Source organism: Mya arenaria, chromosome 12, assembly GCF_026914265.1.
Source record: "Mya arenaria isolate MELC-2E11 chromosome 12, ASM2691426v1".
NCBI lineage: Eukaryota > Metazoa > Mollusca > Bivalvia > Myida > Myidae > Mya > Mya arenaria.
In genome coordinates this window covers 13,860,677-14,004,855 of record NC_069133.1, presented here as the reverse complement: position 1 = coordinate 14,004,855, position 144,179 = coordinate 13,860,677, and the positions used below count along the sequence as shown (strand labels likewise).

Below are 144,179 nucleotides of genomic sequence, written 5' to 3'. Positions count from 1 at the left end.
CATTTTACATAAAATTTCATTAAAGCCTTAAGCTCCTTTATTTGGCTATCTCGATAATGGGCAAAACATTCTCGCTATTAAAACCTGTTTATAGAATAGCATATCCACAATTAACGTCATACACTACACAGCTGTGTCACGTGGTAACGAACAAAATCTTATGACCCTGGGGCCAATTTTTCGAAAAGTCTTAAGCCTGTTATTACACGATTAAGCTAAACCCACTATTTTCGTTCTTGTATAATTTGTGAAAGATTTACCATTTTGGAAGATTTTTTTATTGTTAATTAAAGTTAACTGTGTGATAATTATGAAAAACTAAGTTTTATTTATCAAAATCAGGTTAAAGTAAGAAATCTTGCTAAACAAAATAAGCTACTGAAGCCTGTGAGAAATCAGGGCCTGTTTTCTTTCTTATATACTCGTTTCTCGTGGGGATGCTAGATATCTTCTCTGGTCGAATAACAAATAAAGTGCAGTCATTCGTTTGCAATAGATACCGGTATTGTCTAGACGGTAAATAATGGCTACCTTTTTATACTTTGCACTGGGGAGGATAACTAGCCCATGGCTATTATTGAAATCCTCTTGACTGAAGTACAAAGTTATTATTTCAGGTGACAACATTCATGATATCGAAAACTATCCATCGCTCGTTTGTTCCAGATCAAAACTTATCTTTACACTCATCAAAGTGTGTTATATTGATAAAGAAATCAATATTTGGTACTTAAAAAATAATAAATGGAATTTAACAACGGTGTTCTTTTTTTCTGCGCTTGTTACTCGAGATTTCCACATTGCATCAAGCTGGGTTTTTGTTTTATAATAGACCGGATGTATCCAAAGAATCTGGTCCTATACAATTCTTTTCATATTCACCATTTTAGAAAAATCATTTGGAGCTGAAAAGAACTATCGCAATGTGAGCTTTGCACCACACGAAGCTGCTGCATGGCGTTCATCGAAGAAACCTGGAAGGTCACAACCGGTACTGATACAACAAATTGTGTTTGTTTTTTTTGTTCTACTTGTTTAGCTGATATTGATCTCTAGGAAACAAAAGAAATCATTTGCAGACCCTCGTGTTACTTTTTTTAATAAATAAATCCCCTAACTGATGAGTAATGTATTGTTTCTTAAATTCTTGACTTCCTTTATTCCAATTAGTTTCATTTAAGCCAAAGGAAAACGTAAATGATTTAAATTTTTACATATTATTAAATTCGAAATTGGATAGTTATTTTATATAAATGTAATGATGTTGATTCTTATTAAGTTTGCGGAGCAGAAGGTTAAGAGATCTTATTTAATTATGTATTGTAACTTGTTCATGTTTACAGACAGGAACTATAAAAAAGACTTGAAATTAGTTCAGCTAATGTTCTGAGCCACAACCAATTCTATATTTAAAGATGCACTCATTTTCCCACATAAACCACATTTAATACTATTGTTTTTATATTCCAAAAATGATGAATAAATGTCGAAAACAATGGTTCTTATGAAGGATACCGAGTTTAATTTGAAAGAATTGTGCATAAACAATGTATTTCTACGTTATGAGTATATAGTAGATCACAGTTAATCTTTTAGCATTCACCAATCAATATTTACACCTCAACTTCCATTCCTTAAATGAACTGCCTTTCGGCAATTGCGTTCATCAAGTTATTATATTTCAAACGTTTTGTTGCCAAAAGTGTTTCAATTTTACGTTTAAAAGTGTTTCAATTTTACGTTTAAAAGTGATTTCAAGTGGTTGATTGTTTCCCGCATTATTGTGACGTCATTTGAAAAAAAATGTTTCCGGTAACAGTCGGGTCATCCTATTTACAGAATGGGTAAGAAAGGATTACTGAAAGGTAATCCAAAATGAAAGAAGTATTTTTTAACGTTTCTTGAATAAAATAATGAACTATTGGTGTAAATATAAGGAATGAATTGCGGGGTTGATGTCATTATCGGGGATATGAACGCAATTGGGTTGGTCAGAGTACGAATGGAGTTCCTTAATTTAATATTTTGCGTTTTTTAGATATTAAATTCACGGCTACAATCATGTTATCAGTAATTAATATGTTCTATCAATGCATTATTTAGTAAGTAGTTAAAGGTTTATCGCTCAAAATGTATGTTTGTTACACTTGTGTATGTATTGATTCTGAATAAAAGTGTCACTTTAAACGCTTCAAAACTATGTAAAGTAAGTGCATTAATCATATGTATTGTATTCAGTCAATAAGTACAACCAGATAATATATAAATAAAAAAATGCACCAATAAGCATAATCGTTAGCTTTCGGCGAATAAATTTCTCGTCTTCAGCATTCAAATGAGAACTATGTATTCAAAGTCTGAAAATCAGATACATGTATACACTGTATCTGCCTGTCTTCATAAGTATTAATTCTTTTCGATCGATCATACTGTCAAGTGCCGGTGATGGCGGAATAAATATGAGTATGAATATGAGTGCCACATATTTTCATTTTATATTGGGGATTTTATTTCTGATCCAAAAAGGTGAACACATTTTGAATTTGTTCAGTATTTATTATTTCTATTGTATGCATCAATTTATGACTGTTTTTTTTCAGTTCCAATTACAAACAGCATTTGCTTGGCTAGTTTTCAAGAAAATGAACACGAATATATGGAAGTGTTTTTTACGTCATGTTGGTACTAATTTCCTCTTATTCAGAAAAATGTATTGGTCAAGGAAACGTCATGGAACACCTGAGCGTTTTCTTTCACGAATGTAACTTATAGCCGCCCTTTAACTTGAACAGCATACATTTCCTTGGTTCACATTGCATAAGCATGCTTATGATACTAATTGTGAGTTATTGAAGTTGTGATGTCAAAGTGGTCATGAGTCCAATGCCAACAGGCCTCATCAGAAATATAAAATAATTTACAATCGGTTACCACTATACGTACAAAGGACAAATACTCGCTATAGAAATGTATAAATTACATGTATGTGATAAAAAAAGCTTTTGAAATTACATAGCAACGTCATGGACGTCTATGATTTAAAATAACTTGCATTTTAAATACTGTTTCAAAGTTTACTTGATGTTTTGCTGAAAACCTCTCGATTAAGCGATTAAAAATGTACAGCGCAAAGTTTACTCTTCAATCTCAGCACCTACGCAAATTATTGGTTAAAAGTGGCCACGTGCTTAACGTGTAAAATCTGTGGCTACACACCGACCGTACATTGCTAGTCAAACTATATAGCGAAATAGAAGTAAAACCGTTTCTTACCATCGAAGAGATACGTCTTTATTACTCCATAACATATGCAAAAGACATCAGATATGTTGCGAAAATCCGAATGTCCATAACCAAACCTGAACATGTTTGTGTATTCAGAAAGGCAAACAAGCTCTAGATAAACAAATATTCATAAAAGGTTCATCCACAAATCGCCTGAAAAATCCGGTGTTCTTTAACCGGAAGTAACAATTCTAGGTTACGACCATTACTAATTATTTTAATGGTGAACCTTTGGTAATATGCGAGATTTGTTCTGTCATGGTATGAAGCCGAGGAGGGTGTATATCCTATACATCCCAGTTACATACAGTGTAACTTATACTACATGTTATAGTAAGTAAGTGTTCTCGCAATCACAGTTCTATATCAGATGGATTCAATAAGGAGCTTGCGCCATATTTCAGTCTCCTCTCACCACCACGGCCGCCTGTTGCTGTGCTATGTTACTAGCTGGAGTCAGCATCGGCCACCGCCCTACAATTTCCGTCTGGAGGACTCGCCGCCGGAAATGTGCACGCACCTCGTGTACGCGTTCGCCGGCGTCGATGCGGACACTAGCGAGCTCGTTACTGTGGATCACTCCGACATTGACAAGTAACTTATTCCAACAGGCTCTATTTATTGCGTCTAACGCACCAGTCAATTGTAAACACGCCCCCCCCCCCCAGGGTCCGGGGGTATACCGTGGGATAGCCGGGGAAATGGGCCGTGTTTTTACCTTCAAGGTGCCCCCGCAGTGCCGGGTGAATGCGGTGGTTTTGTCTACGCGCCAAAGATAGCAGGGAATTGGGCGTCACCTACGGGGGATTAGGCGGGGATTTTATCAGCAATTCGTCCCGGGCTTGGCTGGAACAAAAGGCAAAGTGTGGGGGGGGGGGGGCGTGGTAACACTGGTGCATAACTTGAATCAAAGTATGACCTAGATATATATATTAATGATATGATTTACTTGTGTCATATCTGGTTGCGATATTTGTTAGTCGCACCTTCATTAAAGAACCATTTTCTAAGTTTAAAAATTCCTTTCATATTATACTCGGAGTTTCTTAAAACAAGAACTAACGAACGAATATATTTTGTTTACATATAACCTACATAGATTGGTACCGTGTTACGGGCCAGCCAAAAGCAAACTCGAACCAAATACTTAAGTACACATGCAATTTATTGGCCTAATTGCCACATATGGTAAGGCAACATTGTTAAGTGTTTTATTATTATGTTCACCGTCAACTCTAAAGCATTTTGCGTATTTATAAAGAACACAATCCCATAAAATCGCATAGCGATTCGATTTCATTGTTATTAAATTGAATAGATATAAATAACTTCAGAAGATGTATTGTTCTATTATAATTAAAAAAAACACGTATTTCAAACACTTACAAAAGCGGTGTTTGTCTATTCTTGGACCCGCCTCGAAACCAGGACACACTCGGCCGATACTCATAAAAATAAAACAATAGTCGGAACAAATGTGTAAAAATGTATGTTTTCTTTAGCTTTCAACAATTAAAGAGCATCAAAGACCAGAACCCTCATTTAAAGACAATTCTAGCCGTTGGGGGTTGGGAACACGGAAGTCGGCCATTTTCGATGATGACATCATCTTTTGAAACGAGGCAGGTTTTCATCAACCAATCAGTGGCCTTCCTTACAAAACACGGACTAGATGGGCTAGAAATATTCTGGGAATACCCTACGAATTATGAACGAGGAGGATTATGGGAGGACAAGCAAAACTTCGCAGACTTGCTTACGGTAAAAAAAAGTTTAAAAACATTTGGGAAATGTCTAGGTTATGTGAAAAAATTAATATGTCTGATGCCGTGTGTAAGTGGTCTGGTTTCCAAAGGCTACGTGAACCAAATTTTCTTTTCATTGGACTCAATGATTTTCTAAACGCAAACGCAAGTATGTAGTCCACAACCAAACCACTCAAAATTTACTCATTAAAATAAAACAGAACATATTAGAAATTTATTTTAGTTCAAACATTCAACATAATTACATACACTAAAATATATCAAAATGATCTTTGATTATTGTTAGTAATAAATACGTGTCCATATGTACATGTACATGTCGATCGACAAATAAATACATGAAACGAAGGTTTAGTATTAAGAACACCCTATGGCATATAGCATTCATTTTTCCATCACAGGAAATGGGTCCGGTGTACCGGAAGGCCGGTCTCATACTATCGGCAGCGGTACCGAGTGCACGATGGATCATCGATGCCGGATACAACCCAGAAGTCATGCAGAGGTAGTCTATAAAGTAAACTCTGTCCACGATTTAAAAACAACGAATTTGTAGAACATAAACCGAACGTATGATTGTCATGTACACGCTAAGACAATGTTCGTGAATTGTACACATGGTACAACGCATTTTAAAGCTAATTTATTAGTATTGTGGAATGAACAAAGTCATTTCACGCCATAATATGGATACTCATTTTGAGTCGGTTCTCTGGAATTCTGATAATTGTTTGGGTATACGATAGATTTATGTTTACATGCCGCTAAGACTGGAGCTGAGGATCTGATCGGGATATTGTTTATGACATAGTATTTCCTGCTGTTGCATCTTTTCAATGCATGCTTTATACCCCTGTACCCAGAGAGCTGGACTTCGTGTCCGTTATGACTTACGACCTACACGGCTCCTGGGAGACCACAGTTGGCCACCACAGTCCCCTCCGATCCTCCGACAAACTCAATATGGTGAGAGTACACACGTTTTAAAATTTGCCATCTCTGTTAAACACATATATGTTTAATGACTATCAGAAATGACTTTTATTGTTCTAACCCTTTGACAACAAAAAGTTCAAAAAGTGGTTTGGCGATAATAAAAAAACTACATGAAATTATAAAAGATTTTTGCACTTTTAAAGCAAATAGCTTTCCACGAACTATAATAGAGAATGTATTTCAATGAGGGTTTTTTATTAGAGATGATACGCACTAATTAGTGCTTCTTTCTTCTTCCTGAGAACTTTAAAAATAAATACGACTAGCTACATACAATCAATTACATATTCTCATATTTTTTCATTTGTTTAATATTTAAGTCAAAACGGATATCTTAATATACACCGAACGCCTTTTTCAGAAATCCGTTGCCGAATACTGGGTTTCAAAAGGTATGAGTAAGGAAAAACTTGTCATTGGTCTCCCTCTGTACGGAAGGACGTTCCAGCTGGCCAGCCCTTATCTCACGGCCCCAGGGTCAGGGGCGGTTGGCCCAGGGAGCCCTGGGAAATACACGGACGAACCGGGATTCCTGGCGTACAATGAGGTTTGATAAAAAAAATATTTATTTTTTATTTTATTTTATTAAACAAATGCTCCGAATATCTTTAGAAAGATGACAGGGTGTCTCCTTGTGTCAAAAATGTTGTAAACTATTCAACTAGCAGTTCTAGATCATGCAGCCCATCATAAAGATTCAAATTCTTAAAGACAAAAATTATAGATGTAAATAGTTTAAGTAGAGTGGTGACAAAAGAAACAAGTAGCAATGACTTGAAAACGTTATCTGTAAGACTGCGTCCATAGGGATACATGTTAAAGATGCACTCTTCCTCCCACATAAGATTTTACCACAATTAATATCATTGTTTTATTATTCCAAAAAGGATGAATAAATGTCGAAAACAACGGTTCTAATGAAGGATACTGAGATTAATTTGAAAGAAATGTGCATAAAACACAGTATTTCTACCATTTGAGATCATAGTAGATCACAGTAAATCTTTTAGCATTCACCAATCATTTAATAGTTTTGCGTTTTCAGCTATTAAATACACGGATACAATCTTGTTAACAGTGCTAAATATTTTCCAAAAATGCATTATTAAGTTAGTAGTTAAAGGGTTATCAGTCAAAGTACGAGTATATGTTTGTTATTCATGTGTATGCATTGATATTGAATAAGTGTGTCACTTTAACAGTTTCAAATGGATGGGTGTACATGGATAACTTATTAGATTGTAAGACAGTGAGTTCTCATCAATAATACATATATTTTTTTTAACTTTCCTTAACCTTTGTTGTAATGAAACCGTTTTGTCTGTGAATATAAAACTCGGATATACTTTTTGTCTTTATAAAGAAATGTTGGCCAGACAAAAACAACTTATTCGCTTCCTTTTAATTGAGACTTGTCGCTGGTCAGACCCAGTGGTTATTTCACTTTTTCAAAAGCGCTGTGCTTGAAAATCTCTACACATTCATACGCATTCCTCGCGTAATATATTACGATAGGAAACACGTACAGCGTACAAGTCCAGGGCTGTCCGTAATGTTCAGATTACTAAAATAAGCAGATATTTATAAACTCAAAGAAGGCGATTCCGCAACTAGATACCCTACGTTTATGGGACATTTTCCACATATCCTTTACATTATCCCACAGACATTATATGCGAAATGACTTATTGGCTGCCATTCCGGATGTCAGGGATACATATTTTACCTAGTAAGCTTTCGCTGTTTCTGACAACAGTTCCCTCATTCGAATTATGATTACAATTATATATTCACATTTGAACCTATTCAGGGTCGTCTTTGATGTATTGCATCAAATTATTCATGATATCTTATTCGCATCACGAGTTACACCGACTTGACATTGAGACGATTTCTCCGGGCAACGTCATTTCCATAATTATTCACGATTATCCTATCACCGGCGTAAGATTTAGTTGAAATTATTTGTCTACGGTCTACATTTTTTTCGGTGACTTTCCAGTTTTATAGGACTCGCTCATGTTTTAGAACGAAAAAATAGTTTTCCCGGTAATTTAATTTATCTAATAACACTTATCATTATTTTACTCTGTGATATCAAAATTGCAGAAAAATACAATAAAGTGGGGTGCGCACCCATGACGGTGAAGCAAAAAAACATTGAAAACAGACACCTTTTGCACTAGGCCACCAGGACTTATACAAAAGTTATGGATATTTAAACATCTTAACAAGACATTGATAACATCACGTCATAATATCAATCAACCAATCACGCAACAACGAATGGCTCGTATCATGTTATAACGCTTATGGAAATTGTGGTCTTCAAAGACAATATATCTACAGCAAAATTAACATTAGCTGAAGAGTTTCAGCTTTTGGTATTTTGATTTTAACACACCTAATGATTTGCCACATAAATCTTACAAAAAAGTGCAATTTACAAAAAAAAACCTTTAATTAAAAAAGTTAAGGAATAGTTGTTTTTATTCTCGTGCACGTAATGGTACTAACGTCTCATACAAAAGGTCCCGGGTTCGATGTGGCGATTGATAATTGATATCAGTAGCCCGGGTTTGGACGTGGCACTGTAGCTTAAAGTGACACTCTTATTCAAAATCGATGAATACACATGTATAACAAGCATTAATTTTGAGTGATAGGCCTTTAACTACTTACTAAATAAAGCATTCAAGGTTACTATTAATAATTGATAAGAATATTGTAATCGTGTATTCAATAGATGAAAACGCAAACATATTAAATGATTGGTGAATGCTAAAAGATGTTCTGTGATCTACTATCGTCTAATAAGGTAGAAACTCCTTGTTTTCTGCACATTTCTTTCAAATTAAACACAGTATCCTTCATAAGAACCATTGTTTTCGACATTTATTAATTCCTTTTTGGTAAATTAAAACAATTGTATAAATTATGGTTAATCTCATTTGGGAGTAATCTTTAAAACAACCTTTTCAATACAGTAAACACTAATTTCAGGCACCACTACATGTAGATAACGTGATGTCAATGATTTTGAGCAAGTGCAAAGCCAACTCCACAATACATTCTTAACTAAACATGGACTCTGACAGTTATACCCTATACGACAATCTATGTCAATGATGAACTCTATTTAACTTGCCGCCTGATCCGTCTCCGCAGGTCTGCGAGCTTCTGTCCTCGGAGCAGGCGGACTTTCGGCGCCACTGGCTGCAACAAGCGGACGTGCCCTACATGGAGGACGGACAGGACTGGGTGGGGTACGACGACCCCGACAGCATCACCGCAAAGGTTGTGTTTTCATTCACGATGCGTTCACTGAGTCAACCATGCCGATTACATTTCAGTAGAAAGTGTCGGTTCAAATTTATTTGTATTTTTCAAAATAGGTCCATAAGCATCTTGATTTTGGCTTGGCAATGTGCTTCAAATCCCGTAACAATGAATATCACTTCAAATGATCTGGTTTGGTGACGAATGAATACAGCAAGGCCATGGTGTGGAAACTTGATATTGATGCATTCCAGGACGATTCCATCTTGATATTTTAATGTAACTTTACCTTGCATTTAAATCACTTCAGGTTGCCTGGCTGATTGGGGAAGGGTACGCTGGTGCCATGGTGTGGACGCTAGATATGGACGACTTCCGGGGTGCCTGCCCCCTCTCTCGGGCACCTTACCCCATGATAAACCGTATACACAGGCTACTCAAAGGTGCGTACATTTAGAAGAGGCAAACTTTAACAATTCGAGGCTCAATGCAGGACATTATTTCTATTTTAATTGGAGGTACGATCGTATTGTGTCGAGCTCGCAAGTTGACATTGTTATACAATACAGTCAAACTCCGTTGGCTCAAACTTCGAGTGACCGGCAAAAATAGTTCGAGCTTCAGACAATTCGAGCCAAGCGGGAATACTTACCTTCAGTATAACGAAATTGGTCCTTTACATCCAATTCGAGACATTCGAGCCAAGTGAGTTCGTACCAACGTGGTTCGACTGCATATGTAAGTATCAGAAGTATATCATATTGACTGACAGTTGTAAATCTACCAATGCCATGGCAGCATATGTATTTTAATTATTAGGAGAGAACGGTACAGTGGGTCAAACGTGCAAAGAAGATGGCGTCATGGGTTACCCTTGTGATGACGTCAGCGCCACGTGCTCCGCTGAGACTAACGTCTGCGTTTGTTCCTCGCCCACTGTTTCAGATGGGCTACAATGTCTAAAACGTATGTATCGCATGTTTAATGCATGTAGTAATACAACATATGTCTTGTGTTCATTGCTACTTGCAACCCTAAAACTTGGGACATTATCGCTTAAGCCTCGTTGAGCACTAGTTAGTGTTGTCCTGCCAAGTTAGCCACTCAAAATTGACACAGGTCAAGAAATACCTTTCATTTAATTTCAAATCGCTTACCTTTCGAACCCATTAAACTCAACTAAACTCACTCGTAACAACGAACTAACGTTATAAGAACTGTTGTTGTTGTTGTTGTTGTTGTTGTTGTTTCAAACTCGAGTGTTTGCTCCGCTGTCGTTTTACTGTGATCTGTAAAATATATGTTTCCAATCATCAGGAAAATATCCAGGCGAACCATGTGACATACAAACGGACGTGTGCGTGAACGATTCCTCTTGTGACTTCATTTCCGCAGAGTGTAAATGCATATATGAGTTTTACTTGGATGGGAATAACTGTATTCCAAGTAAGCTGACGTGCCCCTTATTCCTTAAAGTCCGAGCAAAAACGTTTTATATTACACAGCTTTTAACATTTCCTTGAACTAGAAATATTTTTAAATATTCTTCAAAAACGACTGTTAACATGGTGTATGCAGTATATATATACAAATAAATTAGCGTGCTGAGTTGCCATAATTATTTATTTTAGGTGCAGTGAGTGTTTGTCAATACTTGTTCCAATATTGTACATTTTTAAAACTATATACATGTGATTTTATTTCCAGGTCTCCAGACTTTGCTATGTTTCTATTTGTTATGTATGTTTTTTTTTTATTTATGTCAGAAAATAGCTCATTGAGCTAATGTTTCTTGTTAACATATACCAGACTTAAAATAGAGATTCTTGTATCATGTACCTTTGTTGTTTCAGAGAGCGGTCTAGAGGAAGCCTGTGACACAAAATTCCCAACCCCCTGTCTGGGGGAGCAAACAAGATGTTCCTTGGAGGGAAACTGTGTCTGTGTCACCGGCTTCAAGCCCTTGCAGGGACAGTGTTTTCCGCAGCCGCTATCCACAGACGCACTGCCACCGGATGTTGGATCCTCCACGGACGCACTGCCGCATGATCGTGGGCCCTCCACAGACGCACTGCTTTCTAAAGTTTGGTCCTCCACAGACGCAACGCCAGCGGATGTTGGGCTCTCAACAGACGCACCGCCAACGAATGTTGGGTTCAAAGATTTGCAGATTTCAGTAGACACAGGGGCTACAACAGCATCCGAGGAAAGAGAAGAGTGGGATAGGCCCCCTGGTACAGATGCCAATGGCGATGTCGGCGCAAGTAACGATGCGGATATGAATGCTGAAACGTTGACCGGAACTCCAAATTTAGCCACAGCAAATGAAAATACATTAAATAGTATAAATGTTTTGATGATTGACAAACATATGCTGCAAAAGATTCGGGATGAAAAAAGTAGTGATAGTAAGACAGATCTTTTTCCCATAAATCACCTTACTGAACCAAAGGAATTCCATATTGAACTAGAGGACACTGTTCAAGAAATAAAACCCGGAGTACCAGAAAATATGCATACCGATGTTGTGGATACAGCTTCAGATTATGATGATGATGATGATAAGGATTCCTTAAAAGGTACATGTATGGCATGGTTTAAGCATAATCCTATTACATCTTCAACTTTTAATCGATTGTCATATTTTTGGTTCTTATCGTTTTCTCCTGATGTATACAATAATGCATTTAAACAATGTTAATATTTATACCAAACAATGTAGTAAATTGAAGTTTTTCTTCCAAGGACCAGTCGCCGTGTGCTACTACTCCAGCTGGTCAAGTGACCGTTATGGTAAAGCTCGTTTCCTGCCAGAAGACATTGACCCCACCCTTTGCACCCATCTCGTGTATGCGTTCGCCAACATAGACGAGAACTTCCAGCTAACCATGACGAACAGCTACGCAGACGAGGAGATGTACGCGAGTTTTAACGGCCTGAAAGCCAGAAACCCGGAAGTGAAGACGTTATTGGCGGTCGGCGGCTGGGAGTTTGGGAGCTGGGTGTTCTCGCAGCTGGCTTCCAGCGAGGAGAACCGGAAGAACTTCACGACTTCCTGTGTGAATCTGCTGCCCACGTGGGGGTTCGATGGACTGGACGTGGATTGGGAATATCCGGTTCTTAGAGGCGGCGGCCTGGCAGACAAGGAAAACTTTGTCACACTTCTCCAGGTACGAAGGTGCTAAATATGAAAATGTTTATACAAGATGATCACTTTGATAATAAAACCCTAGAAAAGTATCAACATCTGGTATATTACTGCTGAATATCTTTGCAGCTAATATGATCGGCCATTAATAGCTTAATTATTAAAACATTGAAAATCAATTTGTAGCTAATGGCAATCAAAGGCTTGATTATTAAAATGCTTATTATCAAACTCATTATTTCCAATATTTGTCGTTTGGAAAATGCTCGTTTATTTATATGTTTTGTACCTGAGTTCAGTGATATTTGTGCAAACAAATTGACATGCATTTTGGTTTAATTAGAAAAAACAGAGACTTCATATTGAATTCATAAAGTTTTCCGGATATTATTCAGGAAACATCTGACATTGACCTTTTAATCAAAAGCGTTTAATACATTTTATAAGCAGACTGAAACTGAAACTGTCGGATTTCCATTATATTCGAAATTTTGTTTGTTCAAGATATCTAATTAGCTCAATTATAAAAGCTTATTTGGGAAATAAAAAAGGAAAAAAGACAAGTTTGCCCTACAAATTTAACCAGTTGTTGAATTCAATTGGAGCAAAATGGTCACTTCTGTGGTTTGGTTAAGGTCAGCGAAAATACGTAATGGTCAATGTTTATCCGTTGAGTGCTGTTGGCCAATCAATTTGCTTGTATGGTCAAACTTTCCAAAATACAACCTATATATTGCTTACCTTGTTTCATTTTCACCGCCCCCACCCCTTAAAATTGTCCAAATGTATTTGTTTTTGTCAATATCGGCGAAAAAAGTAATTAATACGCTCTGAATGAACAATTTTGGACGAGAAATTGGTAAAACGTTTTTTGGTGAAGTACACCCAAACATTTTAATCAATTGAAATTCCTGTTCTGAGGGAGGGGCGAATGCCAAAAGGCTGTGCCCCTAAGTTACACCCCTGTAACGTCAATGCCTGGATCCGTCACTGGTACTGCTTTTATTTTCACTTTTTTTATTTAAAATCAAATAACCTAATTTGCATTCTGTGAATGCCAATAAATCTTATATACGATACAATTTTCGGAATATCCTTGCTCATTATTTTACTATGTATAAAACATATCCAAATAATATCAAAATAACATGGGGTAAGCAGGCACCCAATACTATCATTTTATATTTAAAGACGAGGCTGAACGCATGGGGAATCCCCGCCTGCTAGTTGTCACAGTTTCAACGCGCCTGTCTAAGAAAAAATGTTCTGTTAATTTAACCGACATTATCATTGATCAATATAATTGCAATTCCAGGAACTGAGAACGACGTTTAAAGACGAGGCTAAACGCTCGGGAAATCCCCGCATGCTGTTGTCTGTCGCGGTGGCTGCTGGGAAGGAGACGGTCGATACAGCCTATGACGTCAGAGGAATCGCAAAGTATTTTTGCCATTTAATGGTGGTGGTAGAATATTATGTTAGTACATGTTTGTACACGAATTATGGCTTTAAAAAATCTAATTATGTAAACCAATGCCTCCACCTGTTTCTTAACTGTAAATATCTCTATTTCGTGCTGACGCCTTAGGAACGAACGAGTAATATGTATTCCATTACAAATTGCAGACATGTTGACTTCATTAGCATTATGACCTACGACCTGCACGGTAGTTGGGACCCGGTTACCGGTTATAACGCCCCGCTCTTCTCCCGGTCCGAAGACGGGTTTATGGACCGGACACTCACTGTGGTAGGTGTAATTTAAACTTATTTTCCAACGGTGATCAGGGGCTGTATTCAATAACCAACTTTGCTCGATTTTGCATGATGCCCGGCTTAAGACTTTAAGAACGATGCGATGACAATAACTTAAAGCAACTGTAAATCTTTAATATTTCGTCAGCAATGGGCCGCAAACTACTGGGTAGATCAAGGGGCTCCGAAATCCAAACTCGTAGTCGGCCTTGCGGCGTACGGACGAACGTTCACACTGCTAGACCCCAATAATTGGAACATCGGAAGTTCCGTGATCGGAGCCGGGGTACCTGGAGAATACACCAGGGAACCAGGATTCCTGACATACTTCGAGGTATAAATGTAACCGATGAGGACTGGTTATTTTTTCGAAAATATGTTGATTTTTTACATGATACTTATCTGTCCGTCTTTAATATTGTTTTTACAGTCCATCTTATTTTATTCAGACCTCCTCGGCCATTTTTATCGAAAACAACCTCGGATGTATATGGACGATTTACATTGTCAGAAATCGGTACACTTTAACTACGCTGCAAGTAGATCGCGTAAAGATTTCAATTAAGCTTTCAGTTAATCTTAATGACTTGACTCTTGGGAATCTTTATTTTGTTTGCTACAATACACTTCACAATCAAGTTAAATTTAGATCTACACACACAAGCCAAAACACTATATTAAATAATAATAGTAATATAATTCAAACTTTATGAACTACTTCTACTGATGGACCGGCATGCATTCGAGGTTGTTTCAGTAGAAAATGGTCGAGGAGTTCCAAATGATCTTATTTTATATTCTCAGATCGGTGAACTGATAGACTCGAGTAACGGTAGCCGGTGTTGGGACGACGAGGCGAAGGTTCCGTACCTGGTGACCGGGAACCAGTGGGTCAGCTACGATGACGAGGAAAGCATCGCGTACAAGGTTGGTAATTGTAACCGGTTCGGAACCTCAACTTGGATGATGCTCGGTTTTTATCCCGATGATGTCTGAATACCATTTCCGCAAAGCATCACGTGTACATAAGTGTTCGGGATAACGTATATGTTCATCCCAAAATAGAAGCCTATGCATGACGTCGTCTATTTAAGCACGTTTTCAAGGGAAACCCCCGATGTGATGCCATTATTTCTGTGTCGTGCTGTAAGATTATAAGTATCTTCCATGGCCGAGAGTGTAAGATAGGTTCATTTCGACCCGAGCGTAGGGTGTTTTGCGGAAACGAGGTTTACCTATCTTACACGAGCGGCTATGGTAGATGCTTTTTCTCCCACCTCAGTTAATCAGAATTAAGTAAAAATGTATTTTTTTGCTGGAACTCTTTTGTGCTTAGTGAAAATAATTGCGTATTGAAATGCGATAGCACGTGGTTGTCATGGATATGCGCGCAATAATCCAGTAAATGTTAATAGTCAAATCGGTCTTTTTAAATAGTTCTAAGGAGAATGAAGCATTATTTCTTTAATGGTGCTTGAAAACTGTTTTATGGTGACATTTGAAGCGAGAAATAATTAATTAGCGTTCTAAATATTACCATAAGACAAGATTTCCTTCATGCTACTGACGACAGTCTTCAACAAGGGAGGTAATTACAAAGTTGTGACCATTTAAAAAGGAGTTCCATACGGGCATTTTATCTTCGCCCGTGGGCAAGATAAGAATATCTAGCATGGTTAAATTATTGGATCTACTTATCTGAGGTGGGAGAAAATGTTTTGCCATTACTAAGACACTAAACATTAACCAATATCTGTCATACATGCTGACAAAGTCAATTTGCAAATTTGAATCAGGCTCCACGACCAAGATTAAATTAGAAGGAAATTGTTTCGATATGACCATAGTTTAATAAAGAAAAGTAAGGCAAACTTTCGCATCAGCTTGCAATTTTGTCTTATTGAATTATGTCATATCATATATCCAGGTGAACTGGATACGGGAGGAAGGCTTCCTGGGAGCCATGGTGTGGAGTCTGGACCTGGACGACTTCCAGCAGTTCTGGCGTTCTTCAGTCCGTCCATTCTCCCTGACAGCGATGATATTGTCGGGACTGCAAGAGCCGCTAAAACTGCCGGTCATCATCAACAAGCCCTGCATCCCCCCAAATGTCAGTACCGGAGGTGAGGATATCTGCCTTATGCATTTGATTGAGGCGGGGATCGGGGGAGGGGGGGCAGCTGAAATGTTATCATATTATCATTAACATACATGATTTAAAGCACTAATGGCATGATCTTCAGCACAATCATTTTAGCACAATAACAGCAAAATCAGCAATTCACTTGTAATATACGTTTTTCATTAAGAATATGTGCATGCAGAATGTTCAAATTAACAAAACCCATTTCTACATCTAATACACACTTTTCTTTCAATTTAACACGTTTGCAAGCACACAACTGCATGCCTTATAATTCCATTTTGCATTGTGTGTTATAGCATGTCGTTTGGATTTCTCAGGTTTTTCTTTTCCGTATGTTTTGCATGTGCAGGTAACTCGGTGATTGGTCATAGCACAAACCTAACCTCAACAGCCAACGGTTCTCCTGACATGCCATCTGTGACTGCCCCGACAGCCCCTGATATGGACCGGGTCATTAATCCGCATCAGCGGGCCAATATTCAGCATCTGCCCTCTAACAAAACAGTGGTGGTTGCCTCGACGAATGTGGAAGAAACTTCAATAAATGACAGCAATACCGACAAACATGTCGATTGTTTGAAAAACTAAACAAGACTGAGTGTCGTGATTTCAACCAAAATGGCACACTTATTAGTGCAAGCACTAATCTTTGTACAAATACTTCTATTAATTCAGACATGTTGGCTGTAAACAGTGCTGGAAATTGTTATCCTCACTATTTTCTTGAAGTTTTGATTGAATTAGTCATTCTGTCTCAATTAGTATACTAATAATACAGTTCTGTGATTTACATATTATCACAATAAAAACAATACAACACATTTGAATATATTGATTGTATTTTGTTCTATTGATAAACAAATGCAATTGAATTGGCTAATAAATAATTCGCTTAAAATGTCACTTATTAAGTTATTGGTTATGACTTAATAGCATTTTATCTTGAATATCATTTGATATTTATATATGGTAATGCCATGGTATGTCATCAAAACTTTACTTACCACGAAAAAAATGCTTATATACTTTCCTTCTGTTCATAATATTATTAATGGTTAGTCAAACTGTTCATTTGTCAGCAATAGAGGGATTGAAACGAGCAGGTAAACGTTGCGGTTGAGATAAAAAATGTTCCAAATTCCTTTAAACCGCTTATATCAAACACACGCACACACATTCACACACACACACACACACACACACACATATAGATATATACGAGTATATATATATTAAATTATAGTATAACAACCTCCATTTTGTGTTATTAAACTTGTACAAAGAACACATACTTGGATGGAGTAGTACACACAAAGGTAGATTACACGTACACGTAATTGGATGATGAAGTGCACAAATCGATGCCCACAAGTAGTACACGTCCCCGTACAAGCAGTGATTCACATCCACTCTGCTGTTTGCTGCACTTGAAGCAAATGTATTTTGTAAAGTCATGTCTTCAATCGACACTATGCATGTGTATGATATATCACACAAAGCAGTCAATACAAATTCACTCTTTAGCCATATATTATATCTTTTAGCGGCTTAAGGGGAGCGCACCCTGTGTCCTCATGCTAAACTGTCCACTTGGTGACTAGGTAATTGCAATAATAGTAGTATATATATATATATATATATATATATATATATATATATATACAAAGAATATGGAAAAGAACCATGGTATACTAAAAAGACAATAACTGTTTCTTGTTTTATTGGAGAGGTCTCCAAAACGACTATGCCACGTGTACAGTTTACATTGTTAGTTTCTTGGAAGAGATATGAACTTTGCGCTCCCTCCTTCTAAAATGCTGGGTCCATAGTGATATCAATTAAGCAACACACATATGCTTGTTCCAGATACAACGGCTCGTTACACGATGACCTTCTGTGAGGGACGAACGGACGGGCTGTATGCTAACCCTCGTGACTGCCAGAACTACTACCACTGCAGCTTCAGGCGCACGTTCCTCAAATACTGCCCGCCACAACTCCGCTTTCACGTAATAGACCATTTAAATGTCAAATAATTTTCTTTCTTCCTCTCTTTTAAATAAGATTGTTTATCGAAAAGTTCGCATCGCACCTTTGCTACATTATATCTTTGCGACTTTGTCTAAATGTGGACTCGACACTTCAATGCTGTTTCCGAAGCTAAAGAAATCACCCACATACATATTTATGCATTTTGGGCACAACATTGTTCTTACATGATTCCCGCGTTCTTTATAAATTTAATGTGTGTTCTATGTTAAAAAGCAATTAATTTGATTTATACGTTCTTCTTCACTTTGCAAAATTTTTCTCCCGACAATGTAGTTCTCAAACATGTCCGCGATTGTTTCAGCGTACCCTCTTATACTGCGACTGGCCAGAAAACGTGAAGGAGTGTTACGATGATGAAGATAAAATTGAAAATAAAAGCGATGAAGCTGAAGATTCTGAGGCAAGAGTAACTGACAGCGCAATCGTAGTTGGAAACGACACACTCGAGAAAAGAAGCAATGGAGACAACTCAGTCGATCGCATAAAAGATAAAGAATTGTTAATGCAACAAGAACATTTCGAATCGGATACATCGTCTGAAGTTGAAAATATATTTACGTCCTCCAAATCTGATAAGCAATCATTTGATAATTATATGAAATTAGATATGTCGGAAATAAACATAGAGGGCTTGAAAACACTTGACAAATTACTGACAGAACAGGCAAACGACTCCAAAGACAAACCAAGTAGCCCGATACCATTACCAGTAGTAGAACCTGCAGTCAATATACAAGCGGTCATTTCTGATGAAATTGAGACGAAAGTATCATTTAGTTTAGATTCGGATGAAATGTTTGAAGTTGTGAACACTAGTTCGGATAGTAAGTCAAATGAAGACGAATGGGGATCAGATCTGGAATTTTCAAGCGACTTAATTGAAAATAATGGTGTAGATAAAACTGGTCTGCCAACAAATGATGTTGATTCAGTAGTTAACACATCATCAGATAAACGTGAGATAAGTCCTGCCGAAGAGGAGGAAATCGTTACCTCAGCACTAGATGAAGGTGAAATAAGTCCTGTAGAAGAAGAGAAAGACGTGGAAAAAGAAATACTCTTCAAGCCTCCACAAGATCAAGGTCAATCAAGTCCGGACAAAGAAGATGAAGATATGGAAATAAACAACCTTACTGTGTTGCAGATTCTGCGGAAGAAAGGACCTCGAGCGTTTGAATGAAATCCCTTTTGTAGTGCTACTAAGGTATATATAAGTGCATGTTGTGAATATAACATAAAAAGACTCGTTCATATTTTTGGCATCTGTAAACGCTATATTTTTTATAATTTTAGTCTTTGATACCGAAATTGCCGGGGAATAGTAAAGCATAAAATAAAATATTCTGGTTGTACTGGGGCGCCGTTACCCACGCCGGTATTGTCAAGAAAAAATAGAAAACTGACTTCTTCACTAGTCGGCTACAAGGACTTTTACATTAGCTGTTGTATATTTTAACCTTTATTGAATATATTGGAAACATCATATGATATTATCCTTTAACCAAGCATGCCACAATTATTTATTGACTTGCGTTACTAATGGTATTCAAAATATGGTCTTCAGAGACAATATTTGAGAGAATTTCAACATTTGTTCAAGGGTTCTAACTGTCAGTATCTTATTTTTACACTCCCAAATATTGGCCACACTTTATTTCGTAACATTTTATCTTAAAACTTGCATTTTAGAAACCATGGTTGGATGCAATGTCAGGGTATTGTAAAGAGTAGCATATATGAGAAGGTTTTACTCAAAGCACCCTTTAAATTCATTAGCCTTCTCAGAGATGTTATTCTACTCGGTAATGTTATTTGCAAAATTAAATTTAAACAAAATAATTCCAATGACGTGTTTTAGTAATTTTATATTTGAACAAGTATGCTGTTATTCTGCTGAATTGAACAGTTTAGTGGTCAGATGGTCACGATTATAAATAAAAATGTTGTATACTGTTCAAATGATCATATTACTCATTAGAGACTTTCGGTTAAACGGGTATTGGTGCTAGCTGACCTCCTTTGACATTTTAAATCACTCAAAGAAATAAATTCATTATCAAGAAAATAAAATTTACAGTATTGTGCAAAATATATATCTAAAAAGGTCAATTTGATATTTTTCACACGAGTGTTACTGTACCAGCAAATTTTGATTGCAGAATATGGGACACGAGAACTGATTAATTGCAAGAGTCTTTTATATATATCTGCTAACTTTAGCTATATAAGCAACCCTAAATTGATGCGCCATATATATAAGTTTTGCCATAGAGTCGAATATTTTAAAACTCCCTAAATAGGGACATTGCATGTCATCCGTCCATATCTGTATTGATAGTCTATTCACCTGGAAAAGTAACATATCGTGAGTGGTGCAGGTAAACGCGACTTAACCTCACGAACGGTTCGCGTACGACTCAAGAAAGCTCAAGCTCGTTCCAATCAGTCAGAACCATACGATTAGGGTGACCACATTTACATGTCAGACCTTGAAGTTCAAAGTAGCTTTCGAGGTAAAGACTTGTCCAAATCAGCGTCCTAAAGGGTCTAAACAATAAAGTTAAGGCACTCGAAGATGAAAACTCCTCGCTTAAAACAAGAGTCATCGCGCTTTAGAAACTGAAATGCTAATCTTAGTTTGGTTATATATACACATATATATACAAACAAATCACACACAAAAGAACAATTGGGTAGTGGTACAGGTTGTTACAAAATAAGAGAAAAACGTAAATTGGAAAACTGATATAAATTAGAAGATCAAAAGAAAGGCTTCGCTACTTTTACATGTATACACATTTGGCTTTCTGCAAAAAGCATACGGTTTGCATTTTTTCTAGCAGAAAAAAATGTTCTAGGTATTCTGTTATTTGTCCACAATCACATTTAAGATTACCTCGAAGAAAATGAATATGAAGATGTTCCTTAAATTAGGATAACTGCAAAGCATTTCTGCTTCTTGGATTCTGGATTTCAGAAAGTACGCCGCCCACAAAATAAATCGTTCCAAATAAGCCTTTGTACTTATATTTTAAAGTTGACTTGAATGAATTCGTTCAGCGTGTTTAGAACAAAATGGAGTCGTTCCCACAAAGCTATACAAGTCGTGAATACGGAATTGTTTGAATAAATTCTCAAGCGTCTCGGTAGTACTACATAACTATGCCTTTTTCAAAATGGACACTTGGCTGTTTGTTCAGTTGTTAGTGGTATTTGTTGGCGAAGATACTGTGGCTAGCTATCATTGTTTTGGAGATAGAATAAAATTTACTTTAACATTTCGCTGCGATCACTACGGGAGTACATCAACTCATCGGCCTCAACTCTAGCTGCTTCATATTGCATTTTTTCTAAACATTCTTTATCATAGACGGCACAATAGTCCCATAGTACAGATGAGTTTATAAGCAAAGGTTGCATGATATGTACGAGAGATGGTTGGTTGGGCATTTTGATGAGAACAAAAAAAACAAAAACAAAAAATTGAATGTAAAAACTAAACCTTATTAAATATCATAGCAAAAAGTATAAATTGAATTAATAAAGACATATCAGAGATTGGTAAAGAGATAGCTTTATAAACAATAGACATGCATGATTTACAGGCCAATGACTGAACAAAGAGTATTCATTTAATAGAAAGTAAAAATATCATGAGCGCCTTATGGGCATGTAACACTATCCTAAACTGATTTGTGGTGTAAGGTGTGGTTAACCAATCACTGAATGTGTAACAGAGTATGAAACTATAAAGCAAATTGTCACGTATAAAATATTACGGGTTGTTTAAAATGTGCAAATTAGTTCATGAATTTATATGAATGGAATATCAGTAGTTTGATTTTTCATGGTAAAATCAAATATAATAAAACGAAAAAAAAACACAACAACAGTGAATTATGGAGTGTGGAAAAATGATCATACTGTTGAAATAGAGTAAGTAATGTTGATACAAGCTTTTTAGGACATGAACTGAAGGACTTTATACACGTAGATGTAGCATCCCGAACATACAGTCCATAGTTGGCTATTCCCAACGAGTGGTCCTCCATTCTCCAAGTATGGCAGAAAAATTACACGCAGAGCTAGACTCAAAGTACGTTACATCAAAAAAGAAAGGCAGTAGACCATGCGTAGAACATAAGATTTTACATCCAGACGACACTGAACCATTTCTTCTTCGAGCGAGCATCGTAACAGCTTCAGGTGAAATAGTTCTTCTGGATAAAGCTAACAAAAATATCAAACTTCTTAACACTTCGTTTGATGTACTTTCAGTAATGAATTTTGCTACTTACCCGTTCGATATCTGTGCTTCGAGCAAACGGAAGTCAGAATATTACGTAACAGAACCAGAAGAGCAAAGCATCCACTGTATCGGAGTAGGTCAAGGTCGATTGGCGCTTTACAAAACCAAGCGTCTGCATGAAGATTGTCGCGGAATTACATGCTGGAAATCAGGAATTGCTGTATCAGTGATGCGGGAAGGCTTCGTCGGGACACTGGGATTGTTAGACTATAATTGTAAAATAAAGAAGAAAGTCTGGGAATCAGAACTGGGTACTGACCTTTTTCGGGCTCCGTGGTATCTGGAATCAATCAAAGGCAGTACGCATGTCGTGGTGTCAGATCAAGGAAATCACTCTGTTATTTGTCTAGACTGTAAAACATTGAATATCATATTTGTATTCAAAAACGAGAATCTTGTTGGACCTAGGACTCTCGCAGTAGATCCAGAAAATAACATTTACGTGATAGGGAGCAGCGAGACCTGTCATAATGTTGTCAAGATCTCCTCAGATGGGCGAATGAAAGGGATCGTCCTCTCAAGAAGGGACAAGCTGAATTATCCTTCAGGGCTTTGTTACAACCAGAACGACAACAGCCTGGTTCTGCAAAGAGATCGCGAAAAGCCAGCAATTGCAGTTTTCTCAATGTGATATAATATGTTTGTGTATTTGAAGAAAACTCTGTTATTTCTTTGTATGTATAATGGCGATGTGTCTATTTTGTTTCCCTTTAGTTAAAGAGTACATATAAGCTTACATCGGTTTAAAGTATATATTTGTTCAGTTACACGGAAATGCTTTTAGTAAAAATCGTTTTGTCAGTAAAATCGCAATAGTGAAAAACATTCCGAGTGATTGAATAAATTCACTGGTTTAAGATCTGGCAAGGCATTGTGCTTTATGAACTCCCTTTAAGATGCACTCTTATTCTCAAATAAAATTAACCACAATTAATACTTTTGTATAATATTCCAAAAAGGATGAATACATGTCGAAAACAACGGTTCTTATGAAGGATAGCGAGTTTAATTTGGAAGAAATGAGCATAAAGAAGGGTATTTATTCCTTACGAAACTATAGTCGATCACGGTAAATCTTTAAGCATTATCCAATCATTTAATATTTCTTTCCGTTTTCAGCTATTAAATACATGATTATAATCTTGTTATCAGTTATTAATATTTTCCATAAATGCATTATTTAGTAAGTAGTAAAAGGATTATCACTCAAAATTCGTATTTGTTAAACATGTATATGTATTGATTTTGAATAAGAGTGTCACTTTAAGGCTTTAATCAAGTGTAACAAGGTCCTTATTGTGTTTTACCTTTTGATGCTATTTGCTTTTATCTTAAACTATAATTCAAACATATGGGGTTATCTTCAGTCGTTGGTGATCGACAGAGTACAAAACATATATAGGAGACTGACTCTTCGTTAAATGTTCGATTAATTTGTTGTTTATGCCTCGAATGATATACTGTCATATATGTTTAACTCACCTGAGGTATGTAGCCTCAAGAAGTGGCCTTTTACCAAACAATTTCAAATAATGCCCCTTGGGTTCAAAGCTGGCCACTCCTCTGGGTCCCAGGCTTTCTATATACTTATTGCTGGTGCAGTTAATCTGTAAAATCATTGAAAATATTTCTCTCTGAAACCGGAAGGCCCAGACCCTTGATATTTGGACCAGGTATGTAATCTCATGTAGTGGTTAGAAACTACCTTAAACCATACCAACCAATGCTTTCCATAACAACGAATGTAATCCATATCAACCAATAACTTTACTAAGCTACCAATGATTTCCTCTGCAACCACGTTCTTCCTTAGTAACCGATGGCTTTCTAAGTAACCAATAATGACCCCCTTGGCAGCCAATGACCTACTTGGCAACCATTAACTAACTTAAGCATCCACTATCTTATTCAGCGAATGACCATTACTGCCCCCCAGAAGCTTCCTACATCCATAATAGTAAACTACAACTATTTAAGCAAGCAATAACTCCCTTAACTACAAGTGCCACCGTAGCAACTACCTACAGCCAAAGCAGCCAATGACTTCCTTAGTAACCACTTACTTCTCAGCTACTATCTTCGTCCAAAGTAACCAATGACTTCCTTATCCACAAATGACCTCCTTACCAACTGCCTAGATCCACAGCAATCAATTAATTTCGTATGAACTAATTACTTCCTTGGCAGCCAATGATTACATCAGCAACAACCTTCATCATAGCATCCAAACAATGACTTCCTTAGCAATCTTTTACTACCTTAGCAACCAATTTCTTGTTAAGCAACCACTGGCTACCTCAACAACAATGATTTCCTTTTCAACCAATGGCTTCCTTATAAAAGACTTTCTTCTTTTGCAACTACCTAGATCCAAAGCAATCAATGATAATCAATTTCTTTAGCAACCATTGACTTCCATAGCAACAGTCGGCTTTCATTGCGGTGTAACAATAGTTGTTCGGTATAATTATATCAATATCAGATGCCAGGGGGGTGATAGCGTTTAATGTTAACCTAAGAACGTTTATGTCAACTGGGGCGTTATATATATTGAACGTGAGATGTTTGTCAAACATTATGCCCCCCCCCCCCCCGAGCGCAGGATTATTTGGACACTTGAATGAAATATGCATGGACCTCCAATCCAAGTTTGAGTGTCATGGGTGCAGGCATTGTCAAGTTATCACACAGACAACCTTCTGTGTTAAAGGTCACTGTGACCTGGACCTTTGACCTGATAAGCCCTTAAGTTAAAAGGGCTCATCTACAGGTCAGGCCCAACCCCCTAGTCAAGTTTGAGGGCCATGGGTGCAGGCATTGTTGAGTTATCACTCAAGCAACATTTTCACAATCAAGGTCACTGTGACATTGTCCTTTGACCCGATGACTCCTAGGGGTCATCTACTGGTCAGGCCCAGCCTTCATGTCAAGTTTGATGAGCATAGGTCCAAGCTTTGTTGAGTTATAACTGGGAGAAGCTCTGTTAACTTTTTCATGTTAAAGGTCACTGTGACCTTGACCTTTGACTCAATGAAACCCAAAATCAACATGGGTCATCTACTGGTCAGCCCCAACCTTTATGTCAAAATTTATGAACAAACGTTCAGGAATTGTTGAGTTGACTTCAAGGTCACTGTGACCTTGACCTTTAACTTGATGACCCCCAAAATAATTAGGGGTCATCTACTGGTCAGGCCCAACCTCCAAGTCAAGTTTGGGGGCCATGGGTGCAGGCATTGTCGAGTTATCACTCGGAAAACGTTTTAACATTCAAGGTCAATGTGACCTTGACCTTTAACTCAATGACCCCTAAAACCAATAGGGGTCATCTACTGGTCAGGCCAAACCTCCAAGTCAAGTTTGAGAGCCATGGGTGCAGGCATTGTCGAGTTATCAATCACACAACTTTTAATCATTCAAGGTCAATGTGACCTTGATATTTGGTCAGATTACCCCCAAAATAAAAAGGGGGTCATCTTCTGGTCAGACCCAACCTCCAAGTCAAGATTGAGGGACATAGGTGCAGGCATTGTCAAATTACCAATCCGACAACTTTTTATCATTCAAGGTCACTGTGACCTTGAACTTTGACCCGATAAGCCCTAAAATCAATGGGGATAATCTACTGTTCAGACCCAGCCTCCATGTCAAGGTCTAGGCATTGAATCACTCGGACAAGCTTTAAAAACCTTTTACCATTTAAGGTCACTGTGACCTTGACCTTTGACCTGATGGCCCCTAAAATGAATAGGGGTCACCTACTGGTCAGGCCCTACCTTCTCATGAAATTTGATGACCATACATCTAGGAATTGTTGAGTTATTACTCGGACAAGCTTTGGTCTACCGACGGACCGACCTACCAAACGACATGTGCAAAGCAATATACCCTTCTTCTTCGAAGGGGGGCATAATAAACAGGTTAGGAAAACAATAGTTTGCTTCTGCCCAATGTAGCTACAATAATACTTCGCGAAACAGACGAGCTCAAAATAATTTCCAAAATGATGCACATGTATAAAGTTATGAAATTTGGTATGTGAAGGCGTACCTTGGGATTGCATTTGGATTCACCAGGGACAATTTAAGGTATCTGACCACCAAATAATCTAGTTGTCCACTAGTTTCATTAACATTAATGTAAAATATTGATGAGATTTTTTAAGACTGAAATCGGATGTTAATTACATACTTTGCATTATTTTAAGGCCTAAAAATATTTTTGTTATATTTACCCTTTCTGTACTCAAAACATTTTCAAATAATACCAAAATAATATGGTGTCACTAGGCATATTTGTGAGGATGATACCTTAGACATGAAACTTGGTTTTAGCAAGCTCATGTGCCAATTTTTAATGGGACTGCATTCTGTTTCCACTCATTAAGTAGAATTTGCCAGTGGCCTTACTGTTGACTGTTTAATTGTTTTAACAAAGTGGCCTTTATTTGGAATGTTTTTAATTTTTACAAATTGGCCTTTTTAATAAAGGTGGAATGTTTTTTTTACAAATGTTGAAAGTTGTTCTAATTTAGAAACTGCCCTTCATGTTGGATGTTTTTGGTTTTTAGAAAGTGGCCTTCATGTTTAATGGTATTTTTACCAATTGCTGTAAAAGTTGAAAGTGGTTTTTAGCAAAAGTACCTTGATGTCCCTGTAACATTTGTTAATAATTTTTTTTAAATGGGAAAAAGGAAACATTCAAAACCATGAGCAAGAAGTTACAATATGTAATTTATTTCATATAACAAAACTATAATAATGCCAACAATAGCAACAACAATGAAAAATCAACTCTGGCCAGCAGAAACAACATTCCACTATTTGCCATCATAATGTTAACTAGTCACATCTGACAGCAATATATATCTCAAATCATTCCAGAACAAATTCAAGCATTGGTTTGAAAGACCTGAAGAAGTAATTAATAGCAAGAACACATTTATATGTACATAAGGAGGTCTGTTAATGTGATGTTATGTTACTAAAACATAACAATAACAAGTCCTATTGCAACTGATTGGAGAATCATCATCCCCAATCCATTTGTAAGCTCAAATCACAATCTTCAACCCTTATTTCAATGGGCAGCCAGGATCACAATCTTCAACTCTAGTTTCATTTGGAAGTTCCCATCACAATCTTCAATCCTGATTACATTTGTAAGCTCGGATAATGTCTCTGATGGGTGCCCTGCAGACGGGACACTTGGCACCACGGTCCATGAGGTGACGTCCGCAAGGGAAACACACGCACATGTGTCCACACTGGTAGAGCACGGAGTCACTGTGGTTATCCAGACAGATGAGGCAGTGTGTGTCGTTGACGGGCGTGGACGTCACCTGTGGTGTGGTCTGAGAGGGAGCCTGGGCACCTGTGTATAACAAATACAATACATTTAAAAACAACAATATTGCTTCATTTTAATTATACAAGTTAAATTTCATGATTTACTAATGAATAGACGAAATTATGCATATTTAAATCAACTTACATGACCATCTACATGTTTAACATATATAGCACTTCTGGCACACCAATCAGCATAAACAATCTTGCAGATATGAGATTAACCATATAGATGAAAGATCATTTTAAATCAGAAAATTCAAGCTTGAATAGACTTTAAATCTTACATACAGTTACCAACCTTTCGCCCATTATTACAATAAAACCAATACAACATGAGCATCCCTACCTGCAGCAGCAGCGGCAGCCAGCCCGGCGGCTACTTCCTGTCTGATGGAGCGCTGTATGTCCATCTGCAGGTCAAAGCTGACCTTCATCATGTTCTTCATCTCCTCAAGCTGGGCCTTCAATGAGACTATCTGACGACCCAGATGCAGGTTCGACTGGAAGGAGATAGGAAAATACTTTATTTAGAAATTGTCCTAATACATGATTTTCTTTCCATAGTAAAGTTCTGTTTTTAAAAAGAAGGCATAATTTCACAATATTTACACCTCAACTTCCGTTCCTTAAATGAACTGCCTTTCGGCAATTGCATTCGAACGCAACATCTTCGGATCGCAATTCATCGCATAACAATATACATAAAAAATTGATCTTGTTATTGTTTGTATTGTGTCAGCAGGTCCCGTAAAATATAAATCAACATTTTAGAAAGTGCTAAGTTATTAAATTTTAAAAATTTTGTTGCCAAGTGTTTCAATTTTACTTTTAAAAGTGATTTCAAGTGGTTGATCTTTTCCTGCGTTATTGTGACGTCATTTGAAAAAAATGTTTCCGGTAACAGTCGGGTAGACCTTCCTATTTACAGAATGGGTAAGAAAGGTTTACTAACAGGTAATCCGAAATGAAATTAAGTATTTTTTTAAACGTTTCTTGAATAAAAAAATGAACTATTGGTGTAAATATAAGGAATGAATTGCGGGGTTGATGTCATTATCGGGGATAAGAACGCAATTGGGCTGGTCAAAGTACGCGTGGAGTCCTTCGGACTCCACACACTTAGACCACCCCAATTGCGTTCATACCCCGATAATGACATCAAGCCCACAATTCATTCCTTAAATGATGTCATTAATCTAATCACTTTGTTAATGCGAACAATTTTGTGAAAAATTGGCCCAATGATTGCGAAACATAAATGATACAGTATTTGAAACAAGGGCTTTTGTTAAAGGATGCTTAGAAGGATATCAATCCATAGGCCATAAAATCCAAAATTGAATCCTTGGCTGTACAGAAATTTTCATTAAAGCAATGACAGCCAGATATGGACCCTGATTTTTTTGTCAAAAGCTTAATACTAAGCATTTTTGGGTGGGGGGATTTCTGGTGGAAAAAGTGTGTCCTATACACTAAGATTTATGGTATTTCTGACAATTCTTCCAAAGGTGAAGGCTTGGAAGTTCAAAACAACAAAACCTGGGGCCAATGTTACTTTATGGCCACATTTCAATAACTCTTTTATCTCTTTTATCTCAATTATAATGGACTATAAGCATACCATTTTGTAGAATTGGCATGTCTTAGTTTTAGTTTGTAGACATAGCAGCTGTACAAAATTGAAGAGATAATTTGTGTAACATGCCATATATCTGAGAGACTTCCCAGGGGATTTTGGTCTGAATTCCAGGGGATTTTGATATTACACCAGGGGATTTTTAGGCGACAAAAATTTGCGCAATATCTGCATTTATAATATAAGAATAAATACAGAAATACATTCAAATTACAATTATTTTTGGACTTAGTCATCATGGTCCTTCATGGAATTTCGCACTCATAATATTAATATTATTGATGCTTTCCACTGTCAACCTTAAGCAAGTTTTGAAAAAAAAAAAAAAAAAAAGGGTAAAAATTGCGGGGGATTTTTCCCCCCACCGGGGGATATGGCATGTAGACTTAATCTTAAATATTTCAGAGAAAAACTTCCAAAATCAATGACTAGGAAATTCATACATCCAGTTTTAAGCCCAATGTTGAAACTAACACATCAGACTACTTGTTTCTGATCCCTACCTGTGAGTAAGGTACAGTTGTAGCAGTGACACTGTGAATGGACACGTTGTCCCAGTTGTTTTCATTAGGTGGGGGAATGCCCAGTTCTGAGAAGTCGTTCTGGACGTGGAGCTGGGACTGAGGAATGGATCGAATAAACTCCTGTACCCTTTCACCATCTGAACCTGTAGCCTCGAGATGGTTCTGTGAATGTAGAGAATAACATTTTTACAACATGCTTTACTAAATGCTAATGAGAAATTTTAATAAAACACACCGTTTCTTAAACTGTGAAAGATGCATGTGTCGTAAGCGATGTGATGCATCAGTAAGTAAGATTCAATGCTTTGTATACAACGATGTCAATTTTATGTAAGTTTTTGAAAATTTTCTTGTTTTCTTGCAATTGTAACATATGGTGTCTAGTCCCTTTAACCTAACAGGTTATGCCATCATTTGAAGATGTTGTGACTATGTGTCTTATTGTCTTATTATAATTATGTGATTATTTTTGGGGCTGTTGCATGACACAGGAATATAACAATACTGTAAGATTAACTTGAAAAAAAAAATAAAAAAAGGAAAAAACCATACCCTGAGATGGCGCTCGAGGACATTCCTGAGCTCTCCGTCAAGTGCGGTGGTAACCAGTCTCCTGTGCACGAGCTCACTCACTTCCTGTACGAGCTCCTCCTGCTGGAATTCCTCTACCGTGTGCCAGTTGATTTCCTGGGCACTGTCATTTTGGGAAAATACATTCGATTAACATAAGGTTCTGCCTTTGGCATTAACTACATGTCTCAGCCATCAGCTGACATAGCTACATTAATCAGAATTATCATGATTTGAAATGATTGCAGCATTTTAGTTTAATTATGATGATTATGAGTTAAGTTGTACATAATATTTTCTAATTTCACAACTATATTGACACTCTCAATCAAACATTAAAAACTAAAGAAACATTTACTTTCACTTTAAAATATAGATCTATACTTGTTCCTCAAGTAAATTAAAATTGCCTGTCTTACGCAAGAGCCTTTATAGTTACAACACAAACTCACCTTTCAGCAGGGGTCGGGATGATTGGAGGGGCTGGGGGAGTTGCAGGGACATTGTTCAATATAGAACCCAGCAGGCCTGGAATATGTACAACATACTGTTAGAATCATAATCCTTGAAAAATAACACTTAAGGTGACCATATTATCATTGCACGTAGGGTATGATCGCTGTGTACTTATTATATTGATTATATTGGTCGTTTAAGACAGGGTTTAATGGATTTTTTGAGTGAAATTTTCAATTTTATTTTTTGAAAGACATGACCGTGTAATGGCCAATGAACAACTTTTGTTTAAAAATGTGGGACGATTTTATCAGATCTTCATATCATTTAAAGCAGATTGATAAGTCTCTTTCTTTTATAAAGTAAAAACTTAATGCTTCTAAAAGTTTTGAGAGTTACAAATACAACCATTACGAATATTCTTTTATTGTACATGTGGAATATAACTTCGTAGAGTCATCATTTTGCTCTACTAAATTAGCGTGTAACTGGGCTTTAAGGAAAAGAATAATCACAAAATTAATCATTATTTAATACAAAAATGGCAACTTAATGCGTAATATCCAATGTATCAATTTACCTGGTGATAGTGTATATTAGGGCCAAAATACAAGTTAAGTATCTACCGTAATACCCTCAGGCTGGTACTATACCTCCGCTAAACCAAATGCAATCACATAAGTATACTCTTTTTCAATTTTTGGAGAACACAACCATTTGGGTGTACATAATAGCATTAATACCTCTAGGGTCCTGCACTCTGCTATTGTAGTCTACAGGGCCAATGGACGATGCCCGTGAACTTGCCGAGGAAGAACTGGCTGTGGTCACTCTGCTAGACACACTGTCACGTCTCTGCTGCTCAACTGCTGGGGGTCTCGGGGAAACTGTGTCTTGGATGGGGGTCTGTCAATGAAATTGATGTTATAAACTTTCTTCACTATTTTGTTCATTGTGTGAAATCAATTAGCATTTACTGAAAAAATTGTGCTTATAGATAATATTATTTATTTAATCAGGGCTCATTTGATTTTGATTTTTTTATGTCAAAAGCACTCAAATAAGTGGTTATGTTCCAAAAACAATGTCATATAATTGAAGTCCAAATTTTTTGTATCATACAATGAATGCGTACCTGTGCTCTTGGTGTCAGGATGGGCGATGGTGTGGGCCTGTGATTCTGTGACACAGAGCGGATACTGCCCCGGATAATGTTCTCCAAGTTCCGTCGGAAACCTGCAGTCTGGAGCATGCTGGATACACGCTGTTGCTGGGAGACACCTTGGATCTCAATGACAACTGCGTCAGGTCTGTGTTCTTCAACATTGCGAGAATTGAGAGGAACATTATCTTTTCCTGCAGCCTGGACCGTTTCACGAACTTCAGCATTCTTTCTCATGAACTGGTTTATGTTATTTCTGTTATCTTGTCCTGTAACAGGTCTGTTGTTGTTCTGGATTTCTCTCAACTCATTCTGTCGTTCACTGCAATAAAATTCATGTACAAAAAGATTATTAAAAGGGTAGTCATATAATTTTATGAATTCCATAACAGGTGGTCAACTTTGCATTTGTAGTTACATGTAGACATGTACATGTACATACTTTCTGAAAACTGGTATATATATATACACAGTAATTGTTTTGTTGAAAGGTTTCTAACATTAGCAGGTAATGAAAAGCAATATGGTAGTCTAGGAGATGTGCAAGGCAGACTCATGAGACACAGAAATAAAAATGACCAAATAAGTGTACATGTACTTTGAATTCTTTGATGCAAAAGATTGAAACATTCTTCCATGATTATTTATTTATTATTGGTGTTAAATTTACTTATGAAATCACTTAATAAATATCAAAATAAATAAAATTATAGAATGTCATTTCCATTGAATGCCCTGGGACAATCCATTTGTAAGGGATTGGTAATAAATAACATTAAACTGTGCTATGTACAAAATAGTAAATATTACCTTCTTATTCTTTCCAAGAGGACATCCATTCCGTCCATTTTACTTTCACTTTGCGGTTCAGCTGGGCTAACGTTGCCAGAATCTATGTTTTCCAAAACTGGAGTGACACCGCCTTCTGCCATCGTCTCGTTTTTATATTGAACAGGTCGCTTTTCGTTTTTAATCCTTATATACCCGGGTTATTTTAATAAATTACGTCAACCCACACCAATGTTTTGGTCTGTTTATCAACTGACTCATGGCAATTGTTGCTCGGCTGTTGTTATCTACGTTGTATTAGCCGCAGAGGAATCGGGACACAGATCTTGCTTCGTGGAAAACCTTGAACTAAATATAGCTATTACTAAAATAGCTGAAAATAAACCAACGGAGACGTACGGACTCTGTCGGTTGAAAAATCGGGACATCCGGAAGCTGATCGTAAAGGATCGGAAAAGACCGGAGGTCATTTGGCGGTAAGTTTTCCTTTCACTTTTGTTTTGCAGACGAATCTGAACATGGCAACTATTGACGGTTTGTTTGAACAAATAATTCACTCGGAAAAAGTTGCACAGCAAAGAAAGACATTGCTTCAAGAATGTAAGTATTTTGTCCTATTACCTTGTTTTAAACTTAAATCAGGGGCGTATCCAGATAACGTTAGCAGGGGCGTAGCTTAGGGGGTGACCTTGCGCCCCTCGCTAAAAACAGAAATTTAGGTGGAATGTGTGTGTGGGGTGGGGGGTTCTCCACGAGAAATATATCAATAGTCCAAAATGCTGGATTTTGTGCGTATTTTATTACTTATACAATTTATTAGATCTACACTGAAAGATAAAGTGAGCATGAACGATTTTAGGAAGTGGATGCGCAGGCCAATTGCTCGCCCCCCCCCCCCCCGGACCTGCTAGCGTGGTTTATTTACATCTTGTCCAGAATCAGTACTCTTGAGATTTTTAGCATTGCTTTGTTATCATAGCTTCGCATTTATAATTTGATATCGTTTGAGACGTGAGTTATAATATACTTACAAGTTCATTCACGTTAACTCAGCAACTTCGCCTGTGTATCTTAAGTTAAGATGACACATCAAGAAAGTTATTTTTCTTTATTTTATTCGAAAGAACAAGGTTTCAACTTAATATAACTGAATGCAGTGGGTCCAAACAGGCCCTTACTAACAAACAATAAATCAGCTTATTAACACATTAACTATAAAGAGTAAGATACGTTATCGAATTTAAAATACTAATTATAGTATGATGAACATAGTCAAAACACAATACATTTCTGTTTTAAAACAAGCACCAGCCATATTGATTAAGATAGCAATAAATAATCCGTAGTTGGTCAATCAAATATTTTTTTATATTAATTGTTAAGTATTCTGTTTGTCCAATTCTACTGAACATTATTTTCTAGTGCTTTCAAGAATGGTGTAAACAAGAGTAAGCGAGGTAATAAATTATATTTAGTTATGATGAAAAACTTTAACATTTTACTTTTCTAAATAATATAGTTTATACTTAATGCATATTTTATCATGTACAAGAAATAATCTAAATGATCCTTATATACCAAAATAACATATCTTACGTCTTCAAGAATATTTACCAACAGGTATAAAATGTTATAAAAACTTATCAGATCTAGCCAATATCAATGTGGGAAGTTATGATTTGTTTTCAAACAGTTGCATCAGAATAAACACTAGTTATAATAAACATTGACACTGAATATGTATATATATATATTCATAGTCTAGTCGCACTTATAGTCTGTCTTTTTTTTGTATATTTTTAACCACAATTATCATTCTGTTATATCAAATATATAAGGCTGTAAACATGTACATGAAGAGTTAGCTTCCTCTTTGTAACATATTGATCTAATTTAGCCTTTAAATTCATTAAAATGCTTAAAATTATATGCATAACGTATCTGATGAACGTATCTTACTATTTAAAATAAATAAAATTCTATGTATATACATTGTTAATGAGGATATTTTTGCGTGGTTTCACAATAAAATAATTCAAAATACCTTTCTTTAAATCGACTTTTATCATTTGCATATTAATATAACACCATAATGAAATTAATTCGCATGTTAACACGCAATTCTAGGAATCATAATTATAACATTTACAATGCTTACTACTCAGATCAAAACACAGGTTTAGTAAACACACACATACATTGTCTATTGTAGGCCTTACTGGCAGTATGACTTAGTTTGGTATGCATGACTTGATAATCCCTATGTCAGATTCATTCAACTTGAATAGTCCTCGTGACTTTCCTGTTGGCGTTGGACCTTCAATACAGCAAATCACGGCTTTCATGTTAAGTGGCCTAACTCATCAGGAGCATTTGGCCATCTGTACGGTTTGACTTCAATTCAACTTTCTTCCATGAATGTTATGTCAATGGTCTCACTTTCTATGTCTATTTAAGTACCCTTTCCAACATACCATTTCTCTTCATAAATGGCAGCAACAAACTCTCCTGACTTTAGATCTGTAATTGAAATACTATTCGGAGTGTCTGGTCGTGTGTTTCTGGTTTTAAATTTTTCTATCAACTCTTCAGATAGTTGCGCTTGTTTCATTTGTTGATTTTCTTAATTTCTTGTGATCTGATGTTGCCTTTCTTTGCTGCAATGTCCAAATGCTGCATAACTCACCTTCTATCAAGCAACCGTCACAGTGAAACAAGACCACTGAACTGAGGTGTACCATTCTTTGCTTGTTGGAAAGGCAGCATATAGTTTCATGGCTCCGTTAATTCGTTTATGTTTTGTTTCTTAAACATACTCTCATACTCATTTGAGAGTAGAATCTGTAGTTGAGACATTTGGTTCTAAACTCCCCATGCAAAGAAATCACTAGCAGCCTGAATACTAATTTTGCATTGTTTAGACGGCCTCAGATGGTGTCGTTTTGGCTGTTCCACCGATTACATCACATGGCCCCTTACCATGTTTGGATTCAAAGTAATTCCAACACGCACTCATCCCGAAAAGCTCATTGTGCCACTCGGCAATATAATAAATGGTTATGTACAGTATTGTGGGGATGGATTATCAGTCGAATAATGGTTTGATTTTCACGGTTTTATTAAAATATTTTACATATATTCATATCTCATAAGATACGTTGACATGCATAAGATAAGTTATTCATTTGCCATCTGGATACTCTTTCTAAACTACTACATGGTCTGTTTCATTTACCTTAATTATGAATAGACCATTACTAAAATCATATATATCAATAGTTATCCTAAAATAATTGAGATATAACAATTTCAATCGCAAAATTTACTCACTTTGTCTTTGTCATTTATCTTCGACGTTTCAAACGTTTGAGGCATTCAAACTTAATGTGTAATAAACAAAAATGTCTACATCATGGTTTAGGCGGATGTAAAAATATTGATGATTTGCATCTATGCCATTTAGCTAGATTTATTTCAGGGTGTGAATCAATTAAATTATTTCTAGAACGTATCTTATTCGAACGCAACTGAATTGCACATTAAATTCAATGCTCAATTATTTCGCCAATTTGATTTGACATATATATGCTTTTCGGTTATATATTAAAGCACATAACTGCCTGTAACTAAATATAGGTTTAGAACGTATTATGACCATTTTGTTTCAGATATTGAGGCTCGACTGGGAACGTATCTGATGGATTTTTTTTGTGCAAACCCAGTCGTGATTGAAACAAAGCCTAAAACTTACTTTTTATCCATTTTACCTGTATGGTACTTTTCATTAAGTTTATCTATATATATTCTTTGTTTGATTGAACCCTTTTAAAATATTACGCTGCCATTTATAACCAAAAATATTTGGCTGTAAATTTAAGGAACGTATCTTATTCGAAAATTTGGGACAATGAATGTCTGGCATGCATACAAAAAATAGCAAACACAGCAGCATTTTATCCTTGAAAACGATTAGTCAAACCTTCCTTCTTATGATAAAATGAAAAATAAATATTATTTGATTAACTTCAGTATGCATAGTATCGCATGTACAATGTGGTGTATATCATTTGTGACAGCCCAAAATGACCAAAAACAGCTAATATCTGATATAGCCACAGCAATGTGACAATTTGTATACTAAAAAACTGATTGGTTTGAGGAAATATTGATATTGTTCAACACACAGATGCCCCCAAACCCACCTTAACATTATTTATTGTCAAAATATATGCATGGGACAGCCGATTTACAAAAGTTACTGAGTTAACATGGAATGAATACAAGTACCCTGATCCTGGTTAGTCATATGTCATGTTAAAGCTGCACTCTCACAGATTTACCGTTTTAACAAAAAAACATTGTCTTAAAATGAGCTCATTTTTGCATAAATATCTGCCAACCAGTGATAAAAGACTGCTGACAAAAGATCAAACTGCAGATTTTGAATATAAATTTCTGTTCCAAAATTAATGTTTTATGGCTAAAAGTGTTACAAACGGTTTAAGAACAATGCATAAAAAAAATCACATTTTGAACCTAAATATAAAATTCTCGATCTAATTTTTCGTCAACAGTCTTGTATGACTTGTTTACATGCATTTTTGCATAAATTGGCTCGTTCCAAGAAAGAAAAAAAAAGTTGTCAAAATGTTCAATCTGTGAGAGTGCAGCTTTAAATCCTGGGAATTGTTTTTTATTTAGCTTTAGAAAATACTGTACACTAAAATAAATAATTCCAGATATGAAATAACCAAAATCATCTTCATGACTTGGGTATCATAGAGTAGTTGTCATCCTCATCAACATCAACATCATCATCAACATCGTTTATAATATACTTTTTTGTACCTTGAAAATAAATTAATCTTATATATTATAAAGATCTGTACTATAATTTTCATGTTTTTTTTACTTAAAATGTTTTTTTCAGTGCGTCAAGATGTTTTTACAGCACAGGAGAAAGGGAAAGAACTGGAGAAAAGGTTTTCTGAACTAAGGGAAATACTAAAAGCTAAGGTGAGCAAAACTGGGGATTAAAACCATATTGATACATTCAGCAGTTTGCACGGATGTCATTTTAACTAATCATCAATTTCATTAATTGATAAAAAAATCTGGTAGAAAATAAAAAAGAATTTTGCTCCAGTCACTATGTAATAGCAAGGTATTTATTTCAGCTTCTGCTTCATTTTCAAAACCTTTTTTTTGCTGCAAACTGTGTGAAAATACATGTGACTTGTACATGGAAGATGTTGCTGTTAAATATATAAATTAATTCTTATTAATGTTATTGTAATGGATTTGAAACAGTTTGATTTTTCACTTAATCTAGACTATAGAATATGAAACAAACTTGGCAGTGATTTTTTAGGAACTATTTTTACTGCCTGTACCATGAAAATTGGGGGAAAAGTTGACTTAGGGAAAAATACAAAATCAGTCCAAAAGAGCAGGGAAAAATACAAAATCAGTCCAAAAGAGCTAATATAATGGCAAATATTCATTTTTTAACTTTTTTATGCATACATTATGCTGTGAAAGAGTAAGTCTTGTCAAGATTTTGTTTATATTTCAAGAAATTCATTGCTTTTTTAATCATGAATAAAAGCTGGTTAAATTGATCTAATTGGGATTTTTTGGGGGGAAATGGACAGTTTTCGCAAGGGGAAACAGCCTTTAGAAGGCAGTAAATTGCATAAAAAAATCACTGCTTGGCTACGATTATTTAAGCACAAATTTTTAAATAAGCCTGAAAATTATTTCCTTATACAAGCTCTTAAATTTTCTTTACAATTTGAACTTAAGCATTTCTTTTTAACTAAAAAGCACTGTATAGAGTATATTATATTATAATGTTGTAAAAAGTAATACAAAGTACAAAGTAATGTAGACTACATTTTTCCTGCTTTCCTGAACATGAAACATGAATTTATTTTTTAGCATGTCACACTTTCGAAGTTGATAAATCCTTTTGTATGATATTGTTTCAGTTGGATGAATTGAGCAGACACGACCTAACTGTGAAATGGCTGAGCAGCCAGGAGCAGATATACTGGGACCAGAAACAGGAACTGACTGAACAGCTGAAGACACTCAGGGAGGCGGAGGTTAACTATTGTTATGAATAAAAGGATGATCAAGTAAGAAGGATGATCAAGTTAGAAGGATGATCAAGTATTTCTGAAAATTGATCATTTACAAGTAAAAAGTTGGCAATAATCGATTGCACAATCATGTGATCGCTCATCTTTATGCCTGTTTTCTTTAAAAATACATAAATTGTGGTAGAAAACCATCACGGACCTATAAATCATGGTTTATAGGTCATTGATACCGTAATAGTATGAATTATTTGGTATTCCACTAAAATCGTTGCGCTCATCATTGAAGACCAGGGCTTCCATTAAAGAAAGAACGTTCAATAATATTATTACTCCCTAAAATTGGGCTAAAACTTCCAAAATTGAGTCCTTGAAGCACAAAAATTTCAATAATTTTTTAGAAAACTTCCAAAGATGAAGTATTTTCATCATTTATTAATACTAATAGTTTGTTCATAAAGAATACCTTAGCTGTTATCTTTACTTTAGTGTTAAAATTTAGTGTGAATATTTTAATTATTTTAATACTTACTTCACAAAATTGATGCTATCAAACCAAAGGGCACAACAGGGTGTAGCAAAAAGGCAGCAGGGTGCTGGAAAAGGGTAGATGGGTAGATGTTGCTATTTAGGCCTAGCTGGAGCACTGATTGTAGAGAAATTCCTTTTGATCAACTAAACAAAAACAGATTGAAGTTAACATCTGATTTCATTGCTTGGTAAATTTTAAATGTATTCAAGGTCTGCATAACAGAAGTGATTTTTTACAGTATTCAAGAAGTTTATTTCACATTGCAGATTTGTCTAAATTTGGAACTTTCTACTTGTTTAAGATTCAATTTGTTTGTAGAGGGAGCATGTTACAACATATGAGAGAGACAGACTGTCATGGTGTGAGAAGATGTCAGGTCTGGCAGAGCGGTACGGCCTAAGAGGGGCGGGCAGGGAGACCAGACATACAGAACAAAGACAGCAGCTGCACCAGCTCAGGGAGGAGATGGGGGCCCTTCAGGCTGGTAAGTGGAGCTGCTGCAATGTCAGAGGCAGATACACCCACAGTGGGATCGGCAGGGAGATGAGAGGTACAAAACAACGACAGCAGCTGCACCAGCTCAGGGAGGAGATGGGGGCCCTTCAGGCTGGTAAGTGGAGCTGCTGCAATGTCAGAGGCAGATACACCCACAGTGGGATCGGCAGGGAAATGAGAGGTTCAAAACAACGACAGCAGCTGCACCAGCTCAGGGAGGAGATGGGGGCCCTTCAGGCTGGTAAGTTGAGCTATCGTAACGTTAGTGGGAGGTACAGTCTCAGTGTGGTCGGCAGGGAGACCAGACATACAGAACAAAGACAGCAGCTTAACCGGCTTAGGGAGATGGGAGCTCTTCAGGTTAATAAGTGGGGCTGTTAACATTATCAGAGGAAGGTACGGCCTAAGTTGGGTGGGCAGGGTGACTAGAGATGTAGAACACAAGACATCAGTTACAGCTGCTCAGGGAGGAGATGGGGGCCCTCCAGGCTGGTAAGTGGAGTTGCTGCAATGTCAGATGGAGGTACAGCCTCATTTGGGTTAGCAGGGTGACCAGAGATTCAGAACAAAGACAGCAGCTGCACAAGCTGAAGGGGAAATTGGGGCCCTTCAGGCTGGTAAGTGGAGTTGTTATAATGTCAGTGGGAGGTATGGCCTCAATGGGGTCAGGGAGATGAGAGGTACAGAACAAAGACAGCAGCTCACGGAGAAGATTGGAGCCCTTCAGGCTGGTAAGTGGGGCTGTTACATTGTCAGATGGAGATACGGCATCAATTAGATAGGGAGACCAAGGATACAGAATACAGAGACAGCAGCTGCATCAGCTCAGGGAGGCGATTGGAGCCCTTCAGGCTGGGTAGTGGGGCTGCTTAAATGTCAGAGGGAGGGCATGTCATTGCCAAGTAGCAGTTAAATGGCATACTGTTTTAAAATAATCAGTTTATATGTATGATGCTTTATTGAATTAGTTTGTTTAAAAGAAGGCATACTTTGTTATTCCTTACAAAAAACAACATCTGTACTTAATCAATGATTTCATATTTTAGAACTGCAAGCCTATAAAGAAAAGGAGGCAGTCGTTGTCAAGTGTAGAGAAGAGAGGGACAGTATGAGAACCAAGCTGGAAAAACTGCAGGAGGATAACAAAAGTAAGGAATTCTTGTTATTTTAAACTCAGATTTAGTTTTACATATTGTCACCCTAGAGCCCGAACTCAATAACAGCAGCATAGATGTAGAAGCAGTTTTTAGTTCTTGCACTAAGATGACAAGATTGAACTGTCACTGAAAGATGACATTGATGACTATAGAATTATTTATTTATAAATTTATTTTATAGCATATAATGACCATATGAAAAATGTCAATGTATTTATTTTGTAAGTACCTATAATTGAAAATGGAAAATGTCAAGGAATTGATCTCTTGTTATCCAAATTGTTTTGAGTGCTAATTTCAATCTTTATGATTAGAAAATAAAACACATTGAGATGTTGTCCACAAAACCAAGTTATACATAATTACTTTGGATATTTATAAGTGATTAAATGGATATTTATAAGTGATTAAATTCTTTCTGAATATGAAGTATGAAGTTTTCACAAGTGTATCTTCTAATCATAAGATATTGTCTAGATATCACCCATTAATTGAATGTAAACTATTGTCAATTTGGATATATGTAGTAATATACTAAATGATGAAATAGCCATATAAAAATTTTGATTTATAATATTTTCATTATTACAAACAATCTCTTATATAAATCATAAAAAAGAAAGTTAGAACTGCAATTCTAGACAAAAGAAAAACATGTGATTTCTTTTTTTAACAATGCATCATTGACTCTGAAAAGTTACTGAATAATTGAAGAAGACCCTAAAATATCATATGATATCAAATATTATATATATAACCCCAGATATGTTATGTTTACTTTGACATTGTATAAATATCCATCAAAGTTTGTTTTATCTCCACTGGTCCTTACTTTATCTCTTTTCTTCATTTGACAGAGTTGGCGAGTAGTCTGTGTACAGAACTACAGATGACCGAAGACCTGGAGGCTGAGTGTCAGTCCATCTCAGACCAGCTGAACACTGACCAGCAGTTTATCAGGTAAGTCAATCTGGTGGCTTGTAATTGCAACGATGTCTTTTAGTGTTGTCCATTAAAGTATTAAAGTGCCAGTCCATCACTGACGAGCTACACTTGGACCAGCAATTTGTCAGGTTTACAAGTCAATGTTGTGGCATCTGATTGCAGCCATGTCGTTTAGAGTTGTCTTTCTGAAGTTTTTGTTTTTTATATTTTCAGACTTGTTCATTTCTGTTCTGAGGCTTCTTAAATTTTCAAGATTACAAGCCCAGGGCCTACTGTTCAAAATCCTAATTTCAATCACTATTTTACCAGTAAATAAATTTCATTAAATCTGTTATTTGGTGACGATTATGAATAAACATTGAAATCATTTAAACAGCCTACAACAACAGTTAGATGAAGAGAAACATCGCTCCACAGTTCTCGGCTCTGAAGGGACCCAACTACAGTCAGAACTAAACCAGCTACACCAGCAACTCTGGCAGCACCAGCTCAAGCAACGACAGCAACAGATGCTTCAGCAGGTAGTAATTTGGGCCATTTACATTCACATCAATGATAAAATATAATTATGCATGAGAAAAGAGCTGGTTTACACTTTTCTGATTTTGTCAGCCCTGATCCTCCTTATAAAACTAAAAGCACCTACATATAAGTTATGTTAACTAAAGGAAGACTTTATTTCCTTAAACACTCACTGTTGAAATGTTTTAATTAGTAAAAACACTTTGCATTTAATTAAATACTGCTTTTAAAAAAACAGGACTTCACATACTCCTTGGGAAAAAAATCTGGGGGTAAAATGCCCTTTCAACAAAATTCTGAAGCTGTGCAGTTTTGGCTCATAGTGACTTAAGTTATGAATGATGGTATTGATAAAAACTAAGTATTTAGGAAGCTCGTGTTAGGGATTGGTTAGAAAAAGGTCAAGGTTGTTGCTTGTACTTAGATTGCCAAAACTTCAATTTGCCCGAATTATTTTATCGTACAAATTAAATATCTGATTTTGTCACATTGCAGCATTTCTAATTAGTATTTTAATGGCCTTAAACACTCAAGCAAAGTGGACATGCATTGTTTTGTCAAGCCTCTATTGAAGGAATTTCCCTGACAGATAACCTGAGTACCTGAGGATGACTCAATTTTCTAGCAACGGAATTTCTGTGCATCCCTGGTGCCCCCCAAATCATATCAACTGTGGTCGAAGTTAGCATAAACCCGCAAGCCCTTCCTGGTAAAATGTCTTCTGGGCTTGCTCAAATTCTGAATTTTATATAGCAGGGCTTGTTAAAAAAATTTATGCTAAGCAATATTATAAGAATTCAGGCTTGTTCATCAAAAAGTCTAATTTCGATGACTGTATCACTCCAAGTTACTGCAAGAGACCACCAATTTTTCAAGCATGAAAGACACTGTAAGGACCCCCAACTAAAAAATCTTTAGGAAAACCCCATGCCACTAAAGCCCATATCAATATTATTAGTTTTTCATTATGAATCACAGTGTTGGGCAAAGATTATATATAAATCATTTAATTTTATATGACATTTATCAGGGGTTCTTAATCTCAGAGTCAATCCTATAGTCAGGCTGAAGAGCCTTTTATTTGAGACTTATATTGTACAGTTGTATTAAAAGATTTTTTTTCTCTGCCATAAGTATCAAGAACTGTTGGAACTAGGAAGAATTTGTTTTTCCAGAAACCTTTGCATCAAAAACAGCAGAAAGTACCTTGAAATTAATATTAGGGTCTTTGGAAACAATTTCAAAAGGGGTCTTAGCCCCATTAACCCTTCTTTTAGCATGAATCCATCATGTCGGAAAATAGCTCATTGAGCTAACGTTTCTTGTTAACACATTCCCGACTTTAAATGCCGTACATATTCTTGTATCTTGTACTCAAACAGACCCCATTGCTGCTTGAAAGAACCCCTGATTATAAAATTAGTATTTTTCATGTCATTGTTGACTTAGCAGAAACAGCAACAGCAGCAGCAGTGGAAACATGAACATAACAGGAAGGTGCACAGTGGTAAACAACACCCCAACACAACGTCAAATGGATCTGCTCAAGTCTCTCGTGTAACCCAGGTCAGTGGAACAATTGCTTCTACTGAGTCAGGACACAAAGTGATTTTATGCTTGACTTTCCATGTATTTCCTCGTTTTATAATTCTGATTATATACAGTTATGGTTCATAAAACACCAAAAGAACAGGGTAATGGAAAATAAGTTTATTGTTTTAAATGTTCCAATTCAAATAAAATAAATTAAGAAAAGGCAGCTTTTGAAAGTCAATGCTATTTTGTCAAGCAAGATTTAGGCCCCTAGCATTGTCACCAATCGCAGGGCAATTTAAAAAAAAAAATGTATTTTGAAACCATAAATTCTACAAACTTGCATTAATGACACCTGTCTTATTTTACATGATTTTATGACTATAAGTATCTATCATGTGTTTCCGGTACTGATAGAAAAAATCTGACCTGAGGGCACGAGCGTAAGCCAGTAACGAGGCTTGCCGAGTAACTGGCCATGCAGCGTGCCCGAGGGTCGTTTTTTTCGATCCGGACCGGAAAAACATGATTGATATTTTTTCTTACATATCTGAAATTATCAATCTGTGGAGAAATTGCCGTAGAAAACACAATTTGTACAGTTCACCAAAAAGCACGTACGACATTGTTTACCAACTTCAAAAAGTGCAGTAATTTTAAGTCACTATTGACGTCAAATAGCTCCTCTAAAAATCGCGTTTTTATGATGATTTATTTTCAATTTTAATTGAAAGTCTTGCATACTTACATATTTGATTGCGCTTTATTGAAATGGCATGATATACTTTTAATAAAACATACAATAAAAAAAAGAAGTGGCGTGTTGTTGCGCGTGACACATCTTACATGGGGGGTGTAAGACGGGTTTGTCAAGCACTGGTCACATGATCGGAAACACACGTTCGGTTTGCAAGAATTATCTTTACTCTTTCATTCAGTGTATATTTTGATATGAACTAAATATATGGAGGAGTGTAAATACTACCTTGATAAAAGTCTTGCAGGCACCCTCAATATTAGAATATGGTAACTGTGTTTGAATGAAATATGGAAATACATGTACATCAAGGACAGGGGTTCTAAATTTCAGGTTTAATCCTGAAATCCGGATAATAAGAGTTTTTTAACCTTCAGACTAGAATTGTACTGTTGTAAAGATTGTTTTTTCCTTGAATGTTTGAATCAAAAACAGTACTGGTAGTACCTTAAATTGAATATAAATGACTTTGGAAACAATTCAAAAGGGGTCTTACTCTTCTTTAGGCATGAATCCCTTATACTCAAATTACGGCTGATATTTTTCAGGATTGATAATTATCAGTTGTAAGAACCCCTACTATGAGAAAGTACTTATGGTCCTTGAGTCTAGTGTTTGCACATAAAGGGGAGTGGAACATAATTGAAAAGATTATCTTTAACATTATGACATGCAGTACTTAACATTTATTCAGTTCAAGTTCAAATTGTGACAGTGACAAAAACGTTTTTTTCTCTCAAACAATTGCCATCTCAGAAATAACTGAGTCTAACTTTTCCATCAACAGAGTTGCAACCTGGAATCAAAATAAGTCCTCACTGTATGCTTTTATTGCTGACATGAGCACAAGTGGTCAGTGCTCAGCATGAGCTAATTTTTGATCTGGTGATTGTCTGTCATTCGACCGTGGTCTACATTTTCCTTCAAAAACCTACACCTCCTATTAATCACTGGGAAAATTTCAACCAAACTTCACAGGATTGCATAAATGTATGTGCATGTATGAATATGTATCTCACAGTTGCATTCTTTTAATAATTTTGAAACAATGATATTTAAAATACATTTGTGTTGAAGTGTCTTTAAAAGTCATGGTTGAACATAACAGTAATAGATAATAAGGAAACATTATACAATGCAATTGAAGTGCCAGTCGATTGTCATTTAAAAGATATATAAAAGACCCCTGCTTAAATGAACCTTAAGATGCAGAAATTTCCAAACCTGGGTTAAGAGGCTACTTGTCTTAAGCAGCCACTTTGACCTTTTCCCAAAGTTGGCACTTTAAAACAGTTTTGACTGTATGTATAAATCTATATACATGTATTATATATAAAAAGATTTTTTTTTTTATTATTATATTATTGTTTTACTATCATTGCTTGTATAAACTCAAAACTTCATGAACATATTCACAGAAATGTTTTGTGTTTTAGGGACAAGTTATATAACACCAACTTGAATATTGTAGAGTTACCGCTCTTTGTACTTTTTTAAATAAATACATATGTTTTGAATATTATATGCCTATTTGAAGAAGGGAAGTACTGTATGTTCAACTGCGGCGTATGGCCAGGAGGCATAAAGTATGATGTCCAATCAATAACTTTATAAGTTAAAAAGATGGCCCTATATCGCTTGGACAAAGGGTTATAAATTATAACCCTTTGTCCAATGAGGTGAGCGATATGGGGCCATCTTGGCCCTCTTGTCTTTTGTTAGAGGAAAAGCCACACTGCAATAATTGATTCTAAGATTATGCAATCTATTATGAGCGACCTCAGTCGTGAGCAATTTTTTCTTTGACAGTACTTGTTTATTGTTTTATGCATAATTTTACACAGATTACATTGTTTCCCTTTCATACAAAATCCCAAGATTTTAATTGTCTCTTCACAGAATTGACCTCAAAGTTGTTGAATTGTACCAATTTCATTAAATAGCTGTAATTTTATGACATTGGTTTTACTTTCATTTCAGTATGGGTCAAGTTGCGTTGAAATCAATAATGAAGTGTTCTCAGACTCTGACGACCTTCTTGATTCTCAAGGTCACCTTACCGAAGGTCAACTGCAGGTCACAAGAAACAATGGTGACTATATACATAGTTTGAACAGTAATGTTTCTGGAAACTGTGAAGTGGAATCGCTGGATGACCCAATGCTAGCAGAAAGTGGCCATTGTGATGAGGCTGGTAGCAAAGGTCAAGGTCAGACATCTGGGATTGACGGTTTTAAGGATGGACTTGAGAAAGATGAAACTACAGAAACTACAAAAAGAAGAATATTTCGCTCGTTTAGAAAGTTGTGATAGTTTATTACAACAAAAACAGTTCAAAACAGTTATAGCACTGTTACAATGACTCTGCTATACTTATATTTAAAATTGGAAGTTGAAATTTTTTGCCTGTTTTCATTTGTTATGAATGTTCAAGATTATGTTAATCAATTTATTATTAATCCCCCGCCACGGAGTGGGGAGGGGATTATAGGAATGCACTTCATCCGTCTGTCAGTCTGTCTGTCTGTCTGTCTGTCCGTCGGGCTGTAACATTTCGTGTCTGTGCTATAACTTACTTATGCATTGATGGATTACCATATTACTTGGTACAAATGTTGTCCTCATTGAGACAATGTGCAGTGACCTTGACTCGGGTCCATACCTCAAAGGTCAATACCACACGAGACACTTTAAGGTCAGAGTACACATTCTCTTGTCCATGCTATAACTTACTTATGTATTGATGGATTACCATATTACTTTATCGAAAATACTTAAGGCTTGCTATTTCATCGATGTTATAAATCAAGGACTCATTTTCCTTCTTTTTTTAGCCAAAATAACCTTAACATTGATCTGACCTACACTACACACAATATGAATAACTTTAACAAATATCCTTTTATAATATGTTCATATATCCAAGAATATTTAGGTTACCGATCAAACAACTTGTATTTTCTATATTCCCACTCTTGACCAGTGGTTGTGTACAATTTTTGTCAGATTCAACGTACCAGTACCAGTCAGGTTGCAATAAAACCCATAATATACTAAAAAACAATGGCGGGGGATATGGCCCTCCTTTGGACTGCCTTGTTACAATCTAAAATAATAATTGAAATAATAAATAATCTTATTTTTAAAATCTACTTTTCTTGCACTTTTCTATGGCAACAATTGTATCACAGTTATGCATATATTTTTAATGGTCTGATAGACACAGGATAAACACAGGATATTTACATATTGGTAGATACTCTTTTTTTTGGGGGGGGGGGGGGGACTGAATTGTTTACAATTTATACCAAAAGAGAATATAAGAAATACTTATGATTTATCATGTTTGAAAAGTGATCAAAACTGTTGTTATTGATAAAACATCATCAAATGTTCAAAATAAAGCCTCTATTTAAATAATTATTGTTAAAAATATGACACAAACTGCTATATATATATATAAAAAAAATATATTGATGAAAAACTGTTAGTAATGCTTTTAAATATTCAATCATTAAAGGCTTGAATATACAAAATTCTATTCTGAGGCTTTTTGCCTTTATTCATTGAAGTGAGTCAAATAACTCTATTTCAACAAAGTTTGAAAAAATCACTATAGGAAGTACCTTAAAAATGATAAAATGACTTCGAAAAACAATTTCAAAAGGTACCGTAGCCCCTTTACCCTGCCTGCTATGTGCATTATGGAATACTCCCACTTAAACAGAACCTTGGCTATGTTTTAGGATTGACATTTTATTATACTCAGCAGTCAGAACCACTGTTACATATATATAAACTTATATGATGAGATTTATCTCTATATAAGATCATAAAGTGTGAATGTCAGCAAAAGTGAAAAACTTCATAAATTATAGTTTAAGTTCAAAAACCTCATAAATTATGTTCAGTTCAAAGTCTAGTTATAAAGGTCAATAATTTTTACTTTGAATCAAAGAAGGAAGCTCATGGTTCACTTTCTATGAATGGTAGCACACTAAATTGAAATACAATCAGATTTTATATTTAAACATCCGACACTTAGCTATAGCAAGTTTCACATATTTATTACCGTATCATACCCAACAACAGTTTTCCCTCATTTGAATCTGAAAACATTTTCCTTATTAAGATATATTATAATGTATTTTTCTTTCTTTTTTTACAGACGATAAGGTCTCTGTTTTCATTTTTCAATGCAAGTTGTCAGGCGTAAACTCAATTTAAATAGTTTGGGGATTTTAGGGGAATATATAGAAGGACAGTATCATTGTGGTAAACTAGCCTTTCCAATTACCTCAAATTCTTTAGAAGAATTAATATCGCATCCTTGCATTCTTACTACCTGAATTCATTTTTTCTCCTTGATATTTATGAATCATGAAACATATATTGTTTTTTGACAAGTAGAAAAAATCATCAGCTTGTTATTTTGAGATCTCTAGTTGAAGTGGCACAATATAGGTTACACTTGATAAATAACAATATTATTTTGATGCATTATTATGTTTAACTAATTTGGACTTAAACAATCGAAACAAAAAAACCCATCTGATTTGTTTATAGATATAGTAGATATTGGCAACATTTCGGCACTTTTTTTAAAAAATGGGGAAGTTGTGGCCACGTTACAGCTATTATTTAAAAAAATAACATTTATAAAGGCTTATGTATTCATATGCACGTACACAAATCATATGCTTTTATGTTTTGTTCATTAAAGACAAATGAGTTAAACTTAATAATGCACTAAAATTAATACATTTCTTTTGTGGACATATCAATTGTAAACCTTTATTGTGTCCCTAAAGCTGCTCCCTCACAAATTGACCATTTTAACATCTTTTTTTTTATTTTTAGCTCAACTATTCGAAGAATAAGGAGAGCTATCCTAGTCACCCGAGCGTCGTCGTCGACGTAACCGCTTATGTTAAAATGTACGTACCACCTCAAATATTTTCATTGACATATGGCTTTGAAACTTTGCACACTTATTCACCATCATGCCTCCAGCCTGTACACAGGAGGAGGTAGTTCTATCAAGCATTTTGACAAAATTATGCCCCTTTTTTGACTTAGAATTAACGTTAAAGTTTGCGTACCACCTCAAATATTTTCAAAGTCCGTTGACATCTGGCTTTGAAACTTTGCACGCTTGTTCACCATCATGCCCCCAATCTGTACACAGAAGGAGGTAACTCTATCAAGCATTTTGACAAAATTATGCCCCTTTTTTGACTTAGAATTAACGTTAAAGTTTGCGTACCACCTCAAATATTTTCAAAGTCCATTGACATCCGGCTTTCAAACTTTGCACGCTTGTTCATCATTATGCCCCCAGCTTGTACACAGGAGGAGGTCACTGTATCAAGCATTTTGACAGAATTGTGCCCCTTTTTTGACTTAGAATTTACATTTAAGTTTGCATACCACCTCAAATATTTCCATTCAATTTATGTAAATATCTCAGCACATCATGTATTGCATTGAAATCTAATCTAACAGTGATCCATGCATGTTTCGCCAAAACTTTTCAATCCATACACTGAAAAGCGGCGGATTAGTCGCGCGCGCTGTCTCTGTGACAGCTCTTGTTTGTCTTGGAATGAGCTAATATTTGTGTAAATATCTGGAAATCAGTGATATAAGAAAGCTCACATACAATAAGCTGTCCGTTTTCATATTTATGTTCGAAAATTGTTATTTCATGGCTAAAAGTGGTACTTAACACTTCCAAGAAAATTTAAATTTTTGGTTGTTTTTCAAACAATTGAATTCTGTTATTTTATATTGCAAGTATAATCTTATTTGACTGAACTGAAATCATTGATGCCAAAGTCAGTTGCTTCTATGGCAAAAACTGAAAGAAGGTCAAAACAGTCAATCTATGAGAGTGCAGCTATAAGGTTTCCTTTGTACAATTGACTGAATTTTGATTCCTGGTCTTTGTTTGGAAAGGCTTATTAAGTAGAGCAAGAATAAGTGAATATGATACCAATATAAATATATCAAAAATGCTATTTTTTTACCTTGAAAGATGGCAAAATTATTTCACATCTGAATTGAGTTGATGTTAAGAGCAGAAAACAAAATGTGATTTTTAATGTAATCATATCCTTAGAAGGCCAGTAGAATGTTTGTTTGACATTTTTGGCCTTGAAAGATGGTAAGATATGTCATTTCACATCCGATTTCAGTAGCTGTTGAAGTGAAAAACAAATACATGAAATGAGATAAAATTTTCTGTATTGTATATTCTGTCATTTATTATATATTTTAGTATTCAGTATGCATTATTCATTGACAAGGCAATAAAATTTAACATCATGGCTAGTGGTTTTATAAGGTGGCAAGCTTATTTGTATAAAAAAACACACATTTAAATGCGTTGTAATAGATACTTGCGTATGACAGACAATTAAACATTTTGTTTACAGCTAAATCATTTGACTAAAGTCATGTATTAAAATTTATCATCCACCAAAAAGTTTAAAAAAAGTTTTTTTATCAAATATAAATTCTGAACACTGTCGAAACTATGCATTCATAAGCACTTGACTTTTCTCATGAACTGGATGTCAACGACAATAATTTTAAGCATTTTGAACCAGGAAGTATTTGTTTTACATTGTGATGTTGTATGCTAATATCAATATTCTCATCTTTAGTTATACTGAGGACACTTTGATTTAAGATACTTTTAAGTGAATGTCTTAAATTTTGTGAGTTTGTTTTTCAGTTATGGCTATTATTTACATGCTTACATGATCCTAAGAAACATACTGACACCAAAACATTTGCATTATACCTTTACATTTTACATCCACAAAACAAGATGGTCAAATTGGTCCTATATTGTTCAGCTAATTACCTTGAGAAACTAGCTATTGCCAAGGAAGTCATTGCCAACTAAGAGAAGATGGTTGCTAAGGAAGTTAGTGGTGTCTATGAAGGTTCATGGTTGCTAAGGAAGTTAATGGTCTCTATGAAGATCCATGGTTGCTAAGGAATGTGATGGTTAATATTGAAGCAAACCATTGTCGAGGTAGTCATTGGTAACTAAGAACATATGAGGTTGATAAAGAAGTTGATTGCTGCTGTGGTTGACTTTTATGGAAGAGATGGTAGCTAAAGAAGCAAACTGCTAAGCAAGTCATAGGTTGCTTAAAAAAATATTGTTGCAAATGCAATTTGTGGTTTCTAAGGAAGTCAATGGTTGCTTTGGAAAGTGATGGTTGCTAGAGAAGTTTGGTTATATAAAGAAAGTTGCTAGAGGACCACTATACAAAGCTATAAACTAAATATTTCAGTTCTGGGAATTTCAGTTTTAGTTTAAATCATGTCACCCCCAGGGCTTAGCCAATTATGACCCTGGGTGCACAATTTGACCATACATTTTTGAGAACCACAGACCAATGTTAATTGCCAACTAGAGATTGCTTTATTGAAAAGGGGCTTAATGTTTCACCATTGTTGTCATAAAAGATAAATAATGATGGACATGAAATTTGTACTTTTGGACAGGAGACGAACAAACATGAGTCATCAACTGGTTATGACCAAGCTGCATACTAAGTTTGAAGTTCCTGGGCCTAAACACTCATTAATTATTCATTATTTTACCTACTGGCCTGAAAAGCACCTAAGGATCATCTATTAATCATGACTAACTGGCATACCAAGTATGAAGTTCCTGGGAGCAAGCTTTCTTTAGTAATTCAGCAGGAGTTGTTTTTTAACTTCAAGGTGACCTGATGACCTTTGAAATTCTGATCCCAAAATCAATAGTTGTGACATGACCAATTGGCATATCAAGTAGTAAATTCCTGGGTGCAAGTGATCTTTAGTTATTAAGTGAAAACCATATTTTCACCTCAAACTTGACCTTTGACCTCAAAATCAATATGGGTCATCTACTATTCATGACCAACTAGCATACCAAGTTTGAAGTTCCTTGGAGCAAGCATACTTTAGTTATTGAGCAGAAACCATTTTTCAGCTTTAAGTAACAGCCAACATATTGTTTTTCACTTTAAGGTCACAGGGACCTTGACCTTTGACCTACTGATATCAAAAGCAACACACCTGACAACACACACACCACAATTGCTCACCTTTGAGCACTTAATTCTCTGGTGAGCTTATGAAAACACATAATAGCCTAAGAATGCCATTTGTTGTAATAGTCATCTTAAATATGCAGAACCCATCATGGAATGGTGACAGATCAAGGTCACGGTAAATATTCAGAGCCAAGTTTAAGGTCACCATACATAAGTCCATAACTGTGCAGAATACTATTTCAAGACTGAGACTTTCATTTTACCTTGACCATTATGTTTTGTTAGCATAAATCCTACTGAAGTATACAAATGCAAAAATGAATGAAGTTCAGGGGTTATACACCACAGATCACTATTGTCATTGCTGTCAGTGTGAACACACATACGGAGTTTCATGCAGATGTTTACTTCTGAACTTTATATCATCAACAAACAAATAATGAGTGTTTTATAAAAAGCATGAGTAATGCAAGATGCTGACACATTTTTTCTTTATTCTGGCTATATAACAGATTAGAGCGTAAACACAATATACTTAAGTTACAGATATTCTATGAAACCACTTCAAGTTGCCATCTCTACACAACATGATGATGCATTCATTTTGGTGTTTATTCATGTTAGGACACACTCAATATACAATTTATAATATTTTTATATAAATGTAAGATTAATCGCTTAAAGCTGCACTCTCACAGATTTACCGTTTTTACAACATTTTTATTTTTTGTGTTGAAATGAGCAAATTTTTGCCAAAATATCTGCAAACCACTGATAAAAGACTATATAAAAGATCAAATCGCAGATTTTCATATTTCCATTCCAAAACTAATGTTTTATGGCTAAAACCATTACTAGCGGTTTAAAAAAATTGCATAAAACATCAATTTTTGAACTAAAAAAAAATATGTGATCATATTTTTTGTCAGCCGGTTTATGACTGGTTTACATGTATTTTAGCATGAATTGGATCGTTCCAGGACAAAAATAAAAAAGGTTGTAAAAACGTTCATCCTGTGAGAGTGCAGCTTTAGATTAGCAGTACAATTTGTACATTAACTATTGTGTGATTTAAAGCTCAATAAAGCACCTGGTACAGGTATCCCAAAATCAGTGAATTACAAAGCGAACGGTATTATACTAGTAATAATCTGATATTTAAAGTTTCTATAAATAAAATTATGTTTATAATTTTTAGTACATACACATGTACCATCTGAAGCAATTAAAATAAATATATCTCCTTAACTTGGAAGAGCGAGTATAATCAATGTTAGAAATTCAAGTATATCGAACAACTGTGTAACAATTGTAAAATAATAAATTTTTAACAGAAAGTCATACATATATACATAAAAACATCACTGACCACATCTAAGTACTCCTTAGAAAATTTACAAAAATACAAAAAAAGATAATACTTTTCTACATGTACCCCATAATACTAAATCTACAGGGATGTTATTGACCTAGCAGCTGATGGGCTGAAACCATTTTGACAAGGGGTTTTAAGGGGCTGCTTTAAAGCTGCACTCTCACAGATTGAACGTTTTGACAACTTTTTTATTTTTTGTCTTGGAACGAGCAAATTTTTGCGACAATCCATTGAAACCTGTAGTAGACTGCTGACAAAAAATAAGATCGCAGATTTTTATACTTAAGTTCAAATATTGATGTTTTATGCATTTTTTTTAAACCGTTAGTAACAGTTTAAGCCATAAAACGTTAATTTTCAAACTGAAATATGAAAATCTATGATATGATTTTTGTCCTTATATCATTGGTTTGCAGATATTTACGCAAAAATTTGCTCTTCCCAAGACGAAAAATAAAAAAAGTTGTAAAAAGGGTAAATCTGTGAGAGTGCAGATTTATGCCCCTCAAGGGTGCTACGCATCCTGCAACAGGATCAAAATGGGCTTTTAGAAGTCCTTTTGAGGGCTCTCCTGGCTCTTTATTTTTATGGTCTCTCCACACTTTCAAATAAATATAATCTTATGTAGAATATTTTTAATCTATATTTTGGTCCCACTATTTTTTTATCTGTGGAAATCAGCTTATCCACGGACAACTCACATCCCTGAATTATTGTACATAATTTTGCCTTAAAAACAAAAACAATTCACTACATTATGTTGAAATTTCATAACCTTAACTCGTTAATACTCATGTCAAATCTCAACTCATTTTACCACATAAAAGCAAAGTATCATTAAAACCTTGCATGTCTTTATATGTTTTGAAAATGTACTTTTTTAATGGAAAGTGTTGATAAAAGAAATGTCAATTTTTCAAAGAAAAACATTCTGGAGCAAAAAAAATATACCTGTGTAATTGTTAAAAAATAACGAATTGTACTCAAATTCTTTTTTGGATGTTGAATATTTTTCTATTGGAATCTTGATCGGAGGTTTAAATATATGATGGAATGCACTTTTATAAGGCGTAACAACTTTTATGAATTTTAACTTTTGATGTTATATGGTAAAATCAGATTAGATTGAGATTAAGATAATGATTTGACTTCAGTGTTTTTGTGATTTTGGGGCCAGGTGAAAGCTGGTAAATAATTAAAGCAAACTCATTGTGAAATATGCAAATACTTACTGCACCTAGCATTGCATGGCACACTAACATTATATGTGCTATATATATATACAACAGCAAAAAGGCTTACATAAAATATAATGAAACTCTATCATATAAATTATGTTAAATTCATTTACCATAAAACTAGTTTACTAAATCTATTATAGCACTTTAGCAAGGTTTGAAAAAAGGGCAGCGTGCTGCACTTCAAGAGGAAAAGGGTGCTTTGGAAAAAATGGCACAGTGTACTCTTCAGGGCTAAATAGAATTTTTAAATTATGAATTGGACAGAAAAAATAGTAACTGAAGTCATAATTGTTAGGTTTCAACTGCCATATATTTAAAGTTTGCATGCATTTCTTATCTTTAATCAAAACAAAAGAACTATTTGGTTACCATAACTTCTTAAAGTGAAACTTGTTTTTAAAATCCATACAAACTCATGTATAACAAATATAAATTTTGAGAGATAAACCATAACTACTTACTTAATAATGCATTTATGGAAATTATAAATAACTGTTAACATGATTGTAACCGTGTATTTAATAGCTGAAAATGCACAAATATTAAATGACTGGTTCTGCACCTTCCTTTCAAATAAACACAGTATCTTTCATAAGACCCTTGTTTTCGATAGTTAGTCATTCTTTTTGGTATATAAAAACAATTGTTTTAATTATGGTACATCTTATTTGAGAGTAAGAGTGCATCATTAAGGATAATGTTCTATGAAGGCAGAAGGATGGCCAGGCTTGTCTCCATAACATAAGAATGATGCTACCTAAAAAGGACAGGCTACTGTGCCCTTCTTTCACACTTTGGCGGAAGTAGAAAGCTAACAATGGGTCGATTGTTCAGAACTTCATTTAGTTAACAACATAGTTAACAACATCGTTGTTAACTTTCAAATCTTAACTGCTCTGGAAGTTTAATTAATGCACTTGAGAACTGAAGTATTTCTGACAAGATTTTAGACAACTGTTCAGCTGTACTTGCTTTATGCAAATATATCAGCACATCATCAAACATTTCACATTTGAAATTTTAAGTTTCAAAATCAATACATACACATGTATAACAAATATACATTTTGACTGATAAATCTTTAAGTTCTTACAAAATAATGCATTTATGGAAAATATTAATTACTGATAACAAGATTCTAACTGTGTATTTAATAGCAGAAAGCACAAAGATATGAAATGATTGGTGAATGCTAAAATATTTAGTGTGGTCTGTAACTATAGCCTCATAACGTAGAAACACCGTGTTTTATTCTCATTTCGTTCAAATTAAACTCGGTATCCTTCATAGGAACCATTATTTTCGACATTTATTCATCTTTTTTGGAATATTAAAACAATATGAATAATTGTGTTAAATCTTCGTAAGTTATCAAGAGTGCATCTTTAACAATGATTATTGTAAATCACATTGTTAACTTCTGAACAATCGACCCAATAATATTCAAATTATAACTTTTGCTAATTTTATCATATCAATGATTTAAGACATGCTGATACAATCTTGCTGTGTATCTCAAATCAGACTTCTTGTCAATGACAAGATTAGCTATCAAAATACATATATATAATACAAAATTTTCTTCCTGCTTGATTGTGATAGATTCACAACTCAGGTAAACCTGTCAGTTGATAGATAATATAAGATAACACAAATTTTAATTTGACATAAAAAGAAAGACTTGTACAGTTTGCAAACTTCAACTATCAACAAGGAAATATATTGCTTTATCAGATATACAATACTCAAGGTTATAATTCAAGACAAACATACACAAAAAATATTAATACTTATAGTAATCAATCTGCAGTTTTCGATTTTTTCATGAAACCAACTTTGAGGTAAACAGGAAAGAATTATGTTATTAATGTTATGTCTGATATTCAATATCTCCTCATAATGTATTTTACTAACTCAAAAATACAGCCATAGAAATATGATAGTGAAAATAAGACCTAAATAAACAAATAGTTTGTTTGGTATTTTCCAAGTGTCCAAGAAAAATACCTTCAGCCCAATTATTTTTTTAAGATTCTCTGGTGGTTATTATTGTTTTTTTTCATTTTAGAACTGAAAGGTTGGAAAGTAAACAAAAACAACTACCCACCCACCCACACCTTGAAATCCTTAAAATGTGGATGACGGGAAATGCAAAACAGGCTATTTATTATTTGTGGCTTAATATAGCACTTGAATGTATCTGGAGCCCGTTTCGATAAGATATCTTAGTTGAAACCTTACACTGCTAATTTTGAGTTGCCAGTGACACTCAAGCAGTCTCGGACAGAATCTATGCATAGTCATGTTCATAAAATGTTTTCATTGAAATGCAGATTACGCCAAGATGGGCTTATGCCTGTGTATCTTAAGCCTTAAGATCATTATTGAAATAGAAAAAGTATAATTATACATATTACTGAAACTAAAATAATAACACCTAATGAACTTGAGAAAACTATCTCCATTGGAATGACACAGAAAATAATGTTGGTTTGGACCACTTTTCTTGAAAAATTGCATGTTGAAAATAACAAATACATCCAATTATCAACAGTAAACAACAACACTATTAACATTTAAACTACTTTTTTTAATGTTAAGTAATCTGTTTGCTCATGGTAACAGGCAGCAATTTGACTTGTTCATAGTGATGCAGTCTGAAATCACTTGGGGATTTAAAAGCACTGGGTTGATGAAATGAAAATGAAAAGCTTATACATCCAATACCTAATAAAACCATTTTTAGGTAATCCATCCATCATTAATACAAAAAAATTCCACTGTTAATTAAGTTTCATTATGTTAGGTTTGAATTTTTTAAATTTTTTCACCAAGAGCTTTTTTTGTATGGACATTATGTTCTTTAAGAAACAAATTAATAAAGTTGCTTTATAATCATATAAAACATCATTTTGTTACCTCCCTTATATACATCATTTTATAATAAAAGCGTAATTATGGAGTTATTCAAAAATCTTATCCATTCAAAAATGATATAATGGTTAATCAATATAAATCAAACATTGAAATAATATTAATATCTAAAATGTATTAACATATCTTTGCATCCTTATGATGGATGTCTTACCTAAAATAACTTCCCTTTGAATTTAACTTAAGAGTGCATGTTATTGAACTATGTCAACATTTGGCTTAATGTTAGCTTCAAAAATGTAACCTAATATGTGAAATTATACATGTCCATACATTATGGTCATGTATATTCTGTCAGACACAGTCAGAATTTGTATAAAATAAAATGAATATTTTAAGATTATTCTGCACATTGAATGACACCATTGATTAATATCATTACAAGCAGAAGTTCATTTATTTTGCTTTCACAAAATGTATGCAATGATAAATTAATTGGACCACTAACATGACCAATGTGAATTCAAATCAGTTTTTGAAATACTCTGCTTCCTAACACAAAAAAAAATCTTCTAAAAAAGCACTTAAAAACCCCCAAGAAGCTTTTCATTATCATCAATGATTTAAAGCCATATTCTCTGTCAAGATTAAAGATATTCATTACTGTTAAGTAATGGACTTTGTTGTCTTATCACTCAAAACCAAAAGATGAGTGCCAGAATGAACGCCAACACTCGATAATGTATTATTTCATAGAAAAAACAAGGGAACTCTTTATTAAAGACAGAGTTAGGCCTTGATGACCATTGTCTCCAGCTAAAGAAGTTGAATATATTGTTGGGGCCAAGGTTAAAGTCTTTACACAATGATGTCGACACTGACAACAAGGCTATCACGATACTCTGAATTTTAAATAATAGACGAGCTAATGAAGTGATCATACATAAAAAGGAAAATTATAAAATGATCAATATGATCTCTTCATGCTACCGACACTATTTCTTGTCAACTACTTCATATAAAGATTCTTGCGGCTGTGGTATCACTGGATGTGGTTTCTTCATTGACATTGGTTTTGGTGGTATCTTTGACGGCTTCACTGGCTTGGCTTGTGCTAGTTCAGTTTCTTCATATGCACCGTCAATGGGTGCAGACGCTCTAGTGTTTGTGTTCATAAGGCTTTTTGGATCTTCATAACCTGGCGCCTCTTCCGCCACTGCATAATCTCCTTCCTCTTCTTCTTCCTCCTCGGCAGAAGAATAATCAGCAGCTGGATCTGGCATAATTGGACCAGCTGGCTTAGCACTTTTAATGCCATAGATATTCTCAGGTTTCTTATTATCATGTCTTTTTGCTTTTCCTGGTATTAGATTGGCTGTATTGTACATATTTTCCCCATCATCATCATCATCATCTTCGTTATATCTTCGCTCTGGTAAAGATGGTGGATTGCTTATTTCTTCTCTTGCTTCTTTTATGTTGCTGTAGTTTTCCTCATGGATTGTCTCCTCATCAGTACGGCCTTGCTCCTTCCATGCAGCTTTATTAATGTTTCCCACTTCAGCGTACTCCACACCTTGTGCTGGAATTGGAACACCACCCTTTTTTATATATGGCTGCGCATACTCCACAGCATTTTGAGCTGAAGCAGCATTATTGCATGCTGGTTCAGCATCTTCATATAATAAGTCTGGTTTTATCACTGAACGCTTTTTAGCAGGTTGTTGTTTGGTGTCTGGTGTAGGGCTTATAGCTGTATCATAAGTGTCATCAACAACTTGGTTATTGTCGTAATCAATTTCAGGTTCATCATAGATTCTCTCTTTTGAACGTTTTTTTACTGGCATATCAGTACTTTCTATTTTCTTGGACTTCTTTTTCTCATCTTTCTCTCGTTTCTCCTTCTCCCGTTTCTCTTCCTTTTCTTTTCTCTCTCTTTCCTTTTTCTCCTCCTTCTCTCTCCTTTCCTTCTCCTTCTTTTCTTTTTTTAATTCATCTTTGGACTTAATGCTTTTTTGGTCATCTTTTTTAATCATTGAACCAACTTTTTCTGTTAATTCCTGGACAATATCTGGTTTTGATTTACTTTTACCTGATGAGCGACTAGGCGCTTCAACAGGAGACCCTCCACTTCCAGCTGAGCTTCTTAAAGGTGAGCTTGGTGCATCCTCATAAAATGTAGCATCTCCATTACTGGGTTGTTTAATAGGAATAAGAATTGGCATTTTCTGCATGCCTGGGTGGTTACGTCGCACATTTAAAGCATGTGACGGTGCAGTTATTTGTCCAGTACTTGTCCTGAGCTCTTCAGCAGGCTCTTTTGAATGCTTCCCTTCTTTCTTCTTAGGGATAACTATATCACTTCTACTCTTTGAGAGTTGAGTTATGGCTTTATGCATTGCTCTAGCACTTTCCGTCTGACAGGTCACCGTGCCTTCGCCATTTGGGCATTTTCGTCCACATTCAAAGTAGAAGTGGCTGGGGCCTTTTTTCCCAAATCTTCGCATCCAGGCCAGCTGAAAACTGTACATGCTTTTGTGGGTTTTGGAATCTTCAAACCTCATTGTCTGTTGGTCTGAGAGCATAATAGTCATTTCTCCCTCTACCCCACACAGTTTCGCTAATGGCGATGGTTCCACAATCACCGCAAATTTCTGAACATTTGCTGCAATAAACACAAAAGATGGATCAGCATAAAGCTAAATATAGATAAACAAATCTTGAAGGAAGTTTAGACATATTTATTATTCGCAACTATCATTGAATATCCTTCTAGAGTAATTTTATAACATCTTGGAACTATATAGCCCAAGGCCCTAGGTTACCCTCATCAGGAAACATCCTGTCATGATGCGTAAATATTAGGTTGAATGTAGCAACAAATGTTTGCACCTACAAACATGAAGCAGTGACCGTTCTGTCACATTTATCTCAGGCTAACAAGAGTTACAGCCCTTCATTTACATAGTTAAAAAAAAATCTGACAATCATGTGCTGTATTAAATAAGTGCCCATAGTATTTCGCATACACTCATGAAACTTCATAGATACATGTATGTTGGTTAAGCATTGGCTATTGTGCACCTGCCATGAAATATTATAGGCATGTTGGTCAGATTTGGATGTTGTGCACCTGCCATTTCTGTTGAAATTTACAAAAGCTTACTTTGACCTTAGTATTGCACAAACATGAGTCTAAGTGTCTAAACATTTCAAATAAAACATTTTAGCATATCATTCAAAGCCCACGGATATAACATCATTATTAATCTTTTCTTCTTTTTTATCCAACTTACACTTGAGGGGATCGTTTTGCTGATACATGTATAAAATGCAGTAATTTTCAATGATAGCTTTAGATGTTAACAAGCATTATAAACTAATATTATAGACTTACAGCATTGTTTCTCTGTTCTCAATTGTAGAGCACTTGTGAAGATGTCTTTTTTAATTTTTACATCATCCATTTACATGTATATAACTCACTAAATGTTTTTAAAAGCTTTCTGAAAGTTTGGTTTAGTTTTGTTATTGTTCTTACATTTAAGGCCTAAAAAAACAACATTTGGTTCCGGTTACCCAACCCTACAAAATCTAGGCATGACCCTACCGGTTTTTATAGTAAGTTGTTAAAAAAATAAAATTAAAATAAATAGGTAAGTGTGTGTTAGAATATGTAGTTGAAAACCATTAAAGCTTTATACAGAAGATTACTTAAACTGACCATTCTCCAATGATGACAATAATGCTCTTATAATATAAAGCCTAATAAAAAAAAAAAATAAAAAAAAATTCAAATCCTACATGTACCTACCCTACCTGGTTTTGAAAAGGTTGTAACACTAACCAAACCATTTGGTGGGGGGGGGGGGGGGGGTCATCTACAACCCATACAACTTCGAAAATACATTTACAAGGAAGCAAACTTTTGAATGCATTGAAAACTAGAAATGTATGCACCCATAATTCACGTTTGTCAAAAAAGTTTGTTCTCAATAATATGTACCAAAATGATGAGTTCAACATACTAAGTAAGTAACAAACAAAATCCCAGGTCTACAACTTTATTACCTAAATAACATTCAGCAAGTGGTTCTTAACTAAAGTATTATAGTTTCGGAGTTTCGAGCAAAACAAATCCAGATATGCCAATTTCTGCTAATTTAACGACCATAACTCCAGTTTTAAAATGGTAGTAAAACAGTTTTACTAAATGCAGCAGGAAACAAAACCTCAGGTGCAAAACTTAATCACCATATTAACATTCCCCAAAGGTTTCGTGATCCTAGATAATATAGTTTTGGAGTTTTGAGCAACACAAGTCCCGTTTAAGCTAATTCAAGAGCCATAACTCTGGTTTTACTAAGTCTTGAGTGCAAAGGAAACAAAACCCCAGTACAGCAGGAAACAAAACCCCAGGTGCACAACTTCATCACCTTAATAACATTCCACCAAGGTTTCTTGACTGTATGTGAAATAGTTTTGAGAGACAGTCAAACATGTTTGCATAAGACTTATGGACAGAAGTATGCACGGACACATTAATGGACAAGGGCAAATCTATGCCCCCCCCCCCCCAATTTTTGTTTAGGGGCATAAAAATCTATACCAAAAGAAACTTACATTGACCTCCACCATACATCTGGTTGAGAGTGATGACTTCGTCATCACTGTTATTGCTGTCGTCGTCATTCTCCAGCTCATGTTCTATGCTCAACGATGGCCCATCACTGGTTTTATCACCATCTGCTATGTCTGCTGCTAGGCTTAACTTTGTATGCCAGTCATCACTCTGGGTTTTATTTTCGAACATCATAAAAACCTTTTGGCCTCTTGTAAATGCTATTTCTATTTGATAGTCTGTACCACCTTTGCTGTTTTTCTCAACTTTCAAATTCACAGATTTAACATGCTGTAGCTCATATTTTTTCTCACTCGGTTTCCCTTTCCCTTTATTCTCTATAAATGTCTCTTGACTTTCATATATTTCCAAATATGCGTGCTGATCTGGTGTTTTGCCGTACAGTACTCCGTATTTTTTCACCCATGATGACTTCTGTAAAAATAAAAAAAGCCAGATTGTCAAAATGATAGGGCCAAAACAAAGTGGTTTGGTTAGGGTTACACAATAACAGGTTGGGTAGTAAGGTTTTTTTAAAAACAGAAATTATTTTTTATATCCTGGCTTAATATAAGAACCCTATTGTCATCATTGGAGAATGGTGTTTAAGTATTCTTCAGTTTTAAGTTTTATTAACTACATATTCAAAAATAGGTTCATAAAAAAACAAAAAACAATTTTTTATTTCTTTTTGTCATCTGACCATAAAAACAGCGCCCATGTTGTTGGTGGGGTCTGGTAACCTGAACCAAATGTCGTCGTTTTTTAGGCCTAGGGTGTTGTAAATTTGGACAGAATGCAAAGAGAGAAAAGAACACATTGTGTAGGAATGTGATGTACTTGAATGTTATGAAGATGTAAGAAATGTGTTTAATAGTAATAGTAAGATGCAGCTGCCAAATATGTAAAATTGATATGTTTTTATAATCATATAATAAGTTTAAATGAAAGCGAAGAAAAACAAATTACAGTCTGAAGCATATATTTCTATGAATACAGCTAGTCTCCATGTCAAGGGCACAACGGTGCTACCAAAAAGGTCAGGGAGCAGCACCCAACCAAAACTCTTTAGCTTAACCCCTACTGAAGGGCACCCTGGAATTTCACTGGCAGATGGAGTGGTATCTAATCAGCTGTTAGAGATGGTTCATACAGTAACGGATTCGTGGTCCAGTGGTAGCACACTTGACTATCAATCCAGGGGTCACAGGTTCGATTCCCCGTCGCATCACTAAAAAATACTAATCGTCTTCCGGAGGGACGTTAAATGGGGGTCCTGTGTGACAGTGCTATACACTGGTGCATGTTTAAGAACCAGGGTAGCTCTTAGCCAGGGTTACATACTGTCTGTGCACTATGCTCCAACAACCTAATGACTAACAATCTTAATGGAGCAATTGCCAAATGAGCAAGGGCTGAGTGTGAGTATAAATAAGCTAACAGCATGCACATACCTCATACAGTAACAACAGTGACTAACTGCTGGTAAGGGACACCTTTACACCCAGAAATGGAGTTTTTTTCTTGAATAACATGAGAAATAGTTAATACTGAATATCTTTAAATGAAAATTCACCGGAAAATAATCTAAAAATCAGTATATTGATTTATCATGTAAGCTTATTTCAAGAATGAATTCATGTGTCAAATATTATGAATTCATGTGTCAAATATTATCATAATAAATCAAATCCACTTAAATGACAGTCAACCTTACCATTAATTTGCTGTCTTCAGAACATTGTTATTATTTAAAAGTTATCTTACTTAAAGATAAAAATACTACCAACAAAATATTTCATATTCTAAATAATAAATTAATTTGAAAGAAGTTTTATTCTTAATGGTTCACTAATTTTCTAAAGATTAATGAACCTGACTTCCCTCCTCTGTAATGTAAATCATATATTAACAAGAGATGTTTGTCAAACATTATGCCCCCCCCCCCCCCCCCCCCCCCCCTGAGCGCCATGTTGTCAGGATTATATGGACAATTGAATGAAATATGCATGGACCGAAATGACAGCTGATTTGTCGCTAACATTGTATGCCGTTGAGGCAGTTTTAAGATTATGACCATTCAAAGTTTGAGGATAGAGTGTGTTATGACCATGACCTTTGATTCTATGACCTCAAAATCCATAGTAGTCATCAGCTGGTCACCAAAAATCTAAATGTTAAGTTTGAGGGCCATGGGTGCAGGCATTGACAAGTTATCACACAGACAAGCATTTTTCTTTCAAGGTCACTGTAACGTTGACCTTTGATCCAATGACCCCTTAAATCATAAGGGGTCATCTACAGGTCAGACACAACTCCAAGTCAAGTTTGAGGGCCATGGGTGCAGGCATTGTCCAATCATCACTTGAAACATTTTCGCATTCAAGGTCACTGTGAACCTGACTTTTGACCCAATGACTCCTAAAATCAATAAGGGTCATCTCCTGGTCAGGCCCAACTTACATGTCAAGTTTGATGATCATAGATTCAGGCATTGTTGAGATATCACTGGGAGAAGATTTGTTAACTTTTTTGCGTTAAAGGTTACTGTGACCTTGACCTTGGCCTGATGACCCCCAAAATCAAGAGGGGTCATCTACTGGTCAGGCCCAACCTTCATGTCAAGTTTGATGACCATAAGTCCAGTAATTGTCGAGTTTGCTTTCAAGGTCACTGTGACCTTGACCTCTGACCCCTTAAATCAATAGGGGTCATCTACTGGTCAGGCCCAACCTCCAAGTCAAGTTTGAGGGCCATGGGCGTAGGCATTGTTGAGTTATCACTCGGGCAACCTTTTATCGTTCAAAGTCTCTGTTACCTTGACCTTTGGCCCAATGACCCCTAAAATCAAAAGGGGCCATCTACTGGTCAGGCCCAACCTCCAATTCAAGTTTAATGGCCGTGGGTGCAGGCATTGTCAAGTTATCACTCAGACAACCTTTTACCATTCAAGGTCACTGTGACCTTGACCTTTGGCCCGATGACCCCCCAAAACAATAGGGGTCATCTACTGGTCAGGCCCAACCTCCAAGTCAAGTTTGAGGGCCATAGGTGCAGGCATTGTCGAGTAATGACACGGACAACCTTTTACCATTCAAGGTCACTGTGACCTTGACCTTTGGCCCGATGACCCCCAAAAACAATAGGGGTCATCTACTGGTCAGGCCCAACCTCCAAGTCAAGTTTGAGGGCCATAGGTGCAGGCATTGTCGAGTAATGACACGGACAACCTTTTACCATTCAAGGTCACTGTGACCTTGACCTTTAGCCCGATGACCCCCAAAAACAATATGGGTCATCTACTTGTCAGGCCCAACCTCCAAGTCAAGTTTGAGAGCCATGGGTGTAGGCATTGTCGAGTTATCACATGGACAACCTTTTACCATTCAAGGTCACTGTGACCTTGACCTTTCAATATGGGCCATCTACTGGTCAGGCCCAACCTCCAAGTCAAGTTTGAGGGCCATGGGTGTAGGCATTGTCAAGTTATCACATGGACAACCTTTTACCATTCAAGGTCACTGTGACCTTGACCTTTGGCCCGATGACCCCCAAAAACAATAGGGTTCATCTACTGGTCAGGCCCAACCTCCAAGTCAATTATGAGGGCCATAGGTCTAGGCATTGTTGAGTTATCACTCGGACAAGCTTTAAAATTATTTTACCATTAAAGGTCACTGTGACCTTGACCTTTGACCCGACGAGCCCTTAAATCAATAGGGGTCATCTACTGGTCAGGCCCAACCTTCATGTTAAGTTTGAAGACCATATGTCCAGGAATTGTTGAGTTATCACTCGGACAAGCTTTGGTTTACCGACGGACCGACCGACATACCGACATGCCTGTGCAAAGCAATATACCCCTCTTCTTCGAAGGGGGGCATAATAATAGTTTCATTCAAGAGAGCAGGTAAAATGGAACATTATGTTATGTTATAAATGCAGCGAGAGGCATTATAGGAACTAGCAGTTTGTGTCTCGACGCCCATGAAATAGCATCACATTAATATATAGGGAAACTTTGAAGTTTCTTATGGAACTGTTTAAGCAGATTTGTAACTATTGGAGATTAGGAGAATTAAATAGTAGCATTACGCAACTGCATCTAGTTTTCAGGTTCGGACAACCTGTGGGTTAAATGGGCCTCTTAGTAAGCCTGGATCATTGGGATACAGACCAGGGCTTCCATTAAGAATTTGAATCTGGAAGTATCTTTTTCAACTACTTTTCAACAAGTATATCAAAAATCAAATTACTTGCAACTTTAACTTGCCAAATTGACAGACTTATATTATAATAATTCTTTTTATTTAAAAACAGTTAAACTGATTAAAATTGTGATCATAAAAGTAATCATGACAAAAGGTTTTGATATTTTGAACTTCCAAGCTTTAGTCTATGAAAGTTTTCTTCAACATTATGGAAGTTTTTGTACTTCCAAAGAATCCATTTTGGAAGTTTTAACCCATTTCTAGGGAGTAATATACTTCCAAACTTCCTTTAACAGAAGCCCTGACAGACTGAACAGGGTCTATGGTTTTATTACCCATGTGCAAGCATACAGAAGGGACTGTGGCTTCACTGATATACATGTATACTGAGACTGGTTTCTGAACATTTGTATACTGGTCCTTTTTGGGATATATATATATACAGCATAGATGTTGTAGTTATTCTCGTTGGTACATTCTGTTGTTTAGGGTAATTAAACATTGATTCTTGAACCATAATAATAGTTTCCAATCATTTCGTTTTTTAGGTAATAATTGTTAATCAAGTGTATGCATAACTGATGACATAATTATTTTAGGACAAATCAGTCTGAGTAAAGGTTTATATATTGGCATAAAAGCGTGGCTGAGCTATCCAGGCATGAAAAGATGCACGATTCTCTCATTGAAAATCTGACATAGAATTTACCCGGATTTTCTTTAAATGTGAAATTGTTGGCTTGTTTAAACCAGTATTTTGAGGTGAAATAGTGTTCGTTTTGTTGAGCAATAAAAATGAATTATGATTTTATCTATTTTTATAAAGCTTCCTTTGAGCACAAAATGATAATCATTTGTTTAAAAGACAATTATGATGTATTTCTACAAAATATTGTACATTCAAATTTAACAATCACAAAGTAACTATGCAAGCTAAACCAGGAACCTTAAAATTAAAAAGTAAATAAGAATTCAAATTAAAGGGTAGTTAAATCTTCAAGAAATTTAAAGGTTACAATTAGAGTTAAAAAGATACTTACAAACACTCCTTTATTTTGTAATGAAAAGTCACCACTGTGTAAACACTTGGACTCTCCCATTTTCAATTAGATTGTATATTTAGATGATCTAACATTATCTACAAACATTTTTTAATTTCTCAACCAGGAAGTGGTCTGTGGTCGCATTTCATCTCTATTCAAGTATACGAACTGATACTGGACTCTATACAGTTATTGGGTAATGTCGTAAAACACCGTTGAAGATAAAAAAAAAAATGTCATTTATTAGACTATGAAAGAAATACGGTGCAAAGACATATTCATTTATTAGGACTTTAAACACATTTGACTCTAAAGTTATGATGTGGGCATTTTACAGACGTACCCACACAAGACAGACATTGGACTCTATATATAGTTATGAATAGGTGCATTGACTAACCATGGAGGACCGGCTTTGATAAAATTATGTTTATATTCGGATAGTGAAGTTCTGGATAATTATGTTTATGATCCGTATCGATTGATTTCGGATGTTCGTTCAAACTTATTTCAGTTGAATACTATAGGTCTTAATGTTTGAGATATTACTATATGTCTGTTGATGTAAAATGTAAATTTTACTCCGAGTTGAACTGTATACGGTTCTAAAGTGAATGCGGTTGAGGGACCATGTGAACCAGTACCCAAGTAAACCACTGCTGAAGTGAACCATTTGATTATGCTGGGTGTGTTAGTTTATTTGTACTCGCACTCGTGCAAGGCCCATTCGGCGAGTTCCACGATTTCATTGTTAGGCATATTAGGTGTTTTGGGCATAGTGCACAGACAAAATATAACCATGATTAGAGCTACCCTGGTTCTTTAACGTGCGCCCGTGTATAGCTCTGTCACAGGGGACCCACATTTAGCGTCCCACCTGAAAATAACGATTAAAATGTTCAATCTAAATATATTGCATAGCAGTACTGACAGTTTTGTTCTGGCATAACTTGAAGTGACTTACAGCATCTAGTCAAGATTTAAAAAAAAAATCCATTAGCATACATTATTAGTGTCTGGAACCAATAAACACCATAAATGTACATGCACTCCCAGTTGGTGCTTAAACTCTGCAACGTGACTGCAAGACATCTGCAGTACCCATGGGTACCATTGCAAGCCACTTAGATGGTAAGATGCGGCAATAGTACTCGTACACGTACATGTCTTATACAGGGTTATACCATTCAGAATGTTACAGGTTGATGCACAGAGCAGCAAATAATCAGTTAATTAAGCCCGTTTTGGGTCAAAACGGGTAGTACAATAATACAGGTACATACTACTAGTATTACTCCATCAGAAACAAATTGGTACGAATCTGCTTAGAATCGCTTACACAGTCATTTCGAACCTTAAAGGCCTAGTTTAAGCCATCTATAAGCGACACCCCTCCCCCCCCCCCAAAAAAAAAAAAACATCAAAAAAATCGGTGTATAGTACACAACCTCTGTGTACTGATCTTAATCTTATCGCCTTGTGCTGTCGTATGCATATCTCCGATCTAAGTACCCAGTTGTGCAGTTTTGGAGGTTTTGTTATAGAAATGGACCCTAAATGGCCATGAGCCAATTAACAATTATACACAGGAAACTGGCCCTAGCTACTGTGACGTCAGTGTAAATAGCTGGAGATGCACAGCATCAGGGGATGGTCATGCCGGAGTCGGGTCAAAAAGGCCTGGTCCAAAAAGGCCTACTTTTCAATCAAAGGAAACACCTGTATTGTGTTTGAGGGTGTTGTACTTTGATAGGATAAGCGGTGTTTGTCTTTAATGAGGTGATAATTATCGTTTCACATTATCAGTTGCGGTGTGTCTTTGATATTTCACGGTTAGTAATGTTAGGCAGAAGAAGTGTGATAAAGATATATTCATACAATGTATGTATGACATCTTAAATGATATACTCAAAATAGAGTAAATCTATATTAATTATATAAATTAGAGAATTATGTTCCAGATGATTTTAATAATCCAATATATATATGTCTTTAGTAATGAGTTTTCCGTGCATATTGTGTTCTAAGGAAGTATGGCCGCGTCAGCGTGCTGTAGAATGTGATATCTGCCATCGCTGGCAACACCCCGTTTGCGGAACAGGTAATTTATGAACCATGTAAAAAAAATCACTATTCCTTTCAATGTAGATATCTCATGAAAAAGACGTATGTAAAGTAGAGAATATTACTCTAGTCCTGTATTTGATATTGTTTATTAGGTGTTTATGTGCATGTATGCCATAGGATCCATTGACACGCATTTCACAAATTTCAGTAAAGGTGTTAATATTTGATTGAATGGTATTTGGCATGTCACATTGGAAATATGTGGTAAGTTATACACAAAACAGTCAGTTTAAGGAAAATACTCTAAATAGCAATTTTGATAATGCATTTTAATCTCGTGTTTTCAATTCACGAAAATGTTTTATTCAGGAATTTCCCCTGCTGCGTTTCGGGAGGCGACAAAGAATGAGGCGGGGTTGACGTTTGTGTGCCGTCCGTGTCTGCAGCCATCCACTACGGATGAGGAGATGAAAGGGTGCGCCTTTCATTGGTCGCAGGCGTTTTGGCGGCACGTGCAGAGCGTGGGGCTGGCCGAGACTTATCGCCGTAGAGTCGGCGTTTTCAACTACTAAGGATGCTGCTGGCTCTACAGTTCCTGCCTGCTAGTCACATCCGTCGTGCCTTTGATAAGCTGGCAGAGACGGCGACGACCGAAGCCACCCGTTCGCTCACCGCATACATTGAGAGACAGTGGATGACGAATCCCATCTTTGCGGTGGAGGATTGGTCCGTCTTTAGACAGATCATTCGCACCAACAACGATGTCGAAGGTTTGTAATACAAAAACAAAATAAAATAATACATTGTTATAAATTAAAAGCAAAATTTAAGTTAATATTGATTTTAATCAAAGTATATTTTCTTTATTTCCAGGGTGGCACAACCGTCTCAACCAGAAGGTCGGAGGGATTGGACTGGGGTTTTACAGGCTCGTGCTGATGGCTGTAGAGTCGGAGGACTTGGAGAGAGGAGGCAACGTCCGTTGTCTGCGTCAAGACAACGCCATAAGGACGCTTGCAGACGAGTACTTGAATGGAGACATTTGGACTTCTGAGTACCTAGGAAGGATTGGAGAAGTGTATCGTCTGCGTTCCTTAAACTAGGCCTTTAACCATTTTGCTCCCTCCATTTTTTGCCAGTTCGTAACCTTTGGCGAAAGTCAAATGTTTCGTAATTGTTGGGACCAATAACCAACTAATGGACATTTATCAAGTAATGTCATATTCTTCATTTTAGTAAGCCTTTAGTGTATTTTTTTAGATGAAATAGACTCGTCAAGTGTATCTTAAGATATCTTAGAGAATGGCGAACTATTGACGGACAGATAACCCAAGTTATACCGGCCCGATAGGTAGCCGACCAGATATCGGTTAGACTTAATCATAATTAAATATCCGATGGGCAAAACCATGGGTCCATTACGACTGTCAAGTCATTTGTTGTTTACGTCAGAATAATCTGTCATACATCAGTGCAATATATGTAAGTGCATATGTCAACTACATTACTTTTAAAAAGATATTGTTGTATGTCCGTCACGGAGCAGTCAACTTGCAACAGCCCGGTGCGGGGTGATACAGGAATCCAGTGGATTTCACGTGAAATCCACTCAAAACGTGAAATCCACTCAGAACTCAGTAATTTTAATTAATAATTTATTTTTTTCGTATACATATTAGAAAGTGCCTCATGAAGGGTTTATATTTCAAATTTTATTGAAATTGGTAATAAAATAAAGAAGTTAGAGCAATTTTTCAATTTTTTTTCCAAAAATAGATCGGAAATCGAGGTGAAATCCAGATTCCGATAAGTGAAATCCACTCATAACTCATTAATTTTAATAAATAATTTTCTGTTTTTGTATATTTATTAGAAAGTGTCTCATAAAGGGTTTATATTTCAAATTTTATTGAGATTGGTCAAAAAATGAAGAAGTAAGAGCAATTTTTCGAAAATAGATCGGAAATCGAGGTGAAATCCAGTTTTCGAGAAGTGAAATCCACTCTTAACTCAGTTTTATTAATTAGTAATTTTTATTTTTTGTATACATTTTGGAAAGTGCCTAATGAAGGGTTTACATTTCAAATTTTATTGAAATATATCAAGAAATGAAGAAGTTAGAGCAATTTTTCGGAAATCGAAGTGAAATCCACATTTTGACAAGTGAAATCCACTTTTTCAGACGTGAAATCCACTCATAACTCATTTATTTTTAACAAATTATTTTTTTATTAAACAAATAATTGAAAGGGCTTCATAATGGGTTTATATTTCAAATTTTATCCAAATTGATCCAAAAATAAGAAAGTTGTAGACCTATTTTGAAAAAAGGTCGGAAATCGAAGTGAAATCCACATTTTGACAAGTGAAATCCACTTTTTCAGACGTGAAATCCACTCATAACTCATTTATTTTTAACAAATTATTTTTTCTGTAGAACAAATAATTGAAAGGGCTTCATAATGGGTTTATATTTCAAATTTTATCCAAATTGATCCAAAAATAAGAAAGTTGTAGACCTATTTTGAAAAAAGATCGGAAATCGAAGTGAAATCCACATTTTGACAAGTGAAATCCACTTTTTGAGACGTGAAATCCACTCATAACTCATTTATTTTTAACATTTTTTTTTTGTTGAACAAATAATTGAAAAGGTTACATACTGGGTTTATATTTCAAATTTTATTCAAATTGATCCAAAAATAGGAAAGTTGAAGTTATATTGTGAGGGCGTTTTGTTGTGTATGCATAATTGTTTAATTTTTTTCATGATAAACACAACATCCATACACATCCAGGCCATACCACGTGGAGGCGCCCTCAATCATGGCCCTTTTTTACTTTCGAATTTTGAAAATATTAAAAATTTAATAAATAATCCGAAAATTGTTTTGTTATTTGTTTATGACAGACATTTATTTATGGTTATTTATACATGAACATTGGTTGATATACGTAATCATAAAAAAAGAAACAAACAAATACAACAGAGCAAAGTTACACCAAGTGAAATCATATGTTTAACTTGGTTTACAATAATGAGAGATAATGAAAAGGTATGCTCACAACAGTGAAGAAAAATAATTACACAAAATAAACAATAGCAAAATATGAAAAAATATACACAGGTAAACTTTGAACATAGCCCCATGTGAAAAATTTAAAATGGAATAATTCGTGAGGGTGTGCACTGCCACCCGTGCTGGGCTTCAATAGTGATTCTCGGCGTGTGCACACCAGAAAGGGGAAACTTCAAAGACAAATTTCTAAGCAAAAAAAGTTTCAACGCACATAGAAAACGCATCAATAATCTTGTTCGAAAAAGTGTACAATGCATTGAAATGAAGGACATAAGATTTCATAAGGACTATCACAGTGACATGGTGCACTACAACAACAAAGGACACATTAAATACTTTGACGCCATCGGGAAACACATTACGTAATTTCACAGATTAATACGAGCTAAAAGCAATTATTGTGATGTTAGTTATAAATATGCTTATTGTTGTAGTAATAATAGTAGAAGTTCGCAAATGTGCTTATAAAAACACGTAGTTATTAATTTATTGTTGTTATATAGTTGTTGTTATTTATGTTTTCAAATGTGCTTCATTCATTCATTTAAAGATGTAGTTATATCTATTCATGATTGTTAATGTACTTTTAAACTTATTATGAAATATATTTTTGAAATGAATAAATATTGCATTAACTCATATAAAACGTCTCCGTTTTCAATAATAAGCATATTATAAAATATGCTAAGTATATATTACACTTACCGATTCAGTGCTGCTGTGTAGTTGTACTCATCCCCGACACAAGCACACTTTATACACGCAAACTTGAGATGACGTTGGTCCCAAGACTTAAGCTCAAACTTGCCCATTTGACAACATGTACGATGGCACCACAACTTACAATTATCACAATAAATTGAGTCAAGTGCACATGCCTCAAGGCATACATTACACGGAAAGGTTCCCATTTTATGAACAAATACAGCAGAAATATACAGAAACAATTAATTATCCTTTTAAATATCCAAATATAATAAAACAAAATACACAGAAACAATTAATTATCCGTTTAAATATCAAATAATACGTATATCCAACACTACATGTTCATAGCATAAAAAATAAAAACATAGCAATGACAATTGCCATTTCTGATACATTTTATACTTACCATATCTTCTCAAATTCTTTTTCGACATAAAATAATTACTGCCATTGTACTAAACTTCTTTAATTTTACCGCCAAGTATGTTATGTCAACTTTCTCGGATATTTGATGTATCACCTTAACCGCTAAGTGCGAAAGGCGCGAAAGTAACGGCACGTGAGAGTCGTGATCCTCGTCTTTGATAGATATAGATCAAAGACAAGAGTAATTATTAAACGATATTATAGTACTAATATATTGGATAGTGGTTACTTACAGTAAAAACCACACCAAAATATTGCATCTCAACTGATTCAGATATTAGATCTAATGTTATATAAGAGATCACGACTAAAACAGATTAAATGATACTAATGTAAGTAAATAAAACATAAAAACATTAAAATATAATCATCGGACAGAAACTACTACTGTATTAATATTTAGATACTTGATTGAATTTATTTCTTTACACTTAGTAGATTTCTTTCCCAAATATTGCATTTCACTTGTCAAAATGTGGATTTCACTTCGCTTTCAGATTTATTTTCAATATATTTATCTAACTTCTTCATTTTTTGACCAATTCCATTTAAATTTTAAATATAAATCGATGATAATGCCTTTTCAATTATTTGTTCAGCAAAAAAAAAAATTGTTAAAAATAAATGAGTTATGAGTGGATTTCACGTCTGGAAAAGTTGATTTCACTTGTCAAAATGTGGATTTCACTACGCTTTCAGATCAATTTTAAATATATTTATCAAACTTCTTCATTTTTGGACCAATTCCATTTAAATTTTAAATATAAACCTAGTATAACACCTTTTCAATTATTTGTTCAACAGAAAAAATAATTTGTTAAAAATAAATGAGTTATGGGTGGATTTCACGTCTCAAAAAGTGGATTTCATTTGTCAAAATGTGGATTTCACTTCGATTTCCAATCTTTTTTTCAAAATAGGTCTACAACTTTCTTATTTTTTGATCAATTTGGATATAATTTGAAATATAAACCCATTATGAAGCCCTTTCAATTATTTGTTCAACAGAAAAAATAATTTATTAAAAATAAATGATATATGAGTGGATTTCACGTCTGGAAAAGTGGATTTCACTTGTCAAAATGTGGATTTCACTTCGATTTCCGAAAAATTGCTCTAACTTCTTCATTTCTTGATATATTTCAATAAAATTTGAAATGTAAACCCTTTATTAGGCACTTTCCAAAATGTATACAAAAAATAAAAAATACTAATTAATAAAACTGAGTTAAGAGTGGATTTCACTTCTCGAAAACTGGATTTCACCTCGATTTCCGATCTATTTTCGAAAAATTGCTCTTACTTCTTCATTTTTTGACCAATTTCAATAAAATTTGAAATATAAACCCTTTATGAGACACTTTCTAATAAATATACAAAAACAGAAAATTATTTATTAAAATTAATGAGTTATGAGTGGATTTCACTTATCGGAATCTGGATTTCACCTCGATTTCCGATCTATTTTTGGAAAAATTGCTCTAACTTCTTTATTTTTTGACCAATTTCAATAAAATTTGAAATATAAACTCTTCATGAGGCACTTTCTAATATGTTTACGAAAAAAATAAATTATTAATTAAAATTACTGAGTTCTGAGTGGATTTCACGTTTTGAGTGGAATCCACTGTATCACCCCGCAACAGCCAACAGTTTCACGGGTCACTTTGCGATAATAACGTTTGTATGTTTGGTATGTAGCAATGCTGATAAATGTATAGAGATCAACGTCGACGGTAGTGAACTTCATACACTTTTTGAGCCGCTTACAGCATCCAGCAGACATAAATATTTCAATAATCCTTGTAATAAATAGCATGTTGTTTGTCTGAAACAATATGAAATTACATTCTTATTTTCTTGCCACGAAAGAAATATTCTATGCAATTCTGTTCTTTATTATCATTTCTAAATATTATGTTTTTATGTATCTAAGCGGCCAAAGAAACGAAGAAAAAACGTTCTGTAGCAAAATCATTTGCATTTCTTTCTATACTTTGTATATTTTTTATTTAGAGTAATGAGTTACGAAAGAAAGGTACATATATTTTTTTAAACATTGCCATCAAATTGACCAACCTTTATTGAATACCAATTTGTTTTTTTATTTATTGTTACATTCGGTATTTAGATACATGTAGCCTGTGTGTATCATCTATCGGTGTACTAAGACTTCCGTTGCTTACTGTTAAATCGAAGTTCATATAAATGAATAATTTTTAAAACATATATGTTGAGGATTTAATTATCTTTCAAATTATGTGGCCATAAAAAGTATTTCTATAGGATATGTCGGACACCTGACCTATTTGTTGACATAGGTGTCGGCCATTTTGTTTTGTGACGTATGTACAATCAATCGGTGTATATAACATTTTCTGTAGATAACAATACCAAACATGAAGGTAACGTGACCGCGAATATGCACGTTGTTAAGAAGCACCTGTCAGTAACGTCATAAGCATATATAAATAGATGAAATCGGGAAAATCTGATCTGGGTTTTGCGAGATTCTAGCAATAGCAATGGCTTACATTTAGAAAGTTGAATTAGAATATAGAAAAAAAATGTAATTAGGTATATGTTTTAATTTCTGGGGAATTCTTACGCGTAGAAACGACATGATCTTCAAATGTTTGTAGCTGACAGTTCTCTCGAATGAATATAAACAATCCGAAGTGCAGGTACCCGTTCACGTGATCGTTATTTGGCATGTTTTGGATAACGTCGATAGACGGTATACACCGATAGATGATACATTGAGTATATACACAAAAACATGAAATACAGTAATATTTGAATTATTTCAAAGGGTGGTAATACAAGACTACTTGACACCATAAGTGACAAACACGAGAGCGTTCTACCTGAAGAAGAAATTCTAAAGCGACAGCCAAATGTATATAGGATTATAGAATATTTATATACATGTATGAATTTACTAGGGATGCTAACGAATATTTGAATATTCGATCGAAAGTTTGGTATTCGAATGTCAAAATAGGTATTCGAATATTCAATGTTTTTGTTGAATTAATAAATTAATAAACTTTTTGCCTACAACTGTCATCTTTGTCTGTCTTGTTTTTACAACGATGGACCTCTATTGCCATAGGTGTGAACTTGATGACACTATACACTCGTCATATCGGATATATCGCCGGGAACTATAAACAGTCCCGTAATTTTGCATTTACTGGCTGTTAGACAAGTGACATAAAACACATTCTAATTATGTTGGGAACATTTAAATGACCATGCCAATTAAGGGTTTAAGAGATCGGCCTTTTTACCAATGTTTTGTCTTCACTGCGAATCAAGCTTGGCGATATTGCTCAAATCGCCTTGATACGAAGGACATGTGCTAGTTATGTGCTTTAAACTGTTTCCATGTTCTCAATATAACGCTCTTGCGTACAAAAAAAATAACTGTATGGTTTAACGTTTAAGGATATATGTCCTGTATTGTTGTACAATACCTAAGGCAAAAGCGACGTTTAGTCATGGTGTCGTTTTCTTTAAATAAATTTCGTAAACATCAATCCAAGAACAAGGCTGCAGGGTCCACGTTGGCGCATATCGTCATTTAACCGGGAAAAATGCAATTCCCTGATCTTAATTTGTTTACAAAAATGAACGCAGAGGAATTGATTAATTTGTTTTTGTTTTTTGTTAGATATCCTTTCTGCTACCATAGCCGCCTAATGCAGACCCTAAATTTGGGTGTCTCCATTACCTCTATCATACACCGGCGAACTACCACAGCAGTGTAAACCGTACTCAAATTTTCGGCTTCTGATTACCGCTATCGTACATCGTGGGAATACCGCTTATTTTTATAATCTTGTACATGTTTTGCTAAAAGCAGAGACTTAAATCTCCCGATTAAAATGCGTTAGCAATTAGGTAAAATGTTTATCAATTTCGAAACAGTACAAATGTATAACACAATTAAAGAAATTAATTACAAACATTATATAGTACATAAAATTATATAACATAACACCCTTATAAATCAAGTTTGCATTTCACGAATTAGTGACATATACATTATCCATAATTAGGTAATGTTCTAGTGAAAATGTACATTTTTCCTTTCACTTAAACCCTTAAATAGACACATTAATACAATAAAATGCATTTTATTGGTTTTATTATGTAACGGCAATTAAAATATTCACTTATTAATAACTATGACATATCGGCATAACTACGCTCTGGTTGACTTCGGAAAAATACAAAACTCTCATTAATACACTACGGATATGATGAATTTTGAACAAATGTAGGAATAACCGTAGACGTGTGTTGAAGTAATTTGATTGAAGACAATCATCAGTAGGTAAACGCACATGCAAAACAGCGCAATGGTAATCCTGTGATATGTAGGTTGTGGTAATTTTCATCTTCGGTATTGGCTACTTTTTAATGTTTATAAAACTACTATAGGCGAGTTTTGTAGAAAGGAATTACTTCTTTGAACAATTTGTTAAGTACATAAAGGATAATATTATGCATTAATACACTCTGGTAGTTCTAGTACAAACATTTTATGTATATGTATTTCAAAATTGCCGGAGACGTTTAATGTTATGATCAATCTTGGAATTATACCACGTGTGCATGCATAGATACACTATGGCAGTTTTAACTTTTGTAGTAACTCGATATTTATGTCTGTTGTTTTCCTCATAAATACGCTACAGCTAGTATTTGATACTTCTAAAACAGCAATTTTGTACTACAGTAGTAGAAAAAGGTTTTCCAAAATATTTCAAAAGTACAATGCTTAAAAAGATGTTTGTAAGGCAACGTTGCGAAATGTTTTTATTATTTTAATCATATTATGCATGTGTGTGCTTGAATCGGAGTAAATTGAAATAATCAACATAAACACTCTCTGGAATGCCATGTGTGACTAAACTATGTATGTATAAATACGCTATTTTAGCCGTGCTTAATTTTAATGCAGACATCACATTATCACAGTTTTCCAGGCACGTGTCATTCTATGTAAAATTCAGTAATAAAACAAAAAGTGAAACTTATGGATTAAGAAGTGGTTTAACAATGTTTGTGTCTCTAGTTCATTGTTGTTTGGATCCTTGACGTGTACCCCTTAACAGGGCCTATTTTTACTGTTCAAGTAATGGGCTTGTCCCTGTAGTTTTCATTCTATTATACATATTTTTGTTTATTTTAGTATTCACACATGCGTAGAGCGATTGCAAAACAATATGTTTTTTATCAAATAAATCAGAAAGGAATAAAAATAACAATTCTCTATCATGTATTTTACACACATGCTCATTCATTTCCCATATAAATGTATACTTATAGGACTAAAATCCAAATACGGATTCACAATTCATTCATACATCAAGGTTATAAAATGTATAGATCATTTATTTACATCATACGAACTTGAGGAATACATAGGGATAAAATCAAACATGACGAAAATCAATAATGATTTCTCCTATCAACAAAGAACACATGTACATAATTATATAATAGAAAAACATAGACCAAAACATAAATCAAAGTATTTGACTGTAACTATTATATTGCTAAAAATATCGCAAGATTTGTCACGGGAAACAACACCAGTATAATCACAGCATGCGATTAACGAAACGGCAACAGGGTCTAGTGGAGTTTCTGGTGCAATGCAATATCATCGGTCTGTAAAAAGAAATCACATATTGATGAATATGTGTTATAAAGACACGTTGTTAGCGACAATTGCATTGTATATTTGTAATTTTGTTAAATATGTCCTCATTTTAAGCATGATATGTTTAATTCTATAAAAAAGACATTCAAACAAGCATTATTCGTCCCTTCAGGAACAAAAGGTTGACACCTGAACAACATTTTGTTATGATTATTTCATCAATACTATATTGAAAATTTATTTTAATACATGATTGATCTAAACGGCGCTGTCTTGTACTAGACTCTGAAATTCAAGATGTGCCATTAAACAGTAGAAATAATTTAATGTATGCATTTTCATGAACTTCAGAGGCCGTTCATTGTTTCGATTTAAGGGTCATTTCAAAATGCAATTATATAAAAACATATATTATTGAAAATGTTTTACATACATGAGTTGTTGTTTTCCGTTCCTCTGTGTTTCTGGAGCCATAGTCTTGTTGGACTTGACCCCCATTCGGCCTTTCCTAGAGGTAATGTCACGATACGAAATAAAACATTCCCTTAAATAAAATAACCTTTCATTTGAGTTTTATTTTATAAACATTAGAATTATACTCGTGCAAGCTGACTGCACTGCAGATTGCCGAAGAGGTCAAGTTAAAAAATGTCGCTTGTTTGTTTGGATTTCCTTATACGTGTGCTATTCCCGCCGATAAGTTGTTCTGCAAACTAAAAACAGAAACAGAAAACATTAAACAGCTGATTGATTTTAAAAGATGCTGTTCGTGTTTCATTTTGGTGGTACATGCAACGGTCAATATGTTATTAAACCTGATTATGGTTACTATTTAACATTTTACAGCATGTTTGTAATATACTGTAAAAAAAGTATTACCATTCTCTCAAACAGCTTATAAGTAGCCGGAGGGTTGACGCTTTATACATGATGAATCACAAGCGAGATGTCCACGGCAAACCACACAAATAAGGTCCACAAATAAGCACTTTGTGTTGGTACACTGTAAATGTTGACTGTCTACAACACCCATGTTCTTTTTTAATTAAAAAATGACTTTGATGCATGTTTATTCCCACTTTCCTTTTGTATTTACTTCTTCCTTCAAAACCTTGATCTGTCGGCTATTTATTATAGGATTGAAACATGTCATCGGGTTTCACACATGTTTTGATTATTCCCATGCAGTGGACATAAGCTTCCGGTCCGAAATATTTCATGCCATGTGTTCCCCTCTGCTGAGCATCCTAACTTTGCTATCTCTTTTCGTGGACTGATTTTGCGATTGGCCAATATGTCCTTCCGGTTTTTAATGCGTGACACGAATGTTTAGATTTTTTCCAAACGCCAGAGGAACTGATGTTTTAAACTTGGCGGCAAATACAACATGATCATCCTGTGATGTTTTCTCTTCAGTTCTCTACAACTGTTTGAGTCAACCCTACTTATATATTTCGACTTAAGTACGCCTGGTAATTCCTGAGATACCCCATGACACACGGAGCACCAACGATTCTTGAATGGTGACCGTGACATTTGATCATTACTTCATCGACAGATATGTATTGATGCATGTTGTATTAAGTCATGCTCCTTTCCCATACAACTTTCATAACAGGGGTCACTGTGGTTCCAATGTAACCTTGATGCGACCTTGTGATATTTGTCCGGTTGGTTAATTGTCTATTGCAGTGGTTTTCATGGCAACTGTGACAGCTATTTGGTAATGGATGTTCTGTTGATATATTTGCAGTCACTATGGTTTCCATGATAACTTTATAGCGATCACGTAATAGATGTCCGGTTGGATTTATAAGAAAGTTATAGCATATATTTCAACAGTTTTAAAAGGAAGCGTAACTAGCGTTAAATGACATTCAAAGGCAACGTCCCCTTTAAAATGGGTTGTGTAATGTTGATTACGTATTATGTTTATACAGGAAATACCGCTGCGTAGTTTTGCATACTTCCTGATTCAAGAACGCTACCAAAGTGCACTTAAGTGACTGATGTAGTTTAATTAAAACATGAAATGTCTACCTTATCGAAGTTAACACACAGTCCGTAAAACAAATATCACAGTAATACCACTGCGCAGTTTTGCTCATTTCTTAAATTTAACAGTGATACCACAGCGTACTTCTGATACAAGAGGAAAAGCATATGCATGCTGTTTTATTAAAGCAAATTTACAAAAGCCAGAGGCGAATAATGTTGAATGACGATTTTTAAAGAAATACCGTTGCTTATTTTTGCATGGTTATTATATTTGAAAGAAATTCCGTAGTGTAGTAACTGTTTCTAAGACAAAGTACCATAGCGTATTAATGCTGTTTTTAAAATTCACAATCCTTCTTATTTTAATGAAAAACGTACCACAAATTTGTGGAAAATGTGCATTTTGCGGCTGTGGAACTGGACGTACCTACATTTTCGGTACGTTTCAGTCGTCTAACGTATTCCTACAGTAAAACAGTAGCGGTAACCAGCACCCTTGAAAAATTGGTCTGCATTAGGCGGCTACGGTAGCGCGTCGATGTACGGTAGCGGTATTCGAAAGGATATATCGCTTTTTCTTGGGTTATATTTTGAAAATGGGGAAATTCAGAGGCTAATTTGTGGAACAATAAGGGTCCGTCGCATGTACCGAATACGACTAGGAAGAGTAACAGGGCCCCCGCTATTATGTTAGTGAATATTAAAGGTTCATTTTGGTGTTCGAATATTGGATCTAAAGAATTACTGAATATTGGAATATCACTTTTGCCATTCTTTTGCATCCCCAGTATTTAGTATAAACAATTTCTCAAAATAGTTAAAAAAACACATTCTGATAACAATATATCATGACCACATATTTTGTAGAGACATGCTCTTAAAGATGCGAGTGATGAATCAGATGATGACAACTATGTGCCATACATACCCCTGAAACAGCGCAAGAAACAACAGGTGCTCGAGGCTTTTTGAAACATACCGTTTTAAGATATTACACCCGAAATAAGCTAGGTTTATTCATACAACCTGTCCTTCGCCACCGTCCTTTGTCATAATGGTATTCTTATATAGAGAAATCTATCAACAAGAGCAAATATATTGCAAGGCTGAAGCTATCATCTTTAAGCAACCTACAAAACAAAAGATAATTTTAATGATTGAAAAAATTATATTCCAAGTACTTTTTATCGGTCAAATGACTACAGATTTTACAGAAAGCTTTTTTATAACATGGTTAATGAACAAATTGATAAACTTGTACATTATTACTTCTTTAATTAAATTAGATAATGAATTATTCATAATTTTATCATTTAATCTAGTGATGTAAATATATAAATCTTCAATTTTTGTATGTGCTTAACCACAAAGATTTGATAAATATGAACCATTTTCCCTGTAGCTGCGGCAGGCAGAGAAGCGTCTGGGTCGTGTAGGGCTGTTGAAGGAGCAGGAGGGGGGCTCAACTTCAGAGGGTGGAACATCAGAGGGTGGGGCGGAGGAGGATGAGGATGAGACAGTCAACCTCGGCCCCAAGTCTCATGTCAGTCTGCTTGACCAGCACAGTGACCTCAAAAGGAAGGCTGAAGGTCTAGAGGAGGTTTATTAGCTTGCCCCCTTACGAAGAAACTTTCTTCTCTTTTTCATACATCATACACTTGTTGATGAAAATATTAATAATTGATGTCTTATCTTGTCTTGGTGAAATAAATCCTTTCCGAGACTTACCATGGCAGGACTGCAGGGTTGCAAACAAATAACAATGTACAATTTAAATGACATTTGTATTTCATTGATTTCTTGTGAATGTTAAATTTATTGCCATCATGATTGTTTTTGTTCCAGCCAGGAAAGAAACGGCGAGAGAAAAAATTCTAAAAGAGGAAGAAAAAATTCTTGAAAGTGTAGCAGAGAAGCAAGGTGAGAATATTGTCAGGGTTTATTAAGGACTAATTGTTTTTGATAACAAGTTTGCATTTTTAGATTAACTAAGCATATCAATCTTGTTTATAGCATGTATATTCACTTTTGTTTTAATCACTTTTGTATTTTGGCTGAAACACTCGATACTTCTACATATTATTATAAAACTTTTTTAAATACTTAATGGACAAACCAGTAAAAGTTGTTATACATTGTTGTTATTGTTTTTCCAGCTTTGATGGCAGTGTCAGAATTGGCCAAGGGTATTGAGTACACAGATCCCATCAAAACTGGGTATGATGATTTTAGTTTGTTATTGTTGTCGGGGTTCATCCTGGGGTCAAATTTAAGGGCGAAATGTGACAGTTTTTTTTCAATCTTAACACAGTCATCAGATTGAGTCTTTTGGATGAACAAGCCTGAATTCTTCTACTTCTGCTTGGAATTACATTTTTGAACAAGCTCTGCTGTATAAAGGACCAAGCCGTACAACTCCTGTTTTGAAATGAGTCTTTTGGATGAACAAGCCTGAATTCTTATACAACTGCTTAGAATTACATTTTTAAACAAGCTCTGCTGTATAAAGGACCAAGCCGTACAACTCCTGTTTTGAAATGAGTCTTTTGGATGAACAAGCCTGAATTCTTATACTACTGCTTAGAATTACATTTTTAAACAAGCTCTGCTGTATAAAGCACCAAGCCGTACAACTCCTGTTTGCCCCTCAACACAAGACCACACTCTTGCATAACATCATGCCAACTAGAGTGATTCATAAAATGTTGTAATGACTTGTTTCACAATTGTTGTAAAATAAATTTAAACTGAACTAAACAGACGTAACATTTTTTATTTTTTGCATTTCAGATGGACAGCCCCAGGTTATATTCTAAATAAACCTGAATCAGAGCATGAGAAGGTTCGCAAGAAGTATCACATCCTCGTGGAGGGCGATGATAAACCCCCACCATGTAAGACCTTCAGGGAGATGAAGTTCCCTAAGCCTGTCATGCAATGCCTGAAGACGAAAAAAATTCTACACCCCACACCCATACAGATACAGGGAATTCCTACTGTGTGAGTAGACTAGAATAAGATTGGAACTTTTTGTTATTCACTTTCCGGTGGGTTATAGAGATTTATCACTGAAATAAAATTGATTTTTCACTGTTTCAAACAGTGCAAATATCAAATTTGATATTTTTCACTGTTTTGAAATTTAAGCCCTATTGAAGGGCTGGAACTCAATTTCAACAAGAAATGGCGCCACATTCGCATATAAATTGGCGGGTTTTCCCAAAATAGTGTAATTAAATGACTTCGATATCCAATTTTAGTCATATATTCGAAAAGAAAAATTGTTGTTTTTTTTTCAGTGTGTAATAGCAATATATTTTATCTGTTGCAATGCCCCTTGTGAAGAATAAATTTTGGTGCTCACTTGGTGAAATATGAGGGCTTTTTCTGCCCATTTTGGGAAAAAGATCCTAGACATTTTGGGAAATTTTACGTTGTGAAAAAGCCAAAATTAGGAAATTTTACAGTCAAAAGAAAAAGCTGTTTAGTCTCCTGCGAATTAGGAAATTATTAAATATTAGTTTATTTCCCTTTAAAAGACCCAAAATGGCTGAAATATCAATCCTTGGGTGTAAATATCTATTGCAATAAATCATGACAGATAAGATTTCATACTGATCTCTGAATGTGGTGAAAATCAATGATTTTCGAGTTCAATTATCAAAAAAAACTTTACATCACATAATTTATTAGGATGTTGAAAATGAACCAGTACAGGTAAAAAGACTATAAATTTTTTTTAAATATATATATATATTTTTTTTTTGATTGGGATTTTTTTCTGAAGATTGGGAAAATTATCTTATATTTTGCTTTGGGAATGGGTCCGATAGTCGGACCCGTGGGTACTATAGAAAAAGCCCTGATTATATATGTCGATTTTTCACTAAAACCAACAATTATCCTCTTTGTCATTGTCAAGTAATCAAAAATTAAACCCTACTTACCAACTTACCTCTCAAAATATTGATTGAATGAGGCCAAAGAAGTATCTTTTTTGGTGTGGCTTTTGTTTGTTTCCGCTCTGCAGTATATTTTATTCTATACAACCATACAGCAAGTTATACATCAATACCACATTTTCAGGCTGGTGCTGATTTTAACTACTGCTGTTGTTTCAGGTTGTCGGGACGAGACATGATTGGCATAGCTTTCACAGGGTCCGGGAAAACCCTTGTGTTCACACTGCCGATTATTATGTTCGCCCTGGAGCAAGAAAAGCGTCTACCATTTGTGAAGAATGAAGGACCCTATGGCCTGATTATCTGCCCTTCTGTACGTATTTTAATGTGTTTAACCATTGTTTTCTATGAATACTATAATATTCGGTTTTGACCTGGTTATGGAAGGGTGCTTCACACTGTACTCTTTTGAAGCAACCTTCTATCCTCAGGGAGACAAGCATGAGAAAAGTTTTTTGCCCTCTTAAGATTGTCAAATATTTTAATAAAACTTATAATAAGATAAGCACCCTGTCCCTCGTCTGCAGCATCTTCCTTTTTGAAAACCGGACTAAAATTCATCCAGATGAAGTAGCATTATGGCATACTTTGAAAGTACATGTAGTCCTTATACTACCATGAACTATTGTACTTCAGAAGTATTTGTTATTCCATTTCTTAATCAACTATGTTGCGATAAATTTCTAATGAACTATGTGATTCTCTAGTAATGGATACAAAAGGAAGTTAATTGTACTTTAACTTGTTATTTTCGAACAGCCATAGTAATAGGACCTTTCAAGTAATCAGATCATCTCAGCTGTCTGGTCCGTTTATAACTGTTTCAGTCTTCCGTAATATTGTCAGAGACATATATATATATCTTAAATATAAACCTGCTTTTGTGAACATGGCTTCACAAAGATGCTTTTTGGGGGAAAATAGAAGAGGCCTCTTAAAAAAGGTAAAAAATATACATTTCTTAACAATAAGTACAAGAAATTTGGTGGACAAAACATCATGTAATTAGTAATCTCTGTATAGTTTTTTTTCTTCCCTTATTTGTTGAATTGAAAGTTCACATCATGTTTCTTTTATGATAATGTTCTTGTTAAATGTAACTATGCATTGTTTCTTGTATATATGCTATAGGTACATTCTGTACCTGGCTGTATCATTGTTGTTAATGGCAACAATCATTAATTCCACTATGCACCTTTCAGCGTGAGTTAGCGAAACAGACAAATGAGATCATCACAGAATTCTGTGGCCATCTTGAGAGAGACGGTTACCCTGCCCTCCGGAGTGCGCTCTGTATTGGAGGAATGCCCATGAATCCCCAGCTAGAAGTCATAAAAAGGTATAACACTACATCAGAATACTTGAATATCTTGTCTTATTAGCTTGTCTGTTGTTGTTTTGTTTTTTTTAAATCTAGGTGTTGCCATAGCCTAAAGTGTTGTCAGCGTCTTCACCATTGTAGTGCAAAAACCTTAACCTTTTGCATAACTCTAAAATTGATATTCAAATGAAATTTGGAACACATGTTTTCAGAAATAAAAAAGTAAATGTACAGCAAGGTCCATAACCCAGTCTATAATAATTGTTGAGTTATGTCCCTTAAGTGTCTGAAAAATGCAGACAACCATAAACTTTTGCCTGCAGCCCTCTTGTTGTTTTAATATTTGATACACTGTTGATAAATGAACAAAAAAATGCCAAAAGAAGATTACATTTTACCAAATTTTTGCATTGGAGACTGTTTCAATCTGTGGCCTTTTTAGCTCACCTGTCACATAGTGACAAGGTGAGCTTTTGTGATCATAATTTGTCCGGCGTCCGTCCGTAAACTTTTACTTTAAACGACATCTCCTCATAAACCGCTTAGCCAATTTCATCCAAACTTCACAGGAATGTTCCTTGGGTGGTCCCCTTTGAAAATTGTTCAAAGAATTGAATTCCATGCAGAACTCTGGTTGCCATGGCAATGGAAAGGAAAAACTTTAAAAATCTTCTTCTCCCAAACCACAAGGCTTAGGCCGTTGATATATGGTAGGTAGGATCACCAAATGGTCCTCTACCAAGATTGTTCAAATTATGGCCCTTGGGTCAAAATTGGCCCCGCCCCAGGGAGTCATGGGTTTTCTCTATATGTTTATAGTGAAAACTTAAAAAATCTTCTCCTCTGAACTTACTTGACCTAGAGCTTAGATATTTGTCATGAGTCATTGTCTAGTGGACCTCTACAAAGATTGTTCAAATTATGGCCCTTGGGTCAAAATTGGCCCCGCCCCGGGGGGTCATGGGTTTTCTCTATATGTTTATAGTGAAAACTTAAAAAATCTTCTCTTCTGAACTTACTTGGCCTAGAGCTTAGATATTTGTCATGATTCATTGTCTAGTGGACCTCTACAAAGATTGTACAAATTATGGCCCTGGGGTCAAAATTGGCCCCGCCCCGGGGTTCATGGGTATGCTCTATATGTTTATAGTTAAAACTTCAAAAATCTTCTCCTCTGAACTTACTTGGACTAGAGCTTAGATATTGGGCATGATTCATCGTCCAGTGGACCTCTACAAAGATTGTTCAAATTATGGCCTTGGTGTCAAAATTGGCCCCGCCCCGGGGGGTCATGGGTATACTTGATATGTTTATAGTTAAAACTTCAAAAATCTTCTCCTCTTAACTTACTTGGACTAGAGCTTAGATATTTGGCATGATTCATCGTCTAGTGGACCTCTACCAAGATTGTTCAAATAATGGCCTTGGGGTCAAAATTGGCCCCGCCCCGGGGGGTTAGGGTATTCTCTATATGTTTATAGTGAAAACTTCAAAAATCTTCTCCTTTGAACTTACTTGGACTAGAGCTTAGATATTTGGCATGATTCATCGTCAAGTGGACCTCTACAAAGATTGTTCAAATTATGGCCTTGGGGTCAAAATTGGCCCCGCCCCGGGGGGTCATGGGTATACTTGATATGTTTATAGTTAAAACTTCAAAAATCTTCTCCTCTTAACTTACTTGGACTAGAGCTTAGATATTTGGCATGATTCATCGTCTAGTGGACCTCTACAAAGATTGTTCAAATTATGGCCCTGTGGTCAAAATTGGCCCCGGCCCTGGGTGGTCATGGGTTTTCTCTATATGTTTATATTAAAAAAAAATCAAAAATCTCCTCTGAACTTACATTGCTTAGAGCTTAGATATTTGGCTTGATTCATCGTCTAGTGGACCTCTACAAAGATTGTTCAAATTATGGCCTTGGGGTCAAAATTGGCCCCGCCCAGGGGGGTTAGGGTATTCTCTATATGTTTATAGTGAAAACTTCAAAAATCTTCTCCTTTGAACTTACTTGGACTAGAGCTTAGATATTTGGCATGATTCATCGTCAAGTGGACCTCTACAAAGATTGTTCAAATTATGGCCTTGGGGTCTAAATTGGCCCCGCCCCGGGGGGTCATGGGTATACTTGATATGTTTATAGTTAAAACTTCAAAAATCTTCTCCTCTTAACTTACTTGGACTAGAGCTTAGATATTTGGCATGATTCATCGTCTAGTGGACCTCTACAAAGATTGTTCAAATTATGGCCCTGTGGTCAAAATTGGCCCCGGCCCTGGGTGGTCATGGGTTTTCTCTATATGTTTATATTAAAAAAAATCAAAAATCTCCTCTGAACTTACATTGCTTAGAGCTTAGATATTTGGCTTGATTCATAGTCTAGTGGACCTCTACAAAGATTGTTCAAATTATGGCCTTGGGGTCAAAATTGGCCCCGCCCAGGGGGGTTAGGGTATTCTCTATATGTTTATAGTTAAAACTTCAAAAATCTTCTCCTCTGAATTTACTTGGACTAGAGCTTAGATATTTGGCATGATTCATCGTCTAGTGGACCTCTACAAAGATTGTTCAAATTATGGCCTTGGGGTCAAAATTGGCCCCACCCCCTTCGGGGGTCATGGGTTTTCTCTATATGTTTATAGTGAAAACTTCAAAAATCATCTCCTCTGAACTTACGTGGCTTAGAGCTTAGATATTGGGCATGATTCATTGTCTAGTGGACCTCTACAAAGTTTGTTCAAATTATTGCCCTGGGGTCAAAATTGGCCACACCCCGGGGCTGATGGGTTTTCTCTATATGTGTTATAGTGAAAACTTAAAAAATCTTCTCCGAACTCACAAAGACAAGTAACGTCTTAATTTAAACTGGATAACATTTTTAGTACACATACCAATTTTCAATATGGGCCACATACAACAATTAATAACAAATATACATATATAGATACACACGTAAAATCAAGTAGTGACAAGAGCTTAGATATTTGGCATGATATATCATCTAGTTGACTTGTACCAATATTGTTCAATCTTTGGCCCTGGGGTCAAAAAATGGCCCCACCCGGGCGGTCATGGGTTTCCTTATATATGTATATGATGAAAACTTATAAAATCTTCTTCTCCGAAACCAAAAGGCGAAGGCCTTAGATATTTGGTATGAAGCATCGTTTATCGGACCACTATTAAGATTGTTCAAACTTTAGCCCTGGGGTCAAAATTGGCCACGCCCCGTGTTCATAGGCTTAGGTTTTCAATATTTTTATATAGTCTTATATAATAAAACTTTAAAAATCCTCTTCTCCAAAATATAAGACCTAGAGCTTTCATATTTGGTATATAGTGTTACCTAGTGGACCTACACCAAAGGTATTCAAATTATTGTCCCGGGGTCAAATTGGCCTTGCTCAGGGGTCATTTGTTTTTACATTGTCTTGTCACTTAAACATCTTTTCCTCTGAAAGTAAAGGTCAGAATGACTCCATACTTGATATGTAGCATCCTTACATGGTCCTCTCTCAACTTTGTTCAAATGGTTTTGTTTGGCCCCTTTTAGGGGTCACCAGAGCAAAAAATAGAAAAACCTTTAAACAACTTGATCTTATTAACTGCTTGATGGATCTTCAAGTCTGAAGCATCCTAGCATGGGCCTCTGTCAGGTCTTTTCAAATAATTTTGTTTGGCCCCTTTTAAGGGCCACCAGAGCTAAAATTAGTAAAAATAACTTAACATTTTCTTCGCATGAACCCCTTGATAGATCTTCAGCAAATTTGGTTTGAAGTGTCCTTGCATGGACCTCTCTTAAATTTGTTCACATAATTTTGTTTGGCCCGGTTACCATGGCAACCTAAAGGAAAATGTCAACAATTGGTTATAATCATCTTCTTCTCCTAAACCGCTTTGACAATTTTGATGAAACTTCATAGGAATGATCCTTGGTTGGTGCTTTTTCAAAATTGTTCAAAGAAATTAATTCCATGTAGAACTCTGGTTGACATGGCAACCTAAAGGAAAAGTGTCAACAATTGGTTACAATCATCTTCTTCTCCTAAACCGCTTGGACAATTTTGATGAAACTTCATAGGAATGATCCTTGGTTGGTGCTTTTTCAAAATTGTTCAAAAAAATTAATTCCATGCAGAACTCTGGTTGCCATGGCAACCTGAAGGAAAATATAGGCTGTCGTGTCTGTGCTGTGACTTACTCCTATATGGACAGATTTTAAAATGACTTGCCATATGTTTTCGACATACCAAGACAACGTGTCGTGTGCAAGACCCATGTCCCTACCTCTAAGGTGAAAGATACACTAAGTGTTTATTCACAATGGAATGCTGAATATGAGGACATAAAGAGTGTTGGCTGTCATTTAGTATGATTGGGGTTTTTTCTATGCTCAGAGGCAATTTAATATAACTTGCAATATGTATTTGACACATAAAGGCAAGATCAACTTTTTATGTACTTGTTCATAGATCATTGTCACATTGGGGGGCATTTGTCACATACTTTGACAGCTCTTGTTCAATATTCTTTGAGAAACAAGCTATATTAATAACAAAGGTTAAACTCTTTTACTCAGGTGAGCGATTTAGGGCCATCATGGCCCTCTTGTTTAAAAATACCTGGTACTAGGTTCCCTTGTGGTATTTATCAACATTGTGTTCGTTATCCAAAAGCATTTAATGTAGATTTATTTAGCTCAATTGTTTTTTGTAGGCAAAACAAAGTTTTGTAATAGCCTTGACATCATTGTCATTGTTGGGGTGCAATCTTGGCCATATCTAAAACAATATATTTAAATAAAGCTTGGTACACATGTTGCCAAAGACAATAAGCACATGTACAGCAAGGGGCATAACTCTGGTTTTAATAACTGTCAAGGAATGAACCTTGAAAGTTTGAAAAAAGTCAAACAAAAACTTAAACTTGACTAGAACATAGTAATAACTTTATTACATAAAACTGTGTCATATTACAAGTGACATGGGCACATGTTCAGCAAAATCCATGACTTGAATAAGTGTCGAGTGATGCCTCATATTAGACAATCCCCAATATGATTGTTGGCAACCGTTTTGCAGCTCTCTTGTACAACAGTAGAAATTCATATAAATTTAAATGTAATACAATCGGACCTGTTGGGTCGAACATGCTTGGCTCTAATTCCTAGTTGGCTCGAACTAGATGTAGAGGGCCAATTTCTTTATACTGAAGGTAAACAATCCCACTTGGCTAAAAAATTTCCGAGGCTCGATGTATTTTCGCTGGTCCCTGGGAGTAAGAGCCAGCAAGGTTTCACTGTTTATCTTTTCATAGATTCATAGAGGTGTTCACTATATATTTCCCTTGTTGCTGCAATTGAAATTGCATGCAGAGTTTTCTGTATGATTGTTCGGATTGGGGTTTATAGTTTAAACATATATTTTACATCAATTGTGAAGAAAGTTATGATAACTTATACTAAGTCACTCTCCTTGGCACAATGTAGCGAGAGAGTGTGGTCTTGTGTTATTGGGGAAATAGGAGTACCCGAAGAAAACCCACTTGTCTTGCTTGGTGACCACTTACCAAACTCAAATTAGCCCAGGCTGGGAATCAAACCCAGGTTGCCTTCGTGAGAAGTGAGAGCAGTAACCAATATGCTAACTGAACAACCTGACGTGGTCGTTTGACCCTAATGGTTGACACAATAGGGGTCGTTGGTAATTATTATGGGTTGCAATAAATTATAAAATGAAAGACACTGAATGGAAGTTTATTTTGGGGGATTCCATAGCTTGAAAATTGAGTCAGGCACCTTGGTTTTCTGTGTCAAGCAAAGCCTTTCAATATATGGTATTTTCGGGTATATATTTCATGATATTATTTGGTATTATCTGGTACATGTGGTATTATCTTGTATAAATGGTATTATTTGGTATATATGGTATTATCTGGTATAAATGGTATTATCTGGTATATATGGTATTATCTGGTATAAATGGTATTATATCTTTTTTACAGAGGTGTTCACATCATCGTGGCGACCCCTGGACGGCTCATGTTGATGCTGTCAAAGAAGATGTTTGTGCTGGACATCTGCCGATACCTCGTACTGGATGAGGCTGACCGTATGATAGACATGGGGTTTGAGGAGGATGTCAGGACAATATTCTCATACTTTAAGGTATTGATTAAGAGCTGGAATCCAGCTTCACCAAATTCAGTATTCACCAAAGATCAAGGGCCAATTTCAATAAAGGAGTTTAGTCATAACTTCAATAACCTTAAATATGTATAAACCTCATAAATGGCAACACATTGATTTTCCTCAATTTTGTGTTTGATTTTATACTGCCTTAAGTACAGTTCACTCAAATATGTAGCAAAATAATGAAACTATGACACTTAAATGATTTTGACCTTTTAAGCCTTGCGTCTAAAGAATGTTAAAAACTCATTTAATAGAATCATTAGTAACTTGGAAAATTCATTGTTTTTGAACTGAAATTTCATTGTTTTTGAACTGATTGTGGCACAATATCAATTTATATTGTATAACAAAATTCCTAACCACAGGGCCAGCGGCAGACACTTCTTTTCTCAGCTACGATGCCCAAGAAAATTCAGAACTTTGCGCGAAGTGCTCTTGTTAAACCAGTTACAGTGAATGTAGGTCGTGCGGGCGCGGCCAGTCTGGACGTCGTACAGGAAGTTGAATATGTGAAACAGGAAGCGAAGATTGTGTATATACTGGAGTGTCTACAGAAAACATCACCACCAGTAAGTCGTAGTTATCAACAGATTATTATTGTTTTTTATAAGAAATTCAAATTGTTAGCTCGCAGTTGCTTTGTGATCAGTGCTCTTGAAGTGCTATTGCATTTAAAAATACAGCCCATCCGAGGAAAGGCACTTTCAAATTGAACTGTCATCCTTTTTTGAAACTTGTTGAAGGAACCTCCCCCAATAGAATTTCTTTATTTTGCCATTCACAGATGGGTGGTACGATTTAACAGGGCTCAAATTTAGCACTGGCACACTTGCAAAATGCCAGTGAATATTGCGAGTTGAGTTTTATGGTACTTGCAAGTTTTTGTGAGCAAACTCTTGAATAAAAACAATTTTCAATTTACCTTCTTTCCATTTATGGATATCATAATAGAACACGTTTGTATAATTCAATCCATTCTCTAAGTAGTACATAAGTTGTCTAAAATAACCAATGAAAAGCAAATGATTGTGTCACAGAATGGGGGGTGAAAGGTCACAATTGAGTGAAATTTAACATTATGCAACAAAACAACAGATGGACATAAATACTGCAGATGTTTCTTATTAATGCATTAATTTATTAATGAATTCATTTCTTGAATATATCATCAGGTATCATAAGATACTCAGCCCTGCTGGTTAACACAGCTTAACCTCTTATACATAAGGTGGTATATGAAATTAAAAAGCCATCAATTTAACATACCGTAATTAAGTACATTTTATGTAAATGCTTTTGGCATTCCATTTCATGCTTGAGCAACATTTTTTTCCATTATAATGCTTATGAATCATAAAATATAACCCCTTTTTCAACAGGTGTTGGTGTTTGCAGAAAAGAAGCAAGATGTGGATGCTATACATGAATATCTTCTCCTGAAGGGGGTGGAGGCTGTAGCTATACATGGCGGGAAGGGTAAGCTGTAGTTTTACATAAAGTATGGGGGTATATCTTCTCCTGAAGGGGGTGGAGGCTGTAGCTATACATGGCGGGAAGGGTAAGCTGTAGTTTTACATAAAGTATGGGGGAATATCTTCCCCTGAAGGGGGTGGAGGCTGTAGCTATACATGGCGGGAAGGGTAAGCTGTAGTTTTACATAAAGTATGGGGGTATATCTTCTCCTGAAGGGGGTGGAGGCTGTAGCTATACATGGCGGGAAGGGTAAGCTGTAGTTGTACTTCAAGTATGGGGGAATATCTTCTCCTGAAGGGGGTGGAGGCTGTAGCTATACATGGCGGGAAGCGTAAGCTGTAGTTGTACATCAAGTATGGGGGGATATCTGCTCCTGAAGGGGGTGGAGGCTGTAGCTATACATGGCGGGAAGGGTAAGCTGTAGTTGTACTTCAAGTATGGGGGAATATCTGCTTAAGAAGGGAGTGGAGGCTGTGGGGAAGGGTAAGCGGTAGCTATGCATTGTGTATAAGGAGATATCTGCTTAAGAATGGGGTGGAGGCTGCAGTTATACATTTGGGGAAGGGGAAGAGTTAGCTGAAGATATACATCAAGTACGGGGGAATATCTTATCAGGAAGGGCAATGAGGCTGCAGCTTTACATTGGGGAGAGGATAGCCATAGTTAACAGCAAGTATGGCGGTACATCAGCTCCTGAGGTGGGTAGAGGCTGTAGTTATACAGCTATACATGGGGGTGGGGGGGGAATCAAGTATGTGGGAATATTTGCTCATGGTGGGCAAGAAGGTTGTAGCTATACATATGGGGAAGGGTATGGTAAGCTGTTGTACATCAAGTTTGGAGGAATATCTGCTCAAGAAGGAAGTGGAGGCTGAAGCTATACATGTAGGGAAGGTGTAAGCTCTGGGTTTACATCAAGTAGGGGTAAGATATGGTTTTATATCAAGTATGGGTGGATATCTGCTCCTGCAGGGTGGGGAGGCTGTAGCTATACATGGCAGGAAGGGTAAGCTGTAGTTGTACGTCAAGTACCGGAAATATCTGCTCATGAAAGGGTTGAAGGCCTCAGCTATACATTGCTGAAATGCTTAGTTGTTAGTATACATGGCGGAAGAGGTAAGCTGTAGTTGTAGCATACTGTTGGCCACCACTTGAAAAGCATTCAAGCTGTAATATAAAACTTGGTATACATGTTAACAATATTCAAATTGTGTTGCAAAATCATTCTAGCTGAAATTCTTGTTAAGGTATGGTCCTTGGTTATTTGAAGCTAAGAATCTGTTATCTCCAGTCTTGTCGATAATAATGATACTTTGAATAAATTTGACTGGAATTTTTTGCATTTTTACTATGTCAGAACCTAATACACTCCTTGTTGCTTAAAGACCAGGAAGAGCGGACTCAGTCCATTGATCAGTTTAGGAAGGGGGAGAAGGATGTCCTGGTTGCCACGGACGTCGCTAGCAAGGGACTTGACTTCCCTGACATCAAACATGTCATCAACTATGACATGCCTGAGGACATTGAAAACTATGGTAGGATATTAAGAATATTTAAGCTCATCTTGTTCTTGAAGGAAGAAGTAGAGGTTTTATCATTGCCTTAATTAAGGTCGGCTTTGATGACCTTGTGAATGTACAAAAAGCATTTGGGAAAATATTGTATGATCAGTAAAAATATGCTGTATACTAAGTGAGTCAGAGTGTCAGAAATGAGATTAAGAACTTGCCAAAACAATTAAACCTAATCTAATACTTTAAGACAAAGTGTTTCAAAATATATTTTAATGAAACGAAAAGATTTTTATAAAAAATGAATGTACAATTTTACAACAATTATTGTCAACATGGTCCTTGATGATACAAAAAGCTTCAGATTGTGTGTTCATTGAATTTAAATGTATAAATTTATGGATACTTTCCATTGTAAACCTTGAGCTATTGTTCAAATAAAAGAGAGAAAAATTGAGTTCCTGGGTATATTTTTTTTTAATTCATTTTACTGTTCTGATTTAATTTCAGTGCACAGAATAGGACGTACAGGCCGTTGTGGGAAAACTGGCTTAGCAACCACATTTATCAACAATGGAGTTGGTAAGAGATCTGAGATTTTTCTTTGGCAGAACCTTAAGACATGAATTAAAGACCTTTGTAACATTATGCAGTTAAAGCTGCACTTTTTTATTTTTTGTCTTGGAACGATCCATTTTTTGCGAAAATCTATGAAAACTAGTTATATAAGACTGCTGACAAAAAATAAGATTGCAGATTTTTAGCTCGACTATTCGAAGAATACTTGCCCCAGCATTGGCGTCGGCGTCTGGTTAAAGTGTTAGGGCAAGTTGGGATTTTCACTTTTAAGTCCAATACCCTACATTCAATTGACTTAATACTTCACACAGTTGTTCAGGGCCATCACATGATGAGGTTAGATAACTCCATATTATTCTTTACACAGATTATGGCCCCTGATTGACTATGGAACTTAGGTTTTAGGGCAAGTTGGAATATTTATTAATAACTTCTATATCCTTTGTTTAATTGACTTAACACTTAACACAGTTGTTCAGGACCATCACACAATGAGGTTACATAACTCCATATTATCCTAAATACAAGTTATGGCCCCTGATTGACTTAGGTTAAAGTTTTAGAGCAGGTTAAAGTTTTAGGGCAAGTTGGGATTTTCACTTAAAACTCCAATACCATTCATTCAATTCACTTCACACAGATGTTCAGAGCCATCACATAATGAGGTTAGATAACTCCATATTATCTTTTATACAAATTATGGCCCCTGATTGACTATGGAACATAGGTTAAAGTTTTAGGGCAGGTTGGGATATTGTTTAATAACTTCTATACCCTTCATTCAATTGACTTAATACTTCACACAATTGTTCAGGACCATCACCCAATGAGGTTACATAACTCCATATCCTTAATTCAAGTTACGGCCCCTGATTGACTTAGGTTAAAGTTTTAGGCAAGTAAAAGTGAAGGGCAAGTTGGGATTTTAATAAAAAAAACTTCTATACCGTTCATTAAATGCACTTAATAAAATTCAAAATTATTTATGACCATCTTACAACAAGAAACATAACTCCGTTTTAAGCCTAAATACGAATTATGGCCCTTGAATTTTTTTTTTTTTAATTTCCTTTGAAAGGCATATTTGTATATTCTTAACCACATTTTCATAACGGGAAATCAAGTTATTTAATGACTTGCGTCATTGTTTGGGCGGGCTGGTGGGAGGGCAGCATCAAACTCACCTTATGTATCGATTAATTGTAGTTAGGTTTGACATAAAGAGACCAAACTTGGTATTATTACATCTTTATTATATTCTAAGTCAAAGCGGCGTAGTCGAGTCTTACGACGGCTCTTGTTATATTTAAGTTCAATTATTGACATTTTAAGCATTTTTCTTAACCCGTTAGTAACGGTTTAAGCCATAAAACATGAATTTTCGAACGGAAATATGAATATCTGTGATCTGATTTTTTGTCAGCAACCTTATATCATTGGTTTACAGATATTTAAGCAAAAATTTGCTATTTCCAAGACAAAAAATAAAAAAAGTTGTCAAAACGGTAAATCTGTGAGAGTGCAGCTTTAAGGATCCAGTCAAACATGTAAATTTAAAAAAAATACTGAAATGGTATAATTACATTACATTGAAAGAATGTACTGGAAAAGATTCTCAAACTTACTCTATATGAAAGTTTCTATGGAGCATGCCTGCGCCTGCAGATACATTCTAGACGAACTATGCGACAACCTTGACAAGTCAGCGAACTTCATTAAATAAAACAAATTGTTGTGTGCTATCAGTGAATGAAAAGGTATAATGATTTTGGATCCCTTGGTTTCAGATGAGACTGTGTCATTGGACTTGATACACTTACTGATAGAAGCCAAACAGAAGGTGCCGCCATTCCTGGCTGCTAAGAATCTTGATTCTGATAATATCCTTGATATAGGAGGTAAGTGCAACACAGCTCGCTTTGTGGTGGGGCATCTGATCCTGGTGTTGAGGGTCTAGGGTAAATTCCTGGACCACATCGTGCTTAAAGACTTTAAAAATTGTACCAGAAGCTCCCTTGCCTGAAACTTGGCATTAGAGGGGTAGTAAACTTGGCATTAGAGGGGTAGTACTGGGAAATTTGGAGTGCTCAGTCCTGGTTTAACCAAGGAAAGTTGTCTTTCAGGTATCAGTGATTTACTCCTTAAAGAACCAAGATCTTCATAAAGAGCTAGAGTAGTGCACTATGATCACCTTGTATCACACTCTGTTTCAAATCTGCTGATAATTAGCTGTGACTTGGAGCTACAGCCACTTCTATATTAAAAAATAAACTTGGTACACATGTTCAGGTGACAAGCAAGTCTCATAATTCTAGCTGTAATGTTTGACTTATTTAAGTTGTAACTTTAATCTTAAATCTGTATAAACATTACTAGTATCAAAAAGTAGATTTCCTCAAATTTGTGCTAGTTTTTAATACTGGCTTAAGCTATTTTTTGTACAAATAAGTAGCATTTTAAATTAATAACGGATATATGATACAGATATATCAACTATTTGAAAGTTAAATTGGGCTCTAGACCATTTTGAAAAAAATGAAGGAGTGTCAACCTCCTTTGCCATGATTTTGATGCTTATTTATTATTTTCAAAAAAGTGGGGAGAATATTATTCAATGTTGTATATGTTATGGATTACTACATCTCCCTTTTATCCACTTCAGGGGAGGCTGGCTGTATGTACTGCGGAGGTTTGGGTCATCGTATAGCCAACTGTCCCAAGTTGGAGGCACTTCAAACAAAGCAGGTGGCTGGCCTTGGCCGCCGTGACTACCTGGCAGCTAGCAGTGCTGACTACTAAGGGGGCCAGATGTGGTATAATGGAGATGGAGGAGAGACTTTTGTTGTCCGTCTCAGGGACAGTTAGCATCTGTGTCATAAAAGGCAACAAGGGAAACATGGAAGAATTATTATGACATTACTGAGAGGTTCGCTGAGCCCACTCTCTTGTCTGATGCTGCTTGTCGAAGGCTTTACAATTAATCTACTTGATTGTATATCATGTGTTATTTTTTAGCTGAAACAAGATCATTCAATTGTTAAAGACTGATAGAATGGTTGCTGGACAGTATCTGATATTTGACAAATTCAGTTTGAAACTGGAAAGATATTATCCCTGTCTCAAGGAATAGAACATTGTTCATCACGAGAAAAGCTGTATAGTACGACTTTTCTAAAAATGTTCTTTTTGGTAAAATGGTTGAACAAGAGAAGTAATTCATTTGATAATTCAGTCAGTTTGGTAAGTTTGCACATATATTGCAATGTGCTATAAATCTTTATTAAATGACAGCGGCCGAGTACAAAAACTTTCGTAAGTTGTCCACAGTTTATCTGCTAGTTGACTCATTAAAACTAATTGATTTGTTATTAGTTATTATTGGATAAATATTGACCAATTAGTTAGTGTTTTATATAACTTGGACCAAACTGAGAACTAAACCAGTTTTATAGAATTGGCTACTGATAGATATTATCAATAATAACGATCATGTTAATGCTGATCTCTTTGTGTGTAATATTGTTAGGCCAGAACCATTCTGGGCTGTTCAATTGTTTTGATTAAATAATGTTCACGTTATGCTTTCATATAATTTACATTTCAATTCAGAGGTTTTAAATTGAAGGTATTTTGGCCAAAAAAGTAATGGGCCATTGTCAAAAATTGGCGGATTTATAAAATACATGCATACTTGTAATAATGTTACCTGTAAAATGATGTCACATCATTCACATGACTTTACCACATGAAATTGTCATGTGTCTGTTGCGGATGGGTAAATCCTACCCAAGGATACATGTGATAGCCAGTAAAAAGGCTTAATGAGTTACCAACATTCCAAAGAGTTGGATTTCCCCATTTGTACAGAAACACATGATCAAAACACTTTTTCTTGCATTATTTTCTGATACTAAGTCAAGACTCTGACTTGAGACTGTTTGTAATCATGGCCCTTTCAGGTCTTATCAACAGAACGAGGCATTTGTATGTTTCTCTTATTTGCTGACTCATACATGTTCACACAGTCACTTAGAATTAAGAATACAGATATGTATGAAATGTACTGAAACATAAATTTAGTTATTATAGTTCCACTTCAATTTAAACGTATTGAGATATAAGTGTACATTTTGTTTATTGTTTCATCAATTCAATGTAACATTGTATGCACAAAAATAAAAAATAAAGTGAATACCAAATCAAAATTTGTTTTCTCTGCAAACTGAAACTTAAATGATGATTCATTTATGATTTCCTTGATTTTTGTTTCAATTTGGTCTATTCTTGCAGAAAAAAAGAAACTGTGCATAGAAAATATGTCTAGTAATAAGCAATTGAAACACATTGGATAATTCTATTTCGTTTACATTAACCAAATCATATCAATCCAAATTATATAAGAACATATTTTGCTATCTCTTAACATATGAAAGTTTTCAGAATTTATAAGTCTGAAATGATGCTCATTGGTGTGATATTTTGTCAACATTGATTTTAACTTCAAATTCGACATAACAAGAGTTTTACAATGGCTTGTGCACACAGCACCTTAAATGATTATGTTCAAAGGAATCCACTTCATGCTACACATTAGGCCTCATTTTAGATCTGTTTCACCTATGATGGAAAATTGACGTCCATAGTGTCAATTGAATACAAAGGGGTTTACAATTTTTTATTTAAAAATCAGTAAAGTTTCGATTATTTTCATACTAACTTAGCGAACTTTGAAAATGAAACATTCAAGGATTGGTCAGAAGAAGATGCGAGTAATGTAAAGGGGAGTAACCGCTGTTTTGATTTGACCGGTTTAATCACTTAGGACGTTTTGTCTATTTAACAGAAAATAATGTTTTCGTAAAAATTGCAACATCAGGAAGGTTCTACAAAATTGAAGTATTTTCGGCTTGATTTGTTACAAAGAAGTATTCGTCTTGTCAAACATGTCGGACGACATAGATAATAAGGTACGGCACATAATTATCTTAGTTTTTCTCTTCAAGTCTTCAATTCTCATGTTTAATTTTAAAAGTTTAACATTTCGGATATCCGAAATTTATTGATATGAAATATTTATTGATGAAATAACAACTGTTAAACCGCAAACTCAACCTATTTTATTGACAAAAATATATACATTATTATGATATCCATTAGGCCATTTTATATCAGGTCAGAGTAAAGACCTATCTGAGATCTATACTTTATTATCATGAGTTTATTTACTTTAATCATTAAAGTTTAATGTTATTTATAACTGAATAAATATAAAGAGTCATAGTATTTGTACCATTTTTCTGGCTGACTCCTAGTGTCCATCTACCACGTCATTAATTCAATAGTGAATTATAGTAATATAAGCGTTGCTATTATTGGTCCTGGTTAGTCTAAAATAATAGACGTGTTATACGGGATTCTTCCAATCCCTAACGTCTAAACGGGAATGTGCCAAAAACGGGGGTGTTTTAAAAATATTGAAATTGTTTTAAGTGAAGTATTTTATGGTTGAAATTGATCATAAAGAGTTATATTCATATTTTACAATGTAAGTGAAATGTTATTTTGCACTAAACAAGCATTTAATGCATTAAAACAAGTTGTTTACCTTTCCAATAAAACGAAAGTTGACTGACACAGAAAACAATTATGCGAAGGGGAACAACTCGATACAATCGTAATAACTCGGCCTCCTCCGACAAAGCTTCGAGATAGACCTCGTTACACAATCGTAACAACTCGGCCATGGCCGAAATGTTCCGAGCGATTTAAAACTGTGCCCTGAAGCCTTGCAGGTGCCCGTCATGTATATATCGTTATGTTTTGACAGAATGAAATGAAGAAAAGCCGTCAAACTCATAATTATAAGTTGGATATTTATTTTTTGTGAATGGAACTAATATAAAATAACATTATCTGGTAATATTTCTTGTTTTTATGATATTTTATAGACGCTATATGCTTTAACCCGGAATCCTGATCGAAACAACTGCCCACTTTTGATACTAAACAATTTGTATGTGAAGGATTTTCCATATCAAAAATCTAAAAAAATTCGTCAACGTACAATTATTTGGACTATGGTCCTGGTTAGTCCAAATGCATAAATGCAATGAACTTTTACAATATTTTTGTTGTCTTTTGAAATGAAAGTGCATACTCTTTACATATATGTAAAATAAACAGGTTTCAGAAAATAAAATAACAAATGATTGAATACCAGTTTTCAAGTCAGTTTAATTATATGTCAACTATCTCAGTAAAGAAAATTTCCTTCATAGGATCGACAGCTTGTTCCTGTTGACCAGAAAAATGACAAATCCATTGTACCATACCATGGGGTGCGCTCTATGGCTGAAGTCAAGCATGGGATTGTGCATTTTGAGTCTCCGTTCTCGCAGCTCAGTCTCAACACAGATCTGAACATTCCACCCTCCAACTGGTTGAGAACGTCATCGAAACTCGAGCAGCATGTCCGAGATCTCACCTGGAACACTTCTCGCAGACCTTCACAGTTTTCTAGGTGTGTATTAAACTGACTTGCTCCAAAATTACAGTTGTCCGGTGAGAGCATTGTTTAGCGCACTTGCTTCTTATCAAGGGGACCCGGGTTTGATTCCTGGCATTTGCGTATATGACTTTGGTTATTGGTCACAAAGTCAGACAAGTGGTTTTTATCCAGGTTCTCCTCAATATAAGACCACTCTCTTGCAATATCGTGCAATGAGAGTGACTTAGTATACATCTGTAGGTTGAAATAACTTTCTTCACAACCATTGTAAAATAAATATAGTTAACCTAAATCTTGCCCTTGTATGTTTTTCAGTATTGACATAGCCCACAATACACCAGACCTAGTTGGAGAAGTGGACGTCATCTCCCATGCTGCTGTAAGTTGGTTTTGTACATAAAAGCATCAAAGTAGTTTGGAATCAATTCAACTACTGCTATGTCCTGCTTAAAAACATGTACTATTGATCAAAAGCAGGAGTGAAGTCTTAATTTTTGGACTGTAAAATTAAATGATCCACCCACCACCATGATATCACTTAGACGGTCAGACCTGTATAAGGATTTTAAGTGTGGTATTTTTTTTATTGTATGAGATGTTATGGTTGGTACCTTGCAGCGACAACTGAATTGTAGCTTGTTTGTTTTAGTCTAGGTATTGTCTTAGCCTTCATCGGGTGTCAGCATCCTTGTAGTGCAAGAACCATAACCATGACCACAACTTAAAAGCCGCTGAAAATATTTTGATGATTTTTCCAGAAACATTTGGACAGCTGATGACGTTGCATTCAATATTTGTTGGGTTATGCACCTTTTTGACTGAAAACAATTAAAAGACAAGTGTTTACTATCTCTCAGTGACCCTCTCGTTCTTTATAAATTCATTGATGAGGCAGGTTTTTATTTTGTCCACTATTTTGAATATCTTACAGAATATCAAGAAGCTGTTGAAGATTCCGTTTGAGAAGTCGCATGTGAGCATGATGGTGCACAGAGTCGGGAAGACACTTCTGCTGGATGAGTTTGATATTCACAAACAGCTTCTCAGGACTGAACAGGTATAAATAGTTACATGTTGAGGGATAGGTAAGTAAGTCTGGAGTTTATTCCTTTTAGATTTGAAGAGTTATTGTGACATTTGTTCATTTACACACTGTCAGACAAGCATTTAATCCTGGTCCATGATAACTCCATATGATAAGAACAGTAAATTTACACTTATCGCATGTACAAGAAACAATGGAATAAAATTATCTAAAAGGATAAAGAATTGATTGGAAAGAAAAAGTTTATCTGGTGACAAAATCATTATATAGAGTTGGGTGTAAAAACTTGTGATCACAGAAAATGATACTTTTACTTGTTGCTGAGCCACTCACAAAGAAATATGCTTACTGTAATCACTCAGTAAATAAAAATTGATCTTACACTTTACCTATTTTAGTTTGTAGAGGAAATAGATTTGTTTAAACATTTCACCCTTAGCATCTTCCTGAATTTTTACAAAACCTTATTTCTTTTGTAGAATGAGTGGGGCTGGTTGAGACGATTTTACTATGAATGTGTGCTGCGAGACCTGCATCATAATGTGAGTACCAAAATTTACAATGGATAGAATGCGATTATTCTCCCTGGAATACGATTCAAATTATTGTTTACATAGTATAGATGGTATAAATGGAATTGGAATAGATTGTTTCAGTTCTGTTTTTTTCCTGTGCCCTTAACAATGAGCAGATTGTTCAGAACTTCTTTAAAGTTATCAACGTTGCTTATGTCATCTGGAAGTTTAATGGATACACTTGTGATCCGCAGTATTTCTTACAAGATTAAAGGCAACTGTTTCAGCTGTATAATATAAAACTTTACGGTACAGTGCATAAGCATATCATCAAATGTTCATGTTTAAAAGTAAACAACGATGCTGATTTTCCCTTTGTTAACTGTAACTAAATTCTCATTATTTTTCCACGTGTATTATCTATCCTGGGGTAATATCTGCAGTAAAGTTTGGTTGAAAAAAGCAACATTGTACAGAGAGTGATAATTCATGTTAAAAGTCTTAGATGCAAGGGACGTTTGCACAAAACAAAATAACCACAAAAAGAATTAAGAAGGAATCTGTGCAGCATATACCTATGTCTCACTTCTGAAATGTGGGATAATTTTTGTTCACAACATCATCTAGGTATGTGTACATAGTACATGTTTAGAAAGAGATGTAAGATGGCAGGAACAAACACATAAGGAAAGCGATTTTGTGCATTTCATTAAGCATACAAGTTTAAAGAAAGAAAGGATTCACAGAATTTAGATGTCTGGTAAGCTCAGTGTTTATTGCACTTGCTTCTCACCAAGGCGACCCAGGTTCGATTCCCAGTCGGTCAAGTTAGTTTTCTCCGGGTACTCCACATTTCCCCACAACACAAGATCACACTCTCCTTCAACATCGTGATTGACTTAGTATATGTTATCATAACTTTCTTCACAATAGTTGTAAAATATATATGGATTAAACCAAAGAATTCTTTTAAACTCAACTGCAACTTTTACAGGTTCATGTACACATTGTGTTTTACAACCTTTTGATTGTTGCAGTTATGTGTTAATTTTCACTTCAGTTTAAGATCCACTGTTCTATTGTAGACATCAAGGTAGATAACAATGTTAAATCAAAACAATAAAGAGTTGCTTACCTTTAACTGTAAATAGTGTAATATCTTCATTTTACATGTTATTGTGGAGAAAAATCACAAAAAAGTGTAAAACGTTTACCCCAGAGTTTGGGCACTCTGTTGTGATGCAGAGCACATTAACATTTTAACATTTAAATTAATTTATTCCATCTGTGTTATAATAATGATCAAACTATTTTCTTTGCAGATGAAGTGCGTACCTCGGCCAAGTAAAAGACGAGACAGTCTCCAAAATAGGAACATGTACTCCAAATTCCTGTACCACAGGTATATTATAATTTGATAACACTGAGGTTAACTATTAAAGAAATATTACACACCACTGAGGATCATATGACATTTTAAGAAACTGTCAGTCAGCCAGCCGCCAAAGGAGTATACGGACCAAGGCGTTAGCCAAAGTCTGTTCACGTTCAGGGACTGACTGGCCAGTCTTTATAATGCCATATGGACCAAAGTGTTGTGTGATATTTTTTATGTTATACCGAACATTCAATATTTTTAAAGCACTTTTGATGTGTTTCATTGAACAAAGCAAATAATGTTTACTTGCAAAAATTGTTAGCCTTTCTGAAAATTGCAAGCAGCACTCACCAGTTTTATGCTGTCATCGGTCCATATAAAATAACATCAGCGGTCCATTTGAGGACCGGACTGGCCAAAAATATGATCAAGACTACTGACGTCATAAAAACTGGATCAGTGATATACAGACCAGTCAACTTTATATACACAAAGTAGGGACACATTTATGTAAGGTATGATTTAATTAAATAGAAGTATTGTACATGAAAGAAAGTCTGTGTTTAAATAAATTATTAGTTGATTACAAGACAAAAGGATCGTCTTCTCCATGCATGAAATTTATTTGTACCACAATGATGAATGATTGTCCTGGGAAAGACTTTTATGAATTAGTATGTTGTTCTTGTATTATCTTATATCCTTGAAAGATCTTCAAAACACATTTGCCCCACTGTAAGTCACCTCCAAAACATTCATACAAAATTATTGTTGAACTTTTCATTGAATATCAACCTTGTTTTACTACTTTAAAAAATACTTTATGCTTGGATATTTTTTTTGTTGAAAAGGGACATGTTCACACGTAATGATTGTTGATTTTTCATTTAGAAAACAGTTTTAATTAGATAACATTGGTTGTTTTTTGTTACTTTTTGTAATAATTGTAAATTTGTGCATTTATCATACCACAAAAATTGGACCTCCACAAAAATATTTTTTGTCACTGTACATTTCAGCGTGTGCGATACAGAAAGTGATGTTTCCGTGGCAGCGACCAATCGCATGTTGACGAGGGATGACCTGTCTCTTATACCAGACCCCCTGCCAAAGGTATATTGATTGTTCGAAACTTGTTAACTTAAAAATAAGATGATCTTATCTTAAAAATGAATACTTTTAAAAGATTGTCTTAGTAAATATCATCTTCTTTTGTTTGCAGCCACGAGGCAGTCAAACATCAAGAGATGTATTGTGGACGTTTGAAGACATCAAAATGTTGATTGGTACTGATCTGCCCGTCTTCAGAGATGAAAGCTATTATGTTAGTTTACGACTGAGGTAATATGAATACATTTCAAGCTAATATTTAAGTAGGGGGAAAACAGAAATTTTCAGGCCCAGTAAAACTGGAAATGCAAGTTTGTTATGCCATTACAATACTTTGATAAATTAAAATTTACATGCAATTAAAATCAATTTTGAGTTTTAAGAATTTGTTTGAAAACTTATCAAAATGACAATGTCTGATTATTTCTGAATATTAACTATCCTTTTAGTCAAATTCTCAATTTCTTATAAATAAACTCTTACTATACCCTACAAGAAGGCAGTCCACTCCTATACACAGGGTACAGAAGGTACAGCTCTCTATATGCTTAACAAAGATTGCTCTCCCTAATCCAATTTATGACCGATTTGCGCAATAGAGTCAGAGGTGTTTTGTGAGAGTGGTGGACCTCTTCCATTTCAATACTTCACCTGCTCAAATATTATTTACCTCGCAGGGATATGAAGACACCAATCAATGTTCTCACTGGCCTGGACTACTGGCTTGATAATCTCATGTGTAACGTGCCTGAGGTTGCCATGTGCTTCCATATAGAAGGTATCGTTAAGGTATGTTCTTATATTTTATCTTGTCTGTTGCCGAAGAAATGGTTATGGTTGTGATAGCCTTGGTGTTTTTAGCAGTGTTGGTGTTATTGTGCAAAAGCCTTGGGCTTAACTAAAACAATGTTCAAGATATTGGACATTGACATATTCAGCAAGGCCTATCACTCTAGCTTGAGTTATTATTTTGAGTAAAAAAAGCAGCTGTTGGCGTTCACTGCTCAGCAATCTTGTTTTTGAAATGGCTCACTTGGACAGTAAAACAGTTGTGAATAATGTCTCGTACCATAAATGGGGAGACATATTGTTTTTGTTGTTTGTCCATCTTGTCCAAGCCGCTCTTTATATATCTAACGTCTAATGTTGGTGGGGCATGGGGGGGGGGGATATCTGTTTTTGTTTCCAAAAAACAATTATCTTGGTCAAGTCTATTTAATGCCTTTTTTTGGCTTTGATATGTTAGTTACTAATATAATAAGCACCATTTAGATGCTCTTTGAATGACATGATGGTTTCGTACTTCTTTAACAGTTAAACAAAACAGTGTATCGATCTGTCCTTCCTTGACGTCAAACAGACATCCTTATTTTCCTCTCTTTTGGGTACTGCTAAATCATTTATATTCGTTGGCATGAATTTCTTGGTTCCATTTTCGTGGGTACATAAATTCATGGTTTTTCATTTTTGAAAAAAAAATGAAAGTGCAATCGTCCTAAATAGTCTGTATAATCTCCATGCGCTGGGCATGTGATTTCAGTCTTCTACGTCACACTGTTTATGGGACTCGCTATAGTGGTACGACATGCCAATAAGTGCATATACCCATGTCAATTATCCATTTAATTGGAAACTAAGGTCATAAAAGAAGATGCAAAGAATTTTGCAAACTGTGAAAACACCGAGAAGGTGCGTATATTTAAGTAAGTTATTTCACTTTCTTGAAAGTTTTCCACAACTACACATCAAATATTAACTGTCTTTAAGTACATTTTAAGATCTTAATAAAATCATAAGTCTTACGGTACATTGAAATCCCCATAGCACTTCGGGCATGGTTGAAAATAGGTACAGCTGAGACGCGGGCTCCGGGAAAATCCTTGTATTGCGCATACCTGGGTATTATTCATTTTAAAAGGATACAACTCATTGCAAATGCAAAGTGCATTCTTTACCAATGATTTTCTTTTGGCCGCTCAGTAACCTCCAATGTAATCGATTAAATATTTAAAGAAAGAAATCGAGTACCGACCTCAGTTCAGAATCTACTAGAGTATGTATATAACATGGCAATTGAAAAAGAATAAAGGGTCTATATCTCATGGGATCTTGAATTCGTGGATCACCCAAACCACAAAAAATAACTCAATGCTTGTCTTAATAAAAGCAGTTGCTCTGAAACTTTCAGAAATGGATGATAATAAAGGTATGAAAATTGAAAAATGATATACAGTGGAAAATGATATGCAGTCGAAACCCATTCAAAGTCAAAGTCATCAGGACCACGAGATATACTTCATTATACTTTGATATACTTCATTATACTTCGATACACTTCATTATACTTCGATATACTTCATTATACTTCGATATACTTCATTATACTTCGATATACCATGATATAATGAACATTTGACATATCGAAAACTGAACCAATGACATCTAAATCCGCCATTGAACCTGTTTGGAATATTTTTCCATCGTAAAAAAAGCAATATTGTCATTGAGGAACAAAAATGATCTTTGTTTTAATTAAATTAAAATGATGTTTGTTGATAAATGAATGTAAACCCATGCATAAATGTATTATTTGCATAAAAGTTGGCACTTATGCACCAGTCAGTTGTAACCACGGCTCCCCCAGGTGCGGGGAATAGCGGGGACTTTGACTTTTGGTCCAGCCAACCCCGGCTAAAATCCCCGCCCTCCGGGGACGAACAGATGGTAAAATCCCCGCCAAATGCCCCCGCACCCCAGGGACCCTAGGTAAGGCCCATTCCCCGTTATATTTAAAGCGAAGACAAAACCACCGCATTCACCCGGCACTGCGGGGCCACCTGAAAGGTAAAAACACGGCCCATTTCCCCGGCTATCCCCGGTATACCCCCGGACCTTGGGGGGCTGTGGTTACAATTGACTGGTGCATAAATTAAATACATTGAAACAAGAACATATTATATAATAAACAATTGCATATACATGTATGATAGCACATTCACAAACTTCCATCACAAAGTTCAATATATGTGTTTATAAAGGTTTAGAAAAAGTCTGTGATGCCTGTTGATGCCGAAACATTGCAGAGAAATTTTCCTGTGCGGTATTTTTCCATGCAGTCAAACCTCCCCATGATTTTGTAGGATTCCCTTCTGCGTTTCAAGAAACACACCGAGTGTTTCACATGCTGCATCACAGTTTCTGGTTTCATAACTACTGTACTGAAGCTATTCACACTTCACAATTATCCACTAAACTATAACAGTTTCTTGACCATCAAACCAAATTAGCGACTGGCCACAAACTGTCATTGGAAATATCTGACCTCTGAAGACTGAAATATCTCTTTTATATAAATATTTTTTTACATAAACCACATTGTTTTGCATATAAAAGAGGGGAAAAAATCTAGACCTTGTACATGATGGTTGACATATCGAGAAAAATATTTCGAGAAATATACATAATTGATATCAACTTTATGGGTTTCAAATGCATTTCTTTAACATATTGCATTATTTAATTGCATATAAATGAGAGACATTCTTTTGAGATATATGAAATATATCGAATGCCCCGATGCCAAGAGTAATTGTATGAATATTCATCATAATTAATACTTTAGTTACACAAAACTCAACTATATTAACATAAATAATCCCATTATATGATAATGATTCAAAGGCCTGTCACACACTACTGATATGCCGCGAAAGAGCCAGATGGAGCCGATGTGCTACGGATATCTCAACTTTTCTGTCACTGTCGTTATACTGCGCCGATGCCGTTGTTCTACCAATGTCCCACCGCTGACCTGAGCTATAGTGGAGTGATATGGTTGCACCCCCATTTTGCTACCAATGTGGTACCGCTGACTTGAGCTATATAAGTGGAGTGATACCGTTGTGATGCTGTTGTACTAACAATGTACGGGATCACATTGCAAAAAAACTGTAGAACATTGTTAGTACATCTTCCATACAATCAGAATAGTACACATTGATGGCTCCGGAGAGCAGCTGTTCAATAATGGGGCTCTACTGACATAAATGAAGCCATACCAGAGTACTGATGTTAAACTGCCATTGCATTCCCGATGTTCGCTCCAGTAGTGCTGCCGTACTTGTACCGATCCCCGAAAACTGCTAATTTTGTGCTCCGGCTAGGTGTGACAGGCCCTTTAGTTTTGAGAGATACTACAGTTATTTTCATTTTATTCTATTTCAAATGTCCACAAACTCTGCAGTCAAACCTCTTAAACATATGTATATAATTGTTATGTTTTTCCCTACTAATGGTACACTTAATATGTTTGTTTTTTTCAGCAATATGAAATAATAAAGACAGAAGACATACCTGACCTGGAGAATTCCAAGTTTGATCCTCAGTCGGTGACAGACATTGCTAAAAACATTCTGTCTTTCCTGAAAAATAACGCTACTAAAGAGGGACACACTTACTGGCTGTATAAAGGTAGGATTTTACTTTGGATAATTGCAGGAAATTGGCTCCTACTGTGACACCAGTGCAATTAGCAGAAGATGCACAGCAGGCTCAAATTTCTCGAAACTTCTTAAGTCTCTTATAACAGGATTAAGCTAATCTTACTATTTTTGTTGTTCTTTAAAATGCGTATAATTTACTTCTGAACGAGTTTTTAGAAATTACGTAGGAATATTTTATGTGATAATGACAGTAGGCCAGTTTTCATTTATCAAAATCCATTTTCAGTATGTATTTTGGCTAATTAAAATAAGCGACTTAAGCCTGTTAAGTTAAAGAAGTTTCGAGAAATTGGGGTCAGGGGATTATCATGCCATACATTCCTTAAACTAGGCCTTTAAGCTCCTTGAGCCCATCTTACCATTATGTGTTCAACATGGCCCCATTAACATAAAGATGCACTCTTACTCGCAGATAAGATTAACCACAATTAATAATTTTGTTTTGATGTTCCAAAAAGGATGAATAAATGTCGAAAACAATGGTTCCGATAAAGGATACCAAGTTTAATTTGAATGAAATGGGTATAAAACACGGTATTTCTACCATATGAGACTATAGTAGAACACAGTAAATCTTTTCGCATTCACCAATCATTTAATAGTTTTTGTGCTTTCTGCTAATAAATACACGGTTACAATCTTATTATCAGTTATATATATTTTCCATAAATGCATTATTTCGAAAGTAGTTGAAGGTTTATCACTCAAAATTTATGTTTGTTATATAAGTGTTTGTATTGATTTTGAATAAGAGAGCCACTTTAAGCCAGTTATAAGAGTGCATCTTTAAGTTGTAAAACATAGGACACCACCCTTAATAAGATGGCCTGATTAACTACAGCTTTAGAACGTAGGACACCACCCTTAATAAGATGGCCTGATTAACTACAGCTTTATAACGTAGGACACCACCCTTAATAAGATGGCCTGATTAACTACAGCTTTAGAACGTAGGAAACCACCCTTAATAAGATGGCCTGATTGACTACAGCTTTAGAACGTAGGACACCACCCTTAATAAGATGGCCTGATTAACTATAGCTTTAGAACGTAGGACACCACCCTTAATAAGATGGCCTGATTAACTACAGCTTTAGAACATAGAACACAACCCTTAATAAGATGGCCTGATTAACTACAGCTGTAGAACATAGGACACAACCCTTAATAAGATGGCCTGATTAACTACAGCTGTAGAACCTATGATTCTTTTGCTGATAAGATGGCTACCTGAATGGAAAATTGCATTAGAATATTTTTAGATTGAACTTTAATTTCTTTATGTAGTTGGTTAAGTCAAGTAAAATGATCAGTTAAAATGATCTTTGTATGGGCTGTATTTTGACCCTGCGTTATAGGATTTTTAAATAACTTGCCAGGAAAGTTCACCATGATGTTCACCATGCTGAGGCGTAGTGTCACAGTCCATGTATTGTTCAAACTCCATGTTATTCTGTGTTGTAATTGCATGGAAGATTATTATATCTCCCCCAATGAATGGGGGAGACATATTGTTTTTGCCCTGTCCGCCAGTCAGTGAGTCCATACGTCATACTTTTCCGCTCAATATCTTGAGAATGCTAATACCCAGGAACTTCATATGTGGTATGCAGGTTGGTCAGTTTTTGACCTTCGGGTGAATTTTTCTTTGTTGGCCACCATTCTTTACGTCACACTTAATTCTGCTCACTAACTAAAGAACGCTTGGACCCAGGAATTTTATACTTTGCCAGGAACTTCGTACTAAGCAGGTTAGTCATGACCAGTAGATGACCCATATGTTTGTTCGGCTTGAGTCCAAAAGAACAAATTTCATGTCAATCATTGATTATTTCTCACTTTTGACCCCACAATGGGGGAGACAAGTGCTTTTTCAAAAAAGCAATCTCTAGTTATGTCTGTATCTGCTGCTTTTTTAATGAGAGAGACATGTCACCATTTGGCATCTAGCTGTGTTTATTTATTTACCAAATAAATAATATAGTTATAGTGCCTTATAAAATAGGGTTGGCATGGAAAATGTTACTGTATCATTATTTTTATTTGGCTTAAATGCCTAGTTTAATGGCCTAGTTTAAGGAATGTTTGGCATGACAATCCCCTGCTGCGCATCTCTTGCTAATTGCACTGGTGTCACAGTTTTCATTGGCTGAGGGCCATTTAGGGTCCATTTATATAGTAAAACCTCCAAAACTGCACAGCAGGTCCTCAAATCAGAGATCTTATAAGACGGCACCAGGCAATTAGATCAAGATCAATACACAGAGGTTGTGAACTATACACCAATGGGGGGGGGGGGGGGGGGGGGGGGGCTTACTTATAGAAGGCTTTAACTAGGCCTTTAAGTGATCATCCCATTCTTGACTTTTTAAGGAACAAAAACTTGACATTCATTTATAACTGTGAAGATAGCATTCTGGATTTCATTAATATAACAGTTACTAAAGGATTCTAAACCCACGTGTATCTAAAATGTGACATTAAGCCATGGATGTTAACAACAATGCACTTTTTTGGCGTCCCATGGGTCTGATGTATATATATATATGTGACATTCATTTTGTAAAACTGTGAAGGTGATGTTTCAGATTTCATAAGAAAATGTACCTTTCAGTTCTGCTTATATCTTGTGCGTCATTGAAACAAAAAAACTTATAAATGTTATCAATATCTCTGGCATATTTGTTATGGAAAATTTCTCAAGACTTCACAAGTACAAGTTATTCCTGGAGGAGGTATGAATTGGTGCAAATTCTATTTCCCCAAATAAGTGTTAGTCATAAAGGCCAACTTTTGCTCTTCACCTGAGTACTAAACTCATTGATTTTCCTACAAATTTTTTATACTAACTACTTGCATCAATTGTCCTTTCTGGTAACTCTTTAATCTGCCCCTGAAAAAACTTTATACAGGAGAGTTAGTCCCCAGAAGCAGAAAAGTTGTAATTTAAACACTATGCTTCAATCTAAAATGGCTTGTTTTGGTGGAGCCAATGTTTCTTGTATAATTATATGTATTTAAAGAAAGAAATATGCAATGAAAATTAGCTACACCCAACAAGCCGAAATTGAAGCATGGCATGTGAAATATAACTTTTCTGCTTCTGGGGACCAAATCTTCTGGATCAAGGGTCTTCAGCGGTAGATTTGAACGAGTTATTGGAATGGACTATAGGATGTATTATTTAAATTAATGCGAGCATAATTCCTGCCTGTGAGTTTTTTGCTCTGGACTCATGGCTTTAAAAATATGTGAGTCTGAAAGAAACATCCAAGCAGCATTAAAGGAGAATAAGCAGAATACTCATTAATGTTTTGTAAAACACACTCTTCTTTATGATATAAATCAAAACTAAATGTGGCAAATCATTAGAGTTGTTAAAACTAAAATACTGCCAGCTGGAACCCTTCAACAAATGTAGATATATTTGCTCAAATATTGTCTTTGAAGTCCACCATTATGAAAAGCCTTAGTAATGCAACAAAAGGCTTAATTATCCCTCAGTTTTTGTTAGAGTCCTTGTGGGCGAAAGGCTGTGTTGTCAGTTTTCTAAGATCAATTTTCTGTATCAGCTTGGGTTCGCTCCCCACTTGTATCAGGTGGGTTTTTTTTTTTAAATTTAATTTTTTTTTATTTTTTTTTTCTGCACTTTCAGAATCAAAGAGTAAAATAATTATATTTTTATTGTTTTCAGATGCATTACTGTGAACAAATATTTTTGGTCCGAAAACATGAGAGAGTACCTTTAAAATTTAGTCATGATTCCACTCTTCAGGTACCAATGATGATGTAGTTAAGCTTTATGACCTGACTGCCCTGTGTGGTGACGAGCGAGGCCCTTCTGAGCAGAACCCATTCACTGTGCCGCTAGGTATGCTGCTGTACCGAGTAGCCAGAAATATGTGGACAAACCAGACCCCACGGAAGGCCTCACTCATGAGAACCCTGCTTGAAAACTGCCTCATTCTACTGGATGGAACACAACATCCCCAGGTATTATGCATGGTTTTGGCTGGTTTTATAAAAGTCTCTGTTTACAGGCCTTCTGACAACCAGTCCCCTCATAGAGCTAACAATACTAAATACGTTAACTTGATTAAGCAATGTTTACAGGAACTATTTGACATCAACATTGAACTAAAATTTCTATGCTTCAGTAAACAGCACTATATGGTGAAATGTAGAAAATTTCAGAGCTGTTCAGGTGCACTGGAATGATATCATCGAGTCCATTGAGGGCTTTTTAATGTCACTGGGATGATAACCTCCAGGCCCAAATTTCTCAAAACTTCTTAAGTCCCTTATAACAGGATTAAGCTAATCTTACTATTTTTGTTGTTCTGTAAAATGTGTTATGTTTACTTCTTCAAGAATTTTTAGAAACTATGTAGGAAAAATCTGTATGATTATCAGCATAAACCATTTTTCATTTATCAAAATCCATTTTCAGTATGTATTCTGGCTAATTGAAATAAGCGACTTAAGCCTGTTAAGCAAAAGAAGTTTCGAGAAATTGGAGCCAGTCACCAAAGGGCTACCGGTATTCAATGTCTGGGATGATAACATTTAGTTGTCGAAGGGTAGTCGTCTAAAGGCTATTCCTTAGCATCCAGTCGTCTGAGGGCTATTCCTTGTCTCTGGAATGATAACATCCAGTCGTCTGAGGGCTATTCCTTGTCACTGTGATGATATCATTCAGTCGTCTGAGGGCTATTCCTTGTCTCTGGGATGATAACATCCAGTCGTCTGAGGGCTATTCCTCGTCAAGGCTTCCATAGTGATAACCTCAAATAATTAGGGTTGATCAAAGCTTCCATAGTGATAACCTCAAATAATTAGGGCTGATCAAGGCCACTGTAGTGATAACCTCCAATAAGGCCATAAACTCTTAACTATTAAGGCTGTTCAAAGTCACTAGAATGATAACATCCAGTCATTTCAGGGCTGTTCAAAGTCACTAGAATGATAACATCCAGTCATTTCAGGGCTGTTCAAGGCCACTAGAATGATAACATCCAGTCATTTCAGGGCTGTTCAAGGCCACTAGAATGATAACATCCAGTCATTTCAGGGCTGTTCAAGGCCACTAGAATGATAACATCCAGTCATTTCAGGGCTGTTCAAGGCCACTGGAATAATAAACTCTTACTACAGTCAAAACAGGTTGGCTCATATTCACATGGTTCGAATTCCTCGTTGGCTCAAACTAGATGTAAAGGACCGATTTCTTAATACTTTATACGGTAAACGTTTCCGCTTGGCGCGAATTTTCCAAGGCTCGAGGTATTATTGCCGGTCCCTGGGAGTTTCAGTGAACAGGGTTCGACTATATTAAGGCTGTTCAAGGTCACTAAAATGATAACTTCCTGTAATTTCACGGCTGTTTCAGGCCACTGGATAATAAACTCTAACTATTAAGGCTGTTCAAGGTCACTTGAATGATAACATCCAGTCATTTCAGGGCTGTTCATGGTCCCTGTTATGATAACATGAATGCATTTCAGGCTTATTCTAAGTCACTGAAATAATATCCCCAATCATAACATGTGTTCAAGGTCAATGTAATGATAACATCCAATCATTTCAGGTGTGCACATCAGCCTCATACCTTCTGTCAGACCTGTATGTTCCTGACAGTTCTCTGGATGATGATTGGTCGTTGCCAGGCAGCTCCTCTGAGGAAAACAGTGATGAGGAGTCGCAGCAGGTAAGATAAATAATGTATATGGCTCAATTATGTCAGAGTTTTTATCACCTTTACTTTGGTGAATTTCTTAGTGTGCGAATTAAAAACCCAGTGAAATATTAATTTACCATGTTTGCCATGACGTCATGATTTAATTAACCATGTTTGCCATGACGTCATGATTTAATTAACCATGTTTGCCATGACGTCATGATTTAATTAACCATGTTTGCCATGACGTCATGATTTAATTTACCATGTTTGCCATGACGTCATGATTTAATTTACCATGTTTGCCATGACGTCATGATTTAATTTACCATGTTTGCCATGACGTCATGATTTAATTTACCATGTTTGCCATGACGTCATGATTTAATTTACCATGTTTGCCATGACGTCATGATTTAATTAACCATGTTTGCCATGACGTCATGATTTAATTTACCATGTTTGCCATGACGTCATGATTTAATTTACCATGTTTGCCATGACGTCATGATTTAATTTACCATGTTTGCCATGACGTCATGATTTAATTTACCATGTTTGCCATGACGTCGTGATTTAATTTACCATGTTTGCCATGACGTCGTGATTTAATTAACCACGTTTGCCATGACTTCATGATTTTTAAACCACGCAAATTCGGCAAACTTAATATTTATGAATTATATAAGACATATTGAACTTAAACAATCTATAATTTTTTATTAGTTAGTATCCATGTGGACATGCATGGTCTATTTCTTGAACTGGGTATTTTTTGTGATTCTCCTAACTTAGAAGCCATGCCTACTTTGCCTCAGAAAAAAAGAAAAATTGAGTTTTTTCGCAATTTTTAGCTCGACTATTTGAAGAATAGGTGGGCTATACTACTCGCCCCAGCGTTAGCGTCGGCGTCCGGCTAAAGTTTTAGGGCAAGTTGGGATTTTTTCTTATAAGTCCAATACCCTACATTCACGCAGTTGTTCAGGGCCATCACATAACTCCATATTATTCTTTACACAGATTATGGCCCTTGATTGTCTATGGAACTTAGGTTAAAGTTTTAGGGCAAGTTGGAATATTTATTAATAACTTCTATATCCTTTGTTCAATTGACTTAATACTTCACACAGTTGTTCAGGACCATCACACAATGAGGTTACATAACTCCATACTATCCTAACTACAAGTTATGGCCCCTGATTGACTTAGGTTAAAGTTTTAGGGCAGGTTAAAGTTTTAGGCCAAGTTGGGATTTTCACTTAAAACTCCAATACCATTCATTCAATTGACTTAATACTTCACACAGATGTTCAGAGCCATTACATAATGAGGTTAGATAACTCCATATTATCTTTTATACAAATTATGGCCCCTGATTGACTATGGAATTAGGTTAAAGTTTTAGGGCAGGTTGGGATATTGTTTAATAACTTCTATACTCTTCATTCAATTGACTTAATACTTAACACAATTGTTCAGGACCATCACCAAATGAGGTTACATAACTCCATATCCTTAATACAAGTTATGGCCCCTGATTGACTAAGGTTAAAGTTTTAGGCAAGTAAAAAGAAAGGGCAAGTTGGGATTTTAATAAAAAACTTCTATAGCATTCATTAAATGCACTTAATAAAATTCAAAATTATTTACGACCATCTTACAACCAGAAACATAACTCCGTTTTAAGCCTAAATACAAATTATGGCCCTTTTTTTTTTTTTTTTTTTTTCCTTTGAAAGGCATATTTTTATATTCTTAACCACATTTTCATAATGGGAAATCAAGTCATTTGAATGACTTGCATCATTGTTTGGGCGGGCTGGTGGGAGGGCAGCATCAAACTCACCTCATGTATCGAATAATTTTAGTTAGGTTTGACATAAAGAGACCAAACTTGGTATTATTACATCGTTATTGTAATCTAAGTCAAAGCGGCGTAGTGGAGCGTGCTGTCTTACGACGGCTCTTGTTTTTTATATAATGAAAAGGATGAATAAATATCAAAAACAATGATTCTTATAAAGGTTACCATTTTTAATTTGAAACAAACACAGTATTTCTACCTGATGAGATGAGATGAGATGAGAGTTGATCACTGTAGATCTTTTAGGACCCACCAGTCATTAATTATTTGTGCGTTTTCATCTATTATCTAAATACACAGTTACAATCTTGTTATCAGTAATAATATTTTCCATAAATGCATTATTAACCCATTTCATGGCTTATCAGTTATTGTAAAATACCCAGATATTCAAGGTATCATATCTAACTGGGTCTCAGAATGAAATGGGTTAAGTAAGTAGCTAAAGGTTATCACTCAAAAATTATGTTTGTTATACATGTTTATGTATTGATTTTAAATATGAGTGTCACTTTAAATTATTTGACTTGAGAATTGTTGAGAATTTAATTCTGTAAATTATTGCCTCTTTAAATGCTGTAGGACGTGGACAATTCTGGGGATTCAGGAACTCACAGTGTGGATGTGAAAGTTTTATCCAAGAGAGGCAGTGTGTCAAGGGCAAAGGAATTGACTCGCCTCAAACCCTTCAACGAGACAGCAGAGGAAAGATGTACAGAGGCCACCAAGTTCATTCAAATGGTATGTCCATAAGGCAACTATAAATTAGTTGCTAGTTTTTCACCACCACCCGCCCCCTCTTTTTTCCGCCTCTTAAATTTTATAGACTGAAATAAAAATATTCAACTAGAATCTGTGAATTCAGAAATCAGCGGTGAAACAGTCATCTAAGAAAAACAATATGTCATCCCCCGCCCCTATTTAAAAGAATGTGGATGGAAATCTAGCAATTTATTTATATTGGCCTTAGTAATTAAATTGTCGAAAATTGGTCATTTGTCTCCATAGTGAGTGATAACCGATTCATGTTTTAAAAATCGATATAAGCTAATAGTAATAAGATGTGACATATATTCTTAAATACTTATTGCAAGTATATCTTGCATTGAAAAATCAACTTACCAAATTTTTAACCCATAACAAAAAAGTAAATCTCATTAACCCAAGATTCTCCAATATGAGCGCTATTGATTCTTGTTTCCAAAAACTTATTATAGCTTACAGTAAATAGATGTAAGATATACTCTTCATATTAATAGCAAGGATCTTGCATTGAAAAATCAACTTACCAAATTTTTAACCCATAACGAAAATAAAAGACACTCATGACCATTATCAAGAGTAAAAATTACAATAACCCAAGATTCTTCTTGCCATTTATCACAAAACATTTTTCATCTGCCAGTAGCAACTAAATTGGTTTATACTGATTTATGTTTGTGTGATTGTAAAGGCATCTGTAAGATGATATGAATCAACCTCGGGTCTATTTCCTGAGCAGAAACCAGGACTGTGTCCTCTTTGAGGGGCCATGAAAAAGTACCATATGGTGGGAATCAAACCTACAACCTCTGGTTTGAGGTGGACACCTATATCACTAGACCTCTCTCATCCTTAGCAACTAAGTTTACGATAGTCATACTAAATGCACTATTCCCTAATCAATATGTTTTAAGTCCTTTATGTTCAAATCAATGCTTGAAAGAAATGACCCCTCTGATTATTTGGGGTAAACAGTTATGGATTTTGTCTGATTTTCAATCCCTAATGTTCATCCTGAGGCTCAAAAGCGTTCTATCTGCTCTTATTTGTGAGGAAACTTCAAACTTCTTCGCTTTCATAGCTCTATATTTAAGTCTAACCTATTTTACTTAAAGTGCACAGCATTCAATTTGTCATACAGGTAAATTTGTTTCTTTTTCCGGTGCACAAAAGCGTTCTTTCTGCTCTTTTTTGTAATGCAACTTCTTTGCTTTCATAGCTCCATATTTAAGTCTAACCTATTTTACTTTAAAAAGTGCACAGCAATCATTTTGTCATATCCGTCAGTTTGTTATCCTTTTTCCAGTGCTTACCTTGTTTATTTGTAAAACATGGTGTTGATGAAGCTGTGACCAACCAAAAAGTCCAGACTTATTGCCCTTTATATCGGTCAAAACAATCAGCTTGAGGCAGCGTGATATCTTAGTAACAACACTACCAGAAAAAAACAATTTTCAGTACTTTTCTTACCATATATAAGCTTTTACCTTGTTAATTTGTGAGTCAGGCATTCATCACATAGTTTTTCTGAAGCTGTGACAACCAAAAATCTTGACTTTGAATACCTGCCAATTTTTTTACAACAGAAACATGTTTAAGCTTGGAACAATGTAACCTCATTAAGATATGGCTGAATATACTAATTTAATATATACAAGAAAACCCCGCTGGAAAACCCAATATTCTCTGATACATCCCACATTCAAAGTCATTAAATACATTCCATGTGAAAAACATACTTTATAATCCCCTAAAACCGTGAGTGAAAATGTTCTCAGCATCCAGTTTGACTATTCCTGTGTCTAAGATTTCTCCAAAGTTAGTAAATATATTGAGACTAACATTGACTCATTCAAATATTACCCTATCTTTATGCCTTGTAAAATGTTTATAAGTACTAAGAATACAACCTACATTTACAACCAATGAAATTACAATCATTGGGAACTATTCTTAATCATTCAGAATTTCAACTTCAGCTGGTGTACACTGCCACTCATCAAATACACAATCCCTGCATCAGATTTTGCTTTGACAATATATCTGCCTTTGAGATTAATTTCTAAGTCAGTTAGATGACATGAATTAAAATCTTAATGATTAAGAAGGGCTCATTAGCTACCCTCACTCCACCTATTCTTAATCATTAAGATTTTAACTCATGTCATCTAACTATTACTTCAGTTTTTTGTTTAGTTTTTCAAGATTAAATATTGTGGTGTTATAACACTTTAACCTTGACCATAACAAAACTATTCAAAACATTCAACTCAAACTTGGTACACATGTTGCAAGAGATGATGTGTGCAGCAAGGCCCATAACTCTTGCTTTAATAATTATTGAGTTATGCCCCTTATTCAAATGTAGAAAAATACAACAGTTGAGTGTTGGCAATTTTAACAGCACTTTTTTATAATGTTACAATCACCAATATGGTGTACATTTCAGGGCCTGTCTTACTTGCGACGGGATCTTGATCTTGGAACCCACAAACGTTCTTCCTTGGTAGAAGAACAAGCCAAGTGCAACAGCGATGAAGCCATACCTCTCCATTACGAACCAATCCGGAAAAACGAGAAGAATGCCAATAAAAACACCAAAACACACACCGCCGACCCTGACACTAAATATGAGGTCAAAGTTGACCTTGACCTTCAGATGACCTCTGTGACACCAGACAGTGAGGTCAGGGATCGAAAGCAAGATCAAAGTTGGCATGTTTTGTCAAAAGGACTTCTATTCAGAAAAGCGGCTTTCACTTTTTCTGCACTAGCAAAACAAGCATTGGGCAGTAACAATCTATTGGACTTGCTCAAGTTCCTGAAATTGGCCTTTTCTTGTTTTGGTAAGTATGGCTGTCTTATGTTACCAGTAATGCTTAGCTTGCATAGAGTAGATAATTAAGCTAAATATTAATGTACAGTACACTCAACAAGTTAGACCCTTTTTTCGTTTTCCTCTTGATTTTTGCTTTCGTGGCCAATACATTAAAATAATCAACTGTCCGCATTCCTCAGAGTTTTGATTTTTAGGCCCTTGGAGGCTGAACAGTCGACTGAAGAATTATGATCACAGTGTTCAAAATAGGGGTTACTCTGCAAAACCTGATAAGAAACTGTGTTTACATTAACTTATTTAAATCAATCACCTTTTATTTCTACTGTTAATCATAATGTCTGTTATTGTTTTTCGCTGTCTCGCTGGATGTCAGTTGTCGAATGATGATACATAGAGAATTGGATACTTTTTGCAAAAAAATATTGAAACGTAAAAACTTGTTACTTACTCGCAATTTTTCATAACATATTAAAAGATCTTAATTTAAACGATGAATCATAGCATTCCATAATACACTCGTAACGCTCAATAAAAAGCTCATAGCTTGCTTGTATTTATCGGTGGTAACTTATCGTGTATTCTTGCCGTAAATACATCGCAATAAACTGTAAATTATTCATTAGTACTTGTTACCACTCTTAAATTGCTCATTTAAGTAACCAAATCGCAAGGATCCGTGTACTTTTTTGAATTTGTGTTTTAAGTAAGGATTTATAAGAAAATCCGAGTAAGTGAAGGAAGCATTAGATACCATATACATGTGTTTCTAGACAAACCACGTACATGATTTTAAAAACTCTCCTTCATTACATGTGAATGTTATACATTGACACGGTAGGTTTGAATAACGGCTGTTCCCAGACAGTATCGGACTGATTCGCAAATAAAGGCTCTGGTTCAACATTTTTATTTGAGTCAATAAAATTTAAGAGGCAGCGGAAAAAAGAGGGGGCGGATGGGGATGAAAATCTAACAAATATTTATAGTTGCCTTTTCTTGAAAGATTCCAAATAGGTAATGTCACAACAAAGAACTAAACACATTTTCCATATACACATCATAAATCTGTAAGTATTACCTATTGCAAAATATGGTAATCTGTAACCCAATCCAGTGCAGTATGACTCTTTCCACTCCGCTGACATCACATCAAAACCAAGTATTTCTGATGTTGAAATGAGGACATAAATTCAAATACTGCATCATTTATTATGTTATAACTGTGACTTATAATTCTTCCTATTTCCAGGTTATAAAATGTCTTTTCTATTTGCTTTCTACCAGTTATTTTATAATTAACCTTTAAGCTGCTGATGGCGATTTAAAAGGCTTTGCAAACAGCTTGGAACCAGACCAGACGCCGAGTAACTCGGCGTCTGGTCAGGTTCCAAGCTGTTTGCCACTCAGTCAATATATCCCCAAAGTTTTAAGTAAATTGAAAGAAATTTAGAATAGACCAGACGAAAATTTTGAGCAGACGACAATTTACCCAGCATGCAAAGGGTTAAAGGCATTATAAGTTTTAATACAGACTGTTCTATTTGACTCTTGGATTTAAGAAGATTTTTTATTCTAAAAAGTCCACTCAATTCTTAGCACTACAACCTTCTGCATCAAAAAAGTACTAAGGTTTACATATAAATAGTCATCAAGCAATACTGGTATAAATAATACCAAAATTATATGGGTTCGCCTGGCATCAGTGTTAAAAACGGTCACCAATGGCTTAATAAAATTGTCTGGATAAGCACTCACTTCTCACCTAAGTGACCTGGGTTTGATTCCCAGCCTGGGGTGCATGGGAATTTGGTTTGTGGTCACCAAGCTGGACAAACGGGTTCAGATACTCCAGTTTCCCCCACAAAAGAAGACTACAATGATGTGTAACATTAACTAATAACTTAATAAGAGTGATTTAAATATAATGTATTAACTTATTTTACAATTGTTGTCAAATAGATAAGTTTTAAATTAATAAAATGATAAGCTTATTTGTACAATGGAAACCTTATAAAGAACACAGATTACTTTTAAGGTTTAAGGCAGGTTTGAAAAAGTACATGGTGCTGCAAAAGAGGGACAGGGTGATAATAGAGAAAAGGCACATTGTACCAGGCTGTGAAAACATTATGAATTTGACAGAAAATGTTGGGAATTGTGCTAACTTAAAGGTAGTACTTGGTTTCAATCGCCAAATATGTAACATTTGTTTGAATTTAGAATCATATTTTAAGTTTCAATCAAAACAAAATTAATGAAATATTTGATTAACGCAAACATTTATTTCCATGAAAGAAGGAGGACGCCCATGCTGGTTTGGCAGAAGGGTTCTGCACCCTCCCATAACTCTTTAGCTAATAGTTAAATATGGCTTCAGACACATGGCAATTATTTAAAGTCATCTATTTCCCAAAGAAGAAGTCGAGCTTTTGTCCTAATTCTGATGTCATTTGTCAGTGAAAAAACACTAAAACCTTTCATTAGAACTAAGAATAAATTTCAATGTGTAATTATCACACAAATACCTTTCAAATGATACCAAAATTATATGGGTTCACTATATATATATTTACCGTCTTCGTGGCCTAGTGGTTAAGGCATCCGCCTATGGACAGGAGGGTAGATTTGAGTCTCACATGGAGCTTGTTTTGACATGACCGGTTGCCAACCAAGCAGCTAGTTAAATCGAGGCTTACCGATTTTCTTCCTGCCAGACGCCTGGCATATAGGATAGGAATTAGGATAAAGATGTTCACGCAAGTAGGTGTCTAACATAAGCCCATCGGGCTGGCCCTAAACTAAGAGGTGTGACGCTATAATTAAACAAACACTTTTTTACTTTTATATTATGTATATATATAGACTTAAAAAAATTAAAACATTGATGTCAGTTCAGAAATAAGAGAACTGGTCTGTTTGTCGGTCAGATGCCTTAAGAGAACATCTAGAATTCATTATTTTCAATTAACTACTCAATGATGAAATATTTGGAATTTTTTTTTTGTTCGACATAGACACCAAGTTTTCAGAGACATATTGGGTCTAACAATTATCAATGTATTATGAAACTGAGAGATTAAGGAGTGTCAGAAATTATGTCTTTTTATAGGTCAGTGTCCATGGAGAGTTGATATTTAATTCAGAATCCTTGAGATAAGTCGCTGATTTACTATTCCCTTTTAGACTTTCATTAATAAGTGAAATATATTTATGGTTTTTTTCTATATTGATATAATAGTTAGGTATTCTTCATTCATCTATGAAGTTAATTTGCGCCCCACTTTTATTAAGTAATTAAGAATTAATATGATTCCCTATAAATATACACTGGGATGGGTGCCTTTAAAATGTCATGAATAATTATCTCATCTAATACCATTGGATTGGCTGTATTTATTTGATTGAATGAAAGGGTTTGTGTAACATCAAAGAGACTTCATTTGAAAGAAAGTATTTTTGTTGATTTTCATAATTCTTTACCTAATGGATTTTGAAAGAAACATTGTACAAACAATGACTTATTTTGACAATAAGCCAAGCCTTAAACCGTGAAAAATGTTTGCTTCAATAATTATAATTCATCTAAGCCATGTTGTCGGTTATTTATGTTTCAATTTAGGTTTTAAACCCTTGTTGTTTACCTACTTTCTTATTAACAAAATTTGAAAATCCAGTAAAATAAATAATAACCAATTAAGCGACATTGAATTTATTTTTGTACAGCCAGGTTACTAATGACTTAATTACAGAACAGTGAGAATAAACAAAAGAGTTGAAAGAGTAATGCTAATGATAATTTTGTTTATATTTCATCTACAAAAAGTACTTTTTCTAAATTTCATCTACGAAAAGTATTTTTTTAAGGAATATCAAATCCTTAATACAAAAAACAATAATGAAAAAGGATGATCAGCAGATTACCATGTTTTTACTACATGCTATTGCTTGGAGAAATAAATTGTTTTACTTAATTTCTATCCTTGTAAAATCAATGCTAAAGCTGCTTACAACACTGTGTGTAACATCGGGTCAAGATCTAGAATATTGTTACATGCCAAGCTTTTGCGGCACATGTTTCTCAGATTGAGGTGTCAGCCTCACGTGCCTCAAATAATGATAGCAATTGCAAGCTTCTTTCATGCAATATAACCAATTGACATGAACCTTACTTCCTAAATTTGTCAATAGACGTCATGTAAGCCATTCGGAACTCCTTGGCCATTTTGATCGAAATAACCTTGATGTATTTGGACGGTTTACATACTCAAAAAGTGGTATGTTTCAGTGTGCTGCAAGTAAATCACACAGTTTTATTTAGCAGTTAAACTTTATGACTTTACTATTGAGAATCTTTATTATGTTTGCAATAAAACACTTCACTGGTAATCAATTTAAACTTAGATCAATAAATACAACTCTTAAACACTACATTTAATTAATAATATAATTTAGAAATTTACTTCAACTGATGTACCAGCATAATTGTATACATCTGAGGTTGTTTCCAATAAAAATGGCCGAGGAGTTCCAAATGCATGTAAGCGGTTTTTTTTTTCACAGAGTATTCCCAAACTCCCAATGTTAAAACTTGAAATAAAATGGTATCTAGAAAGAAAAAAAATGAGACGACTGTCTTACCATAACACTTAGGTTGTGGGTCAAAGAAATAAACGTAACAAAAATAACATTTTAATAATATTTTTTTTCAAACTTTATTTATAATTGACTATTACAAATTCTTATGTGCATTTAAAGGTCGGTTATTGTCATGAATGTATATTCCTATTTTCCAGTGTATATTTACAGAGAATCGTTTGTTTACCATAATTAATTCTACTTAAAAGTTATTGAAAATTTATTTAAAATGTTTGATTTATCCAAACTTTAGACCGAACTAGGACTTCAGTAGGGCATTGTATTATTCATAAGTCTGAAAAAGTCTAGACCCCCGCCCCCACCCACCCAGACTATCTTCCAGGATTGACAATTGTCAACTGCTTGAACCCCTATTAACATTGTTACTGTTGTTTTGTTGAAAAGACACAATTATTTTTTTAACACCGTTCTGTGTGGCATTGCCCGAGAGATCATCTCTCACATTGTTCTTACACCTAGCTTAATTAAATGTTCTTTTCCAAGAAACCTGGGATTTTTCCCCCGAGGAGTTGTGAATTTGTTGTTCATGGAATTCAGTCAAATTAGTTTAATTATCTGGCAAATAATCATCTCACAAACAATATCGGCCTGATTATTGTGATACCTTTAATTAAAATTTAGCAGTAATGTATAATGTTTCTTAGGGAGTCCAGATTTTTTATTAACATGACAATGACTTTCCGATTTCTTAACTGGTTTAGGGAAATAAGTTAATAAAAGGGACATTAATGGTGTGTTTTTTGCTTCAGATATTATGGTCAATATTTAAAAAAAAAAGTGTTTCTAGTGTGGATGGAAAATCCAATCCTAGCTAGGGAACATGTAGAAGCCGAAATTGAGGCTTGCAGAGTTACCAGCTTTGCTGCTGAGCTTGTTAGTGGGTTGGATTTTCATATCCATACTGGAAACACTTGATTCATACTTTTTCTTGCATATATTATGAATTTCTAATTCTACCAAATGTGATGTTAGATAAAATTATGCAGCTTTTATGAATTACACCAATAAAAATGCCTATGCATTGTTATATAATTTTATATATTTCCTATGTTTTAATTTTAAAACTGTTGTCATAATGCACCAGTCAATTGTAACCACAGCCCCCAGGTCCAGGGAATAGCGGGGACTTTTGGTCCAGCCATGCCCCGGTAAAATCCCCATCTTGGGGGGACAAACTGCTGATAAAATCCCCGCCAAATGCCCCCGCACCCCAGGGACCCTAGGTAAGGCCCATTTCCCGCTTTTTTTTAGTGCCAAAACAAAACCACCGCATTCACCCGGCACTGCCGAGCCACCTGGAAGGTGAAAACACTGCCCATTTCCCTGGCTATATATCCCCAGTATACACCGGACGTGGTTACAATAAACTGGTGCATAACGCGCAGTAATTTAAAGTTGATGGCTAATAGTTCATAGAAATATTGCATTTATTTTAGTTTGAATAATTTGGTAATATTTTATTTTTACATAATTATTGATTTGATCCTTTAATTTTGAAATGTCAGGATTTATATTGCACAAAATCATAGAATAAATTTACGTAAGCCATGTGTCAGATACACATGAATCATCAAGATCAGATGGCCAATTTGCAAGAAATTTGTGTCCGGTATGCAGTAAAGACATGGCCACTATGCAAGGAATATGTGTCTTGTATGCAGTAAAGACATGGCCACTATGCAAGAAATATGTGTCCGGTATGCAGTAAAGACATGGCCACTATGCAAGGAATATGTGTCTGGTATGCAAGAAACACATGTCCACTATGCAAGGAATATGTCTGGTATGCAAGAAACACATGTCCACTATGCAAGGAATATGTCTGGTATGCAAGAAACACATGTCCACTATGCAAGGAATGTGTCTGGTATGCAAGAAACACATGGCCACTATGCAAGGAATATGTGTCTGGTATGCAAGAAACACATGTCCACTATGCAAGGAATATGTCTGATATGCAAGAAACACATGTCCACTATGCAAGGAATATGTCTGGTATGCAAGAAACACATGTCCACTATGCAAGGAATGTGTCTGGTATGCAAGAAACACATGGCCACTATGCAAGGAATATGTGTTTGGTTGCAAGAAACACATGTCCACTTTGCAAGAAAAATGTGTCTGATATGCAAAAAACACATGTCCACTTTGCAAGAAATATGTGTCTGATATGCAAGAAACACATGCCCACTTTGCAAGAAATAGGTGTTATTTCAAGAAACTCATGTTCACTAATATGTGTCCGGTTGCAAGAAACTCATGTTCACTATGTAAGAAATAATTATGTGTCAGGTTGCAAGAAACTCATGTTCACTCTGTAAGAAATATGTGTCCGGTTGCAAGAAACACATGTCCAATATGCAAGAAATATGTGTTTGGTTGCAAGAAATACATGTCCGGTTGTAAGAAACGCATGTTTGGTTGCAAGAAATATGTTTCCCATTGCAAGAAATGCATTTTTGGTGTGCAAGCACTACATTGATCCATACCTGATATATGATTCCAATTGACAGGTGCCCTGAAGGTGATTCTACCCCACAAGGCTGAAGAGAATGATGCCCTGTTGTCCTCACTCTATGGTCTCCTTGGAGATGCAAGACTGGGTCTCCTCAAAACTGGCCTGCTTCCTGTAGACTGGCCTGTAATCTGGAAAACCAGTCCACCTGAAGAATGTGCCATACTTGAAATGACTGAGAAAGAGTTCGAGACATTTGGTGAGTTTTCTTTTAAACTTTTATATTCTTTGCCTTCCTTGTCCTTGTCCCGTAAAACTAGTTTTTCCACTCTCAAAATGTTGTTACTGTCCAAGTCTGTTATTAATATCAAGCATGCTTGTTTGAATGAATAAAAACAACAGAGGATATTTTGCAAAATAAACATAATGTCACAGCTGTTGTAGAATGATCTGTTACTCTCTTTTGTTGATACTATTGACATTAACTGGTGTGTGTTCATTGTGAAAATTATATGAAAATATACATTTTATGCTTGGGCCTTTGGTCTTCGAACTTGGTAGGGTGATTGGTCATTATAAAGTGAATAAGTGAACAGTCATGGTAGTTGGGACCTTGAACACAAAAGGATTGTCCGATTGAGTTATAGAATATTCTTTGGCCTAAAGTCTCCAAACTTTGTAGCAAAGTTGGTCATGACCTATTGATTTTACATTGAACAGGTCAAGGTTTCAGTGACACAAGAAGCTTTCTGTTTATCTTTCAATTAAATATGAAATAAATGATTGGCTGCAATGAGGAAGGCATACATGTTTTACAAACCTCTAAAGTGATATAATAATGGCTATCCATTCAGTAAGGCCCAATTGGGGGCATTTGTCCCGTGAATGTGACAGCTGTTGTTCAAATTATGGCACTGTTTTCTATTTCAGAGTTTGAATCTTGGTTTGACCTACCATCCAGCAAGCCAGACATCCTGAAAGGCTGTGTTCAATGTTACAAGATGGCTGTTCAGCTCTGTAACAAGAAGAACAAGCATGTGTTTGAGCCGCTTGTGAAACGTGAAGGAAATGCGTACAATGAGCTGGGAGTCTGTCTCATGCAACAAGCACAGAATGCCCTCGAATCCTCAGGTTTGTTTTATAATCTATAACGTTTTGACTAGTTTTTATTGTTGCAATTTTGTTCAAAATTTATTTCATGTCAATCAAATCAAAGGGGCTGCGGAACGAAGTGTAGGTGGGCGGGGATGAATTTCTAGCAATTATTTATAGTTGCCGTTAGGTATTTATTGTACAATAATGTGAAATTTTGATGTCTGCAGACTGTCTCCATATTGTTTTGGTATCATTTAAAAGCGTTTAGATTGTAGATAAAGAAGATAAAAAAAATTAGGCAGTTTATATTATATATATATATTAATGTAAATTGACCAAAAAATTTTTTCTTTATTTTAATAATATCAAAAGCATACAAGAGCATGAATCATACACTTGGCTTCCAGTTTGACAGACAATTTTGTTAACATGAGGGAAATACTGTTACCCGAGGCAAAGCTCATAAGACATGCAATTTTTTATTTTATTATACCGATCATTATTACATATAATCCTTTCACTCTTACACAACTTTTAAGTTTAAATGATTTATTTTGTAATAATTTTTGTAACAATTGATAGAAGTCTTAAAATGTAACAAAGACAGTATTGATACACAAGAAGTTGCATCCGACGTTACAGATTTAATATTTTAATAAGCACTTTCTGACTCAGACTTGGGAAACCAAAAATGTATATTTTTAAACACGTGTGAGATGTGAAGTATCATGTCAACTAGGGTCAAAACTGTATTGTCAGGGTGTGGTAATATAACATTGCTCATGATGGGTATATGAGAATTTAACATGGCAAAGTAACGCGTGGTATAATAATGGAAAATGTCATCAGTCAAAAAACAAGAGATAATTACAATTATATCATACATACAGTGTCATATTTATGTATCAAAAATGATTTGTGTGTCTCCGACCGGTGTGTGTACCATTGGCATTTAAAATCTGCTAACTTGGCGCTGTGAACTCCCATGAATTAGTTTCAAAATAACCCTTTATAAGTTTCAAAGAAGATAAAAAAAACTTGCAGTATTTTAATATGTAGACATGATTGCAATATTTTTTGGTATGAAAGGAGTGGGCTTTATTGTATAATCATGCTGGCTTTTAAGAATGAAAACATCACCGGTGTCCCAAATGGTGCCATAAAGCATTTTCCTCTACAGTCAAGGTTTTTAATTTCCCTAAGACCACCTGCCAATGTTCATTTAGCCAACAATTTCTTGTCATTGTTATTGTCATTATGTTAATTTTTAAGCTTGAAAACTTTCCTTGGTTGGCAATTTTGGAGTTGGTGCAGCTATGTCGTGAGTTTTATGACAAGAATTTCCTTGGGGATTGTCTCTCGTTTATGATGCCTGTGGATAATCTTGTCATTTTGTGGGTGGTAAGTTGGTGAGAAAGTTCATGAAAACAGACATTGATTACTTCCTTGTTTTAATCTTAAGTGTCCCACAAGACATAGTTGTAGATATAATTATGACATTGCCAACAGCTTTTATCATTTCTCGATGGCTTACATTTCTGTACAAAAGTATTGCAAGTATCTAGTTATGTACTGATATTTCATTCCTGTGGTTTTAGAGTAAGGTGTCAAGGAGAACACTTTACATGCCAATGGGGGGGGGGACTCTATTCAGCAAACTTTAAAAATGAAAAGAAAAAAATATTTGATTATTTTGGGCACTTGTATTAGTCTTACCACTCGTATGTGTATTATGAAGAAATCAGGAACTCCTTTTAAACCATTATTTAGTGTATTTAAAGCGTTCTTAAATGCTAGAGACTTTCACTTTTGTTTTGAAGTTTTGCTGCTAATCAGTTTTGGTCAATCTGACAAATGCCGTTGTTATTTAACAGTCCTACTGAAGTTCTTTATCTGTTCCAAAAAAAAGTCATGCATTGTGCCACTGAGAATAAGATTTAATCGGATTTTATGTCTGAATTAGATTGCAGGTGCTTTTAGCGAAGTCAATTCAATCTGTAATCCTTATGGGATTTAATGAAGTCAGCAAATGTGACATGGGCAGTAAAAACAAGTCATGCCGCAGCACTTATGTTAGTGTGATTTTTTTTTACCCATGCGAACAGATTGAATATAAAACTGATTATAATATAAATGAAAGAAGAACTAAATATGGATAATTTCCAAATAACAGTAAAAAAACAAAAAAACTACAAATACAATGCTGCTTATGAAACATAAAAATGTCACGTTTTATTCAACAGGACTTGTTTTCGTTTACAAAGTTAGAAATATAAGCCTTGCTTTCAGATTGTTGGGAGCAACAGAATGATATAATCATTATTGGAGATTAGTCCGGATCCACACCATTACATTTCTAACCCATTATTACAGATTAATTTGATATCTCCCTTTATTGTTGATTGGCACATCATTCAACCATGGACGTTTTGCCCACTCTTTTTCTGCGTCTTTTGTTATCTTTATTTAGAGCATTTATACAATGAAAACTACAGGGACAATCCCAGTTGTTTAAAATTCAAAAATAATATTAATGCAAAAAGCTACAGAAACAAGCTCAGTAGCAAAATGTTTAAACATAAACCCGGTTTAATGGCACTGGGTAAACGCCAAGGACATAGAACATAAAATTACAATTTGAAACAAGAAACATGGAAGAATAGCACAAAACTCCACAAACAGCACAGTGCATACATACTATATATATAAAAAACTGGGTATGTTTATCACGAATTGTTAAGTACCGCCTTGGAACAGTCAGTAAAATGTAAATTTACTGGGGTTTTTAACCAGTCTATGTGCACAAACCTCCCTCTTATCCCAACAATCCTTAATAAAGATAAAATGCAAAAGGTAAATCTAATCAAAGTATGCATTAACTTGAGGAAAACCTTGATAAGAGGCACAAGCCAAGGACCCAAACCACCATCACCCAGAGACATTCTTTTTTCTTCATAATTTTGTAAGCTTCATATAGGGCATTAATACAATGAAAACTCTACAGACAAGCCCAGTGGCCGAAAATTAAAAAACAACAACAACCTTGTTTAAATGCACAAGGCAAGGGCCCAAACCACAATGACATGGAGATACAAATGTATAAATACCACATTCACAAATACATTATTTCATTTATTTGACATCAATGTTCACACCATAAAGCTGTCATATTTGATGTTCTGTTACCATTAATTAAGAAGTACAATCCATATTATTTGACAAGAGCTGTTTTGTACAGTGAAGTTAAGAAGTCAAGCATGGAGAATGATGGGTGTTCACATTGCCATCTGATTCTAAGGTGCCATTTCAGATCTACAGGAGAAATCATTGACAGAGATGCAGACAACATGGGATCAAGCCTCTCAGGCGTTAAAAGAAGGTATAGGGGTGTTTGAATGCATAGAAGACAAAGCCAATCAAGCCTTGTTACATTGTAACCTTGGGCGCCTGATGAGGCTGATTGCTCAGACCTACACAAACACTGTACAGATTGGAAACAAGCAGGAATTCACACCACTGGAGAGAGAATATTACAATAAGGTAACAGCATGTGTCACACTCTTGCACTCGATGAAAGAAAATTGGGGTGAGGTGGAGGGGGTGTGATCGCCTTGGTGCATTTGCTGGTGGCACTGGCTTTCAGGTTAAACTGGAGAGTGAATATTACAATAAAATGACAGCATGTGTCAGATCTCTGCTTGTTAACTATGCCCACCTTCGGAGAAATCGGGGTATATTGCTTTGCAAACATCGATCCATTGGTCCGTTGGTCAGGAGGCCAAAACTTGTCTGATCCAGTTCAATTGGGCATAAGGTCCAATTAATAGCTACTCTCCTATGGTCCTAGTCTTGTAGCAATGTTGGTTATAATTATCACTCAGACATTAAATGTGAACTTACTTATTGGCTGCCATAAGGGGGGCCTAGATAAAAAACAAACATCTCTTGTGCTCTAATAATGCTATCTGTCCGACATGGCACAATCAGGGGCATTTATCACGTGTCTGTGACAGCTCCTGTTGATAAAGGTAACTGACTATAGTTTGTCTTTCTGTGTTGGAAAAAAAACAAGTTGTCCAAGTTTTCAGAGATAATAATTTGAAACCCACCAAGGAAGTGCTATAGATTAACATCACCATGAAACATATTATTGTCTGCCTTTTAATTCGTACCTTCTTTTTGATACTGACACGGAACTTGGCAACCTTGCTGGCAATGAAATATATACAGCACATATTTAATAGTTTTTGGACATAAAAATATATTTTATGATAAACACAAATAAACTAACTTTTACTCAGTAAAATCAAAATTAAGTTATGAATTTTTTATATGGCTTAATGAAATATGCCACATGCAGATACTTAATCTTGTTGCGTTTGAAAAATTTGTTGTGCTTATTTTTTTTGAAAAATTGAGGCATAACACTATTTATAGCATCTCTTACCTTGAAGTGGTGTAATAATACAGCTTGTTCACACAATGATGACATTTTGCAATAGAGGTTGACCTTTATCGTTATTAAGTTATTATTTGCAAGCAAGGCGTAAAAAGAATTAAAGCTAATCTTTTTGCAAACCTCAAAAGTCACGAAGCTGTCAATTGCAACACTCTGATATTTGCTTGGATTTGTTTTGATCTTCCTAAATCTGTTGATTCCCCTTGAGTAAATAATGGCACCCAGCCATTTGTAAAACAATGTAGTTAAAACAGGACTGTATCTGAATTTTAAATATCATGCTGATGGCTCCGTTCATGGGCATTCATTCAATGGTCTGCTTTGCAAAACCGTTGTGTTATGGCATAAGGGTCTGGTTTCAAATATTTCATAGGTACATGTACGAGACTGCTCCAAGGACCCTTGATGATATTGTACCATTCCCTTAATTATAAAAGAAAAAAAAACATAACAGTTTAAAGATATCACTTTCTGGCATTTTGTCAATATACCGTAAATCACTGTTTAAAGAACGTTAGCATAGCTAGGATGCAGGCAAAAACTTACTAGAAAATTTTGGCAAAAACAACTGAGACCCTCTAATACCATGGATTGGACGCAGTAAAAACAAGTCAAATTGGCAGCCACCATATTTGTTTTGATGATTTTTATTGAAAATGGCAAAGGTTAATGGATAATACAGTACTTGTATTTAAATGATTAAATATATATTGAAATAACAATGACACATGGGCTATAAAGCACATAAATAGTTAATTGCTATACTGTATTAAATAATCAATAAACAATTATTTTATTTTGTCACTCCGATGTTGCTCTTCTCGAAGCCCTCAAATTGTAAATGCAACAGTCATATTTTGCACTTAAATGTTCTCAACACCTTCAGCTTATTATTTCAAACACGTGGTGTAATGGGCCGAACACCACTGTCATTGCACCAGTTGCCATTGCACTAACACCACAAATTATACCTTAAACATCTACTTACAGGCAATAAACAGCTACAAAACCGCTCTCCAACTCGGTAACCAAGGATTTAAGCACTTGGTGGAATCTGTCCGCTGGGAGTTGTCAACTACATATTTCAATATGGCCGCCCTTCTACAAGACTACGCCCCACTGACCTCCGTGAGACAGGAGGAGGTATAGAAACTAGGGAAATCAGCAAACGGTTTGAGGAATTGCAAAGCTTGCAGAGGGGTGGGGGTAGTGGGAATGCAGAGGGGTGGGGGTAGTGGGTTGCAAGTGAAGTGTTGAACTTATTTCCCCTACCTATCAATCAGACCCATTTGGCGACCTTGCAATCTGTTTGATGCTCAAGTCTTATATAAGTTTTGAGCGTTAGCAAAGCAAGTGAAAAGATAACAAAAATAAATAGCCCCAACATGTATTAAATGTTTGTTTGCTTATTTTGTTGAATGATTACCTTTAAATAAACTATTGAAAGTAGGAATAGAACGTAAAAATGACCTAATTTCAAGGTATTATACTGTGAGTATACCAAAAACTGACATGTTTTTTCTACCACAAGCCATACATTAAATGTGATTCAAATCTGTAATTTTACCTTGTCGTGAATGACTGACTTTGTCATAATAACTTTAAATGAATATGTTGTTTGTTAGCACATCTAAGTAATGTTAAAACAATTTTAGAAGTGTTTTTAACTTTATTCATCTCCGCTTATTTTCATAAAAGCTTTGTTCACAATTAATTCTATAAAGCAACTAGCTATACAGCATAAATGTACACAAGTTTCAGTTCTATTACAAAAAAGCAAACAAACCTTTTTTTCATCCAATGAATCTTCCCTGGATTTACCTTGGTCGTGGGAGGGGAAATAAGTGGGGGGTTTAATCTTGCATTGGGTGTCAGGTTAAATTATAAAATCAACTCAAAAACTCACCTACACGTAATTTAACCAAGGGGTTACAAAATCAATTGTGTGATAGGATTTCTGTTATGCCCTGTGTGAAATCTCATTGGAGCAAAATTGATTTCTCCTTGGAGGTAAATTAGTTAAGCAAAAATTGAATAGCAGCATAATCATAGGGATGCAATTATACACCTTTATTATTAATTTCTTTCTGAAATGTATGCAGAGGATCATAAATTAATGAGTTCAAGCAGTTACACCTTAGTAAAGTGTTAATGATTGATTAACTGATGGTTAAACGGATGGTAGTCTATCAAGTAATTAATTATGCCATCTTTTTTTTAATAAGCCTGAGGAAGGTACCAACACCTTTGTAAAGTCATGGTGTTCAATGTTTAGAATGCATACCTTTGAATACACATGGCTTTAAGGCATATGCCGTTGTAAAATGCCAGAGTTTTAACTGCTTAAATATAGATTTAACCACTTCATCTTTAAATCCACTCAAACTGTCACTCCTTACCAGGTAGAAAATGAGGTGGTTAACCTGATGTTCCAGTCACTTAAATATTGTGGAAAGGATAATGCCTCCTTTGCCAGCCAGACAATGTACCAGTTCCGTGCTGCAACCATTAACCACAGATTGGCTTCATTATTTCACAACTCTCTACGAGATGAGGTAATTATCGGCCTTGCATTCAGGTTACTCCACAAGTCATGAGGTATTATGATCATCGCAAGCATCGTCGTGCATGTTTTTAACCTAGGCAGTAAATAAAAAAAATATGGTGTAATCAAATTAAAAATGGTAAACATGTAACATGTTGTCACGCTCAATACACACATGTATAACAATGCCCATAATACTGACTGAAATACTTAATGAGTTAATTGCCCCTTGTTCAACTGAAAAAAAAACAACAACAGACGAGTGACCACACCGCATAGCTCTTGGTGTTTATCAATTATACTTGTATTGCGCTTTGCTTAGGGATTGATCTGATCTGAAATCTGAGCCATTGAAATGTCAATTCCAAACATTCTGACATTTCTATGTCCCAATAGATTACCACTATTTCCTCTTTGGTAGTTTTAACATTGCAATGTTTTGTTTGGTGAGATATAATTAATAAATAAATATTAACCAAATAATTTACCTTTTGGCCAAAAGAACTAACCAGTATTGAACCTACTCTCACATAGCATACAGAACAGAAGAGAAAACATCTACGTACACTGTCGGAGAGCCACTATGAGAAGGCGTTGAAGCTATACTATCAAATGGAATGTTATAACGAACACTTGCAGACCCAGCTTGAGTATATCGCACTGCTTGATCTTTGTCTATCAGGTGGGTTCAACTTCTATGCGTATGACAGTTGTAAAATTATTGTTCAGGTACATGTAAATTTCGCTGCAATTTTTGCCTGAAAAATCTGAAGCTTTTTGTGAATTTTGTGTGGTGCTTGTTGGTAATACTAAGATAAAAACAAACTTTTAATGACCCATGAAACCAAAGTCATCTTCATGATTTTTTAGTATTGTAATTACTGTAAACAGCTTCAATTACGAATTTGAAATTTTGGAAGTTTTTTTCTGAATGGAAATGGTTATTACTTTCGAAAGATCTGTCTGTGTGTTTTTTTTACCAATTTTAACGATCATGTTAATATTAAATAATTTGCAACTTTAACTTGCCAACTTCATAGACTGATGGACAGATATTTCGTTTTACTTATCACTGATCGAAAATGTGACTATAAAAGTAAATTTGGCACGATATTTTGAACTTCTATCACCTTTGAAAGTTTTCTCCAAAATGTTTAAAGGGTTTTTAAGGACTCTTTAATTTGGAAGTTTTAGCCCATTTCTAGTGAGTCATAAACTACCAGATTTCCTTTAACGGAAGCATGTCCTTTATTCTGTGTTCGCTACTTTATAGGTCAAACAGCACCAAGGCATCAGCTAAAAACACTCCTTTACATGTTGCACAGTCTAACAGATTGTTCTGAGTCGCTAAAAAGCTTAACAAGTCAACTAGAAGACTCGAATCAAACTTCAGACCAGCAAACCAGTCTGTTGAAAGAATCTCACACTATATCAACTATTATGGAAACAAAGCTACAACATACTCTACTACAGCTTGTCAAAGTGTATAAACAGATCAATTCTAGGAAAAGGTAAGACTGCTTTTATCAAATTTTAATGTTGATTTTTTCCTTAACATTATCATAAATTTTGTGATTGAAACAATTTATTATCTCTAACACAATAGCTTGTAGCTTTGTCAAATACTATTACAGGTGAAATAATTATAATCTTCAAATGAAGTTTGTACAGTAATTGACAAGTGTCTAAAGTATACAGAAAACGTAATAGGGGATATTATTTCCCCTTTTCTGAAGCCTTCTACGTTATTAATATAATTAAAATAACTATAACAATATTATACACTAGAGTTAACTGGCTGGTTCATACTGCGTGTTATACGTAGCATTATATGTTTTTACCGTCTAAATTGGATACCGCATGGCGATATATGAAATCGAAATAATCTATCGCAATCATATTTTTTTAAATGAGTAAAGAGTAAAAACTGCATCAACTGAAACCAAATTGTGCGTCAAAAATATTATTGTCTTCACAACATTTTGATATTCGCTGATTAAGTTCACATGTAAAACAATCGAAAAATTGCTTAACAGAGTTATTTCTCCATATTGTAATTATTGTTTTACATCAGACTTATCGCCCTTCTTGTGTAAGGGTTTGATAAAACACTTAGTCCAAGTAATCGGAAACATTGTGTTACGCTAGGAACTCGATTTACAGTTTCTTATTGAAGTTTGTATATCACAAAATGTAATGTTATAATGATCAGATTTCTGCTTTAATGGTAAATTTGGGCTTTTTCATAATTATTTCATAATGTCATGACTTTTTTTAAAACATTGCAAAGTTAATTTCTATAAGCATACGTGTATTTGTTAAAAATGATAAGACTACATGTAATTGTTTAAAATGTATTTAAAATAGCATGCCTTTGTATGATAGTCAATATAATTTCATCAGATCTTCTTACTTTTAATTCTTATATTTTTAGTGGAAAGGAGGCAAGTTCGAAGGCTGATGACATGAAGAAACTATATGCGGCCAGTTTAGGCCATGGCAAGGCCGACAGTGATAGCGCCACTGTGATATCTAGGTGTAAATTCTTACTCACTGTCCTCACTCAGGTCACATGCTTCTACCAGGAAGTTCTACAAAAAGATTTAGAAGTTAGACATTCGTTAATGTGTTGAAACAATAGAAAGTTATATACCTCATAATATTATGGGTTCGGCGGTGATGATGAATATGTTTTAGTGGACAGTTTTAACTTTATAGTGTTTGGCAATTATGTTAAGTCTTAATCATCAATTATTGTTGGTATAATCGAATAAGATACTAAGCACTTGAAGTAAGCAGCATTAAAATTAATTAGGTTTTAGTACTTACTGTAGTTAACCCACGTTAATGAAATACACTACTAGTGTATTGCTGAATAAAAGCAACTACGGCCAGCCATGACCTTTATTGGTCACCTGGGTTGTCTGGACCACAATGTCAAATCAAATAAAACTCTTCGTTACACCCACGTATCGCTTCCATAATTTGTGTCCAATATTCATCAACCATTGAAGTGTTTGTTTTCAAGAGCAATAATGCTCAAGTTAGCGATAAAGAGTTAACCGGACCTGTTGTTTTTATCAATATTTATGTTTATCTTGAAACCACCTACTGCTTATTGGTGCAATATGTTTACGGCATTTTTTAAGTTTTGTACTTGTACATTAGTAAAACATGGCATATTTTGTGAATAGTTACCTGTCAGCGAATGTTAAATAATAAATGCATACACTTGCTTTTATGAAACTTTATCTTGATCTTATATGTGATGATACCTGAATAAGGTGCCGATCGAAGAATATGTTATCGCAACACACTGGACGCATTCATTTTTCAAAATTTAACGAGAAAGGCCACTAACTAGGCGGAGGTTAGGACCAGAATCGGTACTTTTCCATATAAATTTGCCATTGTTTGCACTGAAACATTTTTCTCTCTTAATATTTTCTGAAACGAAAAAAACGTCCCCTCATGCATCATGTGCAAATCTAAAATGAGTCATTAATGGCAAATTTCACTACAAGGGAAGTAACTTTTCTTATCCTTAAAAGGACATATACAACCATAATTAAATTGCCTTTTTTCTATTTTATCGAAAAACAACAACAGCAACAGTTTGAATAGACATATGCATAATGAAATGAATCAAACTGAATACTCTCCTTTTAAATTCAATGTATGTGTACAATGTGTAATGTATCATTACATGGGTGCAAACAGTGACTCTTTTCGAGCTGTACACATATAAAAAGACCCGGCTAGAGCAAAAGAGCGGACATTAATATTTTAAGTAGGTATGATTCGTTATTTTGCTGGGATGTCTAACCACTGGTAAAAGGAAATACAGCGGCGTGGCATTGTCTTTGATGAACATGGTACGGAATTTATTCATTTTGATGCATTTAAGACTCAATTTAAAAGCAACAAGCGTGAGAGTGAACCAAGCCTTAAAAAAGGAAGCTTTTCAAATATATGCGGAAGAAATATATTAGCATGCATACAAGGCTGACCTTTTGAATAGGCAACTTGTAATGGGAAACAAGTGGAGAAAAAGTTGTCTTTTTAATATGGTAAGTGTATAAAAAAGAGCGAAGGCTATTCTTTGACATATTAACCCTTACGCTCAGATCTTTCTGCTGAGAGCTAGACTGCAAGGAGATCGAACACTTCAAGATCGCTCTACTGAGGAAAGACAAGCGCTCCCCCGAAGCAAAAATTGTTTATGATTTTATCTATTTATTACTTGTTGTTTTTTGTTGTTGTTTAGTTTACATAAACATGTTTTTAAAATATGTATGGAGGTTTGATATTTAATGGGTCTTGTTGGGTCAGTTTGTAATAATAATGAAATGATATATTTGTTGAAGTAAAAACATTGAGCCAAGAAGTCAAGTGAGAGCAAAAGTAAACTTTAAGTGGAAATGTCCAGCTTCAGTATTAATAAAGAATCTTAAGTCATTTCTTAACCTTAGTCATTTTCCATATAAGATAATCTCAATGGTCGGTCATACGATATAAAATTATTATTCTAAAATATTTTAGTTAAATCTACCTATTGAACATAAATATTTCTTTTCCAAATTTTGACTTAGAAATGTTGAAGAAATCTTGATAAGTTAGGAAAAACGGTTGTTTATTTTATTTTTTCTTTAATTTAACACGATTGTTAAGAATTTTATATAAACTAACACTTAGTCAATCTGGTTGCGTGAGAGTGTGGTCTGGTTTTGTTGGGTAAACCAACTTGCCCGGCTTGGTGAGCACAAACCAAACTCACATGCGCCCAGGCCGTCATAATGAGCAGCGAGTGCGCTAGTCACTGCACTTAACCTGACAAATATGAGGTTGTTGTTGACAGTAATGACCACAGCAGTGGTTGATACCTACTGGTAGTCAACCATATCTGTGTCTTTTTAGCTTTTGCCTCAATAACGCAGGGACACGTATGCATTTAATTCGTTCAATTGCATCTTAACATGATATTTATATAAATATCAAATATGCTACAAAACATAGATCTGTCAAAATGGTTTAAGCTATCATGATACTTAAAGAAAATCACCGTAATTTGCTGATTTA

The 144,179-nt window shown here is 35.3% G+C and overlaps 6 protein-coding genes and 1 pseudogene across 6 annotated transcripts; 5 read left to right on the top strand and 2 right to left on the bottom strand.

Moving 5' to 3' along the window:
* Positions 1–3,524: 3,524 nt before the first annotated feature.
* On the top strand, positions 3,525–11,792 carry LOC128210466 (chitinase-3-like protein 1). Its single transcript, XM_052914813.1, has 11 exons — positions 3,525–3,546; positions 3,690–3,879; positions 4,788–5,046; positions 5,453–5,556; positions 5,915–6,017; positions 6,409–6,594; positions 9,216–9,344; positions 9,637–9,769; positions 10,146–10,292; positions 11,180–11,590; positions 11,779–11,792. Exons 1-11 carry the CDS (start codon positions 3,525–3,527, stop codon positions 11,790–11,792), a joined length of 1,698 nt encoding a protein of 565 aa, XP_052770773.1.
* An 11,862-nt stretch (positions 11,793–23,654) lies between these two features.
* Positions 23,655–48,692, top strand: LOC128212046 (adenylate cyclase, terminal-differentiation specific-like). Its single transcript, XM_052917289.1, has 11 exons — positions 23,655–23,771; positions 24,384–24,409; positions 33,731–33,824; positions 38,155–38,240; positions 39,215–39,331; positions 40,176–40,341; positions 41,399–41,500; positions 42,367–42,469; positions 42,831–42,975; positions 44,429–44,542; positions 47,247–48,692. The coding sequence occupies exons 3-11, from the start codon at positions 33,743–33,745 to the stop codon at positions 47,574–47,576; spliced, it is 1,245 nt and encodes a 414-aa protein (XP_052773249.1). The 5' UTR covers positions 23,655–23,771; positions 24,384–24,409; positions 33,731–33,742; the 3' UTR covers positions 47,577–48,692.
* Positions 27,451–33,468, bottom strand: LOC128212045 (uncharacterized). Its single transcript, XM_052917288.1, has 8 exons — positions 33,246–33,468; positions 32,409–32,757; positions 32,017–32,179; positions 31,270–31,345; positions 30,800–30,941; positions 30,227–30,409; positions 28,434–28,587; positions 27,451–28,109 (listed from the first exon to the last, which is right to left on the bottom strand). The coding sequence occupies exons 1-8, from the start codon at positions 33,365–33,367 to the stop codon at positions 27,880–27,882; spliced, it is 1,419 nt and encodes a 472-aa protein (XP_052773248.1). The 5' UTR covers positions 33,368–33,468; the 3' UTR covers positions 27,451–27,879.
* Positions 48,693–53,806: 5,114 nt separating the features above from the next.
* Positions 53,807–68,848, bottom strand: LOC128211418 (uncharacterized). The gene is made up of 3 exons (XM_052916191.1): positions 68,692–68,848; positions 63,443–63,875; positions 53,807–61,484 (listed from the first exon to the last, which is right to left on the bottom strand). Exons 1-3 carry the CDS (start codon positions 68,749–68,751, stop codon positions 59,815–59,817), a joined length of 2,163 nt encoding a protein of 720 aa, XP_052772151.1. The 5' UTR covers positions 68,752–68,848; the 3' UTR covers positions 53,807–59,814.
* A 2,269-nt stretch (positions 68,849–71,117) lies between these two features.
* LOC128210464 (uncharacterized) lies at positions 71,118–71,864 on the top strand (annotated as a pseudogene).
* A 5,052-nt stretch (positions 71,865–76,916) lies between these two features.
* On the top strand, positions 76,917–101,876 carry LOC128212234 (probable ATP-dependent RNA helicase DDX41). Its single transcript, XM_052917579.1, has 15 exons — positions 76,917–77,013; positions 83,518–83,604; positions 84,053–84,239; positions 84,496–84,570; positions 84,807–84,867; positions 85,441–85,650; positions 86,772–86,925; positions 87,815–87,951; positions 93,938–94,100; positions 94,493–94,696; positions 95,507–95,603; positions 96,986–97,135; positions 97,622–97,693; positions 99,478–99,588; positions 100,353–101,876. Exons 1-15 carry the CDS (start codon positions 76,996–76,998, stop codon positions 100,487–100,489), a joined length of 1,863 nt encoding a protein of 620 aa, XP_052773539.1. The 5' UTR covers positions 76,917–76,995; the 3' UTR covers positions 100,490–101,876.
* A 664-nt stretch (positions 101,877–102,540) lies between these two features.
* Positions 102,541–142,340, top strand: LOC128210298 (erythroid differentiation-related factor 1-like). The gene is made up of 22 exons (XM_052914564.1): positions 102,541–102,657; positions 103,969–104,210; positions 104,514–104,577; positions 105,130–105,255; positions 105,723–105,785; positions 107,081–107,160; positions 108,156–108,249; positions 108,359–108,477; positions 108,924–109,035; positions 112,569–112,716; positions 116,524–116,741; positions 118,336–118,455; positions 120,872–121,030; positions 123,501–123,897; positions 131,060–131,260; positions 131,932–132,132; positions 135,407–135,636; positions 137,546–137,698; positions 138,958–139,110; positions 139,635–139,782; positions 140,374–140,611; positions 141,535–142,340. The coding sequence occupies exons 1-22, from the start codon at positions 102,634–102,636 to the stop codon at positions 141,731–141,733; spliced, it is 3,489 nt and encodes a 1,162-aa protein (XP_052770524.1). The 5' UTR covers positions 102,541–102,633; the 3' UTR covers positions 141,734–142,340.
* The last annotated feature ends 1,839 nt before the right edge of the window (positions 142,341–144,179 follow it).

What these genes read in the sequence shown, in the direction of transcription:
- LOC128210298 (XM_052914564.1), top strand. Translation starts at nt 102,634, where the DNA reads ATGTCGGACGACATAGATAATAAG. An exon ending in ATTGGCCTTTTCTTGTTTTG is followed by an intron (nt 123,898 to 131,059) that starts GTAAGTATGGCT and finishes TCCAATTGACAG; the next exon opens with GTGCCCTGAAGGTGATTCTA. An exon ending in CAGATCAATTCTAGGAAAAG is followed by an intron (nt 140,612 to 141,534) that starts GTAAGACTGCTT and finishes TTATATTTTTAG; the next exon opens with TGGAAAGGAGGCAAGTTCGA.
- LOC128211418 (XM_052916191.1), bottom strand. Translation starts at nt 68,751, where the DNA reads ATGGGAGAGTCCAAGTGTTTACACAGTGGTGACTTTTCATTACAAAAT. An exon ending in TACAAAATAAAGGAGTGTTT is followed by an intron (nt 63,876 to 68,691) that starts GTAAGTATCTTT and finishes TTATTTTTACAG; the next exon opens with AAGTCATCATGGGTGAAAAA. An exon ending in GATGTATGGTGGAGGTCAAT is followed by an intron (nt 61,485 to 63,442) that starts GTAAGTTTCTTT and finishes TGTTTATTGCAG; the next exon opens with CAAATGTTCAGAAATTTGCG.
- LOC128212045 (XM_052917288.1), bottom strand. Translation starts at nt 33,367, where the DNA reads ATGGCAGAAGGCGGTGTCACTCCAGTTTTGGAAAACATAGATTCTGGC. An exon ending in TCCTCGAGCGCCATCTCAGG is followed by an intron (nt 30,410 to 30,799) that starts GTATGGTTTTTT and finishes CTACATTCACAG; the next exon opens with AACCATCTCGAGGCTACAGG. An exon ending in GGCTGCCGCTGCTGCTGCAG is followed by an intron (nt 28,110 to 28,433) that starts GTAGGGATGCTC and finishes TGTTATACACAG; the next exon opens with GTGCCCAGGCTCCCTCTCAG.
- LOC128212046 (XM_052917289.1), top strand. Translation starts at nt 33,743, where the DNA reads ATGGCAACTATTGACGGTTTGTTTGAACAAATAATTCACTCGGAAAAA. An exon ending in GATGGGGGCCCTTCAGGCTG is followed by an intron (nt 40,342 to 41,398) that starts GTAAGTGGAGCT and finishes TTCATATTTTAG; the next exon opens with AACTGCAAGCCTATAAAGAA. An exon ending in ACTGCAGGAGGATAACAAAA is followed by an intron (nt 41,501 to 42,366) that starts GTAAGGAATTCT and finishes TTCATTTGACAG; the next exon opens with AGTTGGCGAGTAGTCTGTGT.
- LOC128212234 (XM_052917579.1), top strand. An exon ending in CCTCAAAAGGAAGGCTGAAG is followed by an intron (nt 84,240 to 84,495) that starts GTCTAGAGGAGG and finishes TTTTTGTTCCAG; the next exon opens with CCAGGAAAGAAACGGCGAGA. An exon ending in ACAGATCCCATCAAAACTGG is followed by an intron (nt 84,868 to 85,440) that starts GTATGATGATTT and finishes TTTGCATTTCAG; the next exon opens with ATGGACAGCCCCAGGTTATA.
- LOC128210466 (XM_052914813.1), top strand. Translation starts at nt 3,525, where the DNA reads ATGCGAGATTTGTTCTGTCATG. An exon ending in CCTCCGACAAACTCAATATG is followed by an intron (nt 6,018 to 6,408) that starts GTGAGAGTACAC and finishes CGCCTTTTTCAG; the next exon opens with AAATCCGTTGCCGAATACTG. An exon ending in TGGGCTACAATGTCTAAAAC is followed by an intron (nt 10,293 to 11,179) that starts GTATGTATCGCA and finishes TTGTTGTTTCAG; the next exon opens with AGAGCGGTCTAGAGGAAGCC.